This window comes from Seriola dumerili, unplaced genomic scaffold (genome assembly GCF_002260705.1).
Source record: "Seriola dumerili isolate Sdu_G_001 unplaced genomic scaffold, Sdu_1.0 BDQW01000242.1, whole genome shotgun sequence".
Taxonomy (NCBI): Eukaryota; Metazoa; Chordata; class Actinopteri; order Carangiformes; family Carangidae; genus Seriola; species Seriola dumerili.
Window position 1 is genome coordinate 7,571,619 of NW_019174497.1, and position 127,919 is coordinate 7,699,537.

General features: G+C 38.9%; 7 protein-coding genes across 15 annotated transcripts; 5 read left to right on the top strand and 2 right to left on the bottom strand.

Annotated features, from left to right (window-relative positions):
• Nucleotides 1-1,148: 1,148 nt before the first annotated feature.
• On the bottom strand, nucleotides 1,149-11,091 carry LOC111229741 (ras-related and estrogen-regulated growth inhibitor-like protein). Its single transcript, XM_022756211.1, has 5 exons — nucleotides 11,028-11,091; nucleotides 7,400-7,456; nucleotides 6,474-6,547; nucleotides 4,263-4,411; nucleotides 1,149-2,185 (listed from the first exon to the last, which is right to left on the bottom strand). Exons 1-5 carry the CDS (start codon nucleotides 11,077-11,079, stop codon nucleotides 1,900-1,902), a joined length of 618 nt encoding a protein of 205 aa, XP_022611932.1. The 5' UTR covers nucleotides 11,080-11,091; the 3' UTR covers nucleotides 1,149-1,899.
• A 17,754-nt stretch (nucleotides 11,092-28,845) lies between these two features.
• On the top strand, nucleotides 28,846-32,486 carry rpl27a (ribosomal protein L27a). The gene is made up of 5 exons (XM_022756374.1): nucleotides 28,846-28,894; nucleotides 29,582-29,645; nucleotides 29,754-29,829; nucleotides 30,799-30,973; nucleotides 32,310-32,486. Exons 1-5 carry the CDS (start codon nucleotides 28,892-28,894, stop codon nucleotides 32,436-32,438), a joined length of 447 nt encoding a protein of 148 aa, XP_022612095.1. The 5' UTR covers nucleotides 28,846-28,891; the 3' UTR covers nucleotides 32,439-32,486.
• A 956-nt stretch (nucleotides 32,487-33,442) lies between these two features.
• Nucleotides 33,443-36,896, top strand: akip1 (A-kinase interacting protein 1). Of its 4 annotated transcripts, none has more exons than XM_022756185.1 (6): nucleotides 33,443-33,532; nucleotides 34,813-35,004; nucleotides 35,136-35,210; nucleotides 35,307-35,426; nucleotides 36,141-36,242; nucleotides 36,756-36,896. In XM_022756185.1, the coding sequence occupies exons 2-6, from the start codon at nucleotides 34,846-34,848 to the stop codon at nucleotides 36,801-36,803; spliced, it is 504 nt and encodes a 167-aa protein (XP_022611906.1). In that variant the 5' UTR covers nucleotides 33,443-33,532; nucleotides 34,813-34,845; the 3' UTR covers nucleotides 36,804-36,896. The 4 variants fall into 4 exon arrangements, with proteins under 4 accessions (XP_022611906.1, XP_022611908.1, XP_022611904.1 ...); XM_022756187.1 differs by lacking the exon at nucleotides 36,756-36,896 and adding an exon at nucleotides 36,605-36,696; XM_022756183.1 differs by lacking the exon at nucleotides 36,756-36,896 and having other exon boundaries at nucleotides 36,141-36,576.
• Nucleotides 36,897-44,648: 7,752 nt separating this feature from the next.
• Nucleotides 44,649-50,458, bottom strand: nrip3 (nuclear receptor interacting protein 3). 2 transcript variants are annotated; one of them, XM_022756352.1, is made up of 8 exons: nucleotides 50,381-50,458; nucleotides 48,472-48,629; nucleotides 47,599-47,769; nucleotides 47,260-47,342; nucleotides 47,019-47,158; nucleotides 46,865-46,917; nucleotides 46,524-46,612; nucleotides 44,649-45,368 (listed from the first exon to the last, which is right to left on the bottom strand). In XM_022756352.1, the coding sequence occupies exons 2-8, from the start codon at nucleotides 48,625-48,627 to the stop codon at nucleotides 45,338-45,340; spliced, it is 723 nt and encodes a 240-aa protein (XP_022612073.1). In that variant the 5' UTR covers nucleotides 48,628-48,629; nucleotides 50,381-50,458; the 3' UTR covers nucleotides 44,649-45,337. The 2 variants fall into 2 exon arrangements, with proteins under 2 accessions (XP_022612073.1, XP_022612072.1); XM_022756351.1 differs by lacking the exon at nucleotides 50,381-50,458 and having other exon boundaries at nucleotides 48,472-48,693.
• Nucleotides 50,459-50,513: 55 nt separating this feature from the next.
• znf143 (zinc finger protein 143) lies at nucleotides 50,514-62,639 on the top strand. 4 transcript variants are annotated; one of them, XM_022756389.1, is made up of 15 exons: nucleotides 50,514-50,983; nucleotides 53,523-53,638; nucleotides 54,229-54,417; nucleotides 54,686-54,766; nucleotides 55,564-55,757; nucleotides 56,351-56,419; nucleotides 56,506-56,622; nucleotides 56,770-56,845; nucleotides 57,839-57,964; nucleotides 58,726-58,905; nucleotides 59,074-59,301; nucleotides 59,731-59,879; nucleotides 60,595-60,747; nucleotides 61,064-61,192; nucleotides 62,280-62,639. In XM_022756389.1, the coding sequence occupies exons 2-15, from the start codon at nucleotides 53,533-53,535 to the stop codon at nucleotides 62,361-62,363; spliced, it is 1,881 nt and encodes a 626-aa protein (XP_022612110.1). In that variant the 5' UTR covers nucleotides 50,514-50,983; nucleotides 53,523-53,532; the 3' UTR covers nucleotides 62,364-62,639. The 4 variants fall into 4 exon arrangements, with proteins under 4 accessions (XP_022612110.1, XP_022612111.1, XP_022612113.1 ...); XM_022756390.1 differs by having other exon boundaries at nucleotides 53,526-53,638; XM_022756392.1 differs by having other exon boundaries at nucleotides 61,064-61,232; nucleotides 62,280-62,368.
• Nucleotides 62,640-64,608: 1,969 nt separating this feature from the next.
• On the top strand, nucleotides 64,609-71,709 carry wee1 (WEE1 G2 checkpoint kinase). Its single transcript, XM_022756022.1, has 10 exons — nucleotides 64,609-65,546; nucleotides 66,245-66,459; nucleotides 66,922-66,988; nucleotides 67,790-67,962; nucleotides 68,331-68,599; nucleotides 69,220-69,309; nucleotides 69,470-69,555; nucleotides 69,647-69,817; nucleotides 70,142-70,287; nucleotides 70,539-71,709. Exons 1-10 carry the CDS (start codon nucleotides 65,058-65,060, stop codon nucleotides 70,693-70,695), a joined length of 1,863 nt encoding a protein of 620 aa, XP_022611743.1. The 5' UTR covers nucleotides 64,609-65,057; the 3' UTR covers nucleotides 70,696-71,709.
• A 1,866-nt stretch (nucleotides 71,710-73,575) lies between these two features.
• On the top strand, nucleotides 73,576-108,810 carry LOC111229883 (switch-associated protein 70-like). 2 transcript variants are annotated; one of them, XM_022756387.1, is made up of 12 exons: nucleotides 73,576-73,809; nucleotides 75,882-76,022; nucleotides 85,643-85,816; nucleotides 88,280-88,507; nucleotides 90,183-90,329; nucleotides 90,766-90,874; nucleotides 91,893-92,074; nucleotides 98,392-98,499; nucleotides 99,728-99,894; nucleotides 102,793-102,991; nucleotides 103,789-103,885; nucleotides 107,137-108,810. In XM_022756387.1, the coding sequence occupies exons 1-12, from the start codon at nucleotides 73,714-73,716 to the stop codon at nucleotides 107,253-107,255; spliced, it is 1,767 nt and encodes a 588-aa protein (XP_022612108.1). In that variant the 5' UTR covers nucleotides 73,576-73,713; the 3' UTR covers nucleotides 107,256-108,810. The 2 variants fall into 2 exon arrangements, with proteins under 2 accessions (XP_022612108.1, XP_022612109.1); XM_022756388.1 differs by lacking the exon at nucleotides 103,789-103,885 and having other exon boundaries at nucleotides 107,137-107,256.
• The last annotated feature ends 19,109 nt before the right edge of the window (nucleotides 108,811-127,919 follow it).

Genomic DNA, 127,919 nt, shown 5'->3' on the forward strand with positions numbered 1-127,919 from the left:
ATAATGAAACTACCATGTACTGTCGGGGTCAAACCGGCAAAGTTTTGGCACGGGGTTTCCTGGGAGTATGATATATTACGATTAACAGTATAGCAAAACACTATAGCTTTCAAGAAGTAGAATTATGATGAAACGATAAAAAAAGTTCTATACATATATAATGTTTATTAAAGTATCAATAAAGACCATCGAACAGTTTTTTCCCTCATCTAAACATAAAACATAAAACCTGCTGAGCAGCAGAACTGAAGAGTTAACATGTTATTATACAGAGAGGCAGTTTAACAGTAATAGTAACCAATCACACAACTGCAACGTCATGCTTAAAGCAAGCTTTAAATGTGACATGTTGGCATGTTCACTCAGCGCGCTGCAGTGTCAGTCCACAGTTAGTGACACACTGTGAGCACAGTGATGAGGGACACTGTGCTGTTGTGTGAAAGATCAACAAATACTATATGTTGGTTTAAGTAAGGTAGGCCGAAGCCTGAACATTTCACTGTCATCACCAGTCAGACACGCAGGCCTCCATGTTGTGGCTTCGTTTCGAGATGAACAGATGAACCGTCGGACGAGTTTGTTACTGCTTTTATTTGAGAAAGCTACAGCGATAAACCAGCCAGCTGCTTGGAGCGTATCTGTACCTACTCTTGGAATCAGCAGTAATTTTATAACTGCGTTTGTATCAAAGCCTACTCTCCCATAGGAACCTGTAAGAGCCTTTTATGAGCTAAGAAAAACAGTCTGTTTTCAGCTGCATTTTCCAGCTAATCCAAGGTTGTTTTGAAATAATTTGTATAAGGAGAATTTTCTCAAGCCATAGAGGAGCAATTCAGTTTATCAGAAAAATTCTAATTCAATATCACAAACTTTGGAGATACACAGTTTTCACTGGACGAGAAGGAAGGGTGTGAAAAATTGTAATCTGAAAAGTAACTAGTAAATACAGCTGTCAGACAAATGTAGAGTAAAATATAGTCATATTTGTACCTGGAATTAGTACTTGTGTAAATGTATGTGTGTGTGTGTGTGTGTGTGTGTGTGTGTGTGTGTGTGTGTGTGTGTGTGTGTGTGTGTGTGTGTGTGTGTGTGTGTGTGTGTGTGTGTGTGTGTCTGGAACTACCACAGAGGTGTATTGAGGACTTTGGCAGGTGTGTGTCTGTGGACAGATTTTGACATTACGCAAGATACTGATACAAATCTCGACAGATGTGTAGTTGAGATCAAAATGAAGGCCAAGTTTGAAGATGGTTGTGGTCTGACGCATGAGCACTGAGTACTCACGTAATAATGTGGTAATGACTACTGAGCACTCATGGGTCGGAAGGTCAACATGTTGACGCGTGTCACGCTGTGATCACATGGCAAGATGGTGTCTAGTTCTGTTTATTTGTTTCGTTGAATATATTTTTTGAACGCTGATGAAGGGAGACTAACCTGTAGTTTACAATAAAAACAAAACATCAGAGAAAGGTCTGTTTTTATGCTTTACTGTCCTTTTAATCGTCTTGTGACGTGTTCTCAGGGTCCAGTCCCTCAGGTTGGGAACCACTGTCCTATTCAACTATAACCTCTGTTTTGATGACAACAGTCGAATTATTCCTCGAGTAAATATCTGTCTCAGCTCACAGCAGACAAACCAAAGCAACAAAAAGCACAGAACTTGCCAAATACATGTACTAATATCTGCCTGTAAATTGTGTAGTTGCAGGCACCATCCAAACCTCTCCACCAACCATCCATGTTGCTCAGTGTGTGAACACAGGGTTGGTGTTTGGACCACTGTGCATAAACTCTACAGTTTTCTCACACTGCATGTAACCTCTTAGTTCCCTTTAACGTGGCTCCATACACACAACATCCCTTCAGCTGATCATCCACTGACTTGACTGGAAACAATCACACCGACTTCCTCCTCTTGCCAAACACGTTGTTGATGAGTTTGGCCATAGACTTGGAGCCGCTGTAGCGTCGTCGGTCGGCTCTGTACTTCAGGTGATCCATCACCTGTCGGATGAGTTGTGTGAAGAGATTGGCGATGTCCTGGTAGCTCTCGGCCGCCGACACCTCCTGGAAGTGACAGCGGTTCTCCTGAGCCAGGCAGCGGCCCTCGTCCTCACGTACCTCCCGGACGTGGCACAGGTCCTGCTTGTTACCCACCAGACACACAGGAACCTCCGTGTCCCTGAAACACAGACCGGTCAGTGTGGGTGAGGAGGACGTGGATGCTACTCTCAGTTCGAAAGGTTTAAGAGATACTGTACTAACAGTAACTGCTATATGACATCTTCATCAGTATAAGTGTTGTATAGCTTGAAATAAGTGTTGGAAGAAGCAGATACTAAATATATGGCGAGTAAAATTATTAGTAGCAAGAAAAACATCTTTTAACTTAAGATTAAGGAACTATGGAAAAAAACTTAAAGAAGCAAATATAGCACTTAGGCCTTTTCTTTACTTCCTATAGATCCTCATATAATAATAATAACAATAATAATAATAATAACAATAGATGCTCATAATGTCTTTCTATATTAACTTAATACTGTAGGTTATATGCTTTATTACATTATAAACTATATCATATTAATCTTAACTCAGACCTAAACACATCATTATGTCACTTCACTTGAGACACTATTGGTTTAAAGCTCTGGTTGTGGGGGTTCTATATATATTCCTTGCCTTGTAATTTAATTTCTTTCGCATAGGTTCTATTTGTATTTCTATTTGTTTTCATTTTATATACCAAGTATATTTTTCACTTTCACTTTCTCTACATATATGTAGTTATTTCTGAATGGCTAAATTCCCCATGTGGAAACCAATAAAGTTTAATCTTGTCTTAAATTATCTGAAAAATAAAGCAGGAATGCAGAAAGTACCAAAAGCTGCAGTTCCTCTAATGACCACTAGAGTCTAGCTGCAACAGTGAGTCAATCTTCCATGTTCAAATGTCAGACAACAGACAGCAGAAATAATCTTGTTTACAGCCTGGTACAAAAATAGTTGGAGTGGACAGTAGGTGGAGTCAGGCGCTGACAAGATGGTGAGAGTGGAGCAGCTCACTCTGAGCTTTAAAACCACTCTTCAGAAACCTGTGGGTGATGTCGCGGAGGCTACGTCCATCTTTATTTACAGTCTATGACCTTATTCTTTACATTTATTTATCCCTTTTCTCTTGAACTGACTTCAATAATTTCCTTTCCAAGCAATTCTATAATTGTACATTTTATATGCTCCTTATTCCTCTTAAATACTTCTCATGTTCTACCTTCATCTATGAACTGCTTCCAAAACAGGGCAAAACTGTAAGTTTCCTCCTCATGACAAACCTGACCTCCCCTCATGTCTGCAAAGCAGACATTTGACTAAGTGCATGTGATTTACAACCACATAAGCATGAGTGAGTCTAATATTTGCCCTCCTTATCTCCATCGACGTCTGATCACTGATCTACGTTTATACTCACATACTTGTCAGTGACTAAATAAATCTCTTCCCTGAGCGTTATCAGGATATGACAGGCAGCTTGATGGATGTGGTTGGCCCATTTTGCAGCAGACTGAATTTTGATGCCTGTGGGTTTGCAGTGAATCACTCACTCGTCATCATGAATCATTTATCAGTTTGTCAGGGCCAGTCGGGACTCCCAGCATTCCTCAAACTCCAAACTGCATGAGGATCCCTGTTCAGCTTCAAAGAAAGTAGGGCAGCTATACTCTGTTTGGTTCTGTTCTCCTATAGTGTTTACAGCACATCCAGGTAATAGATACCTCCTAACATTTCTTTGCTTTTGAAGTTAAAATCTTGATATTTCAGTCTTGATAATTTGAAGGTTTTAACTGCAACTGAAGAGTACCTTCGCAAACAAAAGAGTTAATAATTAACACTTATGTACATAAACCTTTTTAAAATCCACTGGATAAACTCAAAATGGCGCAAATACCAAACTAAAAACAAGATATTTTCAATTACATTAGATTTTTACTCAACAACAAAGATTAATTCTAAGGGATAATGTCCGATAGAGTTTTGGTCAATACTCCTAGCTGACTTTTAAACACATTTCTAATATTGTTTATACTTTTTAACCCACATATTAATATGTTAAGCCCCATCTGGCAAAAATATAAACCTCAGTAAAGAATACAGTTCATGCTCGGATTCACAGCATCTCAGCTATTCTAAGGCTCTCCAGCTTTTCTGTTCACTGTCTGAATCACCTCATAACAAAATCCCCTCAGTGTGTTGCTTCTGACCCTTTGCAGTTGTCCATGCGCGTCTCCCGAATCTGCCGAAGGATGTTCTTGGCGTTGATGAAGGAGGTGCGGTCGCTGATGTTGTACACAACCACAAAGCCATCCGCCCAGTCCACCGGCTCCTCCAGTATACACCTGGCCTCCGAGCTCTGCCAACGACAACACATGCTTTTATTCTGAAAATCACACTGGCCAGAGTAAATTCAGATTCCACAAATGTGTAGTTTTGTTTTTCTTCTTTTTTTAAGTAGGTACAAACTCATGAACAGGCAGCATTAGTTTCCCGCTGTCTGTAAGCTCCACCAGCCCATTCTTGTCTTCATCCAATACTAACCCTAACCCAAAACAGCCTGACACACTCGCCTTTAGCCAATCACTTGGAAGTTGTCAAACTTTTAAAGTGTTCTCCCTCTCTCTCTCTCTCTCTCTCCCTCTCTCTCTTCCTGTGCTGTCAAATGTCATTCAGTTGTCAGTTTGCCACCATGAGGACTGCGTGACCCACTTCCACTCCTTTTGTTCCTCATCACCACCTCCAGCGTCTTGGCTCCTCTAGGGGAAGTTTCCAACATACTGAACCTAATTCATTGGACTGCTACCCATGGTGATCTACCAGTCCACCAGCTTGCACCTTGGATCCCATGGACGTTTGCACAGACATTCCTGGTGCTGGATTGCCCCCCTGCTCCCTCAAGGATGAATTGTAATGTATTGTACCTGCAAAACTAATTCCCATCATCCTCAGCTGTACTTTGTGAGCTTAAAGCACCAGCAGACTCCACCGAAAGTTCTCACTTCTTATTGGCTGATGCCTCAGACATGGTTCAGTTCAACCACCGTTCGAAATCAGTGTTTGAGGTATATTAAACTGCCAGTAACCATAGGAACTTCTGCTATGTTGCTAAGTTACCAGACAACTGAGAGTGGCCTAACCACGAGTTTAATTGATGAGAAACAGATTTTTGACAAGAAATAATGAGTAATAACAAGCGGACAAAAAAAAATATTAATAATAACAATCAGATAATAATATAATATGACAAGGTTCACTTGTAATGAGCAGACGAGACTAAACTAACCACCAAAATGACAAAACAGAATTTGTAAAGGTAAAACTAGAACTGGTGCCAAAAATAAAATAGAGGAACAGAGGGAATCTGTCTGTGGCCGGCTTTAGTGACCTTGAGCAGAAATAAACAGCGTATGAAGGACAAGAGGCCCAAGGACATGTCTGAGCCTTCAAACAGCAATGCACTGTAAAAACCCACTCATCCCTCTGTCTTTATTGGCTCCATACTTTCTTTATGCAGTCCAGGTCAGGAGGTCAGGACATCCACTCTGTGTTTCTTATGAGAGGGCGAGTTACAGTGAGTTTAACCGACAAAGACAATGACCAGCTCTTGTTCTGCTGAGCCCAGGGGTATTCCAATAAAATACTAACTCTGCAGTAAAAGGCCTCTCAGGTCTTTTGGAGAGGTAAGCAGGTTTGGATGGCTCTTTTCTTCAAAGAGACAGCCACTGGCGTACATCGCCTCGGGATACTCTCATAAACCCTTTGGATTCCCAACTTTGTGCTGTCGGAGTCGTACACGTGCCGTCCCTGTGTAAATATCTGACCATGGTTCAGTCAAGGTCACGGACATGTGCTGCAGCTTCAACCTGGAAACCGGCCCCTGTTTTGTTTTTGTTATGTGAAATCCTTGTAGTTCCAAAACAAGAAATTATTATGTTCCCACTTCAGCTGAATGGATTCCAAATATTCCACCTTACTTTGGCTTTAAAAGCCTTTTTCAGCTTCCGTGGATGAACTGAAAAATAACACTAAAAATAACATGGCCCCCGAGAAGCAGGTTTTCTCTCAACAGTAATATTGCTGTAGGTAAAATAAATATTGTCTGAGGTCTGACCTGTAAATGATGATTATTATAAGTCACACAAATGGCTGGAATATGACATTTAACTTTCACATGGACGACTTGTGTGTACAGATTTCCCATCCGTCTCAGATTCTCATTTCTTTAACCTGTTCCTTCTCAGGGGCGTCCATGTGTTAAGTGCATTTCCACTTCACCTGATGAAATGCAGGAGGAAACCAAGAGTCCCCCTGCAGCTCTTCTTTTCTAATAAAATGCAGAATTAAGTATACACATTGTTAACTGTCCAAAAGCATGGAGGGGTTAGCCATATTAGATTAGTGTCTGAGATGTGCTGTACCTGAGAGCAGGGATCAAAAACCTCCAGGTTCAGCTGCCTGCCATCAATTGACAGTCTTTTATGGTACAGAGAATCTGTGATGAAAAAATAGAACAAAACATTAACAAAACATTGTGTATTCATTGAATATTTGCATCCCATGTGTGTATGTGTGAATTTTAAAGATGTGCTACATTTGTGTTTTGGGAATTTTTAGCATTGTGTCATTGAATTTCGATGAGATACTTTTTACAGCAGTTAGTATATGGAATCAAGCCAACAAGGTATCCTTGTCTCTTAAAGAAATATTAAGCATCAAAAAAGCCTTCTTCCAAGATGACAAACTATTCCTTTAAAGCTGGAGTAAGCAGTAATGTCTTGGCATCAATGGGCAAAAGCTCCATAATCACCTTTCAGCATAATATAATTCAAACGGTGTGAGAGGAAACGAGACGTCTGCACCTCCTGTTTTCAGACTCTGTGTTCAAATCTAGCCAGATGTGTGAAGGTGTGTGTGTACGTCCCTTCAGATGGATATGTGTCAATATCCGCGACGTGTTTCAGAGACGGAGAGAACTTGCTGCCCTTCTCCTATAATATCAAAATGTGTCGTAGATATACCCTGAATGTTGCTATTAGTTTAGCCTTTCGCTAACTGTAGCCAAAGGCTCACGGCTGTGGCTGTGTTGCTTGTGTTGCTTAGTGTTCGTGTATGAAGAGAGCTGCAGGAGGGTGGCTATATCTTCAAACTGTGGCTTTTTTTTTTCTTTTCTTTTTTTTTTCTTTTTGGAGATTTCTGCCAACCCCAGCTTTGAGTCCATGAATGCTGTGGTAAAATGTATGTGATTCAACAGCAACATCCATGGTTTCTGTAGACGAACTCTGTTTCCAGGACCAAAACCAAGCACCCATCACAGCACCATTTCATCAAATCTGGAAGCACTTACTGGTGTTGGAGGCATATTCACCGATGAAGCGCCTGGTCAGGAACCGCACAAGGACAGCTGGAGGAAACAGACGAAATGAAAAACAACAAAATGAATCATGGCATCATTACACTCTCATCCCTCACAGGTGGCAGCGGTTTTGGGGGGGGGGGGGGGGGGGGGGGGGGGGGGGGGTTGCAGCCCTCTTCCAATCCCACAGGCACAGCACAGTGCCAACAGTCTCAGGGACTGGAGAGGTGAAACTGTAGCCGCGCATGAAAGAGGCTGCATGGCTTTGCTGGAAGTTCTGTCTGTGTGCATATTTGGCGAGCTCAACGGTTACATTACATTTCCCCCTCTGCTTCGCCTCCACATATAACAGACTGTCTGGGCCAGGTTTGGTCCCACAGACAATCAGTTTCAAATAAAGGTTTAAGTTTCAAGCGCTGCACATCATGTGGCTGATGGTGGTCGTGGGTCTCTCTGGAGGGGTCATGCAGGGGTTATACTCAGGTTATCAGGACACACAAACATGGATAAGACACAGCGAGTTATCCATGCATGCTAGAAAATGCAAAGGAAACTTAAAGACACAGGAGCAATTCTTTTTTCGTCACGCTAACTGATGTATTTACAGAGCTAAACAACAAGAAACCCACAAGCTCCTCTTTGATGTCATCTTTTTATTGTCTCTTTGTCATTCTTTTATTGCTTTTATACAACATCTATTCTCTCTAATTATCTATTATCTTTTATATTGAAGTATGCTGTATGTCTTCCCTCTTTAACTTTACCTTATTTCTGTCCTGCTTTTGTTTGGCCTGACTGTCCGGCCTTCTGAGCCTCTTACCGATTATTGCTTTTGCTTCGATTGCCAAAACACTTTGTAAACTCTGTTTTTAAAGGTGCTATATAAATAAAGTTTTTATCATCATTATTATTAACATTATTATAAAATTACAAGCATGCATTGAAAGCAACAGGTAGAACAGTGAGTAGCAGAAAAACATTAGATGCACACACACTTGCAGATGCAGCCCTCAGAGGCAAAAGCATCTCCACAGTAACAGCTCTGCTTCACTGCCAGGATGAGAGAATGGAGTCGTCCCATTGTTTTATGAAGCTCTTCCGCAGACAGCGCAGAGCCCATCAGTCTTCACCACCACCACAGACACTGAGCACTGATATATGCAACGAGACCCCAAGCAGCAACACGGGTCCTTTAATCCCCCTCTGTGCCCAGGCTGCATTTTTCACTACAGTTTAACGATGACACAGGAACATGTTTGACTCATTGATTTAAGGTACGGTCACATAAACTGGTGAAAGTCTTGGAAAATATGCCAGTGGCATCATGGGAAGTTGTTCAGACCAAAATACAGTTCTGTTTTACTTGTTACTTCTGTAAACAAAGAAAAGTGGCACCGACTGCCAGCGCACTGAGGAGAGCCAAAGTAAAAGGCTTGATCTAGTTAATTACAACATAAACAAAACCACTGGTGGGGCGTTTCAGCTCCTCTACAGTACAGCTCAGGCTGCTTGATTTAGCCTCTGTATACGTCGCGTTTTCCCTCCTCCAACCTCAAAATCAGTTCCGCGACAGATGAGTCTTCATTTTAACAAAGGCAGGGGTTTGTCCGCAGGCAGAAATAATCTCATTATTTCAGTTAAACTGCAGTGAATGGAGCCAATAAACCTCTCTTCTGGTTATGTAACAAAAAAACCAAAGCCCAGGGAAAAGAGGAGCTTAAGTTTGTTACTACTGATGAGATGTCCAGGCAAGAGAGGAGTCTGCCACTTAGTGAGACCTCGAGATGAGGTTCCTGAAAAAGTGTTAATAAATCAACCTTTTTTCACTTGTGGACATTAGAAATTTTTTTTGTCATTTGGTTCAAAAAAACACAGCCTCATTTTGTCTCTGGTTAAAAGATTCAGGCCTTGTGGGCACGTCGGTGGCTCACCCGGTGTCACATGGGCTTGGTCCCGGATGCAGCGGCCATGGGTTTGGGTCTGACCCGCGGCCCTTTGCTACATGTCGAACGTGAGAATGGTGAGAATAGTGTTTTCCAGACACAGCCCAATATACGAGCGCCACCAACAGGGTTTTGACTGGAAAGTTACCAGTAAAAATCTCTGGAGCTTCTGGGAAACTTCACCACGAGCCTACAGAAGTAAGAACCTTAGAAAATAATTTCAACTATCTTGGTAATCGATTTATCGTTTTAGTCATTTATGAAGTGAAAGTACTGACAAGTTGCTACAGTTTCTCAGGTTCCAGCTTCTCAGATGAGAGACTCCGCTGTCACTCTTTGTCATATTTCACAGTAGCTGAATATTCTTCAGTTTTGGACTTTTAGTCAGACAAAACAAAACATCTGAAGATGTCATCTTGGCCTCTGGGAAGTTGTAACTGACATTTCATAAATCACACGATTAATCAAAATAATAATCAGCAGATTAATTGATCATGACTGTAATTCCTCAATGAATTTAGATTATAGCAAAATAACCACACACCATGACGCCTCATCTGAGCATTAACAAGTCAGAGTCCTCAGTGCTGCTCAAAGTACATTTAGAAAGGTTTCTCTAAAGCGTTCACAATGAGACACTGACTTTGAGCTGCTCTCTCCTCTATTTACATCTGTGGTTCAACATACACCCACTGCTTGTCGATGAAGTCTCTGATTAAACTAAAGCATCTGAAAGTATGTAGGGCAGGATTTTAGAAAACACAGACCTGTGTTGAGGACGGGCTTTGTAAATAACCATATTTCATAGAATTTAATCCTTAGAACAGAGTCTGTTATGACGTCCAAATAGCTTAGAATCACTGATCCATTTAGTTTACATTTAATTAAAGTAATTTCTGAGTCAGGTAGAATTGCTGAATAATTGATTAGCTGATCAGCAGAAAAAATGCCAAACATTCTCTAATTACAGCTTCTCTAATGTGAGGTGTTCCTGCTTTTCTTTGTTTTATAAACTGAATGTTTTTGGGTCCTGGCTGGACAAAATAAGTGACATGTCACTGACCAAATGATCAATCAATTCAACAAGAAAAATAATCTGCAGATTAGACAATGATGAAAATAATTATTGACTGATCTTAATTTCTTCCACATGATTGGAACTAATTATATTTTACATTTTTAATCCACCTCAGATGAGTATGTTATACATCTGAACACTCTGATACAGTACAATCAGGTTTTTAGTTTAAATTAACTCATTTGAACATGTGGATGGAAAACAAACAGGTTAACTGAGGTTTAACACACACAGCTTCCGTCTTCTAACCCGATGAAGTCCAAATACATCATTTGAAACTTATTTGAAAGATTTAGTAAATAATTTACCAAATCTCTAATATACTAGAGGTTTCCTACACTTATAAACTTTTCTTATTCAAACAAATGTATAAAAGTATGAAAATGTTGTACAGTATTTTATAAATAAACTTTCCAAGACAACTAGTCATTTATTGTACATCAAAAATATATGTAACATTTGAAAAACACTGTCATGAGTACTGAATTGTGTACTGAAAAGAAAGAAACCAATAGCCGTGTTAAGCGGCGTCATAAACACAACAGAGATGTTGACAGAAGGTCCACACGTATTCTTGTTTGAAATAAAAGCCACTCACCTGATTTCCCAGCCCCCTGGCTCCCCAGCAGGGCCAGCTTGATGTCGTTCATGACTGTGCTCTGTCAGCTCCTCAGCTGGCTCTCTGTGTTGTGTCTGCTATCTGGGTTAGCGTCTAACACTAAATGCTCCTTACAGTCCAGGCTGGATGGGAGTTCACCCCCCCCCCCCCCCCTCTCCCTCTCCCTCTTCAAAGGGCTGTTTCACTTTTTAAAGCCAGAGGCAGAGGAGAGGAGGGGAAACAAATGCCTCCCCCCTCTTCTGTGTGTGTCTGTGTGCCAAGCGCTCTTTTTCTCTCCCTCACACCTCTCTGGTCTCTGTTTTCTCTCTCTCGCCTGCACCGAACATAGCTCACTCTCCCCACTTTTCCCCCTCAATCCATCTGTTTTCCTTCTTTCTTTCCTCTCTTGTGCCTATATATCTCTTTTTTCTGTCTCTTCCCCCTCCTACAGAAAGGTTACTCAAAGGTCACGGCTGACTAAACCTATTGTGCTGTTCCAGCTTCAACACTGTAACTGTAGTCCAGCTGCCATCTATGGACCTTAGGGTTGTTTTTCATAGTGTCATTTTATGGAAGCTCATTCCTGCCAAGAAAAGAAAAGAAACTGATGAAATGGCAAATGTGAAAGTCCTCATGGTCAGTTACAATCATTATATACTAAGTAAATTTAATGCAACATTCTCAACTTTGCTCATAATTTCCTGAAAAACTTTTCCTCATAATTTCTCTTTCTTCTTCCAGTAATATTCTCTGTTATTAAGTGACTGCAAACAAAAACTTATTTCCTATGTTTCTTTTAAAAAAAAAGAAAAAAAAAAGGAAATTACGTTGTAGGTAAGTGAAAAATAATTCATTAACACTTGTCAATATCCATCAGAGATTCCTACAAAGACTCATGAAAATTCATGACTTTGAAAACGACACAAGTTGGCAAATACTCATAGTGAATGTATGTGCAGAACATTTAATGACAATTTATGCTGTAACTTAATTATGATTATTGTTTCTTTAATCATTATATTCAGACACTTCTCTAAGATTAGGGAAAGATTGTGGTCTTGGTTAGAGGCACAGGGCAGCATGTATTTATATTTACTTCATTAACATTCAACTAAAACCTTTTGCCTAAACCTAAAAATATCCAGCACTCACGCTCCTGCAATTTGCACTAAATTTCAAACATAATTTCCCACAATTACGACTGAATGTGATTATTATTCTGGCAGAAATGGACTTCCATACAATGTGGCTTTTTATCCAGTTCAAATGAAGAAAAACTGCATCTTTATTTCCTCGGCCGGTGCAGTGATTGTTGACCTCTCTGTGATACGATCTGATAACTTCCTGCTGAGCTCAGTGGCGATAATACTCGCGCTTCAAGGAATAGTCATTTCATTGAAATTGGTCGATGCATTTTCATGAAGCGAAGGCAGTGATATGATGGGGAAAAAATGTTGATGACTTTGGTTGCGTACTTTATTAACTGTAGAGTCACAGCTCACCAGGTTGAAGCAATATAGAAAAGTCAAGGCTTTGAGCACATTGTAAAAGCAAAACCATGAGGAGGCCAGCAATAAAAACACTGATTAGAGCATCAGTCATACTCCTGACATCAAACTGAGTCGATTGGGACGAGTAATCCATCTCCTTCAGCCTCAGCCGCCGCACAAAATGTGGCATATACAGCCAATAAATCATCCTGCAGTAGCTTCAATTTCACAGACACTAACGTCAGCCAATGAAATACAAATATTCTTTCGACTAAAACCACATTTTTGTCCCCCCTGACCCCCTCACATGCTTGTTCTGGGCATTTTGGGCCCATTTCCAAACTGGCTTCATTTGATCTTGTATTTGTTTGCGTGCAAAGTCAGTCACCCTCCTCCAAAAGAAAGTCTTAAACTTTACCTCCAACCTCAGAAAGGGCTGTCATGAATTGGCTGCACTTGTCTTGGTGTTAATCATAACACTGTTTTAAGCCTTAATGTTGGGTGGGTTGTTTCAGAATATTTACATAGTTTCTTTATATTTATAATGGTTGGATTGAAAACCTCAAAATTCAGGATTACCACGGCCTGATCACACATGTAAACAAGGCTTTAACAGTTTGGAAATACATTTAAAACACATGTTAGTAAATGAGACCTGTCAATCAATTTTAGAGTAAAAAATGTTTCCAAATCTCCTTTTTTGGAGTTGGTTGTACTCTCTTGTTGACTCTTGTTGGACCTTTTAAATAGTGAAACAAAAGCAGTAACGATGAAATGAAAACAGCCTGACCACATTACTGTATGTGCGTCCAAATCCATTCATAATGCACGGCATGCAGACATGGATGGGCTTTTTGAAATGTTTACCAGATAATACTTTTTCCATTCAGCTATGTTTAGATATCATATATCCTGCAAATCAGCTTCATGCACCAAAATAATTGGTAGCAGATAACTTTACGTTTTGGGAGTTGAGCTGAGGACTGAAATCACCAACATGTCACTGAAATTCTTTGACTCGCTCATCAGAACAAAGGGAAATGTTAAAAAATAGACAGATTAATATTGCATATTGGGAAAATATGCTTGTCCCAATCACGCTTAATCCCAAACCATTAAAGTAAGAATTTTAATCACCCTTGAATGCTGAAACGCTTGATGACTTCAATCAGCTGCAAGTACTTTGGATCAGAAAACATTACCTCCATCAATGCAAAACATTTTAATAAAAGTGCATTTCATCCTCAAAACTTCTCAATCCTGCTGTAACCAGGAAGAACCAGAAACCTGTTTTACTTTCAAGGTGAGAGCACACGGTGGAAGACCCAGCCATCCATAGCAGCTTTTAATCAGGCAGAGAGGGAGAGCCCATGTCTCCTGAGCTGATCAACACGTGGCTGCAGAGAGGCTTTCACATGGGACGACGTCATGTGCCCACAAAACTACACACACAAGAAACACATTATTCTTACCGGCTCCAAACACACACACACACACACACACACACACGCAACTTCAACAACAAATCAACATCAAAGGGCGCCAAAGCACATCAGCAACATCATTACATAAAGTCTGTGCACCAGGAATCTGTCTGGAAGGTTTTCTGTTTATTCTGTGAAATGAGATTTTCTGCCATGTATGACATGAGTAAGTTATGTTGGAGTGGAGATTTCCATATGGCTGTTAGCCAAACAGGAGATATCCTTTCAAAACTAACTGGTGACTGAATGTCCTTGGAATTAGGCAAGCAGCCTAATCTATTCTCCAAAGAGCTTTGGGGAAATGATTTGTATGTTAGTTTAGGTTAGTTAAGTTTAGTTAAGTTTAGTTTACTTTAGTTTAGCCATCTTGGCTTATCTTAATTTAGTTTTGTGTTTTAGTTTCTTGTATAACCTTACTAACCTAACTAATTAGCTTAGCTTAGCTATGAACTTAGTAACATAAACAAAATAATAAAAATGCTCAGTGTGTAATAAAATCAAATATATTGATAAACAAAGTAAACTAGGTGAAGCATGTCTAGCTAATTGTAGCCTAGCTTAATTTGTTTGATTGCTTGGTTTATTGCATCTTAGTTATGGCTTAGTTAAGTTTAGGCAGTAAACTTGACTAAGATGAAACCTATTTGCACTTATTACATTAAGCATTTTTGTATCATTATTTTTGCATAAATGTATAACAGGATTAAGCAAACTCAGGTGAGCATATTTAGTTTAAGCTTAGTTTAGCCATTTTATCTTAGCCTTGTTTAGCTGTTTAGTTCAATATAGTTTAGCCTAATCTTAGTTTGTCTAATGTGACATATAGTACCATATAATGTGTTAAAAATTAAATAAAATAATAAAACAAAAATGACCCGTTGCATTAACACAAAACAAATCTATAAACATGACAAGCAAATTAAATTGGGTGACGCTTATATAGTGTAGTCATTTAGTTTATGGTAGCTAACTTAGCCTGGATATCTCATCTTATCATAACTTTGTTTACCTGGTTACCTTATTTAAGTTAGCCTACATAGTGACTTAAAGTTTAACTTTAGGTTAGTAACTCACTTAGGCTATGTAATGGAAACAAAACAATCCATTAAAAATACTAATAACTAATACTAATTGAAAAAACAATATGATATGTCAACATGATAATCAATGTAAAGCGTTGAAGTTAATTTAGTAATGGATACCCAAATACAAAAATGGTAGGACGCAACATGACTCGACTAATTATGAAGGAGCAACATTTACAGCTAATCAACAAATAATTATCACCTTATTACCATGTATTCACCTAATCTTTACACTGTGTTTTACTGGTACAAAACAGACAGAGGTGCTGTTCTTTCCATTCTGTAAAAAACTTCAGCAGCTGCACATGATGGAAGAAGTGAATAATCACAATTAGGCCTATTTATCTTTTTCAGCAAAGCCAAACAGTAAAAACTTTTGATCTTGCTTCAGGAAATGATGAGATGTGTGGAGAATGTGCTCTTAATTTTGAGTTCCTTCCACAGAAACAACACCACTGGCTCGAGATGGCAGCTATCAATCATTTTGACAGAGGTCTCACTCGGTTTTTGTTCCATAAAACTGGAGTTAATGTGACTTCAGTGTTTAAAAGTGCACCTTTAAATCCAGCCCATGATCATCCCTGACTGTCCTGCACGTTTTGGTTCAGTTGTAGCCACTCATTCCCTTCAGAAATTCAAATAAACATCTTGAACATGTAACTGTACCGATCCATAGTCCTGTGTGTAACAGGCGCAGGCTGGATTGATGAAGTGCAGAATCAGTGGCAGTCCGACTTCTCGTGACACCCTTCATTCTCGTTGTCATGTTTGGCCTCCAAGGCCCTCTCTTCTTTTTCTTCTTCTTCTTCTTCTTCTTCTTCTTCTTCTTCTTCTTCTTCTTCTTCTTCTTCTTCTTCTTCTTCTTCTTCTTCTTCTCCTTCTTCTTCTTCTGGTTTCCCCTCCAAATTTGGGCATTGGAGGAGATGTTTCAACATGTTTCCATAGCTGAGATGTTGAAATTATGAAGTGAAATGACTGATGAATGATGGTGTGTCGGTGGTCTTTGAGCATATTCTATTTTGAGGTTTATTGCTTTAAAAGTATCCAAATCTCTGTCTTTGGCACAAGATTATTCTCGAGTTAAATATGAAGGATGATGTGCAGCGTTATCCTCTTTTTGTGTTATATCCCAGAGCTCTTACACAGAGATACAGTCAGAAATTCGTCAACTTCTTTACCCCTACCAAGATCAGTTGTGATCATAAAACTTATAGGTGGTACATTAATTTCCAGGAGAGTATGATAAACTATCAGCTCTGCTCTCAACACTGTCCAAAGAAAACTGCATGCACTTATCCCTCTCCCAGACACGATAATTCAAGAAAATAACACTTTAATGCAACAACTTATCAAGACTGTAAGTGAGGAAATGAGTCTGAATTACCCTAAATAACTCGGGCAGCTTTTTGGAGGAGGTATACATTTTAAACAGCAGTTCCAATGTGATGACGCTCATGTGAGATGAATGAAAAATATCAGTTGTCCGATCGTGACTAATGCACGCTGTTTGGTTTTGGTCTAAACATTAGATGTAGGTCTTATTTCAAAAGAAGACGTTCTCCTCTGAAGCTGGAAACGTTTTGCTTCTTTTTGTGTGCATTAGTGATTCACCCACCTTCAGACAGGGTGAGGGGAGCTGCATGGGGGCTTTTGATGTTCTTAAATGAAACATCTGCACATTACAACGCAGGAAAAAAAAACACAGACAGGAAAAAGAAAGGGCAGACATGTGACTGAGGTTTACTGGACTGAATAAAGTGGGTTTAAAAGACACAAGCAGGGACTAAACCTCCCTTTGATAACATCTCACGGTCAATTTCCCCCCATTTTATCTAACATTAGCCACAGGGCTGCCGCCGCTGCTGCTGGCCCTTAAAAGCTCCTTCTCATCCTCCTCTGTACGTCTTCATTCAATATCTGAAAAAGTTTAGATGCTGGTGGACGTACACACAGATCAAAGACACCGTATCATGTTTATGGTCAAACCAGAGTGGGTTTTATCAGTGTTTTAGTACGAGTACTCATGGTGCAGCTTTATTAATAGATTATATCAAACAAAAGAGCATTTTGATACAAGTGTATGAAAGTATGAGCCTTCCAGCTCAAATGACATGAACTACATCCAAGGCAGTCACCTGTTGCTCTTTCCTGTTTGACAAATCACACTGAGCTGAAACTTGGAAGAACAAGACGTCCTGAAAAAGGGAATATCATGTTTAAGAGCTGAAAACTGAAAACCACAATCAGAGACTGACAGCACACAGTGAGCAGACCACCAAGAGCAGCAGCAGAGTCCAGGAGACACAACGTCACGCATCCACACCAGGATTAACACGGAAAGACAGCAGAGGTTTGTCGGGAGATTTATTTAGAGGTGAAAAAGAAAACATGAAAGAAAACCAACATGTCCTCCTTAAAGTCAGGAATCTGACAGTCAATTTACACCTGATAGTGACGGTTCGGTGTGAGGATCCTGTGGATTTCTACAGCTGCCATCAGGACCAAAAGAATATTTGTTCAGTTTTTTGTTATTATGTGGAAAATGTTCTTGTTTTTACAAGAACATTTATATAACAACATATCTTTCATGTTAGTTTGGCATATTTTCTCTTAATTACTCTGCAGACCAACCTGTTCTGTTTCTACCAGAACCTTTTCACTGACACTTTCTCATATGTCTGGAGTCCCAAATGTTAGTAAGTCAATAATACAAGTTTCTCAATTTCAAATAAAGTTAGTCAGTAAACTGTGTTTATAAATCTTAATAAGTCATTCAAATGGATTGTATTACTAATCCATCACTTTTGCAGTTGTAAATGTTTTTTTTTTAACAGATTTTGGTTTACATGTCCGTCCAGAGGGTCAGCAGTCCTTTGGAGGGTTCTGAGAGAGCATTTTCCACAACCTGGCAACCAGGTTGTTTTTATTAATGACCTATTAATGATCTATAAAGCATTAGTAAATTATTTATGGGCCATTGATAAAGCTATAAACCTTTTATAAAAAGCTCTCTCGTTATAACACCATATCGCTTTGCCTTGTGTCATGAAGCTTCCAGTTAAAATGAGCTGATTTGATTAAAACTGTTTCCTGTTATAATGAAAACACTTCCACAGTAAACTAAACAAACATGAGGATTAAAGTTTATGAGGTGTGTCTTTGAGATTAGAAGAGCTTTTCATTTTCTTGCTCTGATTGTCAGGTGATTGACTTCAAGCAGAATTAATCACAAAGAAATGTGTGAGTTTTAGCCACAACCTTTGTCTTTGATTCACTTGTATTGTGATGTTTTTGACTATAAGTAGCAATGAAGCCAATACTAAATATACTTGGAGTATAAAAAGCAAAACTTATCAGATGACAGCATCCCCCCTGAAAGAGTGTTATATATATAACTGGTTTATCTTTAGTAATGCTTCACTGTGTGAGCAGAATTATGTTTTAGTTGCTTGAGGCGAAGATAATTAGTTGGTTGCTCAGTCTATAAATGCATCATATTTTAGACATTTTGTGTGTACAGTCTTGATCTTCAAACTAATTAGCTGTCAAATAAATCCAGTGGAGTAAGAAGTACAATATTTCCCTCTGAAGTGGAGTAAAACTTTATAGTAAAACTTTATATTAAAGTATTTAATATAAAGTACAAGAATCTCAAGACAGATCAAACAAACTGCGGATTCATGTTTCTCTCTTCCTGGAAACTCCTGGTCATAACCCTGACATATTCCTATCCAGACAAGATGATGGAGTTCCTCAGCAGCAGCCTCTGAACTGAGGCCAGGAAGAAGCTCATTGTACTGCAGTTACTGTCAACCAGCTTTAATGAAGAATATCACTGTCAGACTTTGTTAGAGCCAAGTTACTGTTTCCAGCACAGGTCAACATAGTTGTTCAATATTTTCTTACTTTTATTCATTTTTAAAATACAGACAATGTTTGAGGTTTCATATATTACTTGTTTGTTTTGTTGGTGCCTTTATTTTTAGCTGCTAAAGAAAATATCATTTGAACATGTGTTTGTTTGTTTGTTTGTGTTTTAGTGTTACTGCTGTTGTGGGGCTGTCCCAGCCAGGAGAGATGCTTCAAATATAAACTAAATGGACATGAGGACAATTGTGGGTTCAAATTTATTATCTCACTCCTTTTACTTTATTCATACTGAACAAAAATCAATATCTTCTCTCTGCAGCTCTGCAACAAACCTGGATGATCTCCAGCTGTGTTGACGGTGTTCACAAACCAGCAGCTGAAGAAAGAAGAAAATAAAAACATAAAGACACATTTTTCACCATAAAAGTCTCACTACAAGTCCTGTAACTTCAGACCATCAATTGTATGTTTGAACATTGGGCTCTTCCATGACACAGCCGTAGATACAAAGACGCCCCCTGGTGGGAGCTGTGTGTAATAACACCAAAGGTGTGGAGAAGCACATTTTCCTCAAACACATGTTAAAAACATTAAAAAACATATTGAAGGCAGAGAGTCTTAATAATCCTCCCTCTGTGCTTACCTGTTGAAAAGGATAAAATGACACTCAAGTACTTTCAAGTTCTCCTCTCATCATTGTTTCAGAGACTGGATCTTTTATTTAATGTGCTACAACTGCGACTTTTAGGTAAGAACTTCAGTAGCTGTGTTTTGTTTGTGGATCTGGATCTCACGGGTAAAATACATAGATATTGTGATTTCCTTTGATTCATTTTGGAAATAAACTGTTGTAATGAAAAAAAATTGTATTGTTGATTTAAGACTATCACAGTTCTGTTCGCCGTCATTCACCAGATACCTGCAGCAAATAAAAGCAATTGGGGTCTATTTTCCTTGTTAGCTGGCAGCTGTTTCACAGCCAGAACATTAGTGGTAAAAGCTGCTTTCACATCCTGTCCTCATGCTGTTAGTCTATCAGCACATGTAGCTACTGATGGAGACTAATGATATTCCTTCATGCATGAAGTACAGCAGGTGGAGGGTTACAGGTGTATTACACTATAGGATTTTAGGATATGAGCTGTATTTTTATTTTATGTAAAGAAATTGGAATGTGTGAAAAAATAAAATACAGATACAATTTATTCACTTTCACAACTGCTCCGGCAAATTCAGTAATTCACTGTCAACGTTCAAAGGCATGAAAACTTCTGAACATAAGCCTAATCGAAGTCCCTGTGTCGCTGGATGGATTACTGAAGGGGCCCAATCGGTTAAGCATCCGGGGCCAGAGCCGCTGATTGAAGCAACAGTTAACATTTCTTTTTGGAAAGTCAATCAAACAACCACAATGTAAACAAAACAAGGACAAAAGGACGTGCCAGAGGGCACAGTAATAAACAGCCGACAATAAATAACCACAAAGAGAAAACAAACAACCATAAAGAGAAAAAAAACAACCATAAAGAGACAAAAAAACAACCATAAAGAGACAAAAAAAACAACCATAAAGAGACAAAAAAACAACCACAAGGAGACAAAAAACAACCATTAAGAGACAAAAACAACTACTAAGATAAGCAAAATGCACCCATAGAGGCACAAACAGCAAAACAATGCAGGGTTTGCAGTTGTTTTGTGTCTCTTACAGTTGGGGTTTCTTGCTCAAAAGCTGGAGGGGTGGGGGCTTTTACATGACTTTGCCCAGGGGTCCATTTATTCATAATCCATCCCTGTCTGTATCTAGTGACATACGTTTTACACCTAAAAATAATCAGGTCTCGAGAGTCTCTGACAGGGTCCAGCAACAAAGAGAACAAATTTTTGGAATTATGTGTTATATATACTATATAACATATTTGTTCCCTCTGTGGGCATTTTTCTTCCTCCATCTGTTTGTCATTGTTTAATGTAGAGAACTGTTGTTTTTATTCCCATTTTTATTTTTATATAGTTTCATTCTGTGAGTATTTAGAAATCCAGCGTAACTTAAAAGTCACAGTTACACTTGACCTTGGTCACTTCGCCTTGGCCAGGAGAAAATCGTATATTATAAAAAGACGTAAAACCTGGTGCAATGTTTCTCCCATGGTTACATTAGCACATATTATACCTGTATCACCTACCAGCTACACAGTGAGATCTGGGGCCCTGGTTTAACAGTTAAATTACAATGTCAGTCACACAAAGTAAAACACATTAAGTAGCTCATCCTTGCTGAAAGTTTATGTTTTTCAAACGTGCATCTTCATTTTCCATTCTGTTAAACAACCAGGAAAATGTTGAATCCACGTTTATGACAACATCTTTCAGAAAATGAAAACGAATTCATTTGCACTTGATGAATTTCATTCAAAAATGATTTTAAAAATCTTGAATCTTGAAAAAATGTTTCTACAACATGCTTTTCTTCATGAAAATATAAAATGATTGTCACAGTTTTCAACATGTTCAACAAAGACTTTAACACAACAACATAAAGTCACAGATAATATTTTTTCCCACGAAACACATATCTTTTCTTCCTGTAGTTTTCCTTCCTCCTCCTGCTGAGCCACCGGAGGCGAGCTCTGTCCGCTCTGTCCTGGCTGGACGACGGGAACGTCCTCTCGGGAAAAATCTCCTTCAGTTTGCTCAAGAAAAACACCTCCAGGTTTTGACCGGCCTGAGCCACCTCTGAGTCTGGCTGCACAGCAGAGAGAGAAGAGTTGAAAAAATGCAAACATTAGAGGATATCCTTAGTTTAAGTTACGTGTTTTATTTATTCAGGGTTAGGTGACTTACAGTGGGCTAGTTCACTCTAATAAAGTTACTTTATTTCACAGGCCTGCATTTTAAACTGTATACAGGTAAGTAAACATTTTAGCTAAGTCAAAGTCCTGGATTCAAAGCTTTCCTTAAATACAAAAGTATTACTATCTGAGTATCTGAGATATCACTTGATATGAACCGGCAGATATGCACAACCTGACTGGCAGACCCTACGCATAAACAAATCAAGGTAGAAAATACCATAAGTATTGACATGATACTCTCTGGGTCCAGTTCGCTGCTACATGTGGAACTTATTCCCACAGGCTATAGCACAGAAATGATTTCATTACACCAAAAATTAGATTAGATCGGCTCAGATTCCAACATCCTTATGACAAACTTACGTAATTAAAAGTAGCGCAGTTCTTGAACATCAGCAGGACGTCATCTACAAACTGCTCCGCACTGAAGTAGTGCAGAGTGTTGCTCTTGTCCAGTTTCCTGCGGATCACCGACAGGTCGATGGGCCTCTTAATGATCTGGTAGTAGTTTCGGGCCTGGAGTGCATTCAGAGAGATTAGATCACTGTAGGAGAGACTGTTGTCATTTTAACATCATGGTTTGTTATGAAAGCGAAATGGAACATTTTACACACAAAGTAAGTCAGTGTTTTCTCTGCTTAGGTAGATTGTTAGGCTCATTACATGCTGCAGTCACTGTGTTTCTGAGTTTTGTATGAGGTCAGCAGTGTGCATCTCTCCTTTATAATTGATAAGTCATATTTTATAGATTGCTTTGTTCCAATTTATTTCTTTGGAAAAAGCCTGGAGGATAAGAGTAGTGATGGAAATCTGTCTGCAACAGAAACATTTTTTCACTTAAAGGTTTTGGTCTATGTGGTGAAGGAGTTGTATGTTGTAACATCTGTTGTATCACATCTGAAATTTTGTATATGAAGACATATTGTATTCTTGCTGTATGTTTTATGTATTTTTGATATTTAAATGCAAATTTCCCCACTGCAGGACTTATAAAGTATCTTATCTTATCTTAACCATATGATCATAGAATCCTGGGATCGGCCCATTATTTGCCAACTTTCTTAATTAAGGGCTATTATCTAGTTATTATGACATATTTGCACAGTTACTGACATGTGATCTCCTGTGATTTCTATGGTAAACATGTTGCAGTCCATCTTTTTAAAGGGGCTATTTGTAACTTTTCTCTGCCGCCGAATGTGGTTTCTTGCTGGAGCAGGTGGTGGTGCAGCTACAGTCCTCGCTGCAGTTGGCCCCGGTTCGACTCCCGCATTGGACGGCCCCTTCCTGCATGTCATTCCCCCTCTCTCTGCCTCCCCATTTCCTGTCTCTCTACTGTCCTGTCCATTAAAGGCACAAAAAGCCCAAAAAATTCTAAAAAAAAAAAGACAAGAGCGTTATGTCTTCAGGGAAGGTTGGAGGCTACAGTGAGTCGCGATCAGAAAGTGAGGAGACAGGCTAGGGCTAGCTGGTGGTTAGCATGCTAACTTCAGTAGAAGAAAAGACATGATAGAGACAAGAGTTAAAATTGGTGTTGCTTTCCATTGCTGCAAACAGCTGTTGGTGAGTAAAGGAATGAAGTTTGATTATGAACGCACGTTTTTTCTAGACTGGTTGTTAATGCTAACATTAACTATGTAGCAATAGCAAAACTTACAAATAGCTGCTAAGATGTAAATGTGTGACTGACCAGAGGGCTGACGGGTTCATGAAACGGAGCGCTGAGCAGGTGACAGTACAGCAGCAGAGTCAGCTTCTCACACCTCTGCAGAGGGGAACACACACAAACACACACGCATACACTGATTTAAACCAGGTCACACACCCCCACCAAACGTATTTTGCATCATCTTATCATGAGCTTGCTCTATACAGCAATCCAGAACAGCCACTGATAGATGACAGTGAAATCACTATGACATATTGTTGTTGTTGTTGTTGTTGTACAAAACATATATAGTTATACATAACATATGACATTCTTCTGTGTATTTCTTTAATTTCATGCAGTGATTATTTGTAAACAGACTGAATTCCATCACTTCCTGCCAATTACAGCTTGGTCTTCCTCCTAACTGTATGTTTGTTGCTAATGTATTGATCCATGTAACATAATTATGCTTTCATTTTCAGCACTCTCAAAAAGAAAGACTGACTTTAAGTCCACAGTAGTTAAGTAAAGGTTAACATTAAGTTAATATCAGCATAGAAACCAAACCACAGACACTGTGCTGCAGCTCACCGTCTGGTCCTGGTTGGACAGTGTGTATGGAGCTTTGACTCCCGCACAGGAGTTCATGTTCTCACAGTCGTAGACCTGGTCGGCCCTGCACAGCGTGCACACCCACTCACCTCTGTATGACACACACGACTTGTGTTAATTCACAGTTTGGAGATGAAAAATACATTTTCTTTACACTCTTTCATGACAGAGAGCGTCAACTTTGTATTATCATTTTATAAAAAACAACAATTATTATCAATATTTATCCTGATAACAAGTGTTGATAGTTGAGCCAAAGCCTGATACCGATTATAATCCATGCTATAGAACACATATTAAATTATAAATTATATATATATGTTGCAGTGTTTTGCTGAACACTGTGATGAAGTTTATTTCAAGTCAAAACTCATGTAACACTTGCAGTGTGAAAAATAAATTCTGCAATGTATTTTGGGACCAAAAAAAAGAAGAGGTAACCATGACAAATTTAAGGGAAAGGATAAGATAAGTTATGGAAAAAAACATTGAAAAAAAAACCTTGACCATGACTCCTCACAACCTAAGGAGTAGAGCTTGGCCTATCAGCAGGTGTGAGTTAAGAAACACTGTCACCATTATGTGGCTTATATGGAAAAACTAATCAATATTCTTATCAATGCATCTCATGTAATTGAATATCAGTGATGTATTCCTCTTTTTTTTGCTGCAAGTAACCAATATCAGTGTTGCCTTCTTAAATCCAAATCAGTAAGGCTCCACAGGTCATAAGCTTTGTTTTAAAGGGTCCAAAGCCAAAAAAGTTGACTGCCCTAAGTCACAGTGAGTGCATTGATTGTCATCATAAAAGTGTGTGTTCAGTTGACAAAGGTAGGTACAGTTTGTAGGTTTAGGTGTTCATGCAGAACTTACAGTGGAGAGCTGATGAGAGGAGGTACATGACAGGCCAAGTGGTAAACTTTAGGGCAGCGGTCACAGCAGAGCAGATCTCCTCCATTCAGACAAACAGCACAGAAGTCTTCACTCTCCACCTCCTCAGTCCCAGCTTCAGGTCCAGGTTCAGGTTCAGGTTCAGGTTCAGGTCCAGATTCAGGTTCAGGTTCAGGTTCAGGTTCAGGTTCAGGTTCAGGCTGCTGGATGGATGAGTCGCCCTCCTCCTGTGAGCAGCAAAGATCAGCTCTTTGTTCCTCACTGTCATCTATTTGAACCACATCTGATTCACAATTAGCTTCAGATTCATCCTGCAGCTGCAGGGATCCATCCTGATCTGCGCCTGGTTCCAGATCCAGTTCAATCACCACAGTCTCATCCGGATCCAAATAAAATGTTTCAGAATCTGTTTTCCCATCCGGGTCCCATTCATCAGAAGCAGAATCAAGCAGGATATAAGGCTGATCTGGATTTGATTCACAGTCAAAGCCTGAGTCCTGCTCTGGTTCTTCAGAGGGTGAACTGTCAGGACAGTACGGTTCAGTCCAAGATGTTGGTGGTGTATCTGGTCGACTGAGATCAGATAACTCTACTGGTTTAGATTCAGGTGAATCTTCTCTGATCTCTGAAACATCTGCCTCATTTTGACTGAATCCATTCTGTGAGATTAGGACACAGTGATAAAGAAAAAAGGAAAATAATCATAAAAGAGAACTCAGGTTTATCTTCGTCTCAAATGAAAATGTCTAAACCTTCATTTACCTGCTGAGGATGAGTTAAAGACATGTCACTGTGGAGCTCAGCTTGTGTTTGGCTTGGCAGTCGCACCAGAGACACCACAGGCTGCAGAGATGATAAGGACACAGACCGGAAGTTCAGTCGCTGCAAGCTCACTACAGGTATGCAGGAATTACCCAGGATCCTCTGGGCCTCTGGATGAACCCTGTGGAAACAAATGTAGGCCTGGCTGACATATTGCAAGCACAACAATAGTGTGGTCTGGCTCTCTTGTTGCACCAGCAAAACATTGTCTGCTCAGTGGAAAAAATGTTTGTCCCAAATTTTCAAATGAGGAGTTTTATCCAACATGGACAATATAACATCATGAAGTCAACAGTTCTACATTTTAGGAAATACACTTAATCTTTCAGAGTTACATCAGAAGATATCATATATGTGTATTTAATACAGAGCTATGGCTTGGAGGCGATTAGCCTAGCGTAGCATAAAGGCTACAGGCATAGGGAAACAGCTAGCTGTCTAAAGCTCTCAAATTAAGTAGTTGTTGTATATTGTTTGTTTGATCTTTCCCAAACAGACATATAGATGATCATTTGTGCTGTACAGAAGTACAGAGCAGATAGATAAACTGCTGTAAAACCACAGGCGGTCATATTTAAAGTAGCAATCTCAAAGATCTCAGTTATCTTTGGCAACACTGATGGCAATAATCAGTCATCATTGTATCATCATTCAGTGATAGATAGTGACTTAGAAGACACTACTGAGTGACAGCATAGCTGGTTGTGTTCACACATGTGTTGTTCCATATGCATATTTAATATATGCATATATAAACGACGATGTAAACGTTACACAGACCCTCACTGCTGTGAATTATTTTGTCCAAATAAGTCCAAAGTCTAATTAAAGGGTCCACAATGGTTTGCCTGGTGTAAATTTTTTCATCTACCATGTCTATATGCACCAAACAAATGTGTGAACACATCCATGTATGCAGACATGTATCTGTCCAAGTCCATGTCCCTTTGTGAACTGTATCCACCCCTTCATATTTCCCTCTGCACACAGATTAAAAAACTAGGATTCAGTCTGATCATTAGTGACGGTGCTGGTAGACAGAATTTCTTTGGACAAAGCCAGGCTTGCTGTTTTCCCTTGTTTCCTGTCTTTATGCTAAGCTAAGCTAACTGTCTCCTGGCTCCAGCTCCATACTAACTGTGCAGATATAAGAGTGGTGTCAGTCTTCTCATCTAACTCTCAAAAGAAAGCGAATAAGTTTATTTGCCAAAATGTCAAAATATTCCTTTAAGTACATGTTTTCTATTGTGTTGTTAGGTAAGCAAGTTGTTATTTACTTTACCTTATTCTCTTCAGTAAAGCTTCTACACTTCTATCCACTTGTCTTTGTCGTTGTTCAGATAACGAAGAGGCTGCTCTGGTTTTTCCATTGCAAATCTGGTTTGACTCATTTTTCATTTCACAGAAGAGCTATTTAAAAAAACAGAGATTTAGTTTCACACTCATCATACTAACAATCAAATTATATATAAGTTACTCTGCTCCCTCTTTCTGAGCACTGTAATACACATCCAGCTGTTGTGATAACCCTCTCATAAATCATTAAAGACCTTATTTAAGTACTCTCAGTGTCTGTATTACATGTTGTGCTGGGAGGCTTGGCTCCTCCACTGCAGATGCTGGATCTGAACTAGTCTCAGATGACATGGCCTCCAGTGTGAGCTGTACTTTACACTTGGCTACCCGTGGCAACAGGGTAGGCCGCCTTTGGGGAAAGTTGCCATGGTGTTTGTGAGGTAGGTCTGCCATCTCCAGGAGATCAGGCCTCTTGGGGTGAAAAAATAGAAAAGAAAACACAGAAGAAGCAGCTGGTTTGAAATCTCCTGTGTACTCAGTGTTTGATGGCAAAATACAAGAATCAAAACAAACAGAAAACCACCAAAGAAGCAGGGAGGAAACAGGAGAATTACCATTTCAAGAGTAGTTTTACTGCTTGTTTATCCAAGAAAAATAATCTCTGTACACAACAAATGAATGATGACAGCACATGCAAAGGAGGACATTGTGTACATGATGATTAGTGACAAAACATTAACATACAGGAATTAAGTAGAATCATAACTGTGCCTTACCTGCAGTGTGAACGTAAGCAATGATAAAACAAGATGTCTGCTTCAGAAAGGCAGGTGAATGTGTCCTCAGGTGGATGTGAGCTGGAGATGAGTGGGATGGCAACATTCCATGTGTCCAGTATCAAGGGGGACACGAATGATTTGATTGGTGGAAAGCAGACACAGCCTCACCCCCCTGACATTTCAGCACTGCCCTGAGAGTCACTGTAAGCAAGTGTATCATATTAATTATGCTTCAGAATATGTGCTGCTTTTATTTCAGTATTCCCATCATGGTAACATTTTACTGGAAGTCCATATATTTTGCATTTTCAGCAACATATAGACATTTAATGAATGGTTTATAACACATAGGCCTAATACAGTTATAAGCAGATATAATGTATTTGTCAACAACTATAACTCCTCCTGCGGGCATCTATAGGCTATGTGGAGTCGCATAAACAGATAATGAATGACATTACAGTAAAACACAGTTGTAGTAATATAAAAAAAATGTCCTCATAGGAAAATTTATTATTGACAAATGCTGCACACTGACAGACACTTCAAATGTCCTATAAAGCTATAGGCTACTTTAGAACTACATAATTGTAGGCTATGCCATAAACCATTTTTAAATGTCTGTATATTGCTTATAGATACTAAATAGGGAGACTTAAAGTGTTACCCATGTCCTGTGTTTAAGTAAAAGTATCAAGAACATAATATGAAGTACTCCATTACATTAAGTAGGATAATTGTCACGCATTTAAAATCCTACTTAAGTATCAGCTAAATGTCAAAGTATCAAAAGTAAAAAATACTTGTTGTTCAGAGACAGGGTACATGTAACTGAAATATTAGCCTACTTCATATGACTTTATTTTGTATACGCAGTCGGTTGTTGTTGTTGATCTGCTGATCTACACTCCAGTCCAGTGGGAGGCGGTAATGGACCTGTAAGCCGCGTTTGCACTGTCGTCGAGAACCAAATCTCGCACAAAACCGCGTGATTTCCAAATCGCGTTCCTCTTACAACTATCCTCCAAGATGGTAGGTGCTACCATGAATCCCTCAGCACTGAAATAGAGTTAAATCTGTCCCCATCCTTGTTCGTTCATACAAACAAATATCATTAGATGGTGATTTATTGTACATTCTCCTCTTACGAGCAATTACTGGCTGTTATTACCGTTATTTATTCATATTATATGGATTTTAGTGCGATTGACTGTGCGATAGCTCGGCCCTGGGCTGCAGCAGTTAACTCGATGTTGCTGTGTAGTTTTTGGCATTTTTTTTAACGCGTACACAAAACCTCCACAGTTCTCACGAATATGACAAAAGAAGTAGCTGTTTAAAATGCAAAACTTACCTGGAGTATTGTGTGAAACGCTTTGCCTACTATGTGTGTATTTGCCGGTTAACACGGGTGAGTTAGCATTAGCCTCCGAGGATACTAGGCAGCATGTAATCAGCCAGGGACATTAGATGAACCGGTTGAGCTCGTGGGGAAAGGGGGAAAGGTGCTTCATGTGTCCGATTTTTAATTATAAATTTTTACTGACATACGGCCGAAGTTGGCGGGCTGATGAGTCTATCATAACACCAGCGATGAGAGGTCATTTTGGCTCTCTTAAATGTAGCTAGCCAGCTAGCTTCAGGGGCTAAATGTAAGATGGACAGCAATTTAGAGTTGATGCTCAGTCATTTCATTCTTTATCAAACTTTTCCTGACAGCCTACTAAGAAGACCAAGACCAGGAAGCTCCGAGGACACGTCAGTCACGGACATGGTCGTATCGGTGAGTATAAACATTCCCACTTACCAGCTTGCCAAGCGGTTTTAGCTGTTCAGTGTTTCACTGTGTAATTGTGATCCATAATAACCACGAGCCTGTTCACCCCAACAGGCAAGCACAGAAAGCATCCTGGAGGTCGTGGTAATGCTGGTGGCATGCATCACCACAGAATCAACTTCGACAAATAGTAAGTGCTGCTTAATGTTCTGGGAGTGGTAGGTGCTGTGTTGGAGCATAGTGAGGCACATATGAAGCTTTCTTTTGCCTGTGTCTAACCAAAACAAATGTATCTGAAAATTGTTCCGTTTTTTTTTTTTTTGTGTTAATTTTGTCTACTTTCTGATTTGATCTAATCCCGAGATGAAAAACTCAGGTTAGATTTAGTCAAACTTGTTATCTCTGTCAGAATTTCAGTCTTTGTCAAAGAAAACTTTAAATATTTGAGTCTGGTTTAAGTTGATGTAAAGTTTGTTTTTGTTTTTTTATCAACAAAAGCTAGTCACAGGTAATGAAAGAAATATCTGTTGGGTAATTTATTATTCTGCTATAATATCTATATAAAAGGCAGATGAGCAAGGTGATTTGGACATGTATGTTTGTATTGGTAGTATTCCTTCAGTCAATTAAGCCTGGCATTGTATCTTCTGCCTGTATCGAGGAGTTCAAGTAATGGTTAATGTTGTAGAGACTAGAGTCTCATCTTGACACAAATCATTGTCTTGGTGTGCTTGAGTCCTCTTAGAGTACAGACTGGTCCTATTCACCGACTGGCTCTTTGTAGGCTAGTCACCCACATGGGCAGTTACAAAGTTCTTGTCTTGGTCTAACATTAATATCTCTGAACTCATGTTGTGGTTGTATCACATCAGAATTTGAGTGCATTATTAAGTGAATCAGCTCCTTTTCTCAATGAAGTTTTCATTTTTAGTATTTTACTGTTTATTTGCTGTGTCCAGTTAAGTGTTTGTCCACTCTGACTATGAGGAGAACTCTAGTACAGCAATACCTATGTAATGATGAATTACTTACCCAAAAGACAACCTACATATACCTAACAAAGACAGCTGTCAGTTTTCCAGCATTATGCTCAGTGGGTCTCCCGCTCTGGTTACACTGTTGTAAACCTCACACCTGTCTTTCTCGTGTTCGTCCTCAGCCATCCGGGGTACTTCGGTAAGGTGGGTATGAGACATTACCACCTGAAGAGGAACACAACTCACTGCCCCACCATCAACCTGGACAAGCTGTGGACGCTGGTGAGCGAGCAGACCAGGCTCAACTATGGCAAGAAGCCTGACGGACCCGCCCCCATCATTGATGCTGTGCGCGCTGTAAGTGTTGACCAATATTTTCATTATTGACAGTGGCAGAGAGCCGGAATGTCCATAAGAACAACAAGCTGGTGTAATGACCTACACTGGCCTTTTTTAAGAGTTTTGTTTTTCAATGAAATATGACATATGTAAAGTGTAGACCTAGCAGTAATTAAAGGAGATATCAGTTGGAGGGTAGAAAATGTCTTATCCAGAGTCTGATCAATCAATTTTCCAAGGAAGAGTAAAGGTTGGACGGGTCTTAGCATAGTTCAGAGTGTAAGTAAAGGAAAACATTTAATCTGAGGGAAAAATACCCTTCTTAAATAATTGTAGAAACAAACCGAGACACTGCATTTTTAGTTTTGGCTTATTACTTACTTATTTTGAGTCATTTCTCCAATAGTTTGCCCAGGTGATTGCAACCAGAATCTCAGCAGTCTCACTGTGGAGTTCACAGATTTGCTAACTGGGCAAAGAAGGGTCTTGGGCATATTGGTGATATATTTGTTAGATGGTGGATATCAAGACAATCTTGATAAAACAACTTTGTGTTTGCTGAAGTTGCATTAGAACTTTTGATGAACTACATTTACCTAGTGTAGCCTTTCCCACAGCCAAGTTGATTTCTATTTTTCTTATGCCAAACAGTCCAAAGCCCGAAGCTAACTGTCATGTATTGCATCAAAAAGAATTGGTGGCTTACCTGGTAGGGCACGTACCATGTAGGCTTAGTCCTAACTGCAGCGGCCATGGGTTCGAGTCCAACCCACAGCTCTTTGCTGCATAGCATCCCCTCTCTCTCCCTGACTGTCCTGTATATCTCCCTAAGCCTATCAGAACAAAGGCAAAAATGCAGCAAAAATAACTTTTAAAAAAAATTGGCAATTGAGAAGCTATGTCTTTGCATAAAGAAATTATGTTTGTAAAAATGGTTGCCTCTCAATTTTCTGTCCATCAATTACTTGACCAAACTTCACAGCTTTGAGCCACATTGGCACGGCTGACAGTCAAAGTTCTATCAAAATAATTGCTGAAATATAAGCATGCAGAAATCCCAACATTTTTGCCATGATACTAGGTGATTTGTAGAATTTACGTGTTGCTGTTTTTTTACATACTTTAGTGCCATGGCCCTTTAATTTCAATGACACCACTGTTAATGTTAAGATCCTGGGCTTTGTTTTCATGTGCCTCCAATTTTTATTTTTTTGTGAACTCTTAAATGCTCATTCATTTCCTGTTTAGCATGGTTAAATATTGCAAGCTTCTCTATGTAAATGGAAACAGTTCAGCAGCATATTATCAGATAAAATGGTGTTTAAGATGTACTAATGTATCTTTAACTTTACAGGGTTACTACAAAGTTCTGGGCAAAGGCAAGCTGCCCAAGCAGCCTGTGATCGTCAAGGCCAAGTTCTTCAGCCGAAGGGCCGAGGAGAAGATCAAGGCAGTGGGAGGAGCCTGCGTTCTGATGGCATAAAGCTCCTGTCAGTGTTTTTGCAAAAATAAACTGTATAAAAGGAAACTACATATTTGTCCTGTCTGATTTTAAATGGCTCCATATATGGTACAGTTATGGTGTATGTGCTGCAAAAAGCTTCTGTTTATGAAAAGGCAATCATTGCAAACCTCTAAAAATTCATATTTTTTTGTAAAACTAAGAGCAGCTTTCTTGTTGGCCCACTCATTTAAGTATGCACTACAACTGTGACAAAGTAACATGGGTCAAGGCATCCAGCACATTAGCTGTGAATTCATACTTGTGGGACACAGATCACAGGGCCCTATAGATGATATAGAAGTATATAAAAGCAGTCATGGACCAACTTTTACCTGCCCAGTGAGGGAGTCATCATCAGCCTTGAAAGGTAAATGTGGACTCTGTTGTGAAACAAGCAGCACTGCTGTCAGAGGTTTGCTGAACATTTTGAAACATGCTGAATCTGAGTGACTAGGGGAACCCTGCAAACAGAAAACTGATGGCAGTTTATTGCAGTTGGAGTAGGAATACCAGAAGGGAATGAGTAAGTGTTTTATGTATTCTTTGGTCAGGAGGCCTCTGAAGCCTAGAAAGCTACTGCTGTATGTTTTTTTAAATATTTTTTATATGACCAAAGAGGATGAACTGTCCAGGACTTCACAATACTTAAAACAATAATTAGAGAAAAATAAACATTTAGTGAATAGCGGAATATGCAAATACTATATTTTTCAAATTTCATGAACCATTGAGGGTCTCAGCTGTGGAATGGAGAGGTGTAAAGGTTAACCACCACAGAATTAAGAGTATTATCTTAAAAATGTGGGGACATGAGTTTTAAATGGAAAGTGCTTGTGACCCTACCGGGTATATTGGAACTTATTAAAAAGTGAATATTGATATTATTGCAAATCCTTACAAGTAATCAGATGAAAATGAAATGTCGCGTGAAGTGTCTGGGAAGTATATAGAGGGGGCGGGGTTTAGCATTTAGCATGCAGGGCTTCCTTCCTGTCATTTCAAACCAGCACGGGCACGGCTGTGTCAAAATGTGGCAAACTTGATGTGGAAGATGTGAGCACTCCATGTTAAAGGTAGGCTAACTGAATGATGAAACGTGGGATTCTCTAAAAATGTGTGTTTACCGGTATGTATCTGTGTACTAGTTGATCTGCGCAGCTTTCCTTGAACGCATCAAAGAGGTAAACAAGTAAATAATCTCTTCATTCGATTTGTTGATAAGGCACATAAAACGTTGAAGTTAATGTAGAACGTGACGTGTGCAACCGGAAGTGTATGACGTTGTGGGAATTTGGTTAAACTGAGTGAAAACAACGGTAGAGAAAGTGGTGAGTAGCTGCGATGAAAACTGAAGAAAGTAACAAATTCGCCGCTCTCTAATGTAGTTCAATGGAGTTAATCTTTACGCATGCGCTGTTTCCCTAGATTATATGATGCGTTCACTTGCCCTCTATTAATTTTAAGCTTGTTAGTGTTTAAAGGTTATAATTTCGGTACAACTGTACCGTGGTTAGAGAAGCTTTCTGAAGACTTAAGTAGCTCCTGATCAGATCTTTAAACAGCAAGACATTGGGCTTTTTTGGGGTTTTTTTTTTTTTTGCCATTTATCAATTACACAAGAAAGTAATCTGCAGATTAACTGATAATGAAAATACGTAATTTAGAGCCCTATTAATATTTTACTGATATTATCCATGATTTGAAATTGTGCTGTCCTGATAGGAAATCGGGTCTGCAACAGTTTTCATTTCTAGTCTGCCATTATTTTACTGATAAAACAATCAGGCTATAAAATGTTTGGAAATATGGAAAATATGAGTGAAACAATATTGCTTTGTGCACAGCAGTCACAAAGTGCCTTCTCAGGTGTTGACAACAGCAAAACTTACACAATGGCAAGAACCAGAGTTGTGACACACTGAGAGGTTTATGTCGTCTTCACTCGAACAGTGCGAACAGTTCGGTGCTCAGCTCAGTGTGCAACTGAATTTATTTTTGATTTTTGCCAGTGGAAAATGTTCTGTTTTACATAACTCAAGGTGATGCCTTCAAAATGCTTATTCTTTCCAAACAGCAATTCAAAACCCAAAGATATTCAGTTTGATATCACAGCAGTCTAAGAATAACAGCAATGTTACATTTGAAGTTTTTGCACGTTTGCTTAAAAATTGCCAGATTATCAAAATTGTTGCTTTATATGTATGTCAACTGAGTAACAATTTATGTACATATCAAATCACTAGAAAAGACAAGTGTATATGCAAGCATAAAATTCCAGTCCATTGGACTTCACTGTGGGGTAAGGGTAAAGAAAGTGGCTGATTGAGTGCTCTCTGCTTGTTCCTCCTCTCAGGTGAAGGTCACCTGAGATTTACTTGACTTGTTCATGGCAAGCCAAGCCTGGCTGGAGTCTTCCCTGCGGCGCTCTGCCAGTCTGGGCCTGGAGGTGCTGGAGCGGGCCTCCAGGCGTAGCGTTGACTGGACCAGCACTGGTGCATCCCAGACCCCCACTACTACAGATGAAAACACACAAGTCCCTGTCAAGGTGCCTGCATGTTTTTGTATAGTAACACTACTGCACCGCATGGATTGATTTTGAATGATTGCACCTCGACTAGGTTTCACATTAGCTCACCTTTTCTCAAGTCATGCTCCTTTTTTATGTCTGTTTTTCAGAGAGTCCACAGAGAGCTTAATGATGCCTTTGCAACCATCGCAGAGTTCATGGCACAGACGACGTATCACTGCAAGGTCAGTGATGATTTGTGAGGTGTCAGCTTCGCCCACTGTGTGTGCTCTCAGCCAGGGACTTTGAAGACTAAAATGTGCATTTTGTCTGTGCTGCAGAGGTTTTATGAGTCGGGCTGCTGCACTGAGCTCACTGAAAATGAGAGGAACCATGTGTCCAGGTTTCACACTCGACCAGCTGCTGGGAAAACAAGACCTGCACTGCTGACCAGGAAACATGTAAGGGCTTTGTGCGACAGAAAATGCTGGTAATCTGTTGCTCTTATTTTCAGTCATATACTCCTTTTGTTTGTTGAAGTGAAGCTTGTTGGTTTTATCAAATAATTCTGGCTAAAATGTTAGTAATTGCACACAGCTGACATAAAGCACACAAAGCATTATGGACATCCTGTTGGACGCAGCTGAAGGTTGCAAAAAGCTAGCAAGTGTTGGTTCTCAGTGAGAATACCAGTACAAACAGCACTTTTACTTTCGGAAACTCCTCTAATTCTATGTTGATATTAAAAATGTTGTTAATAATGTACCTCTAAAGATATTTGGTAATAAGTTAGACAGGCACTGTGTTTGAAGGATCTGTGTGCTGCCAAAACTTTTAGATTTCAGCCCAGTCTAAAGTAGGACACTGAAAATACCACAGCGGACTACACTACACATCAATTATGCATCCATCAACACTGATCATCACAACCACCCAGACACACAAGTACAACAAATAACCCAGAAAAAATATTGTAGAAAAAATATTATTCGGTTTGAGAGAAGTTTTGGTTCCTTTTTGTATTGAATCCTATGGACTGCGGATTTCTTGTCTTGAGCAGTCATCAGAGAAACTTTACGGTGCCTCCACATCAGTGTCACCCTGCAAATCCTGTGATGGTGGTTGTGTTGGGACTAAAAGTTTTTTAAAATTGTTAAAAGTCTTGTTGTCTTCAGGGTCGCGTGTCGGCAGCAGGTGAAGATTTCTACATCGAGGTTTCACCTGGAACGTACGCCGTCACTGCCAGCATGCAGGAGTCACAGCAGCAGACTCAGCTGGTTAGTGTCAAAGCTGGAGAGAGCATCAAGCTCACCTTTAACCTCTGACCTAATCCTTAACCTTCAGTAACACCTGACCAATGCTAATGCTGTGTGTGTGTGTTTTTTTTTATTGCCTGCTTTACACTGGGTTTACATCTTATTTTATTATCAAAATGTTTTATTTGCTGCACAATGAGAAGCCATATTTTTATTGCATTTTCCTTGAGTATTATTATGTGGATTGAAATTAGAAAATCATGTAATGCACTTAACAATTTGTTTACCTGCACTAATGCCACATCAGTGTATTAAATAAAGTGTATTTTTAATTAAAATATTTTTAACGTTTTTATTTGTTGTTGTTTTTTCCAACTCTATAGACACATTGCCATGTTTCATCAACTGCACACTGACTTTATGTGTAAACAGCAGTAGCATTGTTCTCAGCAAAACGCTGCAGTCCCACAGGCGGTCGAGGTTTGAAGGTGGTCGTTCCAAAAACATCTCTGACGCTCGCTCTTTTTCCTTTAGCGTCGGGAAGTGACTGAAACAGAGAGCTGGGATTTGGCGAGGCGCTGAACTGCGGGACAGGGAAGCTGAACCTCACTGGTTGTGAGGTCCTCCTGGGCACTGCACTCCCTGCAGATAAAAATAAAAATGTATAAACATGAAGAGATCTCCCGCAGGTTAAATGGTGTTACTTTACACTGTCACAGCTCTGCAATGGGCATGTGTGCCTTTCGTCTCGTGGTGTGATTAGTACAAGTGTTCAGCGGAATTTATGCTAAAATCCATAACTTAAAATGAATTTAAACTACAGCAAACAAGAGAGCATCTAGTTTTGAGTTTGCCGGGTTGTTTCACCTCGTTTTTGGTCAGCAATGAAAATATCATCAACCAACTAATAATGTTTTCAAGCACAATACTTAGGGATTGAAGGGATGAAGTCATAAAGTATTGGCATTCTCTACTGGATAAGTGTGATCCAACACATACATGTTCAGTAGTGAAGTCCAACAGCCTTTATACTGCTTCAACACATTTTACCATAGAGACAAATATAATGATTTTTATTTATTTCAGATTTCAACTCTTGCTGCTATTCTCTTTATTAGTGTTACTGTGTATTTTTCTACACACCTGAAGGGACATTTCAATAAACATTTCCCTATGCTGACCATCTGGTCCTGTGAAAAACTGAAATCTGTGGTTTGGTCTGCTCTTGATCAATGTTTTGTGCCGTAAAGTAAAAAAAAAAAAAAAGTGATTTCCCTCAAAAACCATCCTGGTGGTAAAGTAGCTTTGAGCAACGATTTTGTTTACACCGACTTGTGACATGTCCCTAGCACTTTGAACTGTTTTTCAATTTGTGAAATCAAATAGAATCATTTTAGTCACTGTCAGTGAAATCGAAGACCAGAAATTGATCAGTCTGGTCAGACTCGGTGTTTCCCACCTGGCTGCCTGTGCTGAGGCTCTGGCCCAGTTCTCCTCCAGTACCTCCAGGGAGGACGATGCTGTTTACTCCTCAGCTTCACAGCAGGAGGAAACGTTGCTCTGGTCTCATCCTCAGAGAGAGATGATGATGAGGAAGAAGAGGGCACCTCAGGGTCACTCTTCCTCACGTCTGTATCTTTGAGGTCCACCTGCTTATCGCGCTCTGCCCACTCAAATCCATCCATTCTTCCGAGGCTGGACCTACAACTGGGTGGGGGCATGCGGGGCCAGTGGTCTGTCATCGAACAGCGGCGAGGTGCAGCTGCTGAGCAGTCGGGGCTGAACAGCTGGGGAGTGCAGGAAGAGCTGCGAGCAGCACTAAGCCAGCTGCAACACTGACTGGCAGCTGATGTAGGGATTTGGAGCTCCCTGACTATCCTGTCATAGTGAGACGGTGAAATAGGTAAAACCAGGCTGTCAGGAACCAGAGTCACACAGCCGCTCCACATCAGCACCCGGAGACTCCTAACACAGTCAACTGCAGGGAAGACTGAGACATCAGAGTGATTTACTGAGGGTGGTCATGAATAGATATCTGCGCTTTCTTTTACATTAACAATAATTATACTAATATACATTGTCTGCTGTTATGGACACCTGTTGGAGTCAACCAATCAATCAGACTTTATTTGTATAGCACTTTTCATACAATCTAACACAAAGTGCTTTACAGAATAGAAGCAATAAAAAACAACACCCCATCCCCACCCCCCACCCCTTCACTAACTCTCACACACACACACACACACACACACACACACAGATTCACCCCCATTTATACACAGACCAAGGGGTAAAAACACAAAAAATTAAGACAATGAAAACAGAAACTGAGGAAACGCTATCGTGAATCTCATGAATTTGCAGTGAGGAAACACTGAAGACTGGTAAGCAAAGATAAAGAGTGATAAAGATAATATAATAAAATACTAAAACAGAGGAAAGTGTAAATTTTTCAGCTCTTTGCAAAGACAGAAGAATGTGAAAGCAACAGGAAATGGGATGAAATTAAAGCACAGTGTTAAATTGGTATTCTGATTTGAGCCCTGTGTTTTAGCCTGTATTTGTTTACATTTTGGCAAATTGGCACCATTAAATCAATGCCGAATTAAATATCATTTGTTCCTGTTTGCAATGTAACCATGGATGTACAGATAAGTGCGACTGAATTATTTGATACTGAAGAACGTGATGATTCTCAGGCAAGTTCTGAAAAAATCCACTACATCTTTGGATTTAGTGGATTTGGACATTTAGATGTGATGGACATCTGAGGTAATGATACCTGTGGTAAATGTAAGTCACACTGAATGATTTCAATATTTGTTTTGTGTTTGTTTTATGACTCATTTTTGGTTCACACAGTCTCTCCCTCCACACCTCACCCCTCAACTCTCCAGCTTCCCCCTGGTGGACAGTGAATATTTTATTCCCCACCTCCCCCTGTAACGTTCATCCCATTCGAATGGGCTCAAACAATAGTAATACTTTTATATAAAGTTGAAGTACTTCCATCTAGCATCCATTCAATAAAAACCTTCTTACTAGAATTTTTCATTTTGGAGATTATCAATTTTACCTTCATCCACAAAAATGTAAACACACACGCTTTTCATTCTCTACCTCTAATACCACCTCTGTGCTCTGTGGCGGCCATCACTCTCCCCGGCCCGTATCTCCTCAGACCAGGTTCCCATGGCGACAGGACAGTATTTCCAGGTACCAGACAGTGTGTATGATCCTTAATGTGGCTCACCATGTCCAGGGAGCAAACCAGCTGCCTCTGGGAGGAGACAACCCCCAGACTAGACCCTCCTGGATGGTCAAACTCAACTACCCATACTGCTGTGCGGTCCTGAGTTTGGATACATGGGAACAAGATGTTACCTTTACTTGTCAGAATATACAGCAGTCTATAAGTCCTATTTATTAAGGCCTATTTAGTGGTGACATGTTTTCTGTTGTGTTGCCTCTGCAGTTTAACACAGTGGATTTGAACTGAATATGAGGATAGATTCACATCTTCTTTGCATTTTAACACTGTCCAAGGAGGGAGTTTCACACTAAAAAGATTGTAACTTCCACTTGATTTGTCTAATTCAGAGTGGTGAAGCCTCATATAAGCTTCAGATAAATTTTAAGTAACGACAACTGTGGATTTTGTCTCTCGTCACTTATTTTGAAAGCACACTATGGAGGGATATTAATATTTCAGTGGCTAGTATGAACAGGAGGAATATGTACTGTATATAGGCCAAATATACTACATGGGCACATTTCTGTTGTTTTAAAACACTTTTAACTAAATTTTAATTTCATTTTATTAATTTCTTTAGTTTCTGTTATTGTGTCCACTCTATCATGCTTTTTTCATGCTTTTAATTTGAAGTACTTTGTAGCTTTTGTTTTGAAAAGTACTTCATAAATAAAGCTTTACATACTCACTTCAAAGATGTGAACCCATCCTTTAAAAGCAGGACTTTAAACTTTTATTTTGCCTCATCATGTAGCTGCTTTTTTGTGCTATTCCTCTAATTTTAGGAAACAAAAATGAAATTTTATTAGTTTAATTAGTATAATATTATAATTAGTGCAGATTTTTTGTTTTAGTTCAGCTGTGTGTTTTATTGTTGGAATGACAAATAAACTTTAACTTGTGCTTTAACAGACATAAGCAGACATGTTCCAGGTGATGCCTGTTTTGGGGACTTGTTGCCTTCAGTCTGATCTTCATCAAATTTAACATTCGATCAGTTGGATTGAGGTCTGACATTCAACTTTTTGCCCCTGAAAATGCCTACTTGGTTGCTTTGGTTTTATATATGATGAGTGTCCAGTTGCAATGTCCTCATATTGGAGGACTATGTATAAAAAGACCTTGAGGTCTTACACAGTTCAATCAATATAATGTAAACCCTTAAATATCCTTAAAATTGAACCTCATTGTCTCTGTTTCTCCTCAGAATCACTGTGGAGTAACTTAACTAACTACAACTGTCACTGTCCAAATAATGACAGACCCTAACTGGATGTCATCATAAACAGACGTCATGTCTTTTCACCTGAACTTGCTGTATGACAGTGCCCAGGTAATAGAAGCCATCCACCTCCCTCCTGGCCAGCACACGGCATCCAGGGAAAAACTCTGAACCGCCCAGGGTTCGGCCGGACAGCACGCAGGAGGAAACTGGGCGGGGAGGATGATCCAGACTGCACCTGAGGGGCCAGTGAACAGCTGAAGTGTTACACATATTCAGTACTGTATGTCTCCAGGCTGATGATTGTATCCACAGCACGGCGTGTATGTATGATAGGTGAGACCTGATTATCTGGTGAGAGACTATGGACACCAACCTGAGCAGAGGTGAGGACGTGTTGTGCTGCTGTGGAATCATGGCTGAAGTGGACGGACAGCAGCACTTCACCGGAGAGACCAGCGGCACTGATGATTGGCTCTCAGCGACATACAGAGGAATCACCTGACGTAAACACACACATACAGAACCACAGGGTTATATCTGGTGGATTTTATTAGCATTTTTCATGATTTCTACTTTGTTCATTTCACACTGAAGCTGTTTTTGACTGTAGGTGAGACGTACTAACCTTCAGTGTTTTGGGAAACTTCCTAGTTAAATTAAAACATTATATTCTCAAAAACAAGTATTCAGACATATTGTTTCACAATTTTGAACTTGAACAGTCACAATTTTTGCCTTCAGGTCAGCTTTAATATCTCTCATTACCTTTTTGATGTATTTATTCTTTTATTTTATCCATTCATTATTTGCCGTTGTTGATGCGTTGTGAAACCTGATGTTTTTCTGACTGCAGATATATATATATATTTTTTTTTTTGTTATTTTTTGGGGGTTTTTTGTGCCTTTATTGACAGTGCAGTAGAGAGAGAGGGGGAATGACATGCATCAAGGGGCTTGTTCGATGCGGGACTCGAACCAGGGCTGACTGCAGTGAGGACCTTAGCCTCTGCACATGGGACGGATGCTCAACCAACTGAGCTATACGACGCCCTGACTGCAGAGATATTGAACTCTGCTCTTTGTAGTGAAGTCAGAGCGTATCTACTCACTATAGGAAAACTGTCTGAGACTGGCTGAGCAATCTGCAGCTGTGAATGAAAAAAATGAGACAATCCTCTAATAGGTAATGTGGAGATGTATCTAAACACAATGCAGCACCCATTCCTGGCCTATTGTAGTTGACTTTGTTGATCTTTCATAACAGTTCACTTGATGAGAAGATCCCCTATGAGTTTCAAGGGTATGAAGGTGACAGGTAAAAGAGGAGAGAAGTTTTTTTCTTCTTCCTCTAAGTCTCATCCATCATACCTTCCCCAGTTTCCCATCCAAACTGTCTGTAATCACATAACAGCTCCCTCTCGTGGCCTGGGTCAGACACTGCAGGTAATCTCTGGCGTTACTGTCCAGCTGAACGACTGAGTCCTGCAGGTAGAAAACGTTCACAGGCCTCCCAGCTGCCAGGGCGGGCAGGGCTCTCAGCACAGCCTCCGGCTGGTCGGGGAGGTCTGTGACGAGCAGGTGGGCGGCGTGACAGGCCGGGTCAGTGAGGGCCAAACTCAGGGCGGCCAGGAGATCCCTGCCGGGGCTGCAGCTGATGGAGTGAATCCAGGACAGAGCTGTGTACACTGTGTCAGGAGCACAGGGCAGCATGTGGTGGGACCAGCAGCTCACCTGCAAAGAGGAAAGAGAAAGTCAGACTCAAGGTAAACCTGCTACCTGATTAAAGAAACTGTTTTATTCAACTTAAACATTAAACATTAAACAACATATCTCAGTTAAATAAGACATTGCAGACTTTAATTTATTATCATTTAAAACCTGTCTTAAATTAATTTGACAGACCACCCAAAGCAATTGACCCTTTTGATAAAACAGCCATGCTTATCCCATAATAGATACATTTTTAATATGTTGTTCTTTCCGCCAATACTTTTGTGTAATGAGTTGTAATGAACATTGAGTTTTTCCTCGTCTTCTGAGATGTATCCCTCTTGGTGTTGTAATTAGAAAAACAGTCCCACCTCACCTTGTTAGAGAAGGTCATGATGTTGAAGAGCGAGTCCCTGAGTGAAGCTTTGGCCAGCAGTGTCTGGATCAGGAGGCGTTTCACTGACCCCAGAACAGCTCTGGTGCTCTCTGAGCTGTCCAGGACAAAAGTGATGTTGCAGCTTCGTTTGCCCAGAAACAGTGGGATCAGTGCAGCCTCGGAGGCCGCCATCTGCCTGGATGTCATCCTAATAATGTGATACTGAGAAGGAATGACATGATTTACTGTGATTTAAAGTGGCTTCACATAATGTGATAGTTGACAGTACCAGGAAAAATGCAAAAAAAAAAAAAAAAAGCAAGTCACTTCACTACAGAGATTTTCTCTGCCATATTCACACCTTTGCTAAAACAAATTAACATTATAATGCTATAAATACGAAAGCAAGCAGTTTGTGTAAGTAACAATTAACCCAAATTCATTTGGATGTCGATTTAAATGTGACATCTGGGATGGATTTACAGTTTACAGAAATGTATGGTTCTATCTTTTAGGTTGAAACATGTCAACTTCCTTTGATAAAAAACAGTGAAATTATTACAGTGAAAATAACAAAACTAGATATTCTAAAACTTGTGCATGAGAAATATGTTTCTCATTTTAAATGTTTCAAAGGAAAAGATTGTCTCCGTTCTAAAAAAAATAAAACACACAGACCTGTTTTTAAAAAAAAACAGGTCATAAATCCCAGCTGACAACGGGCGAGGGCGGGTCACACCCTGGACAGGTCGCCAGTCTATCACAGGGCTGACATATAGAGACAAACAACCACTTGCTCACACATTCACACCTATGGGCACTTTCGAGTCGCCAATTATAACATGCATGTCTTTGGATTGAGGGAGGAAGTCAGAGTACCCGGAGAGATCCTGGAAGAACATGCAAACTCACCACTGACTCACCGTGCCGCCCACCAAATTGCTGGTTATGTTTTACTAGATTAATCTCATTTTTAAACTCTTAAAATAGAGATGTACTCTGACCTTAAGTAATACAGTGTAGAAATAGTCACTTTTAAATTGTACTTAAACATTTTACTTAAACATCAAAATATACTTAAAGTACCAAAAGTAAAAGTACTCATTGTGCAGGATGACAATAATGTATCTTATTATAATATACATTACTGGATTGTGATGACTGATTTATTCCTTAAATGTTGCAACTGGTAAAGGTGGATTTTAATAACTTTAATTACTGTTGGCTTGTCTAAAAAGTCTTAACTTTTCTGAACTTCGAGGGCCTAAAGCACTCACTATTTATCCAGAAATGTGCACAGGAATGCAGAGCTTTTCCACCTCTGACTGACAATAACAGGAAACACAGTTATTGTGTTTATGCTCTGTCACTGGAAACACCACAAACAACAAAGGTCGTAGCTGAACACACAACTCTTTACTTGAATTGAAAGTTATAACTACTAAAGACATTACCTACATTTATCTGTGTTGTCCACAGTCGGCTGCAGGCGACAGCTTCATCTCACTGTTGATGCTGGTTTCCATGGAGAAATGTTCAGCACTGAGTCAGTCTTCTTCATGGCCACTGGAGGGGCTGTTCACCTGCCAATCAGCTGACCAGGGTGCATTACCAAACACTACTGTCCCATTATGGTTGCTATGTGACAGTCACAGGTCAGCTGGGCCATTAAAGCTGCTTCCAGTCTCTTATTGAACAGGCAGCAGGGAGAAATGACACTGATCCCTGCTGGTGTATTGCTAACCCTCTTCTGTTTTATCTCTTATTATTAACAGTTTCAATTATGTCAGACCACCTTTAGCTGACCCAGTTTTATAAATGGCTCTCAGATAAACTAGCACATGGGCGAGTTATGTAAGATTTTCCAAAGTGCTAAATTTTCTTTGTGGCAAATAGTGCAAAAACACAGAAAAAAACTTTTCACATTATTTGGATTTTATTTGATATTTAGTGCTGCACTTTGCTTCAGTCACGTGATAAAACATATGACAAGAGTCACTATCATTCTGAAAACATTAAAAGGCAGTGACGTCAATGCAAATACATGTCTCAGACTAGAAAATACATTTACAACATTATAAAATACAGTAGATAAACAGTTGGTCTGTATGCAGTAGATTGTGCTGAGCTCATCAGCAACAACCTCCAACTACTTTTGTTCTCCAAGACTGATTCAGATATAAACTGGATACAAGAGTAATTTGTAAGATACAAGAGTTTTAAATCACAATTCTATCAGAATCTTTAAGTCTACGACACTGACTACTGTAGTGACAGCTAATGTAAGACCATACTCTGAGCTACAAGGTCGCTATTCATCGCCAGTGCTACACGAGGAACTTTCTGCGCTAACCATTTCCTTTATGTAAAAATAAGCGAAGTCAGTGTGGATTACCTGACCCATGAACGCAGCAAACAAACAGGCAGAGAGAAAGTGCTACTTTATGAGATGAGATAATCAGAAGTTCCCCAATGAGGCATCTATTTTTAAGAGTAAAACAGTATTTCTATTGCTTTAGGTCACTGTGTGTGTGTTGGTGGTGGGGAGATCAGTAAACCAGGTCTGTGAAGTCTGAGGAGCTGTTGTAGAAAAAGAAGAAAAGAAGAAGCAGTTTGATTATTTTGTAGAACAGCGTCCGTTGTCCACCAAAACAGTCTTAGTGTCGATAAACAGAATTAACTGATGAGACATCTTGTAAACACATCCAAATATTACAGACTATGAGATCAGTTATAAGCTGTGGAGAAATAATTTTTATTTAGGTCCCATATTATATAACAGTAGATTAAGCAACACATTAGCTTCAGACGGGATATTACTTTTACTATTACTACTATTACTTTTTTTTTGAGTGAAGTGAAAAGTGAAATTAATTAAATACAACAGGAGCCTTTCTTCAAATTATAAAGGTCCCATATAGTATAAAGGTAGACGTCCATGTTGTCTTTGATTATAAAGCAGGTCTAGGTTCTGTATTAATACTGTGAAAGTATCAAACCCTCAGTCCACAGAGAAATGCACACAGCCTGTATTCGGAAACTGAGCCTTAAAACCAGCCATCAGGACTTCTGTAACTTTGTGATGTCACAACAAGGGAGGCTCAGAGCCTCCTCTCTCCTCATTGGCACATTGACCTGTTGTTACTAGAGCTCCAGAGAGAAGCCTGAGAGAGGAGATGTAAAACTACACTGAGATGGTTTTTGGTTCTTAAAACCACACATATATCTTCTTATGGATCAAGACTTCAAATAAAACACAGGGAAAGTGTAAAATATGAGACCTTTAAGTAAAAACGGTAACATGCATTCAAAACTTTACTTAAGTAAAAGTACATTAGTATTATCATGAAAATTTACTTCAAGTATAAAAGTAAAAGTACTCACTATGCAGCCAAAATGGGCTCTGTCTTGGTTTCATTATTATACTTTATTATACTGTGTTATACTGTGCAAATTTTACTTCTGCTCCAGCTTGTGATTTCCTACATTTCCCGTGATGCCTTTGAACACCCCCCAAGGAACTGGGATGCATTTGGTGTAAATAAACATTTTGTATTGCAACAGCATGAAATATGCAACTGGAAAATAGTATTTTGTGCAACAATACATAGTTTGTTCTACTTGTTAGCAACTAACAATGTTGTATTTTGATTATAACTATTTCAAATGAAATGTGTTTGTGTGGAGCTGACAGTGTGTGTGAAATGTAATTCACAGTGTACATCTTCATCTTACCTTTCGCTGAATGGCTTCTTAACAAACTGAACTTGCTCCCTCACACTTGTCCCAAACACAAACAGCTGCTTCTCAGCGTCAATTACACACTGCAAGAAAGACAACACATACACACATCACATATTTACATGTAAGTAACAATACAGCCTTTTCTCTGGAAGCATCCACACACCAGAGTTTTACTTATTTTGCTTCACTGGTGGTGAGAATCTAAGACAAGCAAAGTTTTTTAATTATCATTATATCTTCATTATATGTTGCTGGTGATATTTACTTGTTCATGTATTGGATGATTTACTGAGTTTGAGGCAACAGTAGTGAAGGGGAAGTAAATGATTTACCCTGAGGGACTTCAGTGTCTTGTTTCCCAGCGACATCAGTGGCCTGTTACTTTCTGTGAATAGATTAAATTGGTGGGCAATAATATTAATATTAATAGTAACTGTCTCAAGGTGTCATGTTTACACTTGGATGAGTCTTATTCCTCTTCCTTACCCACTACGGCAAATGAACACATTATCCTGAGCTGTCCGATGGTCAGACTGAGCTCCCTGATGTGACCATCAATGCAGAGCTTACGCTGAAATGGAAAACCCTCCGTCTCCATTTTGTTATCATCCACCAGTCCTTTTAAACTTTGAGAGAAACAACATTACATCACTGGATACTGAAACTGGCCTAATGTCAGTCAGATTGGTACATAAGACGAGTGTATGTGTGCTCTGAATCATCTCACCCTAATCTCTCCACAGTCAGCGAGGACATCAGGTTCAGTTTGCAGCCGGTGTCAATCAGCACATTCACTTCCTGTCCTAAACACTGTGATCACACAGGGAAGGTCAAGGTGGAAGTGGATGTATGAAGGACACGACAGACAGAAATAAAAGGAACAAATATTAAAGGGCTTGTACTGAATATAAATACTGGAAATACTTGTTTTACCAAAATAAAAGTACTGTATTCTGATTGGAGATATTTGTAGATATATACAGCAATATGTTACTATAATGGAGTACATTTTTAAAGTAAACAACATATTTTTAAGTACCTTGACCAACTGGTTAACTCTACTCACCTTGCTGGGTACGTAAATGAAATTTTCCTCCTCCTCTTCCTCATCTTTATGTGAATTTAAATGACTACTGAGAAGGACCCCTCCATTGTTTGGCGTTACTCCACACATGTTCATCCTTCCCCGGGACAGCTTAGCCTCCAGCAGGCGCTTCTGTAGAATATGGTGTGGCTGCTACAATAAAAATTAAAACAATACAAACTTGAGTGGAAAATATGGTCAATTTCTCATTAGCTGTTGGACCTAAAAAACTAATTAATAATCTGTAATAATGCTGCCACCTTGACCTTCAGAGACCTTCTTCATTGTCTACAGAACATGTTAACATTAGGCTACTTTTCATTGATTAAATTTCTTTTATTTATGCAGGAATCAGTTCATATTTACATGTCATATACCACATTTTTCCCTACCTTTTTTCATGTTTACCCCAAAAGACAAAAGCTGGGACTGGTAATGAAACAAAACAAAACAAAAAAGAAAAACTTGAACAGCAAAATATGTCATTTAAAGAATTAGATTATAAAAATGAGCATAAATGACCAACAAAACAAAAACCAACCTTAAAGTTGGGGACGTTTTCCAGTTAAGAAACAGTAATCATCATTATCATCACATTTGTCATCTTAACATTCAAACAACATTCTTTTTAGATCTTTTATTTCTCCTTGTAGCTACATTATAGATGCTATCATTATATAGAATAACAGCAGAGATCAATTAAATAAGAGCTAGTTGTGAATTAGGAGAGACACAGTGGCACATCACCCATATATGCAGGAGTTTATAGCCTACTACTGTTCGTGTGGTTTAGCCACATGCCTTGAAATAAGTGTAACTGTGCCACTATAATATGAGGCCCTTCCTGAGGCTCACCCCTTGTTTAGATGTCCCGAGCTTTTTCAGTCCATCCAGAGGCAGCAGATCAGCTGAGTCTTTATGGAGGAACTGGATCGCCTGTTTCAGCCTCCTCTGCTGCCTCAGAGCCGCAGCATCCAGGACCCCCGAGTCCGCCCTGATCTCCTCCCGCATCCCTGTGAACATGACGTTTATGTTTATCCTGCTCTCTACCTGTCTGCATACAACTGTGCAATGAGGAATCCCCCCCCACCCCCCGTCCAGTGGAGAGGAGACACCCCCATAATACGTGTGAGGTGGTCAAGTCAGACAGGTGACAAATAAGACTTCTGGTTAGATTTCAAAATAAAAGTCGTACACAAAAACTCAGGTTTGATATCGTTCTTCTGAATAACGCGGCTATAAATTAAAACTTATTAAAAGGTTCATGTGCAATAAAGCTGGTGAAGTGAATCCATGAAATTAAACCTACCGAACAAACTAACCAACAGATTGGCATAATTCCTCTGGTGCACACAGGGCATCTTGACTAACCTAGCCTACATGCTACAGAGCCTTTTTAGACAATACAAGATCAAGTTGCACAGAAAATGTCATATAATTGCAGATCACACTGTTTTATAATGGAGGAACAAAAAACAAATTAGAAACTGTAGGAACAGAAAAGCAAGAACCAAAGCACTACAAACAGCAGAACAATAACGATTAAATGCAAATGAATTAATGTAATGCTAAAATGTTAAACTGAATAAAAATGTTGTGGAGTTGATTTTAAACTTAATATAGGAGGGTATAATTGTAGAAATGTATAATGCATAAATACGGAATACAGTCTTTAGTCGGGGCCACAAGAAGTCGTTATAATGCTTTTAATACGAATGAGAGCTTTAAGTTTGAAAAGAACTTCCGATATCAACCTGTCTGTGTTTGTGTGTTTGGTTTTGCTTGATGCAGCTTTAACCTGCCTGAAAACGCTGAAACACAAACGTCACTTTACTAAATCGTGACTTCAGTAGAAAAAAACCGAAATGTTTTAAAAGTGAGAAATTGTGGAGGTTCTTGTGTTTTTGAAATGTGGTCAGTTGTATTGGATTACAACGCACAGCTGAATAAAGTGTACATTGAGTGTATGTCCTAGTGACACAAAAATTAAATAATGGTCTTGAAACTAGATTATGTATGCTTTAAGTCCATACAATAAAGCATGCCCTCATTTAGGCTACTTTAATAATGTAAACCTTGTTTTTTATTTCTTATCTATATCTGTATCACATTATCTCTCACTAGCTCTCCATCTATGTTACTAACCCACATTATGCAACAGAAAATTATGTGTGTGTGTGTGTGTGTATACATGTATAATATAGTATGTAACATATGGTCATTTTGTAGGCTATAGTTTGTGTTGCTATTTAGCTGTATTGCCCCACACTAACAGAAGTTTCTACTGTTTTGTCAAGCCCTAATAGAAACACTTGTACATATAATGCAATATAATGTATGTTATGTTTGCATATAGTGAATATGGCAAAAAAAAAGCTGAGCTGAGATAAATAAACATAAACCTATGTGAATTATAAGCCATTAGGTAAAAATAAAATAAAACAAAACAATAATAATCATAATCACCACAATAATAATCATCAAAAAATATTATAAATTAATAAACAATTTATTAAAAAAGTATTAATTAAAATAATAATAATACAATAAAAAAATAGATACATGCATAAAATAAAAACTAAATAAAAATAAAAATCTACTTAAAAAATGTAATATAAAAATAAAAAACAAATAAAAAATATAAAATTAAATTAATTTTAAAAAAATAAATAAAAATGACTAGAATAAAAAATATTAAAATACACATACGTAGATTACATAATAAATTAATTAAAAAATAAAAAATAAAATAAAATTGACCCACCCAAACACGCATATGTAAATGTTATTTCTGTTATTTTAGATATTCCACATGTAATGTTTTGTGTCACTGTCAGCCGGACATTTCTTCTCTTCACTTCATTGCCCACATTCCCTCTGTTTTTCCCACATCACCTTGTTTTCAACATGGAGGCCGAAAAAACTCCCAACACGTCGCTGTTTACGTCGCAGAAAATCAAATCTAACAACATCCTGCGGCAGACATCGGCTCGGAATACACAATTTTGATAAGCTGTCGCCTTGTGTTGAAGTTTAAATATTTATTTTCAACGAGGACGCTTCGCTTTTTCAGTCCAAAGCCTGAAACAATACGAAAACCGACGCGGAATGGCGTCTGGCAGGGGCCCGGGGAGATGAATAACAGCAACACAAGCGCCGGATCTTGAACGACGGACATTGTATTTGACCAATAGATGTGGGATTAGCGAGTCTGTAGCCAATCAGAGCGTCTAATGCGTGAGTAGGTTGGTCCACAGATCAGAGGATTGTACTGGTGTACATGTTCCCGGTGTGCGGGCATCGCGGAGCGTTTCCTGCACTGGTGCATGGTGGTCGAACAGGAGGAATTGTTGGAAATTTTTCGGAGGTTAGTTTATAAATTGGTTTTTACCCAGTGTGCATTATTCCCACAGCCATCTCTGCGAAGGGTGGGGGCGGCAGGCTGCGGCAGGGAGGGAAAGACGCCCGGGAAATACAGTTTTAGCAAAAATAAAGTGACATTCAGCGGGTCAAAATGCTTATGTTATCATTACTTAGCACAGCGGTTGCTCGGTCTTGTTTCCGAACTGCGTCGCTAGTTTCACGGCTTGAAGCTTCGCGGAGACAGCTAGCTACCCCTCCAGCTACCGTACACAGTCAGCTCAGACTTCAAATGCAAACAGATGTACGTTTGGTAACCTGGTAATTTTTGAGAAATAGTGTGATGTTAGCTGCTAAAAAGTCGTGACAGCGCCGGTTGGCGTAGTTATCACCGCTGTTAGCATGGTGGTTAACCTGCTAACTCCGTTATGACAGGGCGTTATAACCATATCTGATCGTACACACATTCTGTCAGTGCCGTAACTGGCCGGCGTCAGCCTTACAACACAACCGACTTACAACACTTGCCATATAATGTTTGATTTCATAGTGTCAAATGTGGCAAGTCATAGTTGTGCTACATCATAGCTAGCTAGCCTCATATGCTACATTCAAATCAACAAGCGCCAAAAACAGAACAACGGCGACAGTAGGCAGTAACACTAGAGGCCAGTCAGGTAAAAACAAGTCAAATTTAGCTTAAACAACCTGATAAAGCCCACAAATGCTGGTCATTATAACGTAAAGAAAAGCAGCTAACTTAATTTGTCAAATGAAGATGTAAACAAGGCTGGATTACAACTGTTAACTTCCCCAGAGCTCCAAGACTGTTTAGTTGTTTTAAATAAACCTAAATTTCTAATTTAACCGAAAATGTGTGTGGGAAAATGTGCCGCGAAAGCACACTTACTGATATAATAAGGGCATTAATGTTGTTTATTTTTTAATTATCTGAACTTGAGGCCCCGGCTTCAAGTGGTTACCTGTTTTAAGATCTTCATTACCTGACCTTTGTGCTTATTCACCCACTTGTCAGTTTATTAGGTACACCTAGCTAAAACTAATGCAGTCTAATAGAACAGTCGTGCAGTAAGCACTCCCTTCATAAAGGTTATAATGTTCAGTTTGTTTTGAACAGGTGTTGAATCAACTGTGTGGACATTTTGCACTACACAAAGAGGTGTGTCTGTTGTTTGGCCTGCCATGATTGATTTGAATGGGTTGGACAAAATAATAGGAACACCTGTCAACATGACAGTGCAATTAAACAACACTTCAGACTACACATTGAACACTGAGACCTTCATGTCAGTAGGATTTATTGCAGGATTAGTGTATTGGACTGCATTGGTTTTAGTTAGGTGTCCCTAATAAACTTCCAACTGAGCGTATGTTGTTGGGCTCCAATAACGATTATTTTCATTATTGATTAATCTGCAGGTTACTGTCTCAATTAATTGTTTGGTCTACACAGTGACAGAAAATAGTGAAAAGTGACTGTTACATTTTCCCAGAGATATCAAGTTTACTCTCATATATAACAAATAAAAATCTCACACCTTAGAAGCTGAAGAAAGAGAAAGTTTGCCATTTTTACTCAAAAAATGTTAGTGATTAAATTTCTGTCAATCAACTAATCACTGCAGCTTTAGTTTTCACAAATAGAATAAGGTTTCAGAAATCTGAAAATGTGTTTTAAACTCTGTTTAGCTTCTCCTGGTTAATGTGGTCCAGATTTGACGGCTGTACATATCGTGGTTTTTGGACCTGGTCTGATGTTGTCAAGTTTGAGAGACAGGCAAAGAGAAAATTACCCTTTTTTAAATGGTCTTTACACTCTGCCTGTTGAACTGTAAATTAATAAATGATTAGTAAAATAATATATATTTACTCCTGTGTATTTGTTAACCTTAATCCATAGTAATTGTATATATAATGGTAGTGGTTTTTAAGTCAGGCCTGCTCATGTTTTATGTATTTATATATTTAATTAAAAATGTATTTAGAAGATCATCACACATGACAAGGGTGACATGACCGCTACAAATTTCTATGAATCAAAAACTAAGGCGTATATTATTATAGTACAAAAAGTCTAAATATACGAAGGCCATAGATTAAGATGACACTGGATGTCCTTAAGAGAAAATAGGCAAAAAAGTAATTTTAAAAAATGGTCTTACTTTATTTTCTGAACCTGAGGCCCTGATGTGAAGATGGTATAATGTGTTTGATCAAATTACTACACAACATATCTAGGTACACATACAGTATTTCAACATAGACAAATTGTACATATTGCACACGTGGGAGGAACAGGGGTTAATGGGAACCCACCATCTTATTTTCGAGCCCTACTTGTCATGGAAGTAATTTGTATGTTTCCTGTACATACAATATGTAACAAGTGTGATACTATAGTCAGTGGGCCACTAGCTCTCACATATTGTACAGCATCTCTATCCTCAATGTGTTTCTGTGTGTGTTTACTGGCATGTGGACACCACTTTATGTCTCAAATGTGTCTCCTTCTTGTGTCACTTCAGCAGCTAAAGCATGCTCTTGGCCCAGATAAACCGGGACTCGCAGGGAATGGCAGAGTTTCATGATGCAGACGGGCAGCCGGTCACTCTCTGTCTGACAGAGGCTGTGACAGTGGCAGGTGAGCTCCCACACTTATACCATCATGTAGTTTCAACATTAGACTACAACACTGCCTGGGGTGGACAGCAGGCCATATTATTTTGTAATCTTATTTCATAATTTCTTTAATAGGTTTCTTAAATAATTTAAACATATGTCATAATGTTGTAGCTGTACCAATTCTGAATAAATAGGACAGACTTTATTAATCCTATAAAGGTACATTTAAGTGTCACACTACAAATCGAGATACTTACTACAGATAAGTTATAAAACTTGAATACTATATACATTACGATCATCTGCTAAAAACAAGTCATGTAGGAATACGGTAATTGATGTAAAAATTAATCTTGTTTGGGGATGCAATAGAATAGAAAAAAACATTCACTCCAATCTTATTAAAACACCTTAAAATGTGCTTTACTTTCCCATTTTAAAGAGTAAAATCCAAAGAGTGAGTGAGTCCTCCATTCAGAGGAAGTTGGATTTACCAGTATCAGATCTTTGTCCTCTCTTGACCCCTCTGGAAAATACCATGCCATAACAATGATCTCTTACTTCTTAAGCTGACAGTTAAAGTATTGTCTTTGTCAAATAATTCACCAGATGGTGATCAGATGGAAAGCATGGACACAGTGAGTCTGCAGGCTGTTACTCTTGCGGATGGATCCACTGCGTACATCCAGCACGACTCCAAAGCTTCCTTTTCAGACGGACAGATCATGGACGGGCAGGTGATCCAGCTGGAGGATGGCTCTGCTGCCTACGTTCAGCATGTGTCGATGCCTAAAGCAGGTAAACGCAAGTCTCTGCAGTATCTCCAGACAGAGAGAGTAGTGTTGTCGTTGTACTTTGTTGTGTACTGACACACCACCCACAAGCCTTGCAAGGGTTTGTGGCCTGATGGAAGACAATAATTTATTTGTATTTCATCTGGATGACAAGGCCATTTTATAGGAAAACAGGCATATACACAAATGTCCAGAAATTCAGCCACAGCAGGGATTAACCAGTTTCTGTTTGCAAGGTGGTTGTGCCTAACTTACTTTTTTTTCCATTATAGGAGGGGACAGTTTACAGCTTGAAGATGGACAGGCAGTTCAGCTAGAAGATGGAACAACAGCCTACATTCACACACCCAAAGGTACAACCTGTTTAACATCTAACAATAACTTGATTTTTTCCCTCAGATAATTTTAGGTTCCTCTCATCTGTTTCTTCAAGTGTGTTATAACATTTCTGTGTCTGTTTCTGTATCTGTGTCAGTAATCTAATTTAATTCCATCCTTATTTTCCATAACACCCCTTTACAACTTCTAGAGACGTAGTGTACAAGTAATTTGTTGCTTATTATCAAAAGCTAGCTACAGGGCTAGTTTGTGAACATTAGAGTGTGTTTCTCAACATGTCTCACACAACATGTGTCTTGTGGCTGCATTCAGGTCAGATCTGTTTCTTTGAATGTTAAAATTGGTCTTTTTTGTACTTTGATGGTGAATTCCTGCTCTTATAAGCCGAATTGGTGCATATTGGCTGCTCTACAAAGACTTATATGAGGGAGTGACATCAAAATATAATAAACTGTTGGGTTTTAGATCAGTGACACAAGTGTCCAGCGTTTTATTATCTACGTTTTATTCATGGGTACGACTAAAAATTGTCAAGCAAATTTAAAGAAAGGATAGAAATTTACAGCGCATTAACAATAGCTAACTTTTAACAGTGATAACTCGAGTCTTTTTTTTTTTCTTTTTTTTTCCAATTAAGTCCCGTCTTACTGCTTAGTGACTTTGTACAAAGAAGCAGTTACTTTTTCTGCAGACATGTACTGTATGAAACCATCCATCCAAAAAAACAACCATCTCAGGTTTTGTACCAGACCCAAAGCCAGTTTCATCGTTTGATTTCTCTCTCTACATCATTCTCCTCGTCTCTGTGCAGATGCATATGACCAGAGCGGCCTGCAGGAGGTGCAGCTGGAGGACGGCAGCACAGCCTACATCCAGCACACAGTGCACATGCCTCAGTCCAACACCATCCTGGCCATCCAGGCTGACGGCACCATCGCAGACCTGCAGGCCGAGGCCACGGCCATTGACCCGGAGACCATCAGTGTGTTGGAACAGTACACCAAGGTAAACATACTACATAATTGTACTGGTGTGGCACCAGTTTGGCAAAATTGTCATGTGACACAAAATCAAAAACTCAACAGATTTTTGTCTTGATTCATTTGTGGTCAGTTCAGAATAGTTTGCACCATGTTTTGGAATAATCTATTGTTGCTTTACTGCACTACAAATAATACTGGAACCTTATTATTGATGATATATTTTTGCTATGTCAGTGACATTATATTTCATACTTTGTTTTTTGTATATGCTTATACTATTTTATTTCTTCTATATTTTATTTATTTCATTTGCCATGGAAAAAATCTGCACTGACATTGTTTTAGATAAATTAAATTTTGTCATGTAATGTTGTGGTGATATATTAACAGATTTTGTATCCCACAGTATGTTTATTTTTATTCTTTGTCCTTTTTTATGCAGTCTGTATAAATAATATGTTGTTAAGAATTTGATAATATAAACTGTGTTGATAGCTGTTGTTTGGATTAGATTGTGATGCATTCCTCATGGTTTATCTTGTAAAGCATTTTTGGAGATACAGATAACATACCTGTGTCTTAATCCTTACATCTCCCTTGGTTGTGAATGTTCAGGTGGAGAACATAGAAAACCCCTTAGGGTCGTTCAGCAGAGTGGAAGCAGACAATGGCGTTCACATGAGGGTAAAGTCTCTTTTTTTCTTTTTTTTTCTTGACTTTTTATTTTTGTTCAGATTTACACATTGACATGTAATTCATTCTTCATTCAGATTGTGTTACAGGATCAAGACAATAGGCCAGGCAGGGTCTCAAATGTAGGAGAAAAGTCTTTCCGCTGTGAATATGAGGGCTGTGGAAAGCTCTACACCACTGCCCACCATCTCAAGGTAAGTGTGGGTGTTGTGGTTGTGTGTGTACGAATATTTTTGCTGTGTTGCTTTGCTAGTTCCTACTTAAGTATGTGACTGTAAAGACAATATTTCCCTTACAGCATATACAGCGTCACTGCTACAGTTTATTTGTGTTTCTTACAGGTACATGAGCGCTCCCACACTGGAGACAAACCATACGTCTGCGACTATCCTGGCTGTGGCAAGAAGTTTGCAACAGGTGACTGCAGAGAGCATATTTTTTCGCACTGGATGGTTTATTTAATGTTGAAGCAATTTAATGTATTTTTTAAACAGAATTTACACATTGGTAAAAGTTATATTTGTTTCTGTTTTCCAGACTGCATAGTTAAGAATAGAAAGATAGTGCAGAGATAAGCTTGTATATGGAAGGTATTGTGCATTTTGTGACTAAAGCACTTTCTCCACTGCTTCTATAAACCATGAAGTTTATTTTCAGGTGTGGAGGCATTTCAGATGTAACCTCTGGGACAGGGCAGAGCCCCCTGGAGTACGAAGGGTGGTCCACACCAAACTAGCATGCTAGCTTCTGATTAGAATGTTCACTAATTTACTAGCTAGTCATGTGATTCCATTGAACACACAGCAGATGTTGTCAGTGCTTTTAACAAGCTATAGCTACCATAACACCTGGAAATGGTGGGCTCTGCAGTCCCCCTGCAAAATTGGTGCTCTAAGCAAAATTCTGTTACATGGCGATAACAGCAAATACCCATCTATATGCAATTACAGCAAAGATATACATGATTATAATGGAGAAATCGGGAAAAAACTGGGGAAATGCAATGCTGAGGTCAATGACCTCTCAAGGTCACTAGAAGTCAGATACAAATTGCCTCCACATCTGAAATTAAACCTTGGGATACGTAGATTATATGCTGAAACTTTCATGCTTTCGTCATAAAATGCACAATTGTTCTGCCTATCTGCCCCACTAAGAGCATATGGGAACAATAGGGCAGATTAGTATGGAGCTGTTATATTGATTGCTGTGATGTTCTGATTGAACACCTTGATGAAAATGCTATTACTGTATAGTGACATTCTTGACTAATGAACATGTCAAAATCAAAGTCACTTGGCACGCAGGTGCTGTTATTACACAACAAATGACTGAACTTAAGTAAAGGTGTGTTAACCAGGAAGACGGGAATATTAGTGACTCAGTTTCTGTTTTTTATGGATATTTAAGGGTACGGCCTGAAGAGTCACTCACGGACACACACGGGGGAGAAGCCATATAGATGTCAGGAGCTAAACTGCTGCAAGTCCTTTAAAACCTCTGGAGACCTTCAGAAGCACACAAGGACTCATACAGGTACTCTGCCACACCCAGACACTCACTGACCAGTCATAATGTTGTTGTAATACACAGGAAGACTGAAGGTGTGTAAGAGTCTCACATAGGTGTCATACGTCTGGCTCAGGGTTCAAGTGCATTTTCCTACTGCTGAGAGCTGAAAAGATAATTAGAACTACTTCTTAGCCTCAGGGCTGTTTTTTTAATACAGAAGTGACTGAGTGTTCGCAGCTGAAATTCTGTTATTTTCAGGCCAGAGTCATACACCACATGATTTTTGAAACAACACAGATTGTGGTACAGTGCCAGGATTGGCTGAGCAAAGGTTTTGTTGAATAGATGTGTGGAGCTGAATTCTCTTTGAGAGCTGCCAAAATGCTGGAGGAGTTTTCAGGCACATGGTCATCATGAGAAGCACGACACCCAGATGTTGCTTTTTATTTTTGAAATACACCATTTTTCCTTGTTTGTCATTTATAGAGTGATATGGTCTCAAAGAGAGACACACAGTGTTTCACAGAACGTACCAGCATGTGTAATGTCAGCCACTGTAGATTATTATTTCTCTCTATAAATTAAAAATCTCTAACAATCAAGTCAAAATGTATTTCACTATTTTTTAACATAAAGCTGGTCACAGCATTATTGAATCGAGAATTGATTTTAAATCTAAATTTCCCTCTAAATACCACAAAATATCAACAGACCCACAAAATATATTTTGGAAAAATATGGAGATTTTAAACTGGAATATTAACATCCTATTTCTTCTGTTGCAGGAGAGAAGCCTTTTAAATGCCCAGTCGAAGGCTGCGGCAGGTCGTTCACCACCTCCAATATCCGTAAAGTTCACATCCGAACACACACTGGTGAGCGGCCATACTACTGCTCTGAGCCCACCTGTGGACGGTCCTTTGCTAGTGCCACCAACTACAAGAACCATATGAGGATTCACACCGGTGAGTTCTTTTACACCTCAGTCTGTTATTTTGTCTGTTGTCACAATGAGTCAGGGGGCAGCTCTCCAGCTCAGCATCTGTACTGAGCCTTTAGTGAAACATACAACTTCTTACAGTAATAATAAACATGCAAAACTCATTATCTGATTACTTGTCCTGCTTCTTCAGGAGAGAAACCTTATGTGTGCACAGTGCCTGGGTGTGAAAAGCGCTTCACAGAATACTCCAGCCTTTACAAACACCACGTTGTTCATACACCCTGCAAACCTTACAACTGCAACCATTGTGGGAAAACCTACAAACAGATCTCCACACTCGCCATGCACAAACGCACAGCCCACAACGACACAGAGCCCATCGAGGAGGAGCAGGAGGCGTACTTTGAACCACCAACAGGTCAGTGTGAATATAATGATATAGAGAATTCCTCAATATGCAGTTTTTTATAAATAACTGTGAGATGTTTTGGATTAAGTTGAACTTGAATATGAAATTGCAACAATTAGTCAATTAATTGATTAGCTGATTGATAGATATTTCATTGGCAACAATTTTAATAATTAATTAATTAATCATTTCAGTAATTTTTCAAGCAAAAATGCCAAATATTCTGTGGTTGCAGCTTCTTCAGTGTGAGAGTTTGATGCTTTTCTGTCACATACGACAGTAAACTGATTATATTTGTGTGTGTGTGTGTGTGTTTGGCATGAAAACACAGGAAATATACACAGATTGAAAATAAATGAAAAATCAAATTACACATGAATGACATGGATAATAACATTATTTCAAACGCTGACACAAAATCTTTCAATCTTAATTTAGATGCCATTGACGACCCGAATGTGAACTACACAACAGCGGTGGTTGAGGCAGATGACTCCGGCTCAGAGCAGGTTCCAGTGGAGAGCTCAGACATGGTTGGTCAGCAGCATGTTGCCTTGGTAACGCAGGAGGATGGAACACAACAGCAGGTAATGGTTTGCAGTGACATCACAAATAATAAATACATTTCATACTGTTCAAAGAATTGAAGGCCTCTCTCAGTATAGTGTACGCCAAGTTCACACTCACGCACTTGGCAAGTTCAATTTAGGAGTCCAAACTCCCAATGGGGTGACATGCAGTCCGAGGATACACCCATTAACTGCCATATATCTGTAATATACATATTAAAAAATAAAATACAATTTGATAGAGACCACACAACCTCTGTTCATTTTCATTCATATATATATATATATATATACTGTATATATATTATTTATTTTATTTATTTATTTAATTGAAATGTGGTGATGGCATGTACTTTCCAATAAAAAGGGAATCTAACTTAACCTTCAACAACAAATATTACATTTCAACACTACAGACATCAAAGCCAGCAGTAAATTACCAAAGTGCTGGCTGAGATAATATTGTTCTCCCCAGGATGACAATAGATGTTTCATCACAAGCCCCAGCGGCCCTACTCTAGGCTGCATCTGTAATTGTTCTATAATGGTCCCATGTTTCCTAATAGTGGTGTCTTGTGCCTCATGTCTATTATGAATTTTTGGGTTAAAACAAAAAAAGGAATAAGGCACTAATAATACTAAATATAACTGAAGACAAAATCTCAAAACAAAAATGTGACCATGTTGTTCCAAAAAGGTGCCTATATCTGTATTATATTGTGTCTAACAACAGGTCAGTATCTCTGAAGCAGACTTACAAGCCATGGGTGGCACAATCACCATGGTAACCCAAGAAGGCACAACCATAACCATCCCAGCCCACGAACTGACAACGCAAGGTGCTCACTCGGTTACCATGGTAACAACAGACGGCTCAGATGAACAGGTAAACAACTGCTTGACTTCTGTGGAGACTGTACAAAATGTAGGAATTATGTCTGTTTTTCTCAGTTTAGAGGGTTTTTGATGACATTTAACTATTGACTTAAACCAATGTACCTCATAAGACCAGACAAACAGCCACACCGCAACAGTGTTTTTCAGGTGCCTGTCAATTTCTAGGCTTATTGTTGGACATATAATTGTCTATGCTACACTCTGTTAGACCTCCATTTTGGCAAAAATTGTAGTCACAAATTGATTTGTAACCCAAACACCAAAGCAGTTGGTTGATTTGAGTATAATGTCTCTGTCCCCCTTAGGTGGCCATCATGACACCTGACATGACCTCGTTCCAAACTGTGGAGGAGGCAGGCTACAGCCAAGGACAGGATGACATTCATCCTGTCACGTTACTGGCCACCTCCAACGGCACTCACATTGCTGTGCAGGTTGGTAGAACGACACCATAGGAGTGAATAGACTGGTGGGGTGAGTTCCACTTTGTTTAGTTCAATTAATGACGAAGAAGACTGGGTACTGGGAGTATTGATTCTACAGAGTATGCTGCATTTGTGTCTTTTGTTTTTGATGAAAACTGAACTCAGTGGTCTGTTGTTTATATGATACTGACAGGAGTTTAATGTGATACTGACAGGAGTTTCAGTCAGGACTAAAGGGTACTTGAGTTAGTCCCCCATGTAATCACTCCACAGATCACACCCTGTTGCTATTTGCTTTAACGCTTAACTAAAATCATGGGTAGGTGGGGTTAAGCTCAGGGGGTGTAGGTGTGTCTCGGCCTTCCTGCTGGTGCATTTGATTAGGGATCAAACTAAACTGAAACTTCACAACCACAGGATGTATGAATTTATATGTAATCCACTCTTTCTGAGAAAGGAGGAACCAATGTTCTATTTATAGTGATTTACAGTTGTGGTTTTATTTAATTTTGCTTTGACACCTGAACAAAAGGTTCTCACCAAAAGCAGAAGGAAATTAGTGGAATTTTCCGTACATTAGAGTCAACGTTTTCCATTGGTGGGGTGACCAGGTGATTATGTCATGACAAACACTCATTGTCCCTACATCAAACAGATTTACAACATGAAAGACAATGTTTTATCTATTCAAAAAATTTGCTTTAACTGCATGTTATATTGTTATGTTGAATTTTCACAATATATTAACTATTTAGGCCTAAAATCCCTGAGGCACTATGATCACATCAAAGGTTGCAGGTCTGATGACTGACCTTAATATATCCTGAAAAGCATTGTTTTCATTTACCCCCTTTCTGCCCCCTCTGTCATGGTAATTACAAAGCAAACACTCTTTTTCTACCCTTTATCACCGTGTGACAGTCATCAATGAAATTCAGTAGTCTTTAACACATTCAGTCACGGTCAGAGGAGGTATTGTCCTTCAAAGGGGTGGCAGAGTAAATGGATTAAATCAGTAGTACAGATAAATTACCAGTGATTAGCAGTATGTCATTCAATGTTTGTATCATGCACACTGTTTTCTTTTTCTCTGTAGCTCAGTGATCAGCCTTCGCTGGAGGAAGCCATAAGAATAGCATCAAGAATACAACAAGGAGAGTCGCCGGGCCTGGATGATTGATGGATTCATTATGGACTATGATTTAGGATCAAAACCATCTCAATTGGACTACATCAACGAGAGAAATCGAGTCTTCCTCCATGGTTTTTTTCCACAAAAGAACTTAGAACTTTTATGTGTACATAGAATTTTGATAACTGGAGTTACGCTATGCTATTTTGTCCCTCAGCCAAAAAGATGGGAGAAGGGAAAAATGCTTTCTAATGTTTATGGTGCACAGTGCACAGTGCAGTGTACAGCTAATGCTATTTCTAATAAAAAAGATTGTGTGATTAATTGACTATGCTTGATTTTGAACACCTGATTCCGATTAAACTGTTCAACATCCCCTTTGCTCAGCTGTTAAGGTAAAAATTAAAACACATACAAAAATGTGAAATATATATTAGAGATTCAGTTAAGGGTTATGTAACATTTTAAAACAGGTATACTAGTATTACTAGTATGTGAGCAAAATTTGTAGTAGTTTAGACAAAAAGGAATAATTATACAAACAACAACTAATGACAATATCAACAAAATACAGAAATTGTCAAGATCTGTGGAGTAGATGAGCATTGTGAAAACAGAACCTTACAGATGTAGATGACTTACACAGGAGAGATATTCAATTTCTCAATTTTCCACCATGAATTGGAACGTGTGTTTTTAAAGTTCCCCTTAGACTTAAATAATGGTTAAGACTAATAAATAAATTTACTTAACTGTACTTCAGTATAGTTTGGTTGTACCTTCCACTTTAAATTGGTTGTTTCCATATTATGCTTCTAGTTGCTTTTCTGAGGCAAAACTTGTACTTTTTACTCCACTATATTTGACAGCTCTAGGTAATGACAGTAATTTCTTTTTTTTTAGTAATTTTTTATTGCTTTTATTTCATGGTTTAAAAATACACATGTAGGTGCAGCAAGACATAGTATATCTAGACACATATCCGCATATATATGTCTTGTGCCCTTGTAACAGCGATTCCATTATTTACTGAACTTCTTCTGCCCTGTTTATTTGGTTGCATTGCTACTTTTACTTAAAGTTAGATCAGAATTCTTCATCCATCTGAAAATGATTAGATTTGAAATAGTTAAGATGATTTGACATTAATGTGATTGTAAGATGCTGTAGATGAACATGGGGGGGGGGGGCGGGGGTGCGGGGGGTGGTGGGGGGGGGGGGGGGGTAAGTAAGAGATGTAATTAATTATTTAGTTATTGGTTTGAATCATAGCCGGATGAACTTCTGAGGGGCCCTGGAGCAAAAATTTGTTGTTGGGCCCCCAGTGTACATGGCTGTCTGGTTATTTCCCCAGACACCCACAAACCTGCCAGTAGTCTAGAAATAACTTGACTATTTATTTTATTTATTTAAACTTTATTTATTCACGTGACTAGTTTATTAATCGATTAGTTGATTGACAGAATATTAATTAGCATCAATGTTGATAAATGAGTAATTATTTAAATAATTTTTTATTATTGCCCAAAATTCTCTGGTACCAGATATCAGATTTCAATGATGGTAAACTTGACATGATGGTGTTTTGAACATGTTCACTTGGGCTTCAGGGAATATTATTTTATTCACTGAACAATTGAACAATTGCCAGGCTTAATGATAAATAAAGTAATTGATTGCAGCATTACACAATGGAATAATCCTATCTTGCCTAGGGTTTTCTGTGTGTCTAATGTCTTGACAGAAAAAACTAAACAATTTCATAAAACAAAACTTTACATCAAATGAGCAAAAAAATCTAAACTAAATCAATTCAGGTCTTGACACTGGATTTTGGCTTTGGAGGGTGGAGAACCCATCAGAGTTTACATTGTTACTGATTAAATATAGAAATAAATTGGAGCAAACCTGAACGTAGTGCAGTTTTTACTATGATTTTGATGTGCTGGTTGGGCATTTTAACCACTGTAGACCGTTTTTTATTACTAGAAGACATGGTTAGTTGTAATTTGTCTTGTGTAAACTGAGCGGAATGAGGTTTCACTCCGGTTTTGACTTTCATCTTTTTATCTATCGTTGCTGCTTTGATCGTACCGTCTCAATAATAGACGCATTGTCTGGAAGGTAATTGTGTGACTCCAGTGTTCGCGCCAGATTGTTGCTGTGCCACCGATGACGTAACGCCTCCTAAACGCTCCCTGGAACGCCCATCTTTCAAAATTTCGAAACGGATTCTGATTGGCCGCCCCAAGCCATGTGACCAACGGTCGCGGGAAGTCCTTTGCCACGCGCGTGATAGGAAGAGACCAGTTCTTGACTCATTCAAACTCTTTTGTAAACATTGGTTTGGTTTTATTGTGGAAAGACGCATTTCTGTCTCGGCAAGCAATCGGGAAGATAGTGACGGATACCGATACTCGAGTGGACCGGGTAGTTGTGGTGTTTGTTTTTAGTTTAACGCCGACTTCGGACGTTACTATTACGTTGAATACAAGGTAACTCCGGGGCCATTTCTCTGCGCTGGATGGGCGTGAAGGAGTTAGCAAACACGTTAACTTTTTCTTGGATGGTAACGGAAAATTAAGCATTTCTCAATCGTTTTTGGACACTTTTTGAACCCGTACCTTTCTTTTGAGGTAGTTAAAGGTTTTTTTTTTTTTTACGAGAAACGCCACTGCAACAGTAGCGGGGGTCCAACCGCGTGATTTTCCCGTCGACGAAGCCGGGGTTTAAATCCTGAAAATGTCGAGCTACAGTCGCCATCGGCACGGTTCCCCGTCCCCGAAAACTCGGCCGATTCGTCAAAAATTACAGTTCACGTGCAGCGACGGGGAGGATGACCCCATAGAGGACGTTAATAATAGCACCGGGGGAGAGTCTGGATTCACGGAGATGGATTCCCCGATGCCAATGCGAAGGGACACAACCGACAAACGGCTGGATGGGAGCAGCAGCCCCCTGAACCAGTCCGGCGGGGACGACGACGTTGAGCTGTGGGACGAGGAGAGCTTCGGTTCACCGTCTCACCTGCGGTCCCCGAGCAGTGTTATCGTTGCCAACTGTTCACCGTCACCGAGGAAAAGTTCTCGGCTGTACGGAGGGTCGCCGGAGCGGTCCTATGTCCAGGAAGACGGGGAAGGATCCAGCTCCCCGATCCCAGACTGCCCCGACACACCTCCGCATAAAACCTTCAGAAAACTCCGGCTTTTTGACACACCGCACACACCAAAGGTTAGCACTCGTCTATGGATAACTTAAATAAATGTTAGATATTTCTGAAAAAGCACCTTCTTCGAGATTAGGGGCAGAATTTACACATTTTTTTGCAAGGGCCTCAGATCACATAAGCAGACTTTGGATCTGCTCATGCGATCTTGAAGAAAAACACACTTCACGGAATATCTTTTGTTCTGTTTCTTCTCAATGTCTCAAATTTTAACTTTATAAGTTTGCACCATTGAAACATTGAGCTGGCTGCTCTATGGATCTTGTCAGGTGTTAGTTTGGAAAGAAAATCAGCGAAAATAAGCAACACCAGGCTTAAACAAACAAACCAGTTCAATTTTTTGAATTCCAGAGGATACTTTTGCTGTGTCAGTTAACGACCCAGTGACCCACTTAATGTACAACTGTACTTATTGCATAATGCTTTCACTGTAGTCAGCCAGCCAGATGATTTGGGAACCTGGAATTTTATGTCTGGGCATGTCTAACAGTGATTACTGTATTACACAACACTGCCTTTTAAACACCTAATTTTAAACCCAGATATCCACAATACTTTTTTTCAGAACCAGCAGCCATATAGTGTTTGTCAACCCAGCTTATTTCACACACTTAATTGAGTAGTCTCCTTTTTAAATGTTAAGTTTGTGTTTGTCCCCGCAGCTGCTCTCAAATTAACAAGGCTCTAAATCTGTCTTTTTCAGAGTTTGTTGTCCAGAGCAAGGGGCTCCGGCCCAGGATCCTCCAGCAGGAGAGTTGCCCTGTTCAAGAATGTGGAGCCTTCAGGAAAGTCAATCACAGACAGCAGCAGGAGACAGCAGACACCTCTGGTCAACTTTAACCCCTTCACCCCCGACTCCCTCCTCATCCAGTCTGCCACGCAGCAGAGAAACAACAGGAAGCGGGCACACTGGAATGAGTATGTTGCTCAGATGTTTTCTAAGACTGAAACTGTTTTGCTAGAAATAACTTCATCCTTATGCCTGTGTTGCACCTGAAAAGACCTGCATACTGTAGTGCTTTACCAAATTTGCTGCTGGAGTAGACAAGCTGCAGTCAATATTTTGGTTACATATTTTCCACCCTGATCAGTTGGTGTATGATAACATTAAATCTTTGTTATTGCAGTAATGAAGAAGCGGTTAATCACTTGTGTGAAGAGCAGTGTTGAACACCTGTAGCTGCTGGCTTGTACACAGATCAAACCCATTGTTATATTAACCAGATACGTTAAAGCCGTTGACTAAGGCCAGGGGTTTTGGCTGGGAACCAAGACCTCATGGTTATTGGTGAACTCTGCCATGTGCTTGTGAAGCACCCAGTGCTGCCCCCTGCTGTACAGAATGCTAAGCACCGTCCACTATTGTGTTTGATCTTTCAGCTCTTGTGGAGAAGACATGGAGGCAAGTGACGGTGAAGGAGAAGAGGAAATCCTCCCACCATCCAAGGTAATAAATGTTTATATGATTAGCATTAGTTACATAAAATGATACACTTACACAGTCAAATAGTTGGTTTATTTCTTTTCATTTCAATTTCATCAGAAATTTCATCTCAAACTTGGTTTTAGGGTTTCAACTTTTTTTTATTATTATTTTTGTGTAATCAAATAGCTGAGAAATAACAGAAAACAATGAAAAATACTTCTAAAGCTCAAGGGGATTTCTTAAAATTACTATTTTTGGTCGACCAGCTGTCTAAAACACAAAGCTGTTCCAGTTACAACAATTTAAAACCAATTAAAGCAGGAAATAGAAAATATTATTTACTTTTGATCATTATCAAAATAGTTTTTTTTATTTCAGAAGACTAAACTATACTATTAGTTTCAGCTTTACTTTGTTTTGTATTCTTGTAAAAAGCAATTAATGTAAATATACCACAAAAGCACAAGTGAATGCACTGAGTACATATATATTGACTAAACATCACAACAAATTAGTTTAAATCAAATGCAAGAATTTTAAAATATACCACACAGTCAGTGGAAACATTTGGCAATAGTTGGTGTAGCTGTAAGGACAACATGTAGAAACAAAGTCACTTCTCTAAATCATTTCATGTGTAAATTGACAAAACCAGTTCACTAAGGAAATCTGTTGGTTTCAATGGTTATGCTAATTGTCCCTTGGAAAGCAACTGAAAAATGTGCTTAATTTTGTGACTGGGGCTTGTTGGAAAAATTAGATTTACAAAAACATTTGAATGTTAATAAATATGTTATGTTAATATGCTTCTTCTGCCTGCAGAGAATCACCATGATGGAAAGCAACATGATGTCCCGGTACGCCTCAGAGTTCCTCGAGCTGGAGAAGATTGGCTGCGGCGAGTTTGGTGCTGTGTTCAAGTGTGTGAAGAGACTAGATGGCTGCATCTATGCCATCAAGAGGTCAAAGAAACCTTTGGCAGGATCAGTAGATGAGTAAGTTGGATTCATTACAAGCTGAAAAACTTTTACAATGATTGTGCCTTGATTGTCCAAAGTGACAACATTTTACAAGGAAGATGCTAAAGGTAAAATAATTGTGTCATAAACTTTAATGACATGTAATCCTTTAAACTACCAGCATTTCAACTGTATGTTACAAGTCATTTTGTGGACATGCAGATTTTAACAAGAATTTCCCTCTCAGCCCCTGTCCTGTACATAATGCACCAAGTCATTCACAAATTCCTTTGTATAAGCCGTTCACCATAAACACTGGAGGTACTTTTTTCCCCCTTCAGTTTAACTATAAAACTTGCCTCAGACATGCCTTAATTAAAACAATCTGTTCCCCTCCTCCACAGGCAGAATGCATTACGGGAGGTGTATGCCCACGCCGTGTTGGGCCAGCATCCCCATGTGGTGCGTTACTACTCAGCCTGGGCCGAGGACGACCACATGCTCATCCAGAACGAGTACTGCAACGGTGGCACGCTGTCAGATGTCATCGCCGAGAACTACAGACGGCTCAGCTACCTGTCGGAGCTGGAGCTGAAAGACCTGCTACTACAAGTCACACGAGGACTCAAATATATCCACTCTACATCTTTGGTACACATGGACATCAAGCCCAGTGAGTACATCACAATGTAATATTATGCTTACTGTAGTAGTCATAAATGTGGGTAGATTGGTACAGGAGTTAGCAAGATATTTGCCAGCCTTGATTTTAGACTTTAAATAAAAGGCATTTAAAGGAATTTAAGTCTTGAAATTAATTTCAAAGGTTTTAAATATGCTTTCCAACCTGATGCAGCCAGTAAAGTTACTTATAGAAATGTTTTTGTATGTGAATTTATCTAAAACTGGGAGGAAAATCTCCAGCACTGTTGTTCAAAATTCATAAGGAACCATAAACAAATATTTTTCATGAATTGGTTAAACTTTCCATCTATTTTCTGCTGCATGTCCAGATCCAGGTTGTGTTTAATGTTATTATTGGGAATTACTTTTATATACTGCTGAGAAGTAATAACAAAAATGTGACAAATGTCAATAAATTAATGGATTTGATAGATGATTCTAGGTCATCCCCACTAGTTTTTGATATCTTGGGCGGTGTGACCATTAAATGATTATTAAATCAAATTCTTGTTAATTAAGTTTAATTTTGTGAAGAAACCAGAGTCATAGTCTTAACATCAATGTTTTCTGGTCAGAAACTAATAGAGGGGTTTAATATCTTTTTCTTAGGCAACATCTTCATTTCACGGAAATCTGTAGCGAGCTGTGATGAATGTGATGAAGACGACGGTCTGACCACCAGTGTTGTCTACAAAATTGGTAAGATGCTTCCACAGTTAATGTATGATGACCTCCTGCATTTGAAAGTTATATCTTTATATTATTTATCCATTTTATTTTACTGATATTTTATATTTGTACTAAGCGTTGGTGCTCGTCTTCACATCTAAAATCTTCTCTGTATGTGTTTCTTCTTTAGGTGACCTTGGACATGTGACAAGAGTTAACAATCCACAGGTGGAGGAGGGTGACAGCAGGTACCTGGCTAATGAAGTTTTACAAGAGGTTTGTAATCCAACTCTAAAACCACTTATAATTTTGAACCACTACAGCTTCAAACAACTTCCCTAACTTCTTGTTTTTATTTTCTCTCCAGGACTACAGTAACTTGACGAAGGCAGACATCTTTGCTCTGGCTCTGACTGTTGTTAGCGCCTCGGGAGCCGAGCCTCTTCCAACAAATGGAGACAAGTGGCATGAGATCCGACAGGGAAAACTGCCCGCCATCCCTCAAGTGCTTTCTCCAGAGTTTCTCAATCTCCTCAAGGTAACGGTCAACACTGTGTTTGTCTTTGTTTTGAATAAGTGAAGGTTTGTGAGACCTGGAGACACTGTTACAGCCTTTTATAGACTGTTTTCAGACAAAATAGGTTATTTGAATAAGTCAACTTGGGTTTTTGGTTATTTACCAACCAATTCATTTAGAAAATAATCTACAAATTATTCGAGCCAAGTTCATTTCAGCCCTAAACAGAATTTCTTACTGATAATTTGCACTCAAATGCACCCTGCCTTGATTTCTATTGGTCTTTGTGCTTTTCTTGTGCTTTTCTTTTTGTGACCAAATCTTATATTTTTCCTTGTATTTCAGCTGATGATCCACCCTGACCCAACCAGACGACCATCAACTTCTGACCTCATCAAACACCCGGTGCTCCTCACTGCTGCCCGAATGAGTGCTGATCAGCTACGAGTTGAACTCAACGCTGAGAAGTTCAAAAACGCCCTGCTACAAAAGTAAGTACACAGCAGCAGGAAACTCAATATCTTTGGGTTGTGGACTGTTGGTCAAACAAAGACATTTCAATTCATTATCATGGCTGCAGACCAAACAAGTAATCAGGAAAATAATTGACGGATTAATCTACAGTGAAATTTAATTTAGTTTTACCTCTACTGAATATAAATTAAAACAATGAAAATATGCAGCCTTAATTCTCGCCTCCTGGTCTCATGAAGGCTAAACAGTGTGTCTTTGTTTTCCTCAGGGAGCTGAAGAAGGCCCAGCTGGCCAGAGCTGCAGCAGAGGAGAAGGTTTTGTCCACCGACAGGATCCTGACCCGCTCCACAGTCCAGTCCAACCCCAGAACCTCCAGAATCATCGGAAAGAAGATGAATCGGTCGGTCAGCCTCACCATATACTGAGACTTTGCTGCACTGTGACAGGAAGTTAGCTCACGGACCTTTACTCAGACCTGTTCAGTTGACATGGTCTCCCGGTTTTCTTTTGGAGGAGAATCCTGTCAGTCGTGGTCTTGGGCTCTTCAGCCCAGTTGAAACTCTAGACTGTTGCCACAACGAACTTGAACTCATCTCGATAGACTCTCATTGCCAACATAGTTCAGCCCTTTCACTGATGGGACTTTACTTTGGGAAAAAAAAGCTCATTCCTCAAAGGTAGTTACTGTACCTTTACACTCTGTCATTCCTTAAGTTTGCATAGACGTCAGGCTCTCTCTCTGTCTCTGTCCTTGCACTTCCCTCGACAAAGCCGAAGCCTGTTGGCAGCAGATCAAAGCTGCAGTGAAGCTCTCTTCAGTGTGAATGTACTTGCCGTCGCCGTGTGCACCTTACTGCCTGTCAAACGCCTGATGCTGGGTCTGACGACTGACGATTTCTGTGTTTGTAATGGAGCACTTTGGAGGCAACATGTGGAACTTGCCACAATTTTTTTTTTTTAAAGAAAAAAGATAAAACCTGCTGCTATTGATGTTTTATATGTATCAGGGTTTGGTCGGTTTCAGGTTGGATCGTTCTAGAGGTCATTGGCTCTTATTTTCAAGTAGCAGAGGAGTCCACCCCCCATTTAATGTGCTTTATTTTTTTTGGATGGAAAACAACTCTTGCCATTTGAGGAAAATCATCCAGCTTGTTTAAAGTCACCAAAACCAGTGAGCTAACTCATTATGTGTGAGGGTTGAATGGATCCATGGTGATTTCCCTGTTGATTGGTGCTGCCAACCCTGCCTGTAGCATTAGAACAATCATCGTCCTGTTCTTTGGATTCTCATGTGTTCTGTTTTTTGTTTTTTATTTCTCTTTCTCCTTTCCATGAGGCTCGTCTTCTGTTAGAAAAGTATTCATCATCTCTTTGTTCTTGTAACCTCTAACACAAAAAACCTTTTCTGTTGTAACGTGTAAATATGTTCTTTTAATAAATTCTCACCTTCTACACTTTGTTTTGTTCAGTGTGATTAGTGTTTTTTGGTGTGGAAGGGTCTTCCCTTCACAAATACTGTGAATCTGTCAGATTATAGTATTAATACAGCTCTCGGCACACATCTGAAACATCCGTCATTCCACCTGCATTATTAAAACACTTAAATTGCACTCACAGAATTGAAATAAGCTGGTAATTACTAATATATCAAATATAATAAAACAAGAGTACCAAACAGTTCCTGTTTCTCAAATGTGACTTTTCTCTGTTAAAAATTATGATTTAGTGTCTTTGGGTTTTGATGGTCAGACAAAACAAAGACATCACCTTGGCTTTTAGGGAATTACAATGTGGGTGTGTTTTTATTTTACCCAATTCTGTCGTTTGACATATTGCAAAATTAGTTCATTCATTACAAAAACTGATAGATAAATAAGTGGTTTAGGGGGTTTTGTAGCAGCTGAGATGCAACATGTAGATCTGAACTGGAAATAAACACAACTGCAGTTTTATTTAGCTTTTGAAAAAGATGTAAATGACTTATTTACAGTGTTTCCACTGGTCCTTGAAGGTTTGTCAATTTGAGAAAAAAATCAAGAGCTTGAAAGTTTTTGAAAATAGACGAGTCACTGAAAGTGCTTAAATTTATATATCCTGTGCAAATGTTCACTTGGACTCGAGGATGAACGGACTAGATTTTGGTGGTCACTGTGACCTCACAAAACACGCTTTTAGACATAACTCTTGAATTCATGTACCAATTGACACAATTTAACACAAATCTTGAATAGGATAAAATTATGAAGTGATAACACTTTATATTTGAAAGGTCAAAGGTCAACTTCACCGTGACATCATAATGTTCTGCAAAAACACATCTGGTCATTATTCAACACTGTAACTCAGGAAGTGGAGATCATGAGCATATTTCCTGTAACTTGACTGGTTTGGTGTGGAGGAAAACGACCACAAGGAGGCAATTCTAGTTTTACTTAATGTAAGTACATAAGCTGCGTGCTGCTGTCTGCGTGTGTGCAGGAGACCACATAGTCTACCATCACTGTAACACAGCACAGCTGAGAAGCCACTCTCTTTAATTGTCTATGAGCTTCTGTAAATAAAAATTCTTAGTATTGTATCAGAAATTAACATTGATCTGTGTCTCCAACTATGCTGTGTTGGGTCCTTGAATTTAAGGGAAATTGGCCTGGAAAGTCATTGTAAAGTGACTGAATTTAATGTTTAAGAAAGTGTGGAGATCCAGAAACATCTGGCTAGGTCCCCTGAGGCCGATTTGTCTCTTCATGTCATGAGATTTACAAAGTTGACCCCATGGAAATGTATCTGGTATAAGGTCAAAATGTATGAGTACACTGGCAGATTATTAGGTACACTTAGCTAAAACTAATGCAGTCTAATCCAACAGCCCTGCTGTAAATCATTAAGGTTATAATGTGCATTTTGTAATGATGTTGTTTTACTGAGGTGCTGATTCAACCTTTTGGTGATTTTGGAGGATGTAGTTTAGTCTAAATTATTAGAAATTCCTCTTAGTGGGGTTCAATAAAATATAAAGCCTATTTCTCGGCTTTTACTTCAGTTTTTTTTCTATTTTAAATGTTTTTTCAAATGTGATAAAATATTCTTGACCGAATTAAACCCACAGTTAAAGCTGCTTACACAGTTTAGCACAATGTATAAAACACATTAAATGGACACAGTCTGACGCCTCAACATGAACCATGAAGAAACAATACATTATAAAAACATTATACACACAACCTTTTTAATGCGTATCTTCCTCTCGCTGAGCGGTGCTGCAGCTCTTCAATCATCACGATGCCGCACACGCAGAGCGCAGTCACGTGACTTTTCCTCATTGTGCGTCCAGCAGAGAGTTCAGACTCTCAGAGGGCGACAGAGGAAGAGTCGGGCACAAGAGGACACACGACTCAGAGAGAAGACAACACAGAGGACGACAGGACGAGTGTCTCTTCACCACCATGGCCCTGCGGGACGAACTGTTAAAGTCTATATGGCACGCCTTCACAGCGCTGGACGTGGACAAGAGCGGGAAAGTCTCCAAATCTCAGCTCAAGGTAAAAACTTTAACAGCTTTTCTGTTTTTGGGGAATCTGCGCTTTTTTTTTGAGTCGAGCACGAAACTGCCCCACTGGTCTCAACATTTAGTATCTTTAGAAAAACGTTTAAAACATCTCTGCCCCTCCGTGCTGGTAGCGTTTCCTCCTCTGAAGTTGGTAAACAACACAAAAGCGCCTCAGTTTGACTCGCACCTGTTGGCAATAGACACTGATTAATTACACAGAGAACGGCGACATTAAATTCCAGCGTAGTTACAAAGTAAAACATCCAAATAAAAGTTCAAGCCACCGCAGGAGTTACACAGTCAAACCATTAAGGATCTTGAAGTCGCAGGAATATTACTGTGACTTTGTTTGACATGAAAACATCAGCACATGAGGCACAAAAAGTAAATGTATTAAAGTGATGTTAGAAGAGTGTTAAAGTGTTGAAATTATTTTAAAGAAGGAAACAAGTTTTTAAAACCATGAAACAATTAATCATCTGCCCACAGAGCTCATCTGCTGTCATTATTATGCCAACCTCAATGTCAGTAAGTTCTCAGTCTGTAAACATTAAGGGAAGTATTTGTCTATAATTATGTCATACATTTCATGATATTTCACCTTTTAGTCACCTTCAGAAAGGGAAACAGATGTATTGTTCATTGGGGGTGAACTGGGTCAGAATCAATGGAAAGCACAGCTAAGAAACAAAACAAAACTTTTTAAAAGTTTCCCGTAGAAAACTCTTAATATGTATACAACTTTATGACACACCCACATATCTGCAGCTCTGTTCCAGCCAAACATAGTAAATCAGTTTAAAACAATAAAGGACAATAAAGGTTAGGTTTATGAGGTCAGCTGCATCTAAATATAAAGAAAAAAGGCCTGTTTCTACACAAACATTTGAATCAATAGACGAGAATGCAATGCAGCTTAAAAAATATGTTACATTTGTTGAAAGAGGTGAAACTTCCTCTTCTCTGACTGGAAAACTCATCACACTATTTCTACATTATTCTCCTCTATGTCTACATGTAGAAGCACCATGCAACAAGTCGTGCAAAAGACTCCAGGAAATCCAGGAAATCGCCAGCCTAATTGGAAATAAACAAAATATGTAGTCTTACAGATACCAGTGACCAATAATATCATTATATCATATCAAAGTCCAATTACAGGACAAGAGGAGCAGTGTATGAACTTAAAGCTGAAATAATGAGTTGATGAAGAGAAAATTTATCAGCAAATATTTATGAATAATCACCTGATTAATCGATAATGAAAATAATTGTTACTTGCAGCTCCCAGGCTTAATGTTTTATAAAGTCCTAGCAAACCTCTCAGGAAAACATGACACAGACATGGGAGCTCACCTTGCAGAGAGGCTCTAAGAAAAGATACCATTGAGCTGCATTATGGGAAATGTAGGATCCATTGTTTTTGGCCTCAAAGCATACTGGTGCTGCACTCGATGCAGCAGAGGCTGTGATACTGTAAATTTAAGGTTCTTCTTTATCATCCTTTTCCTGTCAAACACAAGCGTTTTTGCAAAAATGCTACATATGCTTATCAAACTCTACATTGACGAACACTCCCAAAAACAGGTGTCTACAGTGTTAACAGTGTTTCACCTCACTGAGCCGAGACTTGTGCAGTGTGAGCTGACGTGGCATCACCCGTTTGCCGGTGTGACTGATATTAGATATTTGCTGCTCTCACAGGGTCATGAGATCAGAATCAACATTTTTGATCAATCAATCAAACATTGAACTTATCTATCAAGAAAAATGACAAATATTCTCTGATTACAGCCTCTCAAATAGGAGGATTTGCTGATTTCATCTAATTGTCAATTGAATATTTTTGGTTTTGGACTATTGGTTGGATTGATTGATCTATTTGAAGACACCCCACTGTGCTCTGGGAAACTGTGATGGACATTTTCTACTGTTTTCTGTCGTTTTATAGACTAAACAATGAAACTATTAATTGAACAAATTGACAGATGATTTAATTTAAGAAAATAATTGTTAGTCAGTCCTTTAATCAGTCATAAACATAAGGTTTTCCCATTATTCCAGGTGCTGTCCCATAACCTATGTACAGTGATGAAGATCCCACATGACCCCGTGGCGCTGGAGGAACACTTTAAAGACGATGATGAGGGTCCCGTCTCCAACCAGGGATACATGCCGTACCTGAACAAGTTCATCCTGGATAAGGTCAGCCATCAACACTGATTCTTACTGATTCTGCTCTAACAGCTGTCGAGCACATCTTTGTATTAAACCTAATTTAGTAGATACATAAAGTGAGTAAATCAGAGTGTAACCCTTCAGAGTTGCCTCACAGGAAGTAACTCTTGTTGCTCTCACATGGCTCCTCTGTGGGGAGTTTTCATGTTTTCCTCATGTTTGTGGATTTTTTAGGCAAAGTGAGTCACCAGTCTGTGCCGTAAGTGACTCTTCATCTCTTTGTATGGAAAATGAGACATGATCAGGAGTACAAAAACACAAACTTGACAGCAGGCGTGAAAAGAGATGCAGCACTGTTTTCATGGGGGTAATTTCCACTTTTGTCCCTTGTCCTTTTTATGGTATTAGTTTGGTTTGCTCACTAAGATTTGTCTGAACAGCCTCCTCAGACTGTCCCACTGCGAGAACCCAGACGAGAGAAGCTCTGAGTTGATAAAAAATGTTGATGTAATCATCTGGCTTTTCTGTAGTAGTTTCCTTGTTCTTACACATGCGCATTTTTACCCTGAGTTTTGCCTCTTAGGCATACTGCCTCACTCTCTGATTGTCGGACGTTGATGATGGTGTAGACAGCCTCAGACAAAGTCCTGCAGATGCTAGTCAGGGCTGAAAAAATGGTCCCAGTCTCATGTTTTTGGAATAATATATAATTTGATCTATATTTAATTTTACAGTTGACAATATGTAATTTTAGTATTTTCCTTGCTGCATCATGCTATGCTACATTATATTTTAATTATGATTGGTAGGGATTTTTAAAATAACCAGTTTCATCATAACGTTATTGGCTAGATTGATATAAATCTATATAAATCCTGTAAATAGTACATCATAGTTTCACTGGTTGTTTTGTTTTTGTAGATAAAGCCATGACTTAATTGGGAGCTGCCACAAGCTTATGTAAATCTTTACTTGAGAATGGTTCATCCTCTTGCATTGTACAAGGAGGAAGGGGGGTGGGGGNAGACTTGAAGTAACAAAGCTTCAGCAACATCTGTAGCATTGAAACCAACTGTATTGTCAAATCAACTCATTCCACAACATTAGACACACCCCTTAGTTAACTGCTAGTTCAGGATATTGATTGGTCTGAAATCACTTGACCACACATACACTCTGCTGGGAGGTGATTAGGTCTGCTGGGTTAGATTGTATTAGTTTTATCTAGGTGTACCTGATAAACTACCAACTGAGTGTATATGTAAATACACTACTGGAAGCTATATGAATTGTAGTGTATATGTGATTGGTTGTCTTTTTCTTTCTTTCATATTCAAATGTTTTTTATTTTAGGCCTTATTTAATAATGCAGGAAATCTTCATTTAGAAAATATTTTCTTAGACTATAGAAGTCCATTGATTGACACATAGTATATTGTGATGGTGTCACATTGTTTCATGTCTGTCCAGTCATTGTCCTTTGCCTCAGACAGACACACAAAACCAGTTATTGAACATGGAGTCGGTTCTTTCAGCTGTCTGTCTGTGCTGACGTTATAACGGGTCACTAAATGAATGGAGCACTGCTCTTTGTTTTTCTGGGCATCATGACAAGTGAAAAGGCCTTTTCCCTTTTGTGATGTCATAAACAGCCATGAACTCTAATAGAACTCTCGCTGGCTATTTGGAATTCTCGATGTATGATGTCATGACGATGGAGTTGGTGAATGGTGGTTGTCGTGGTGAAAGGTTTGGAATTCTGCTGTGTCATAAGAAAACTGTCCTGTGGGTCACAGAACTGTTTACCTCTGATTGTGCCAGGGTGTCAAAGGCCAAAACAAAGGCCATAGAAGGTATTAAAAAGTCTTAAATAGAATTTACAAAAGATTTAAATATTTTCTCTCACTTGCTGTTTTTTGGTCTCATCAGTCCAGATATTTGACCCAAAAAAGCAGCCAATATTTACATTTTGTAGCTAAATCCAAATGTTTCATAGTTTTTGCTTGAAAAGTGACTGAAACGATTTTCTTTCGATGGACTAATGGATTCATTGACTAATTGTGGCAGCTCTAAAAAGAATTAATTATTTTTAATTGCTTAATAAATCCATCCATTCTGCTGCTTATCCAGGTCCAGGCCACAGTAATTTAATTAATTACCTCATCTAGACCATATGGTCTTGTATATCTCATAGTGTGATTGTGAAACAGTATTTCATTTCTTTTCATGTGATAATAGAAAGGTTTGAAATTCATTAGGATCATTAGTTGAATGAAGCGAGTGTTCCACCAAGATAATAAGACTTTTGCAATAGTTATTTCCAATCATTGATATATGATATATATTGATTTAATTTACATTCACATCTAATGCATAGTAAAACTAAAAGTGAAAAAAGTAAAATCATAATTTGCTAATTTCCTTATTTTGTCTTAAATTGAATGATTTAGTTAATTTAACTGATTTTTGGTCATATTCCAAGTCATTTACAGTTTTCTGTTTTGTGATCACTGTCCAAACAGTGTACAACTTAAACACTAAATGAAATCAAACAGGAGCTCTGATTGGCCAGCTGGTGCACACTAGTTGCACACTGCTGACACCTCTGTAAATGAAAGAGATCTGTTTTTACGCTACACAATCTAATAGGTAGACCAAAAATTGAAAAATCCCTTTTTAAAAAATAATTTTGTGCTTTGATTTTAAAGTTTTACTGTTATGAGAACAGGTCCCAATGAATTGTCTGTCTCTGTAAATGTGAAGGTTTGATTAGGTGTAGTTTTGGAAGTCGTCCTTATCTGTTGTGTTTTTCTCTGTGCTGCTGTAAAGTTTCATGTGGCCTCTTTTTCATGATGCCTGAAGGGATTGTGGCACTTTTCATGTGATGTCAAGGTCTAGCTCTGCACTGGTGTTGCTGTGTTTCTGATAAAATTGTTCCGCATAACACTTTTCCTTCAGAGAGATCTTAACAGTCTATTGTGTAACGTTCCCCTGTGGGATCTTGTCAAAGTCAAACATGCAGGCTGCTGCTGTTGAGTGTTAAGACGGTTCTCATGGCCCCCCCCCCCCCCCCCCCCCCCCCCCCAGCAGAAATGGTTTATGTGTCACTTTGTGTTAGTTTTTTTTCCCCATGTAGTCTCAGCAACGTCTGAGCAAGGTTACAGTTAGTTTGTTATCTTCAAGTTTGCTCATTAGTTCCTTGTTCCAGCTTTTGAAGACATTATTTGGATTGAAAGAAAGTTGTACAACGTGTTTAACAGCCAACAACATGTATTAGTTCTGTGTGTGGATGCGTTTTCAACTTGGCAGCACACACTAATCCTTTCACATACAGTGTCTGACAGATTATAAATGTTATGTATGAACTTTTTTCAGCTCTTTATGATGTTACAAGAGTGAAATATTCACATCCAAAGCTACTTGTTTTATATCTGCACCATTCAATCAAATGGAAATATTCCAGAAATCTTCAGCATCATTTTATACACATTTCCCAGAATTCTCAGTAGAATATGAAGTTGTGTGTATCTGAACTAAATGTGGCTGCACAGTGTGAGTTTGTAAAGACTCTCCAACTGGCTGTTCAGTAACGTCACTGTGAAACAGGGACACTTTTCTTTAAGGAAATGTAAATTCTGGATTTAGGTTCAGGAAAAAAGACATGACGTCATGGGCAGACGTTAATATCCCCACCCCCACCCCAAACACACACAGTTTACTCACACACTACCACCCCACCCACCCATTGAAGTGTAGGGGACTGGGCCATGGAGAGCGAGGGCGGTGGTCAGTACTTTCAGCTGCTCTAACTCCTGAGGAAACTCCACCCAGGCACACAGGGAAATTGTGTATGTATGTATGCACACGTGTGTGTGTGTGTGTGTGTGTGAGACTCAAGAAAAACGTAAGAACAGAAACTCAGGTGTAACTTGTGTTTGTTTGTGCGCATTAAAGGGTGATGCAGTGTGTGTGCACAGATGGTTTAGTGGAGGGCAGGACAAGAGCCTGTGTTTGAAGGTTTGGTAATACTTTTTGCTGGACTGTAAAACGACGACAAAGAGACACAAAACAACTGGAGTTAGACACAGAATGACCTGAAAGATAACTACAAAGAGATGCAACACGACCGTAAAGAGACACAACATAACTACAGAGACACAAAACAACCAAACAGACAACTACTAAGAGACGCCATAGGAACTAAAAGAGACAGAACTACAGAGACAGAGAACAACTGGAGATGGACATAAAATGACTACAAAGAAGACAATACCACCACACAGACATCTACACAGACACACAAACAGCAAACAGCAGCAGAGACACAAAATGACCTGAAAGAGACGGAAAATGAACACAACAAAACAACCTTACAAATATCTATAAAGAGACACAAATATTAATTGAGATTTTCCAGAGATGCAAAACAATCACAAAGACTAATTGAACTCTAAATGACAGTTTGTGTCTCTGTCCGTCTGAGTGGAGAGGAGCGGACACTTTATCTTATCTGAGTCCATTAGGGTCACAGCTGTGTCACTATGGTGTGACTCAGTAACCCGACACTGAACCACTGCAGACGCTTGATTTGGCAGCACAGACAGAGGTTGAGGCTGAAGCTCAGGACTCAGCACTTTGTGATTCGGTGAAGTGAAGAAGCATTCCTCAGAAACAAGTGATCCACTGTGACCCTGAAATACCGTGTGTGTGTGTGTGTGTGTGTGTGTGTGTGTGTGAGTGTGAGAGAGAGAGAGAGAGAGAGAGAGAGAGACAATGAACATCTGAGGACCTGCTGTAGTTAAAGGATAAGACAGGTTCACATTTTTCAGGCGTATTGTTTGTACAGTTTTATTGTTAGTTGTAATCATTCCTCCTGTCCATACTGACTGTTAACAGGATTCCTCTGTAATGCCGCTCCACTGGACAATGTATTGAAGCTAATATGAGGCTAGGACAAATAAGGTGAGCTTCACCCAGGTTTCATTTCTTTTTAGTACAAAATTGGCTTTATGTTCATGGAGAGTGTTTCCATGCTGAACTGCAGCAGAAGAGGAGGTGGAAGTAACGACTAAACTGATACTTCTAAAGTCTCATGACAGCTTATGACTCAAGACTTCACTCAGCAATTATGACAAAATTTCACATAAATGGTTCATATTTTCTATGACTATGACTAAACAGGGATGTAACCTGCAACTAGTCTGAGCGGAGGAGGCAGACAGCTGTGAGGCGACAAATTTAGTTTAGTCATATTCATTTTTTTTACACAACTCAAAACATAAATAAACATGTTTAATTATGTTCCCTTAAATTTTTTTTTAACCATCATGACTAAAATGTACAGGAAAATTTACAGTTGAAAAATAAGTCTGTCACTTCTCTGTTGGACAAAGTCCCACTATATGAATGTGAAACTATTTCAAAATATATCTTTGGTATTTCTGTACATGCATTTCTTGCAGATACCGATAAATCTGCAATGAGCTGTCTTTCTCACTGAAAATGCATTAGGACAAGATCTCTTCAAATCCAGTGTGGGCAGGAGGAACAAACCAAAAACTGCAAGATAGACTTAAAAAAAAAAGTGAACTGATCCTTTACGTCAGATCATGGTAGTCAAGTATTTTCTTTTGGCTCCTCTCTTGTTCTTGTGGTTTTGCTTCCAGAAGAAAAAGTAAAATTCTGTGGTGTTTTCACATTAAGTTCAAGTTTGGTGAACCTTTACGTGCAAATTCACAGAGTTGACCACATGCAAACCGTTCTGATAGTGCTGACTTTTGAGGGAACAGAGAAACTGAAGAAAGTTTTCATTTTTCAGTTTTGTGAAACTGCTGATGAGAATCGACCAACACTGTCTGTTTTGTAAGAATGAGATAATTGGTTTCTCTGTGGTCTCTCTGGTCTAATCAGGCATTCAGAAATAAATAGTTTAAACCCTGAAATCTCAACACATTAACCACACAGTTGCTGAAGTTTGGTGTGGATGAACCACCCAACCAACACCTGCAGGTTATGTATGATAGTTTGTGCTTCGGAGCATTAAAAACTCTTCTCATTTCCTCTTTTTAAATGACTTTATCTTCACGTCTCCACCTTCACTGAACACTCGACTGTCTCTGTCACTGGTGCTGAATATATCATTTGCATAAAAACCCTTTGATTAAACAAGCTGACAATCTTGTTTAATTGGTAACGAGCTGTCAGATTTGTCTAAATATTTTGTTTCAACTAAGATGAAATGCGTTTGTGAATCGACGATGCTGCTGCAGATAAGACTGGAGTTTGGCTCCTGAATCCTAATGAACATGTGGCGGTGGAGAGGAGGGAGGCAGCGCTGACAAGGCTCTTATTGTTGAAGTGTAGAGTGACAGAGTGAGAGGAGGAATAGAAACAGAGAGAGAGAGAGAGAGAGAGAGAGAGAGTCAGTGAGCCACGAGGACAAAGAGAAACGAGACAAGCATGACACAACAATGTTGGACAAAGAGCTGCTCTTTCATAACAAACTCAGCGTTCACAACTTCACTACTGTTTCCCCCACGTCTTCGTTTCTCTCTGCTGACTCACTGAAAACCAGTAGTTTTTAAAAGCAGCAGGATGATACAGACGAGTCAGATGCCTGAACACAACCTTCATCGTCATCCTCACGTGGGAGACTTTCTCCACATCTGATTTGAAGGTTTAAGGATAGAGGGAGTTGTATTCTTTAAAGACAGTAAAACCTGCAGAGGCAAATATTGGGAAAAATGACTTGACTAGCATAATGTGACGTCTCTTTACCTGCTTCATTTAACAGCTGTGGGTTCTTGCAGAAAATGTCACTTCTTAATACAGTATTTTTTTTATATCATATGGTTGTTTTATGAGCCCTGCAGTCTATCTACTTCCTGTTCATCTGTCAGAGCCATGTCACCAGTCTTCTGAAGCTAAATCTGTCAGGCCTCTAGATGCTGCTGATTAACTGACACTACTGTGAACATATTACTTTTAAATCTGTGTTAATAATGTCTACACAGCTGACACAAGTCCTTTAAGATTTTATAGGTCTAAAAAGTAAATATCCAAACTGTGTGAACTGTCTGTTGCTGTATTATATGTATTTTATCAGCTCAAAATTGAATCTTGTACAGTATGTTTATGTTGTAAAGACTAGTCAAGTTTCAAATCCTAATTTTAGTGACTTAAGTCTGGTTTGAATCCCTGTCTCAAGTCTACAGTCGTCTTCTCTGCCAGTTTATTGGTCCAGCACCAACAACCTTCATGAAGGTTATAATGCTTTGTTGAACTGTTGTAGAAAGGTGTTTGTCATAATTTTAAGGGATGTAGTTTGTGGTGCTGTTGAACTTTATTGTGTTTACTGAGATGTTTCTAATATTTAATCAACCCTCACTGATATAAAACCAAAACATGACTCAATACAAAGTTCAGAGATTCTGGGTGGAGTGTCACTTTAACATCCAGCCCAGGTTTCCACACAGGCACTCACCCTAAATTAGCACAATAGAGAGTTACATCAGATCCTGTGCAGCCTTAGAAAAGTGCGGACTACTTCAGTGCAGTCATTCACTCAGGCTGAATGTCTCTCTGAGCACAGAAAACGACCCTGAGAGAATTCAGGATAAAATTCACAAAGCAGGTCAAAGCAGCACCAAAGTACAAAGTTTAATTTGACGAAGAAATAATTAGTTAAATCAGCCGCCAGAGCAGTTTTTACACGCATGTGACGTCACACCTCAGAGTGTGTGTGTGACGTGTTACGAGCAAATTATCACTGTGTTTGAAGAAATTTAGTCTGACAAAAGAATTCTAACTCAAAATCCACTTCCTAGCTTTTTGCGCAGCTTTCAGCCACACATAGTCTTCTTCAGCAGCCTTTAATGCAGGCTCAGGCGCTGTTACAAAACTGGCTGACCATTTAACCTTATTCTTGACCTTAGGCAGGAGGAGGAGGAGGAGGAGGATGATGATGATGATGATGATGATGGAGCCTCAGTTCCACTAGCTTCAGTAACTCAGTATGATCTCTCATTCAGCATTTCTTCATTTCTTTTATCTGCCTTTCTGAAATAATGAAGCGTGTTTCTGGAGTTTACTACTTTCCACATTGTAAGACAAACCGTCATCCAGTACAACTACAACTCCAGCATCAGAGTAACTTCTCCACATCCATAAAACAGGCCACGGCCATTACTTGTAATATCTGCAGTTTAAACACTCCTTCACCCTCCAGTCCTCTCTGTTAATACAGACCTGTCTGAACTGACCACGACCCATCAACTCACTTGTGATCTGAAAGAAAGTTGTTGAGTTTAATTAATTATTATCATTAATTGTTTTTCCCGTGAAGTCCAGGCAACACAAAACAAGCCTATTTTAATAGCACAGCCAGATATACACATATAGTAGCAAGATCTTAAAAACCTTCAACTTTATGTTGATGTTGGTGCTGTTATACTAACTTAAATCTACGTGCAGTGTGTCCCTGTTACTGCAGCTTATAATGCCTTAAACTGTGAGAGAGTTATGATACAGAAAGAACATCAGCAGTGTCATGCTAAGATGAACATGTGAGTGATGTTTAAGCAGTGGATGGTGTTATCGCCGCTCACGTACTCGGACTCTTTGTACTTGTTACCTTAATTGTGTCTGTACCTGTTTGGAGGTTATGAAACCACAATGAAACCTCTGCACCACATTTCTCACAGAGTTGATTCAAACAGTGGCTTTGAATAAACAAACTTGGACTGCCTCTGGGTTCAGTTCGTGTTCAGATCGGTTTTTAATTACAGCGAGCGTCTCTGTTGTTTTCGGGGGGCTTACTGGTGGCTTCTTACTGGGTGGGACGGCTGCCAGGAGTCTCCATGGAGATGCTACTGTTCACCAGCTCGAGAAAAACTCTTCCCCTCCACACCACCGATTCAAGAGCTTTCCTCCCTTTTTGCTCTGGAATTTGAACCTTAGAGATTTTTTTTTTAAACTTCTTTTCTTTTCTCACTTCTTTTGGCATTGGCAGGGTTTGAAAGAACATGTACTTTAAATATATATAAATGAAAGAAGGATGAGGGTCCTGCTTGCACTTGCTTTGCACAGGTGGCTCAGCATGTCAAGTTTTACTGGAGATTTGCTGTTCACCATCCCTCCTTTTGTCATCCTTCTTCATTTAATTCAGCTAATGAATTGTTTAATGTATCTACAATAACGGGCAATAATGCAGCTATAAATGTTGGTTAATTAATTCATGGTAATCAATTGTTTGGTCCAGGTCCTCTGCAGAGGGAAAGTGGCCTGACAGTCAGAGGAATCTTTCACAGCGTGAAAGTTTAAAGATTTAGTAACATTAAGTCATTACAACTCGTAAGCCTTTTCTAATTGGTGATTGATTAGAAAGCAAAACCCCTGAATCAAATAATCTGTCTCTTTTTGATTGGTGCCTAATTTAGTAGTGATCTGTATCTGAACTGTCCCTGTCCAGTGTTACTGGATTATTATATATTACTGCATTTCTTAGTGAGCAGCATTTTAACATCGTAGCTGGTGAAGTCCAGACAAACTGAGCTGCTACCTGGAAAGCATCATCTGTCCATTATCAGTGTCAAGCATGAATCCTGACTCACCACAGCTGTTGTTGTTGTTGTTGTGCTCTGCTGCAGGTGAAGGATAATTTTGACCGTCAGGACTTCAACAAAATGTGCTGGACTCTGTGCTCCAGGAAAAACCTGGAACAAAGTCAGCTGCTCATCTCCAACGACGACGCTTTCAAGATCTGGTGCATCTTCAACTTCCTGTCTGAGGACAGATACCCGCTGAACATCGTCACCGAGGAGGTGAGTGTTCTCCACAGCATCGTGCTTGAAAATCGAATGTTGAGACAAACTGGTGTTACTGCTGTGTGTCTTATAAACTCGTTAGTGACAGTGTGTATTTCTGTCATTTAAACTAAATCACGAGCAGCTGAGTGGAGAGGAAAACATCAGCCTCCAAGTCTGAGACATCAGGACTTTCTGACAGTGAAGATATCTCCCACTTTGTGAAGAGAACTACTCATAGTGTCGACAAACACTTAGCACAGTGGCTGCAAATGCATCCAGTATTAATACTAATACAACTGATTCAGCTCATTGAGCTAGAGTTTGTATCTGGTTTCACTTGGTAACAAACTGCTACAGAAGTAGTTCATTTAAGTTGGTGTTCACTGCGGCTGTCATATCAGATTTTCCCTACACGATTATCGTGGCCAAAAGAATTAATGATAACAATATTATTGAGATATTTGTAGAAAATTTGAAAAAAAACAAAATAATGCCATCACTCATATTGATCTTTAACTTTGTTTATTGTTTATTTTGTCTTTTTTTCAGCAAATGAATTAGACTCAGATATGAGTGTAGGGAGGTGGAGAGAGAGCCTGTAACTACAACTGTACAAAATCAATTACACTTAAAAGAAACATGATAAACTGATGAACAAATGATCAACAAGTCTGAACATCTGCCATCACCATAAACGTGTATTATTAACGCAATATCAATATTTCATTTTTTAAATATCAGTCAATAGCAGTTAGCACTAGAGCTAACCACCATGTAATAATAATAGTCAGAATAAAGGGTTTTCCTGATATTTCACTCATTGTATTCTCCTAGAACAGACAAACACTAGTTCACTGTAGAGTGAGCAGGAAATTCATATGTAAGACCCTTCTTCATTTTTACCTCATCACTAACAGCTGTAGTTCATCCATAATATGATGCATTGCATTATGGGACTTGTGTCATGGATGCCCTCGTTCCACTGTTGTGATTTTTGAGGGCACTGTATAAAATGTAAGGATTCTGACCCTTTAATAAAACGGTGGACAGTAAATGTCGTCAGTGGAGGAGTGATCTCAGACTTGCCTCAGATCAGTTTCCAAACTTAAACTGAAACTTCAAGTTATGATATTTCTTCATGTCAAACCACAATCTGGTGGAGGGGCACCAACTTCATGCTTCAACAGCACTTTTTAAATAACGTTAGCTGGGGCTGGTTTTTGTTTCTTTTGACTGTAGAGTTATTGTACCAACACCTTAGTTTGTGTGATATAAACACTTGTTTTCTGTTCAAACAAAACATGTCAAACAGCGTCAGTGTTTAATAAAGACGATACATTTGCTGAAATAAGACTCTAAAAAGTCTGTGGTTTAGAGAGTTTCCTGATTTTAGATCAGGAAATGTCTTAAGTGTAAGTAAACAAGTCTGAGAAGCTGACGAGTGCCCAGTTCAACCCAAGACCTGGCGATTCTTGTTTTCCTGATACAGAGCTCCAACATTATCAATTAATCTGCTGATTGATTGTTTTAGAGAGTTATCATTTGATCCACACAACAGAAAACAGTAAAAAAGTGCCCATCAGTTTCCTACAGCCTGTAGCAACTCCTTCACACCAACAGACCAAAATCATGTAATTTAATGCAAGACAAGAAAAATCAACAAATTGTCACATTACAGATTTTGGCATTTGAACAATAACCTGAACAATGAACAATACATTTTCAGCTGATGGACTTATTGATTAATCGACTAATAAACATAATAATCTCATAGTTAATTCTAGTGTCAGTGAAGCAGTTTGTTCTGAATAAATTATCTTCCAAACTTCAGATGTGGATAATCTGATCTGGAATCAGTTTTTCAGAACAGGAAAGCCGGGTATCGAAGTGTAAACCTGCGTCTACTGACTGACCAGTAACAGTCTCCTCCATCTTTACACTGGAAAAACCCTTTCTCTGAAATGGTTGTTTGGTTCTTAAAGATTCTTACTGATCAGTGTCTGATAACGGTCCACCACAGTCATGGCTCATTTCATCAGGCCTCTGTTTATTTAAAGTATCACCCAGACATGAATACAGAGCTACAGTTCAGCTGGTGTGTGTGTGTGTGTGTGTGTGTCTCTGTGTCTGTGTCTGTGTCTGTGTCTGTGTGTGTGTGTCACTACTTCAGTAACTGACCAGTTGAAAACGTCTGTTGCTCAAGAGCAGAAAAGGAAGTTTCCAGCTTCCTGTTCTTTTACAAACGCTGGGAGATTTATTGTTGGTGTAACAAACATCAGAGCTGAATCACAGGAAGATTTTTTGCAAAAGAAATGTAAATGTATGTGCTGCAGTCAGATCCTGTCGTGATGATCAGTAGGAAAAGTACAGTACAGGGACAGTTGACTCTGAATAGAAATGAACAGCTGTATGTTGGTTTTCCAGTGTTTGTATGTTTCCTATAACAGAAATGATGATCTTGTTTGTCTCTGTGCTCAGATCGAGTACTTCCTGCGTAAGCTGACGGAGGCGATGGGGGGCAGCTGGGTGGAGGAGCGTTTCGAGGACTACAAGCTGCAGCTGGACTCGAGGCAGCAGTGTCTGAACGCCTGGGAGCTCATCACCGTGGTGGGGTCGGGTCACTTCAGCAAAGGCATGGACCGCCAGACGCTCTCCATGGGCATCAACGAGGTCTACCAGGAGCTCATCCTGGACGTGCTCAAGCAGGTGGGCAGCACACAGCATCTTCTGTGGCATCAGATATACACTCAGGTGCCAGTTTGTTAGGTACACCTGGCTAAAACTAAGACTACCCTTTTATAAAGGATTTATAAATGGGTTTTAACTAGTTTATTAATTAGCTTAACACTTTATTAATCATTTATAAGCTGTTATAACACATCAGATAAAAAGGGCAGCATTGATCTGATGCTTGCCAAATAGTGAGCCCACATTTCTCTGTACTGTTACGCCTCATATCTCTGTTTTCTCAATCATCAGTGTTTGTACCTGCTGCTTCATCACATATTTGTTCAGTTACTAACAGTGAACCACCGTCAGCATCTTAATGGTCAGTTTCATTTGGCAGATCGAATGATCATATCAAATTAATTCTTACTACTCATTAATCTTACTAATGAGTTACTACCATTTATATCTGGTAAAAGGAGCCTTATAGTAAAATGTGAAAAGCATTGCCATTTATTGATGAGTAACAATAAGGCTCCTTTTACCAGTTATAAATAATAGTAAGTCATTAGTAAGATTAATGAGTAGTAAACATTAAGTTGATCTTGCCAAATAGCCTGCATCAATGTATGAAAACTTATAACTTGTTTATAATTGTTTGTTTATGATTTATAAAGTGTTAGCACCCGAGTTAATAACCTACTTATAAACCATTTATTAATGCTTTATAAAGATGGTCTTATTGTAAGATGGTACCAGTCTGTCTAATGCAACAGTCCTGCAGCAAATCCTCCTTCAAGAAGGTTATAATGTTCAGTTTGTGCCAAATCTGTTTTAAAGAGGTGTTGATTCAACTGTATGATCAGTCTGGAGGCTGCACTTTGTTGAATTGTATGGTATTATACACAGATGTGTGTCTGTTATTTAGACTATCATCAAAAGTACATCCTTCAAAATGATCATGGGTGTTGTCCACAACAAATGCACCATTTCCTCCTGTTTTCTAAAAACTACAGTGAGCAGCTGGTTATTTATTTATTATTTCTAAAACATGAAACTCTATATGTGACTCATTTTTTTCAGATTCACATCTTCAGTAGTGATCGGAGGGTTTGGGGCTGAGGGCCATGTTGTCATAGGATTTGTTTACCACAAAACATACTAACTTCAGACAAGTGTGATATGATTGATGACTGTGGAAATTAATCTAAAACTAAAACTAGATTTAATGTCCCTGTTCATGGTTCCCACTTCTCAAACGTCAGGATCTGATGCTTTTCCTTGTCTTAACAACAGTGAACTGAATATTTTTAACTGTTGGATCGTACAAAAACAGACATTTGAAGATGTCACCGGAGACTGTGAGAAACTGTAACAAACATTTTTCGCTATTTTCTAACATTTTATAGACAAAACAGTTCATCGAGAAAAATGATCATGAGAATAATAGTTGTGGAAGTATAAAAATAAAAGGAAAATTAAACTACAGTAATTAAAATTCACAGGAGGGAAGAGATGTAAAAAAAAAAGTGTCTTAGAGAAAGACAACAAACCCCTAACTTGTCACTAACTGCAGTAATTATTTTAAAACACTATATTTCCATTCTAGATCAAAGTCTTCCCCGAGGTTTATTGTTCAGCATCACACAAAGAATCCAGTTTGTAAATGATCATCTTTGATGTTGGTTTAAGTTAGCCGTCTCTCTCTCTGCAGGGCTACATGATGAAGAAAGGTCACAAGAGGAAGAACTGGACGGAGCGCTGGTTCAGGCTGAAGCTGAACTCCATCTCCTACTACGTCGGCGAGGACCTGGCTGAAAAGAAAGGAAACATCTTTTTGGATGGAAACTGCACCGTGGAGGCAAGAAGCTGCTGTTTTCAGTTACAACTTTTCCACCTGTGTTTTGGTTTGATATCTGAACCCAGAGTTCATAACATACCAGGACTATCACCTGCACCAGATGCACAGATCTAAGTTTGAGGTTCATGGCTGAAGCTGCTTCAGTCAGGTCATATCGTTAACGACTGCACAGTGATGTTAATTAACCAGGTTAGATGGCTAATGATAACACGGTTGTTGTAACTCTTAATTAGGGACTTGATTCCTGTGGTGGTCGGTGAGAAGTTTAGTAGATGAGACTAGAATTTATTCTTGACCTTGGGATCAGTGCTGAAGAAGCACGGCTCTGAAAACACTGAGTGGATATTATTTAGTTACACAAGATACTGAGTGTGCTGTCCTCTTCATTTGTGTATTTATCAGCAGTTACATTCCTGATCTACTGTTTCCTTTCCAGCCTTTACAAGACAAAGAAGGAAAGAAGTGTCTGTTCCTCATCAGGTCGTCTCTAAAAACCTTTGAAATCAGTGCGTCAGACAAGAAGAAGAAGCAGGAGTGGATCCAGGGTGAGAAGTCATATGACTTAGTTCAAACTAAAAATCACAGGTGTCATTCTTATATAAATCTGCTGTTGTAAACCTCAATGTGCTGACTCCATTATGTCTCACTCATTCACTCCTACTGCTGCAGATGCATTTTTCAAACCTTTTTTAAATGGAGAAAGTGTTTTTGCCAAAGCTGCATTTCTTAGTTTTTTCTCTGTAAATGTTTCAAACAACATATTTTCATATCTGACAAGTTCAGAGAGTGAAAATTGAGAATAAAATGATCTAAATACAAAATACTTACTTTTTAAAAACTCCTCAAAACTTCATTGATACAATTTAATTCATCTTGATAACAATTTTTACTAATGGCTAAATTATTAGAAATAAAACCCCAAGTTGTTGTTCTTCTTCATTACATGATTCCTCTGAGGAAAGATTTTTTTCTCTCAATCAATCAATCAATCAATCAATCAATCAATCAATCAATCAATCAATCAATCAAGCAATCAAGCAACAGAATGTCAATGAGCTAAACAGTCAAAAACCTGAAGACGTTTATTATCAGAGGAAACGGGAAACATTAACATTTGAGGAGCTGGCACCAAAGAGTTTAAAAAAGCTTAAAAGAGCTTAAAAAATTACTCAAATGATTAATCAGTTACCAAAATTGTTGGCAATTAATCATCTGTAAATCATCTATTCGGTTAATCAACTAATCAATTCAGGTTTAGAGTATTGGTTGGATATTAGGTGTGTACTGTGAAAGTCAGTAGTAGTCTAACAGCGCATTTTCTATCAGTTTTTTTGTTTATTTATCAATCGTCTAATCATTTCAGCTCTATTACGAAGGCTATTGATTGACTGGTTTTCGTGTTTTCCTACTATGTTGTCACATAATTATTTTGACACATCATTACTGAAAATCCAAAGCTTCACAGTTCCTCTCTGATTATCAACCTTTGGTGAGTTTTACTGCGTATGCTTCTTGAATGAAATCACAACATGATTTTTGTGTCTCCTCCATGTTTCCTCGCAGCCATTCAGACTTGTGTGACTCTGCTGCGTCAGGGCCGACCGGCGCCGCACCGCGAGGCTCGGCAGAAGCGGCGGGAGCTGCGGCTGAGGCAGCAGGCCGAGCAGGAGGAGCTGGAGCTGAGGATGAGAGAGCTGCAGACGGCCAACGAGGCCAAACAGCTGGAGCTGGAGAACATGAGGAAGGTGAGGAGAGAACAGACAAACAAACGTTCCCCTGTGAATCAGTCTAGTCAGGAAACGTCAGTTCCTTTTCGTAGCATCCTGAAATGAACAGAGCTCAGTGTGGAGGAGTTTGACATGAGGAGGGCAGGAGTCATTCATGGGTACACACTGGACTTATCAACATGCTGTAGAAAGGAAACAGGGTGTACATATTAGTGAGTTTTCCTCAGTTTAGTCTGGTCTGGAGTTTATTCTACATGGTTAAAGTTACTTCTGTCTCCACTTACTCTAACATGGATCTCCTCCTCTACATGTTGGTTTAAGTTGCAGTTGCTTTGTCTTTGGGCAAAAAAAGAAAATGTGCATCAGTTAAAGAGGTAAATAAAATGAATAAAATGTAAAATACAATCAGTGACACTTAAAATTAGGTTTACATGTACAATCTATTGCCATCAAATACAATAGTTCTGTCATAGTCTTTCATGAGGCCAAAAATGTTCATGCATCCTCAAAGTGTTAATTCAGTTCTGTGTTTTAACGCTGAGGTCACAGTGTGGTGGCTGAGGTCATCCACACATTTACGACTGTCAACAAGTTCAACATTATAAACTATGTAGATTATGGCAAAGCTGTTGTGTGGCATTAGATTAAACAGGTCTAACTAATAAGTGGTGGCTTGGTGAACCTTTATACATAAGAGACAAAAAACCACAAGTGTGAACCTGTAGTGATTAAAAACACTGAAGTAAGAGACTGAAGTTGTTGCCAAAACAAACAGAAAAACCCACAGAGAGATAAGCAGCTCATAAAACACCTCAGTGAAGGACAAACAGGTGGACTGGCAATGAAAATAACTTTGGATTAAAACAGGAGGGCTGCACATCAGAGTGCCTGTGTTCATATCAGAAACGCAAATGTCACCTGAAGATGACACAACTCCGTCTCCTGCTGAAGCTCAGAGTCTGTCAGACTGAAGCTGCAACAGCTGAAACACCAGGATGTATTTTCTGTACAGCAAAAGCAAACACAGACATGACTCACTGTCAGAGAGTGAATTAAACTTGAGGGATTTCCCCCTGAGGGAATTTCTAAACCTGTAGGGTCAGAAAAAGCAGCTCCTCAAAGCAGCCGATGGGGGAAGGGAAAGAGGAGGACATGTTGTTCTGAAAGTTTCTGCAGCAGCACAGTCGGTACATCTCTGTAGTCTTTGTTTCAAGGTGTGTGGCTAATTAAGACACAGTGTCAGCGCTGACTCAGCTGTTTGATATGAAGCATCTGCTGTCTTCTTCATCGGAGAGTTCTCTGAGCTTTAATCACAAAACTGAAGCATCAGTCAGATCTTAACACAAAACTAAGACCCTCAACCTGTGAAGAGGAGTTCTTCCTGCTCTTGTTCTGCTAGTGTCATAGAATAAAAAAATCTGTATTGTTATTATACTCAGGCACACTGACATTTTGCCTGGCATCTCTCCTGTACAGCAGCCCTGAAAGGCAAGTACATTTTTTTTGAAAAGATAATTTTTCCATCTGTATAAACTTCCCAGAGAGGCAAGGTGGGTGGCGGGTGTTTATACAGATACAGATCCTCTGTACGTTAAGGAAAGCACAAAAAGCAGCATGTTTTTAAAAAGTGACACTTGTGCAAGTACAAGTTTGAAATAAAAGCCACTATTTAAATTCAGTTTACAAATTCATATATTTACAGAGGTAGAGAGATATAAATATTAAAATCGAAAGTCTTTATGGTTGTTCTAGATCGCCATGCTTGAAGGTGGAGTGAAAATAGAGAGAGGGGGATGAGATAACAGAGTCAGGGTGACATAAATCCTGTGTTCAAACAATGCAGCTGCCACATTTGTATAAATGAAACCAGTCAGGCGACACAGCAGGGCTCCAGAAAAATAGGTTGACTCACACTCAAGCCAGTGCAGCGTCATGCAGCGAGGCTCCGCACTGGTCAAACATGTAAAGCGCACAGTCCTGGTAGATTCCTGTAATCATTCAAACTCATGGATCTGAGCATCATGGTGTCATGATGTTTGAAATCATTTGTTCCTGCTGAGCATGTTCATTCTGGACGTCAGAAGAAGGAAATATTTCCTAGAAGGAAATACTTTGTATAAATATTTTTCCCATCATTTCTGCCCTTTGGTTTACTACACAGCTGTTTGGACAACATTCCTCAGAGATGACGTCAAACCTAAACACGACCTGAGTGTATTATCTCGATGCTCTTATAAATGACAGTGTGTCATTTTTGTGCAACCACACTGGTGGTTTCAGTCACACAATGCTGTGTTAAACTAGGCCACCCACTTTAATTGTTGGTCTTCTCAGAAACTCACCGCCAGCTCATGAATACCAATAATAGATCAGCTCCACCCCGACTAATGAAGAGTCTGTCACCTGCTGCCAACAGAGGAATGTGGAGTGGATTGGATTGGAGGGCGGGTCGTCTCCATTACACATGTTTTTCCAGTTAATCTCCCTAAACCTGACCCACACTCCAGTCTGTTAACACTGTGGACAGACTACTTGAGTTACAATTCAGGATTATGTGGATTCGCTAAATACTGATGACGAATGGCTGCTTCCTGTTAACAGTGTGTTGTAATGGGAAGCTGATGTCATACAGACTGTAGAATACATTTGCTACACTTCAATTATTCATTCACTGCTGTGAGCAGTCTGTTAGAGGGGCTTCAGAGTAAAACTGTGTTTTCAGGTTGTTTTTTTGTTTGGTTTGTAATAAACACTGTAATATACATACACTCAGTGGCCACTTTATCAGGCACATATGTACAATTGAATGCAATCCAATACAAAAGAACGGATACTAAATCTACATTTAGGAATATAATAAGAGCAAGTAAAGGGTAAGTAGGTAACGCCAACAACACAAACAATGCTCACAAAATGATGCAAATAACTTTAGTTCTTCAGAGGCTTTTAAACCACTGTTCAAGGTTTATATCTGCTAATGGCAAAAGCAGAGTTTACTTTGATCTGATTTAATTCCCAGTTAATTACAGCAGGATCTGTCTGAGCGTTACCTGATTTCCAGATTAAGCAAATAAACAAAAGAACCTGTTGGTGCCACGTATGAACAGTTGACATCATGTGAGGGATTCAAACACCTAACAGACGCTGTAAAACTTGTGGGCATTGTTTGTTCATTTGTGTTGCCAACATGCTTTTGTCCCTCTAGAGTAACTTTATTCTGATATGTGAATGGATTCTTCAGTGGACTTATGAAGGCAGACACACACACATGGCTTTGTTGACTAAATCTCAACCATTGTAAAACTGGCTGTGTGTACACAAGCCTCATTTCCACTCCCACAGTGAGTAGATGTTCAGACTGAGGACAGTCCTGTGAGGGGTGGGGGCATGTTGCTTCAGGTCCAGTGTGACAGTGAAACCTGATCCAGAGTGTCCAGTTGAAGTAACAGATTACAGACGTCACAACACAGCACAGATTTGTATTGTAGTGGAAACTGTTCTCTCTTTTGTAAACAGTAGATATATACTTCTAATGTACAAACTAATCTGCCAGGACTGTGCACTTGCACACGCTGTATTTGGCCACTGTAGCTCCTTCCTGAATGACGCCTCTTATGGCAAAAGTTGACCCTGGTTTTTGTTTTTTAACTTCTGTTTTGCCGGAGCCTAACCCATTGAATTAGAGAGCTGCATTTATCTGAGCAGGACTGCAATTGTTCTGCCAAAAAGCCAAAAATGGATGTTAACTGTGTATGAACTGCTTGATGGTCAGGTTTCTTCAGCAACCCCTTCCCCCAACACCTTTCTGATGCCTGTCTTTTCTAGTTTGACTGGCCCTTAATCGTCTTCAAGAAAGACAGTTTTACCAGTTTAGCCAATTTGCTGATGCGCTCCAACAGTGTCAGAGCAGCTGTGGTTATTAATATCATGTCATTAACTCACCACATGTACCTGTAAACCTACAGGGGCAGTAATTGAAAAAATGAAAAAGATGGTTTCAGTAAAAGCGTTACAAAAGTGAAAAAGAAAACGAAAACAACAAAACACTGTCTTATTTAGCTTCTGTCTCCTGACTGTAGAAAATAGTGTAGACCTGGTCTGGGGTTCAAACTCGTGGGCACATTCTACCATGTTCTTTTGAAGTAAGAGTTTTTGTGTGGGAAACTGTGCGTGTTTTAGTGTTTGGGCGTCGTTGATACAGCAGGCCTTTAGACAGCACTTCTGGCACTGTCTGTATTTTTAGTTAAATGATTTAGTAGATTTTTGAAACATTTCATCATCTCACAGGGTCAGAAAAATCTGCTCAGGATTTTTATCCGTCAACTGAAGTGAAAACACAAACGCCACAGTTTGGTTGAGAGTTTCCCAGCATGGCGCAGCCACCAGCAGCGTGGAGACAAACAGTGACATGCAGCAACATTCAGTCAAACTAGTTCACATCATAGCTGTGTAACATACAGTGAAGCAGAGGACAAGAGTTTGTCTTTGTCGGGGACGGCACTACCCTACCATGAGTCCACAACAATCTGCCATTGAGGTGCAAGTCTCCGTCTCACATAGCTGATTGCATGAATGCACAATGGACCCAACCATAGTCACAGAGAGAAAGAGGCTCTGGGTCATCGCTCTCTCTCTAACTGTGCTGTGATACTGTAACTAAAAGACTATCACAGTCCACACACAGTTCAACAGCGACACGAGGTTGCTGCTCAACCACACACACATTTAGCTAAAGACTTATTTCCACCTGTTATATCTGCTTTGATGTGATGTGTGGGGCCCTGTAAGCTTTACTGGCATTAACATTATACTTTATACTTGCACAATATTCATATTTCGTTACATTTTACATGTTTCTGTGATTTAAATAAAACAGACCCAGATATAGAACAACAAATCCACAAGACAGGGAGACAAAAGGAAAACAAACACCAGCACAAATAGTAGGGCAACACGGGGACAACAGGAAGATCTGGTACACAGGAAGACACACTGAGTTCACGCTTCACTATTTCAAATATACAGTGTGCAAGTAAGGTAAAGACTGTGATGCAGTGTGTTGCACAAAGATTTAGTTTGATGTGTGTTAAAGGGCTGTGTGTGGTGAAAGGTAAAGAAAGAGAAGGAATCTACCCCCCACACACATATTTGAGAAGTGGTGAAGAGAACACATGTACTTTGAGTTGTGTCAAAGAACTTGTACATAAATACCTGTCAGACCTTCTCTCACACTCTGAATCCTCTAGACCTCTCAGGTTCAGCTGGTTCAGGTCTACCATGGTTCTTAAAGTTAGCGTGACACATGGTGAAGCCACTTTTAGCTTTAATGCTGCTCACATGTGGAACAAACTACCTGAAGATGTGAGACCAGAGACAATGCTGACTACTTTAAAATCTAACATGCAGAAACGTTTGCCAGCTTTTAATTACATTTTAAGTCTAATTTTGATCTTTTATGCTGCCTTTTTTAATAGTTTATTTTTATTTATCTCGTTTTAATCTTATTCTGTGTATTTTATTCTATTAGTTGTACTGCTATCTTCCGTCTCTATTTCAAATGATCTTATTCTTTTGCCTTACAAAAAGCACTTTGAATTTCATTGTGTATTAAGTGTAATACACAAGGTGTATTATACACTTGTGTATAGTATAAATAACCTGGCCCAGCCCTCTTTGCAGTGGTTAAAGCAACAAGCTAAACTGTCTGAGTTGTGTATGAGTGTGATGGTTAGATAGATCTGCTTGGAGGAATATGAAGCAGCACAGCAGGTGCTGAGAGCGAGTCTCTACTTCATGACCCCTTATTGAAATGTACATTTTTATATTTTTTGACTCTGCAAACATGAAACCTCTTTTGACAGACACCACAGATGTATCCCCCAAGTCCACTATTCTTTTTTTATTTATTTGTAGAAAATAACTTGAAGTGGTTGTATTGCAGTTTGTTTGGATTTCAGGACTAATAAATTAGGTGGTACATTTAGATTTTTTGTTTTTAAGTAACAAACATTTTAGCAGTGGGAACTACATACATCTGTGCTCAATTCCTTTTCGCAGCTTTCTTATCTGCAGCCAATGGCCTCTGTTTATTTAGCGCACAGCTTGCCTCTTCAGAAATAACTGAAATAACCACAGTTTCCCCTGATCAGGTTGTGTTGTCAGTAAAACTGCCTGTAGCATCAGATTGAGGTGTTTTTTTTTTTTTTTAAATCTTCTGTTGAACATGTATTTCACCTTAATTTAAGGGTGAAAATTGTCCTCCTGAAAACAGAGAAGGTGTTTCTAAAGGTGCTTTTATATTTTTTTTAACTGCCATCTGTTTTTCTTTTGGCCAGGCTCTGGAAGAGGCAGCAGCTAATGCAGCAGAGGAAGAAAAAAGGCGTCTTCAGACACAAACTGAACTCCAGGACCGCTACAGGATGGACCTGGAGAGAGAGAAAATGGTACATGGTCCCAGCGTCCACTGAGTCACCACACCAGAGCAAGTGGTGGAGCAAGAGCAACTGTTTGGTGTAGTGTTTTCTTTTGGTCGGTAGACTGAGTTAATTTAACATTATCTACAAGTGTCAGACTGACTGAAATGAAAAATTAACACTCAGAAGAACAACTCAATAGATTCATTCCTGAAGAGTCACAACAGCTCATGGTGAATGTCATTTAAAGTTGAAACTGAAACGAGTCATTTAAAGTTGTGTTGACGTCCACACTACACATCAATATTAATACACATTTAACATTAATATGTGCGAAGACTGACTCTGTGTAGCTCAATTAATACTGACAGTTTGTTGTTTGATTCTAAATGCAAACGTGTAGCTGTTACTATAAGGTACGTTTTGTAGAGGCAACCACCTAAAAAGCACCTATACTGTGCTTCACTGTCTCTGGTGATAACATCGCGACATGCTCAGTGCACAGCGTGGATGTTGTGCGGCAGATGATTATCAACCATCACTGACTTATTAAGAATTAAGAGACAACTTGAGTTTATTTCTATTATGACTAAAATGATTGAAATACAATGCAGCCAGGCTCCAACAAATGTATACAATGCACATATACAGACACTAAATCCAACTCTGACAGTGTTAAACACTGTATAACCTCACCTCAATACCTTACATTTTTTAACACAAACACACCATCCTTAAATCAGTCACCATAGAGCTGCAACAAGCACTTATTTTCATTAGTGATTAATTTACTAATTATTTTTTACAATTATCTAATTATTTGGTCTATACAAAGTCAGAAAACATTAAAAATACCCATTAAAATTTGTCGGAGGACGAGTCAACATTCAGTGATTGTTTTACCAACCCACAGTAAGAAAGATAAAATTTACAGTGAAATAAAATAAACAAAAGCAACAAATCCTCCCTATTAAAAGTTGAAATGAACCAGTGTTTGATGCATAACCGAACTGATGAACCTATTATTAAAATTATTGATAAAGTTTATCAACTGATCATCACAGGCAAGTACACCTTTTTTATATGTGTGTACTTAACGTTCTAGTGCTCTATGCTCTTGTGACAGTGGATGTAAACAACATAGGACTGAAATTAAAGGGTGAGCCTTTGTAAGTCCTCAAACAGCTGATGTATTCCTGTACAACCACCTGTTACATAAAACTGCTCAGGAATTCTTTCATGTTTCCTTGTTCAACAGGTACGCCAGCAGATGGAGGAGCAGGTGGCCCAGAAGTCCACTGAGCTGGAGCAGTACCTGCAGAGGGTCCGCGAGCTGGAGGACATGTACCGTCAACTGGAGGACGCTCTGGATGACGAGAAGCGCGCCAGACAGGATGAGGAGGCCGTCCGTAAACTGCAGGCAAGGTCAGTCAGCAAGGAGGAGGTGCCATCATTCAGGTCTGATGACTGTGCACAAATATATTCAACAACTACAGGAAAAAAAAACGACTGTTGCTATAAATCAATCTGGTAATTTTACAGATTAAACCTTTTGTTGCAGTAGGACACTAAGGTCCACTTGTGAACTCAACAGTAAACGTGAGACAGTGACATAGGACAGCTTGTTGACAAACTTGATTTCATGTTTATTTACAGTTGTAGCAAATCAATGAAAATTTTCTCCCTTGTCAGTGTAGCGCTGACACCCCTCTATAAAACACATGCTTGCACATTCTGTTGCTAAATTATCCACTAGGCTGATTCCATGTTGAAAGACAGTTAATGAGCTAGTAACATATAGTGTTATACTTACACTTCTTAAATAATGCAATGGTAAATATATCCACGACTCGTCTAATTCCCACCAAAGATATTATACTGTTTGTCTCAAAAGTCAGAATTAAAGCTAACCCCATGAACTAATGTCTGACCATCACAGCTGGTTAGAACTGGTAACATTAGAGGGATTATTAAACCATCTGAAAAACAAAAGCGATGAACATGTGCACATTGAGATTTTTAGTAAATGACAGTGAAAGCTGATTACTCCCCATGTCACCCCTCTATAACTAAATGTGAGGGATCCTTTTCAAAAATCTTTGTTCATGTTGTGTTTATGTTAAAAAATTTATATCTGAGCCGATCTGATTTGTTAAACCCACAAATATCAAAATTGGCATTGGCCTTAAAAATCATCATCTATCAGTCTGGTTCTAATGCCAACACAGCTGATGAGTGCAGCAGCAGTTTTCTGTTGTATGTGGTTCACTGTGATTCAACTCTCTAACGAACAGGTAACTATACAATTTAACCACCCAACAAGCTAATATTAAAACTATGCATCAATAACAAACATATTCAGACTGAAATTAATCACATTTGTTGAGCTATGCTGAATAAAAAAAAACAAAAAAAAAAACAAAAAAAAAAAAACAACCAGCTTCTATTGTTGCTGATCAAGAACTGCAGCTACTAGATGTATTGCATCATCAAGTTTGTTGGTTCATGAATACACATACATACATACACACACACAGACAGTACTGTACAGCATTTTTTCACACCTGCCTAAAACTTTTGCAAACTAAGAACGCTTTCAAATATATATATATATTTTTTTTTTTTTTATCAATTTACAAAATGCAAAGTGAGTGAACAAAAGAAAAATCTAAATCAAATCAATATTTGGTGTAACTACCCTTTGCCTTCAAACCAGCATCAGTTGTTACAGGTACAGGTTGAATGTTGAATGAGTGTGTTCAATAAAGACATGAAAGATCAGATTTTTTCTTGTTATTATTTTAGACACATTATATTTGTCAGTACCCTTGACTTAGATGAAGATCAGATCAGATTTTATGACAAATTTATTCAGAAAACCACGACATTCCAAAAGGTTCACATACTTTTTCTTGCCACCCGTATATGTGTGTGTATAATGTGTAGTGTGTGTGTGTGTGTGTATGTGTATGTATGTATGTATGTATGTATGTATGTATGTATGTATATGAGATGTAATGGGTTCAAGTGAGGTTAGATAAATATCTAACTCTGCAGGCTTCTCTTATCAGCTAGTCTGTTTTCCACTTCAGATGTGAGATGATTTATTTTACTTTTATTTACAGCTTAGTAAACTGTCTGACAATCCTCTAACATAAAACCACGTCAAAACAGCCCCATGGCCCAGTCTGCTCCTCTCTTTTATGGAGTCACACACACATGCAGCCAGACATTCAACTTCTACTTCCCTCTCTCCACCATATTTCCTCCCTTGTCCTTCCTTCCTCTCTGCTGACATTTACTTTCCACCTCACGTTTGACTAACAAGTAGTGAGCCCATTAGCACCACTGAACTGACTGCAGTACTTAAATTAAACCACTGTGTTAAGAAGACAGCCTTTAGATAATGTAGGCCATTTGGTGGATGCTTTCATGAAAACAGTCCACCATACAAGGCTCATCCAGTCCTTTACCACATTAAATAAAGTTTCATGTAAATCTTAAAATGGTGTGAAAAGTGATTTTCATACTTGAGGTTACAGCTAAAGGCAGGTTTGAAGTCCATGGATATAGCCACCTTCCACAACTTTTTTCATTCTGATAGTCAAACAATCATACTGGACTGACTTTAAAGGACCCTGTGCTTACAAAAGTAAGAGGCAATGGACACTAATCACAGAGACTATGAGAGATGATGTGCAGTAGAGATATGAAGGTAATTCATGTTATAACATCAACTGAGCCAACTTTGCCATTCTGCTTCTTTAAGTTTGTTTTTAAGATTTAAGCAGTAACAAACCAAACAAATGCAATGTTTATTTACTTTATTCCCCTTCATTAATCAAGCACACATACAATTTGGGTCATGCTCTTTTGAAGAAGCATCTTTATATAAATTACATTTATTTAGTGCAATCTGTAGTTTCATTTACTGGAGCCATAATCTTGAAACCACAATCAATAATAGCACTACAGCACCACCTGCTGACACACTGCCATGTCACAACAACCTGTTTATCATAAATTAATAAATTAGTTGCTTAATTTTATTGACATTTTGGCACTAGGTCTGACATTGATATAATTTTAAATGTGTCAAAGTTGAATGTTTTCAAATACTGAGTTAATGTGTGGCTAAGAAAGTAGTATTGAAAAAAAGTCAATCTTGCTCAGTAAAGGAAAAATATATGTTTACACGCTTGGTGCTAAGTTTACATGATTTTATCCCTCAACATGTAACTGGAAATGAGAAGCTGGCTTCTAGTAAATAGTACATGTGTAAAGAATTGTACTTTCCTCTCAGCCATGTTGATGTCTGTGCAGGTTACTGGAGGAGGAGGCCATGAAGAGAGCAGAGCTGGAGCAGATCCATCTGCGGCAGCAGCGGGCCATCTCAGAGACAGAGGCTGAGAAACAGGAGCTGGAGAGGGAACGTCTGGCTAAAGAGAGTGCCCTGCATGCTGCAATGACACAACTGGAACATCTGGAGCAAGAGAGGCAGGGGGCCCTTGAGCAGTACCAGGTCAGCTGAGTGACTGATTGTTTTGTAAATCAAATCATGTTATGGCTCATGTAGAAACCTGCAGACTCCTGAGTGGAACAGGAGTGCTAAGAACTGGGAGTGGAGCTGCACATAAATATTTTCACTATCCATTAATCTATCATTAATTTCAACAAACATTCATTGTGTATATATGATGAGGAAATGCCCACTGTAAATTAAATGTACACTCCCAGATTATCACCACCAAATCTCAAAATTTCCTCCAGCTCACTGTGGATGTTTGAGAACTCAACAGTTGAGTTTCACAACATCAGCAGTGAGCTGGGAGGAGTTTGTGCTCTATCACATCAGGACACACACAAGAAAATGTTTGCGTTTGTAGTTAAGATATTTTTATATGTAATGGTAATTTGACTACTTATGAATACCATACAGCTCTAATGATGACAGGTATCCACAGATATTTCCCATTACTGCTGTTGTTTAAATACTGATTAACTGATTAAGGTAAAGCAATTTATGACTCTATATCTAAATTGGTAAGTCTGACTACATTTCCTGAAAAAGACTTAATCTTGGAGGAAAGTGGTATCTTCCTTGGCCACATGGTGTCATTATATGACTGCTAGATGGGAGGCAGCGATTTATACATGATGGAAAACCATGCAGGGAAGTTAATATAATGAACTAAAAAGTACCACACAGTATCTTACATAAGGTTTCCTAAGTGCTCTCAGGGACAAAAAATAAACATACCTTTTTTGCACTTGATAGCTATGCTGTGTGTTTTGACTCTCTTGCTGTGTGTGAGCCAGACCGTGATTAAGAAGCTAGAAGATGCAACCAACAACACAAAGACCTGGAAGCACAAGGTGGCTGAACATGAGGGCTTGTTACGGCTCATTCAACCAGGTAACGCCACACTGGGGTTAGAACTCAGTATTAAGGTTAGAATTAGGTTTGGTTAAACTTGTAATTCTTAAAATTTTTATTGTTTGAAATCCAATTTTTGAGACTATTCATGTCCAGTATTCCAGCCCAGTCCAGTTGAGTCTGCCTTTCCTGTGGGTTGGAAACAAAAATGTCTCTTATGGCTATGGCAAACATAATCCTAAAAGAACCTAAAATATTAATGTTGTTGATGTTTTTAAGCCAGACACTCCCTGAATCTGGTTCTTCTATTGGATAGATGTAGGGTTGGGCGATAAAATGATAGCAATAATTATCGCAAAATTATTTTCCTCGATAGAAACATTAAAAATGTTAGATAAATGTTCGATATAATTAATTTCCATGCTTATAGCACGCCCACAAATGAATAATGACCGGCCAATCATTTCGAATAGAGGTCTGTACTGTGCAAGTTAGGATGCACGGTGAGAGGTATACATACAGGCCAGCACGTGATATTATTTACAGACGCACGCAGAGGATGACGGGCTTGAAGTTGGAGAGGAGCAAAGAAATAAGGCGAAATGAGCGACACCGCAGAAAAAGCAGAACGCAGCTCGGAGAACGAAGATATCGTCGACAAGAGAGGCCACTCAACTTTAGTATTTTGGAGATGTTTGGGCCGTTTACAGTCTGATAAAAAAACAGAGCAATGTGCAGTGCGCACTGCCGGAGACACGTTCCATCAAAGACAGGCAACACCACAAACCTGTTCCATTACAGGGCCAAGTCTTAGAGGACCCTCGACGAGCGCCAGGCCTGTACCCTGTGCAAATCTTCTATTTTTTTTTTATTTAATTTTGCAGTCTGATCATGTTACATGTGTGATGTATCACAGCACAGAACTTAATTCTTAATTCTATTTACTTTGAGTAAAAAGGACTGAATAAGAGTTTGATTTTAATCAGGTATATTTTATCAAATTCTGAATGTCTGTACCTCAGAGTTTTTAATGTTCTGCTGTTTGGCAAGTGTTTGGTCATGTTCTGACTAAATAGAACAGTTTAAAACCAGTTGACTGTCTGGTTTCTTCAACTTTCACTCAAGAGCCAAAATCAGCCTTTAAACCTGAAAGAAAAAAACGATGTGGCATCATGATAAATATTGATATCGACTGATATGGCCAAAACTGTTATCAGGATAAAAAATTCCATATCACCCAGCCCTAAATAGATGTGTTACATACAGCACAGGAATTCAGGAGTAGCTTTACCACCACAATCAGCCATCTTAACAAGGTCAATTAACTGCACCCACACAATAGCTGCATTTTCCTAATCCAGGAAAGGATGATTGGGCAGGAAGCTGAGACATCTGGAGGAAGCTCCTCAAAAAGGAGCCAGTTGAGGTGGTTTGGCCTCTGATCAGGATTTTTCCTGGGTGCCTTGCATTGGAGGTTTTCTAGGCACGTCCAACTAGTATGAAACTCTGGGCGAAATCCAAAAAAAACCCTAGAGAAACTATACATACTCATCTGGCCAGAGAATGCAATGTATGAAATATTCCCCAGAGTCTTGCCTATTATGTCACAGCTAGGGAAAGGTGAGAGAATGTTGGCTACATAACAGAAGGGGAGGGACCACCAACCTATTTTCAAATTTGTGAAAGTGGGAGACAATTACAACTTTAGATTACCATTTTTTTATTAGGTAAGTTTGACATAAGGACACTGCTAATGATAGTGTAATCTATGGGCTTTGTAGATCACAAGTAGAATATGTAAATCAACAATACCGGTGCTTTTCCAGCCAGTAGTAGTAGTAGGAGGACACATCGTTTGCATCAATGGCATCCTAATTTCCATGTTGCATGACACAGGGCACACACCTGCTATTGTCATTTTAGTTATTTGAGACAAAATTAAAGTTACTAAATTGTATAGATTGATTATAACAGCATACTAGTGTATCTGTTTGCTACTTGCACAGTGCTAAAGGTGGTACTATTAAAAGTCAGATTTTTAGAGCAGCACTGCTTAATTATTTTCTCCCTAAAAAGGTACAAACTCATTCCAACCATGAATAAATGTGATGGTGCCTTCCTCCTGCTTATTTACATCATTAGTCAAAAGCATGAGACTCATACTTTCATCTTATGCAGTCTCCCCCAAAGCAGGCTACTTAAGGTTAATTCAAGCATTAATTAATGACTTGTCAACATAACACATAATAGTGTTCACTTTTGTATGTTTAAATCTGGTTTTATGATCAAGAGGTTCGTGCCTAATTAAGAAGGATCACAGTAACTACAGAACTGCGGATTAACATATTGGGGAAACTAATTTCTCATTAAATAGAATTTGTGACATGTATCCAAAAAAAATGAAAATCTCAGAATAGAATAAAAGCACTCAAGACTCACTGAACTTAAGTGTGGACATTTCATCTAAAATCAACCACAAACAACTCCAAAACAATATATGGTCTAGTTACAAGGAGGGCCATGATTAGCTAGTTTAAAAAAAAAAAAGAAAAGAAGGATGTTTTAAAAGCAGCAAAAAATCGTTTTGCTGACCCCCATTGGTTTAACTCAACTTTTTTGCAGTGATGTAGAAGCATACTCCTGGTCGGGCTGGTACAATGTGACATTTTTGAGTGTTACTACTATGTGTCACACTTCTAAACATTATAGTGCATTTCAGATGATGAAAATATCAGTCCTTAATTCACAGATACAACTAATTTTGATCTTGCTTTTCTATTTTAAACATCAAAATATTGCTCCTGAGCCTCAGAATTTCTGTCATTTCCACTGTTAAGTTTGGAAAATGGGAGCGAGAGAGAAATTTAACAATTCAAAGATTAAATTTACTGATTAAAACTGCAGCTAACATTATTTTAAAAGTCCTTTCTTTGCCCTTCTGATCCATCGTTAATTTAGATGTCCAGGTTCATGCCAATCTTAACTACATTTGTTTGGTTCTCACTAAAAAGCTATTTATCCTATTTTTCGGTTGTTGATGGTTACACAAACAACCCTAGCACCAAGCTCTTTAGTCAAGGCTCACTGTTGCCATCATTACCTACAGTTTAATATTGAAGCACTTATTTTAAATGGCAAACAAACTGCTCAGTCGAAGTTAAATTTTGAAAGTTAATCCACACTTTCAGAATCTAATATTCTCAGTGGCTGGTTAAAATGAAGATCATAGTCCACACTGAATGAAATATGCCTACCTCCAAGGTAAATAATCTCTTGAATTTTTTCTCCAGGTTCGAAGGGACAGAAGCTGATCACCAACTGGGGCCCGGCAGCCTTTTCTGATGCAGAGCTGAGTCTGAGGGAGAAGAAATGGCAAGAGATGAAAAACCAGGCAACCCAGGCCCAGTAGAGCCACTGTAAGACCTGGACCTTAAACAGGAGAAGAGAAGACAGGAGAGGGCTGCTGGGATATATTATCTGTAATAAAACAAATCTAAGTAGTGACTGGAAAGAGGTCTCTGGTAACTGGTGAATTTTCAGTGGAATCCAAGTGTGAGATTTTCAAGGATAATGCAAGGCATTTCATATTAAGGTAGGATTAAGTAATCAATTATGTTTACCCCTTTTATGAATCTTTAGTGTTGCCCACTAGAAACCACCACATATAGAACTGGAATCCTGATTTTTTTTTTTTAGACTTTCTTATTGACAGAGAGAGAGACAGGAAAGGGGGGATGAGGGCGCGGATGACATGTAGCAAAGAGCCTGGGTCGGATTTTGACCCAAGCTGCTGCGGTAAGGACTCAGCTGGTAGTTTCCACCTCATATCAAAGCTGAGCTACTGAGGTGACCCAGAACTGGTATACTTTTAAATCTATGGTGGTCTACGATGACAGAGACATTTTTAAAAGAGCATTCACTTTTTCACATTATCAGGATTAAATTCACTAACTTCATGAGGGAACAAAAATGGTAAATGAACAATAGCTTTGATAAGTTTTTTGTAACCAAGTGTATGGATTGGTAGCGAGTTTCCAGTGGGTAGGAAGTTCTCTTTGGTGTACAGGATTTAAAACAAGTTCATTTGGGTAGTTGATATTGATGTTTAACCCTAACAACCACCACAGATACAGTATATTGCAGTAATTTTGGGCTACAGAGCAGGGAAATAACTAAACAGTGCCACAGCCCTCTTCATTTTTCATTGGTTTACCAATTTTCCACTAACAACCAGCTCACTGAAGCTACCAGTCTATTTGTACATCATGAGTTGTTTGTACTTTAGTCTATTAAGAGTGGCTATAGCTGATAACCATGGTTAACAATATAAGTCTGTTGAGTTTTAAGACACAGCTAACTCAAAGTCATGAGTGGAAAAGAATGTGCACACAACTACATTTTGTTATTTTATTCCACCTTGTCCTGACCGTCAATTTGTATCTATGAAATGCACTACTTTTGACCAGGCCTGATCCTACTGTCAAATCTTTGAAAAAGTTTGAGCTACTAAAATTTCTACATGGAATATAAGGGCTTTTGTAAATATTTTAACAACAGTTTTCTGTTTTTGTTTTTAGTTTCTTTCTTACTAAAGTTACGCTGCATAAAGGCAGCATCCTTGAGAATGACATGTCAGACGTTAAGTCAGTGATGTTTAACAAATTGTTTAAAAAAAATTCTCTTCACTAAATTGTTTATTGTTGACATCAAAGTGCATTTCTCTGTCTAACTGGCTCTTAAACATTTCCTGCTTGTAAACACTGTCAGAAATAGGGCATTTGGCCAAGGCCTCACTCTAAACAAGAATGCTAACTGCCGAACATTTGTATTGTGCTGTTGTACTGTAACCTCCAGTGCCTTTGATACTGTCATGAGTGAACATTGTGATTTCTATTTTATGTTTTTATATACATGTAAAAAGCTGAAGACTGAACATAAGACTGTAATAAAACATATCTGAATAACTGGCCTACTATATTCTCTGTTTTTTGTCTTAGACTCACTCTGCACTGCAGGTCTGAATAAATACAGAAGATTTTTTTTTTCCAATGGTCAGCTTCACATTGCAATCTCATTAAAACCTCAATTATCACTAGCCATCTGATAAAACTACCTGAACGACATTTTCACCAGAGGGCGCTGCAGTGCCACAAACACCACATCACTGCATAAAGAGGTCAAAGAACTACAGTATGTCTTATGGCAAAAGACAAGCACCAGAGGCATGGGGAGCCACACTTACTGTCAAACTGTAGTAAATGTGTTGACTGTGGATCATCTGGGGACAGAATAGTGAACCAGTGACTTCATTTCCATGACTTCACTGTCTAGACCTTCCATTTTCCAAAATAAAGCTAGTCACTGTCTCCTGTCTGGCTGTGCAGGATACAGACAATAGCATCATGTGCTGTTCTTATACTTCTAATTGTAATAATGAATAATTGAATTGTCATTCTCTGTAATATCTGGTGAATCAGGGATTTGCAGTAATTTGAGGTCTGGGGAAGGCAGGGAAGGCTGAGGAAGTATATGAAAACTACCCACCAAACATATGTCCACACTAACAGTGTTAATGTGTTAATAGTTAAACAAATCCTGGATTGAACACTATTAATAATTAAACAAGATTTAATATTAAGGCAGTGTATTGTTTTAAAGTTTCTGATACTATTGCTGATAAAATAGTTTAGAGTTTATAGAGTTTTCTTTGGTAATACCTAAACAATACTTTGTTCATGCCTTATTAAGAGAAATATTAACATGTTCTCATGTAAAAAAATTGTCGAGATGTAAGCAGTCAGACTTTTACTAAACAGTCTCATAATTGATCGGATGCAAGATTAAATGAGATTAGTAATGAAACAATAAAGCCAACACCTGATACTTTAATCATTCATCAAGCTAAAAATGGCAAACACTTGTTTCCAGCTTCTCAAATGTGTGAATTTCCTGCTTTTCTTTGTTTTATATCATTTAACTAGAATAAACCTGGCTCTGAAAGCTTTAGTTAGTAGTAGTGTGTGTAGTAAATAAAATTGTAAATCTGTTTGCTCCCTGATACTACAGACACATTTTGATCAGGACCAAAAAATTGCAGTTGGATTCTCAGCCCTTGTGATACTATGAGATTTTTTGTTTTAAATGTTGTCCTGATTGATATCATCATGTACATCAATTTCTGAAAATCATGATGTTGTTTTCAAACATGCAGTCCAGAACTACAACAGCTGACCATGGTCAAGAGTAAAATAAAATTTGGACTAGTTTTCTTACTGTTCAGTACACAAGTGTGTACTGAATATTGCATAGGGTATCTTAAGACTGTAAATCACAGGAAACAAATAAAGCTGCATCTCAAATATGTTAATGTGATGATGGTGCTCCAGTTTAAATCAGACTAAAAATGAACTGGAAAACTGACTGTGGTCAATCTGCAGGTCAGGAACTTTTCCTCCCCTTCAAGCAACCTGACAATGAGCAACTAATCCTGACAAAATTAAATATGCGTAAATGAGAACAGAAAAACAGTATCTGAACATTATGCAAAACAGACCAGCTTGTAAAGTCTCCACTTTTAGATCAGCGCCCCCTCAAAAGATCCCCAACTAAGTTAATTCACTCCATGCTCCCTCCGTATCGTGCAACAGTCGTTAATTTGAGTGAGACGGGACAGACCAAACAAACACACACAGAATACGTTCCCAAAAATCTGTGGTCCAGATGCGCTCAGCACATACCGCAGCTGCACTAACATTGCTTTATGCAACAAGATGGCCTGTCATTAACGCCAAGTGCCGCGCCGGATGCGCTCTGTCAACCCCCCTGCCTCCCATCCCTCTCAGCTCCCCCCACCGCCCCCCATAACCCCCAGCAGCGTCTGTATCCCATCATCCTTCTCTCTTTTAAACATCCTCACACTCATCAGCCTGAAGTTATGAGGCTTGTGGCACGCGTGCCGCATTCCTGGGAGGTGATGCGAAACAGAAATGCATTAAATTCCCGATCTGGAATCCATCGCTGGGGGTGTGTGTGTTTTTGTGTGAGTGTGTGTGTGTGTGTGTGTGTGTGTGTGTGTGTGTGTGTGTGTGTGAGCAGCAGTTTGGTGGTGGTGGGGGGGTCTTAAGTTGGAAAATAAGGATAAGGCGGGGTTAAGGGGTCTCACTGGCCCCTCAAGTACCAGAGCATCTGTGATACAAAGTGTCTAAAAGCGTCTGAGGAATTCAAAATATATAGGGTTCGAAAGTTTTAGGAATTCAGGGTAGTTACAGCGAATAGGGTTCTCGGGAGCCCGGGGGCCTGTGGAGGTTTACGGAGCAGAGGGGTACTCGTGGGACAGTAAAATAAAACGCCTGCAGAACATTTACCTTCCTTCACAGTATCGCATATGACAAATCATGGACCCCAGGGGTATGATACAGTCGTATTAAGAGTTCAGTGAAGCATCTGGTGAGAGAGTAGACAAAAATAGCACATCCCTGCATCTTCACATTATACATCTCTACGGAAGATTAAAAGGTCCCCGGAGAATTCCTGTAAGGGTCAACGACGCAAACAGATGTCCTCCTCCACCTCATAAAAACGAAAAACACCAAAAGTGGGTCCAGAGAGTGAGGAATTAACAGCAGCATTCCACTTCACACCAACTACAGTGTCTATTACTGTAAAGAGCGGCTTTGCCTCACTGGTGGAATTTCACCTTCAACCTTATTTCACCTGCATGTCATCTCTCTTGTCCACCAGCACGTTCTCTGCAAATCACCCTCCTGACATTTCACAAAATCACATTAGAGTTGGATTTGTGTAATGTGGGACTTACACCAATGACTGAAGGTTTTAGTTTAGAGATTTCGTGAGGTTCAAGGGTGCAAGGAGACGGAATTTGGGACAAAGGATCTGGCTCCAATCAGTGCATCTGACTGAGGTTGACTCTGCACCCACAGGAAGGCCGAGCCCGAGGCCACAGCGGGGAAATCAAACCCATCTTTCTCAATTGTTCATTCCAGATATAAATATCTTCTGACAACGCAAACAGCCAAGCTAAAGGTGAGCCGTGTGCCACTCTGACCTCCCATTTGTATTTTTACCCTTATAAGTTAGAGGTTACTGTGAATACATGTAAAAATATATGCACACACAATTACCTACCTCATATGTGAAAAGCATGCACACAAATACATGCACTTACATGCATGCATAGTATTCACACCTGGGTGCACACATATTTAAAAATGCAGAGGCATCTAAATGCATGCATTCACAGTCACTACAGACCTGAATGCCCACGCTCAAAAGTATGAATGCTGCACAAGCACATATGCACATCCCAAAACACATAAATACAGCTAGACACACAACTTATACCTACATCTTAATGTGCTACGGGTGTACACACAGCTGCACAGAAACACACACATGCACCAACAGAGAATTTAAAAAAAATTCAACCCAATATGAACTGTAACAAGGACGTAGTGAGGTGACTGGTTGTCTACGTGGTCCTACTCTATCTGTGAGGAATGCTTTACGTGACAAGACAGAAAGACTTCAAAAGTCAATGTCTCATCCTTTTCCTCCCCCATGAACACAAAAGAATGTGTGGCAAGGCGCAAATATAAAACACAAGTGTTTCTTTGGAAAAAAAAAAAAAAAACCCTGCAACCCCCATGGACTGTGCTGCACTCCTGCCAGAGCATGAAGTTATTCATTTTTCAGTTGAAACCGTCTGACTTATGACTGAGCCAAGTTTGGAGCTGGCCTCTTACCAGAGCATTGTTTACCAGCATCCTATTTAATTGCACAGAGTATATGAAATCATACTAAAAATACCCAAGCACAGCAGGCTTAAAGGAAGCAAGTCAACGAGTCAGCAGAGCTCTTCTTTACCAGGTGAAAGGCCAAGTGGTTGATGAGGCTATGCCAAGGGTAGAATTACCTGCACGCTCCTGTGTCATCATCCCTTCCCTAAACACGCACCATTCTTTTTCTGCACGATAAGTGTGTCATCAAGGTTAAATTGCAGCTGCTATTTATGACCACAGAGCAACATAAATCGCTTTCTTCTCTAGTCAAAAAAGACAATGACTCAGAGGCAATGGCACCTAATCTTAACTGTCTTGATCCTCCTGTGGTGAAGATTTTTGCTGTTCCTCCGCCTCCATACTACATCCCTTACTGACTTTGTCAAATTACTACAGTTTATGTTCAACATCCTTTTGAGTCAATGTGACTTCCCAGAAATTCCTGTCATAATGTTATAGAAAATTTGAGTGCAACTTTTGCTAATGGGAGACAGTCACTGACAATGTAAAACCCTTTTCAGACATGCATGTAAATGTGCTGTCACACGTCTGAATAATCGAACAAGTCACTTTTACATAGAAGTCATGATAATAACAAGTCTGGCGCATTTCTGAACTGAATGCTGTCAAATTAACATAAACACTAAATATGGACAAAGAGGAATTGAAATATTACATCTTGCTCGTCTTTAGGAACACTGTAATTTTTTTTACTGTATCATCATCTTGTATCATCTTGTCGGGAAGAAATAGAATCTGCTTAATAAACCACTAATACCATTTAACGATTTTTGTCATGTGCAAACATAGAAAACCACAATAGTAGCAAACCCTTTATATATTTGGGATTTTTATTCATCCCAACTGCAGTGATGAATGAATGAATGAATGAATGAATGAATATGCATCTTGAGAGCAATTAGTGACTAAATTAGATTTCCAACTTAACGTCTTTTCGTTGAATGCTCATGTACTTTCAGGCTGTAGCTGCAATACTTACAAATAAATAAATTTTCTATCAATCGACTAATTGATAAATTTATCTGCATCTATTTTGATAATAAATTAATTGTTTGCAAAAAAAGTGTTTTCAAATGTGAGGATTCACTGCTTTTCTAGGTCTAACATTATTGTAGACTGAATATTTTTGGGTTTTGGAGAATTGGTTGGACAAAACAAGACATCTGAAGAAGTTGAAGCTGAAGATACTGTGTTAGGAATTTTACACTGTTTTCTGATGTTTTATAGGCCAAATGATTCATCACGAAAATAATTAGATTAAACACACAGTATGTAACTTCTGCTGCTAGGGGGTCTGTCAATCGAAACAATAACAAAAATATGGTGTTTGGTGATGTCATGAAGTAAAGTGGGATCATGTGGAGTTGTTGTGTTCACCATCACTGCCATCAGCCTCCTCAGGATTCCTTCAGTCTTAAGTCGTACAGGAGGTTTTTGCCGGGAGCTGAATTGTGCACAGGTCTCCTCCTCTCCAAAATAAACAGACCAGGTGATTATAACGAGTAAAAACACTAACTAAAGCAGTTTCACTCTAAAAGTCACTGTTTCGCCAACGCTGTACAGCGGATGCAGGACGTCAGGGAGGAGCTAGGAGACGAGACTGCTGCTAACCTTTGGTTTAGTATCAGTGAAACTACCGAAACAGACATTCAGGAGGTTTTTACCGGCAGCCGAATTATCCACAGGGGTGTACGCTCCATAACAAATTGAGCAGGGATCAGAACCGGTAGAAACACAGAATAAAGTGGTTTCACATTAAAAACAGTGATTCACCAATACTATTCGGTGGACATAGGATGTCTTGGAGGGGCTTGGAGCTGAGCTGTCTAACATTTGCTTGGCTTTTTTTCTGATAACTTAAGATCCAAATGACCGATGGCTAAAATCCTTCACCCAGTTAATACACATAGTTGAAGACTACCAAGATCTAAAAAGTGTATTTTCAAAATGTTAAACCTGGATAAAATGTCAATTTTGAACTTCTGGCAGGCAACCACAACACTGATGCATATGCAAAGGGGATATGATGTCATTGGCAGACGACCAAATGACACGTACAGTTACCGTGATCTAAAATCATATTTCTCTAGGTTTGAGAATTGTTGGAAACTTTTGGGAAAATGTAAGTACACAACTCAAAAAAAAAAAAAATTATATAAAATAACCAGCCGATCGCTATCAAGAAAGAATAAAAGATGACCTTGATGAGATGAGAATCATCAATTGATGAGTATTTACTGTGAGAAGCAGGTGTGTATCTCTTGCGCTCGCAGTGGTCAGGGCTGAACGATTTGGGAAAATAATGTAATTGCGATTTATTCATTTATTTATTTATTACCAATATTGCGATTTAATATGAGAATATTTTTTAAAGTTCTTTATCTTCTGTATTATTCAAACAAACACAAGCAATAAATAATTCTATGTTATGACTAACACAATATTAGATCGATTAAACAAACTGTTCTTTCCTGTAGGCCAGGCCTGTATGTCATGATTAGATGATGCATGAATTAATATGAAAGATATTATTTTTATTTAACTACTTCAATCACAGCAGGATATTGACTGATTTGTTTGTCTTACAGCCTTGTAAGCATGTAAAATTGTCTGTCATGATGCAGACGTGGTTCTCTTCATGGAGATCCCAGCTGGCAAGCAACTCTCTCAGGCCGGCTGCAATGTTTTCCCGTGTGGTTGTCTGGGAAGTAGGCAGTTTGAAGGCAGCAAGCTTTGAGGTTGAAGTCTTTAATGAAATGCACCATAAGACTCTGACAGGGCTCTGCTGTACGGCTTAACCACATGTCAGTTGTAGTAGGGAAAAGCTCAGCTGTTTTCAGCTCCGCTGTGACTCTCAGCTTATATTTTTTATATACCTCTGGTATGGCAACCTGGCCATAATATGTGCGGGAGGGTACGCTGTACCGCTTATCCAGTGTGTTTATCAAAGCCGTAAACCCAGGCTTGGTCACCGTGCTGAGAGGCATCATATCTTTCCCTATGAACTCTGTTATTGCCTGAGTAATTTCCCCGTGCCGTTTTGAATTACGTTCATATGGAATTATGCTTTCAAACATTTCGGTCAGTGATCCTTGTCGGGTGGTATTTGGCTTACCTGACGCACTGGTGGTCGGCATTTTAGCCATGCAACTATGGTACATGGCTTTGTTGTGCTGATACAGTTTAGTAGTGTTGCCCTGTGACGTAGCAATGGCAGCAAGGCAGGTTCTGCCATTGTACAACAGGTCACAGTGTGATATTATCGCAAATGCGATTAATCGTTCAGCCCTAATGGTCATTAATGAAGCTTTCAATTGAAAATTAAGTTTTAAAATCCACCACTAACGCAGGCTGTGAGAGGACAGAGCACATGCACATCACTTTAGAAATGACCAACAACACTCCTTCTCATCTACTAGGAACCAAATATCCTTTGAGGCTCTTTACGTAAATGCCCTGTCATGTCTGCACAAAGATGTGAGGAACATTCACATAGTCAACAAAGATGTCAAATGAATGACAAAAGGCCATCACTTTAACACAGACAGATGAAGCCAGCAATGTTCTAAACCAATGAGAAAGTGTCTGAAATCCTCAAAACCACCAAAACAAGAGAGGTGAGGTGCTATTAGAAAGTGCGCAGCAAAAAAAAACCCCCAACAAAAAACAGTAAACTAAATTCCCCAAGTTACCCAATCCATCTCTCCACTTCATTTGAAAGTGATGAAACATGCCTTAAACTATAAAGTCCTAATGAGGACAATGTGACAGTAATCCTTTGGCTCCAACACTGGAGATAAAATCCCCAATTCTAATGAAGTGTTATACAATCATTTAGCTCACAAGAGTGCCAGGGTCACATTTCAAAGGGTCTTAATCACTCAGTGTAGAGAAGGGGGTGATTGATGGCCAGAGATACTTTCTAAATTTATTTTTTTGTTGCACTATCAACGCAGCATTGGGCGAGGACCATGGCCTTTCAGTATGCAATGCCTCTGTGACAGCAGATGACTCATGGCAGCAGAATGTGATGGAAAAGGAAACATCATTTGCAATTACACTGTTAACTTCACAGGGATAACTATATTAAACATGCTATTTTCGAAACACATTTATGGGCCACTTGTGGGACATCCATCTGCTCGAATTGGAGGAGACAAAGTGAAATGAAGCTCCAAAACATCTTGGAAATGTGATCTACGTTAGCTCTGCTTGTTGCCTTAGTACAAAAATAGAAAGGATAAACAACTGTAGACAGTGACCAACAAATCCTAGAAGTTACACCGGGTATGAGTGTATGTGAATATACTTGGATTTATTGGCCAAGGACAAGGAATGTATTACTCTAAGATGCACCTATACCCACACATACACATTGATAAATGTAGCCGTAACAAGATATCAAAAGCCCTAAACCTGATCACAAATCATTTAGAATAGAAAAGCAGTTGTGTGCCAGGAAGATTGCCAGTTCAACTCCCCACACCAGCAGGAAAATGTCTGTGCTATCAAAGAAAATAGGAAACCAGCTAAATGTACTGGGCAACTAACAAACTGTGTTACTGTGAATGTGAAGCAGTGCATTGCTGGAAGACAGCAAATACACTTGACTTTTCTTGAAGAAAATGTCAGGCAATTTTCACATGATTGTACTTTTAAAGCCAAAATTGTTACATAAGAATCCTTTGCATGTCATTGTTTGTTAGTGTGACTCACAGAGAGGTGTTTAAAATCAAGTAAAAGCACCACATCCGCACTGAGAACAGATTCTAGCGGGAGGTTTCTATAAATATTTAAAGGACAAAAAGTAAGGTATTTATTGGCCAATAGTACAAAATGGACAATATATCTGTGGGTGGTTGACAATGTTGTTGATCAATCAATGACTAATCTGCCAGGTGCAGAGATTTCTGGCTTTCAAAACATATTTTCCATCCTGCACCCCACCCACTGGAATTTCAAGACTCTCCAAATCGATCCCTGACGTATTTTCACTTTTAACGCAACAATGAAAGACAAGTGAGAAACCAATATCACTAGACACGTCAGCTATAAAACACAAATATGTGCCAGTTGCAGGTCAAAAAGCAGACTTAGCATGCTGATATCTCTCTCTTCTCTTCTGTTAAAGGAACTGACAAAGTAACTTCTCTCCATCATGCAAATATGACTTCATGTGTCACATGGTTGTGAAATCTGTCTATTGATGTATTAATAAATACATCACGTTGTTGTAATAAATGAAAACTAGTTACAACTAAACAATAACAGTTGATTAATCAACAGAAAATTAATCTGACAATTTCATTAAACAATTTATAGTTAAAGTCTAATCTAAGTTAAGAGTTTTAAGCAAAAGTAACAAATATTGACTTGTTCCAACTTTTCAAATGAGAATATTTCTGGGTTTTTCTAGTTTTCTTAATCTTCTATGCTGTTAAACTAAGTATCTTTGGGTTTTGGACTTTTGGTTGGAAAAGAAAAGAAATTTTGATTTTGCTGAAATTATAAACCAAACCAATAATCAACTAGGAAAATTAATTGATAAGACTATTTTGATTGATAAGATTTACTAATAATGAAAAAAATCATTAGTCAATGCTAGGGCAGGCAGGAATATAGAAAAAGCAAAAAGAACCTAAAAAAAACAGCTGAGAAAAATACTCACAATACAAATGATACCTCTGGGTTTATTTTTTTGCCATACTAGCAGCAGCTCCATGGATTTTAATGCCAGTCATGTTAGTTGGTCCACTACTTTGGTTCACACTGAAATATCTTACAAACTACTGCATGGACATTCACAGTCCCCACATTCAATTACAATTCATAAACATAACTAATTGTGTTTGTGTGCTCAGTGTTTCCCTCATTCCTTTCCTTCCCTCATTATTTATTATGAGTCATTCTGTAAACTGTTTCGATACTATATTAATATTTACTAATCACAATTTTAGACGCCTGTCTAGTAGCGTAATTGAGATGTCTCTAGTCAAAATTAATGAAGCTCTGAGTAAAACAGGACTTTTGGAGTATTAAAGTAAACTGATGCCAGTTTGGCCTCCCATTTGTAAGAGCCTCAACTTTTTACCTCTGTTTTATGTGCCATGTCTGATAACTTGTGGCGTAGACAGTGTGTTCTTCATACAAACTGAATGATTAAGGGAGTGCATTCATCCATTTATGGCTAATTGTGGGAGTGGAAATGAGGCATATGCAGCAAATCTCTCAATGAGTGAGATTTATAAAGCGGAACCACGGCTTTATAATTCTGACGAAAAGAATGTGTGTGCATTTTTCTGGTTACGTGTGTACACATAGGTTAAATCATGAATCTACAGAGTTTTATGCATCTGGCTCCTGGTCCCCAAGGATCAACTTAATTCCCTGACCTTTCATCTCAGTGCAGGGGTTTTCAAAGGCTGCTCTTTATGTATATTGTTTAGTTTTGTGTTTTGTTCTATTCCGTATGCATTGTTGAGTTTTATGTCTTATTAAGGCCCATCTACGGAGGGGCATTGCAAACCAGCTTAGGCTATAAATAATGTAAGTATACTATTATACTTGTCCCTATACAAATAATCATTAATAAATAAAACTAATGGATTACTTTGATACTGCAGAAAATGTGATTATTCCCAGGAGAGTTCTGGAGTTATGAGGAGAATCTGTTTTGATATGAGTTGATAATACATCTCATCTGGCCTGGGAACAACATGTGATCTCCAAGCAGGAGGTGGAAAATGTTGCTGGGGAGACAGAAGTCTGGACTACCTTGCTTGACCTGCTGCCACCGTCAACAGACCCCGGATTAAGATGTTGAAAATGTATAGATGGATGGATAATATAGATGATGAGATTGCCCCCATAAACTGTGTGTCATGTTGATAAATCGACCAACACGGGGGCAAAGATTACTTATTTCCAGTTGTTTCTAGAACATTGACATGCACCTATCAATTTCACCAAAAAGTTTGAAAATCTCTCATCTAGCACCATCATCAATTTGTCCAATACTTGGGATTATGATGTAATACTGCTTAACTATTGACATATAATCAGCCTCTGCTGCACTTTGGTGCTAATTGGAAAATGTCAGCATGCTAGCACTTTAAAATAATCCATTGAACATTACATTCCCATAGACTTGTTAGAAACAATAATAGTAAAATCTTTGATAAGACATATTTAGTACTAATTTGTGAAATTTATTTTGTGAATGCCATCTGAACATCTGGTGTATGATTAAGTAAAACGATATGAAATTGCAGGTACAGCGTAAACTACTGAAAACATAACTATGTCTGTGTTTATGTCTGTGTTGAAATGCTCCACCGTGTTTCATGAATTTCACAAAAATGCCACTATTTTTGGCAATATTGACAGTGCTTTAAAGTGATATATCAACCTGTCACAAAATGGTCAGAATATCAGATAATTTACATCTGTGGTTTGACAATGTGCTGAGATTTCTGGCCTTCAAAGTCACTTTCTGGTTTGTTTTGGAACAAAATCTCAACCACACTGATTTTCTGACATGCTACTCTCATAGCATCAGTCTCAGTATCCGAACATTGTATGTCATCTTGGGGGCATTCACTTATAAGAGGCTGTGAGAGTATATCTGACTGCCAAATGTATACCAGGTGGGTACCACAGGATGCATACACTTTGCAATAAGAGGTCAAGTGGTAGTGAGAATAACTATAACAAATCTAAAATGCAATTCCCAAAAACAATTCGACATCACATCTTTGGTGCACGACAGTCAAGGTTTCTCTGCACAGAGCAGCCACTCTGTTTATGTGGCAGTTTGGCATCTGGACACTTATGCCTGCCACAGTCCATGGATGATGAGACAGATTTCTCTTTTAGGGCTGGACGATATGGACCATAAGTCATCTCTTTATTTTTAGGCTGAATACACTATATATATCTAATTTTTTTTTCTCCAAAGTGGGCTAAATGTTCAGTTTTAAGTGAAAGCCACATGTGAGATGTCACAAGCACTTATTTAAACAGACTGATCAAAAAATGCAAAGACATGGTTTCCTTCCCTGTTTGAAAATATATAGCTGCAAAATGTGTAAATTAATAATTATATTAAATGAATAGCCTATATTAAATAAAAATAGGTGTATCTCTGAGAATGTTCCTTCAGTTGTTTTCAATAATAACAGACTGTTAAAAATAGAGTAAAATTACTGTAAAAACATACAGCTGTGTAACAATAAAAATGTAAAAAAATAAAAAATAAATAACAGGCCTATCCTGTTAATTTCAACAAAACCCAAATCATCTCTAAATACAGTGGAAATCACTTAGTGATAAAAAAGCTTGGGACAGAGTTATTCCTATACAAATGCTGTTAAAATAATTTGCTTACAGTGTTCATTTCATATCAGACAACATATGGAAAACAAATAAAACTTTTGTAACCTCCAACTGCAAGCTGTCATATGCTCAGGCTCTCTTCCAACTTATATGTACGAGGTGTTTGGACTGCCACAGTGTAACGGCCGGTAACAACTGCCCCTTTCTGCTATGTATTTGTGATTGCTGTGTACACGTAAGTGCCATGTGATATCTTTACCACTGTGGCTCAGTGAGTTTGCCCTCCTGTTCCTGTTCTGCTCACGTTTTGGGACTTTTACAGTGCATAATTATCATCCCTGCTCTCTCACAGCAGCAGGTGTGTTATGTTACTTGAGCTGCTGTAGGAGAACTTTTTTGCGAGGTCTGCTGGGTTTGCGCTCAGATGCAGAGGGAGAGTGGTGGCGGGGTGGGGTTGCGCGAGAAAGGGGAGAGAAGGGATGCAAACACTGGCACTGCTTTACAGAAGAAATGGGTTGTGTAACGCAACAAACTATATTGATATAAACTTCTCAGCCCCAATCAAATACCAATCCCATTCAGCAATTGCTCTATTCATTTAATCTAAGGCACAGAATGATGCTGTAATGCTGAAGCCCAAAAGTAAGTCTGTCTATCCATCATATAACATCCTTCAGTTTACATTTGCCAGTTTTTGTGTGTGTGTGTGTGTGTGTGTGTGTGTGTGTGTGTGTGTGTGTGTATAGATATGCATGAGAGTATGTGTTACAGGCATTAAGCCCGAAAACAGCATTACATTCAAGAAAACACAAAAGGGGCTGCTTTGGTGGAGAATGAGTTGCCCCGCGAATGAGACAATGAGTTCAAAGGCTCATCAGAAACAAAGCACTACACATTGGTTTACAATGTTATGAGACAAGACTTTACAACTTATCAGTTGGACCATCATTTTATCCTCCATCTCAATATTTGTGAGGTACAAAGCTGAACTATGGTGTTCATGTTATAAAGAAATGTGTCAGGAATGTGCCTTACACATATTTATTAATGCAGTGCATTGTCAAATAATGCTACAAGGTCCACATTAGCCAAAAAAAAAACCTTTGTGGTATTTGAACTTTTTTTCCCCCAAATTTCCACTCAGATTATTTATGCAAAACACCCACACAAAAAACAAACAAACAAACAAACAAACAAAAAAAGAAATTGGTGGATGGACCGTGAACCGTGTGGAAGTGACCCTGGTGTTTTTCCACACCAGATGGGACATGAAATCTGTCCACTGTCCTCTAGGGTCTCCTTCAACTTGAGACCCCATACCTCCACATAGAGGCATCTAGTTCGCATTTTGATCAGATGCCTAAAGCACCTCATCTGGCTCATTTCACTACAAAGGACCAGTGATTAGTTTCTCCAGGATGTCAAAGCTCTTCACCTTGTTCAGCACCCTACAACTGAAATTTTGGACACCTGTATATGCAACTTCTTTTTTTTGGGTCACTATCCAGGGCTCATGACTATAGAGGAGGGTTGAAATGTACAGATATGTGACAGTGATGTAGGGTCTCCTCAACCCCACTCTTTCTAAAGACTCATTTTTATTATGAAGATGGCTTGTAGATAAGACAAATCAAGAGCTTCACCTTACTTGGATCAGTTGGGCACAATGTCCACATCATCACCGACACCACACAGCCCCTTTCAATGTCAATATCCATCTGACCATCACATAAGAACAGGCCCCCAAAATACCCTAACAGCACCTTAAAGTTTCATAAAATTCCAAATCCATCACAGCAATGTTTCCGTTTCCATGCTTACAGGCTTCATTCCTATTAAAGGCAGCTACTTATAAACAACACACTGTGGTCATATTGTAATCTGACACAGCATACTGTTTTTCTCCCAGTTTTTGTCACCATGCCACTGTGGACAGCAGAGGCCTGCTGTGTGCCATCTCTGTTTCAAGACTGAGGGAGTTGTAGGTATTTCCCACCATCCACCACACTACAAAAACACACATGTTCTGTCTGGTTCATATATGGAATGATCAAGACCTTGATCTTCTTGCTAAAGTGGAATCTTTCTCTGACCTCAATCACAACATTACCGGCACAAAACTGGACTTTTCACATATCTTACTTACTTTACTTGACACAAGATTTAGTTTATATTCTGACTAATGGTTCTGTTCTGCCCTGCCTCATCCGGCTCTGATGAACTAGCCTCTCAGGGCAGCTGTTGAGACATTGCTTTGTGAGTTTATGTGCTGGAATTCCCATGGCAAACTTCTCAGGACTCACAGGTCCCACATGGTGTAAATCTGAAACTTGCAGTCAAAAGCCAGGCTCGCACTGGCTTTGAACAGCAATATTTAGTTGAGATCTTGAGAAAACTTGTGGAATAACTGTCAACTCTGAACCCAAGTAGTGGAAAAGGCTCCTTATTAAGTCAACATGTAACTGTTCTTACAACATTCATAGAATAACCTTTTGCAGTAAGCCTATTTAAAATATCTGGGGGGGAAAGGAAAAATAGATTGTATACAACGTAAAGTCAGACATACACAAAGATACATCTGCACAAATTTTAAGTGTTTGAATTTGAGTGGATCACACAGGCACGCTCCCACAGACATGGCTGGTGCGCCTTTGGTAGCTACCTTAAAGCTAATGCATGTACAGTTGGTACATTGGGGGCAAATAAACACACACATGGTCTAGCAGTCAAATCTGTGTGAGTTATGCAAGCCAAAAATTTGCTTTATGCGTCAACACACTAACACTAACAGTGTTTCCTCTACATTCATTTAGCAGTGGCGGCCCTCCACTGCTAAATCATAGCCGCCACGCCTTCAAATTTCTTTTTTTTTTTTTTTTTTTTTTTTTTATTATCGCAAATGCACCACCGCCACATCTGCCCACCTTCACAGTTCAGATCATTTTGTCATTCCTCTAACCATATCAGTCAGGAATATGTTCGGGTGTGGAACATTGTCTTTCCCTTGGGCAAATGGCTATTTCCACCTGTAGATGGTAAATATCTGATCATGTATTTTTCCACACAAAAACAACACACACTGTAATTTTCCGTTGTTTGGAAATGAACTGGGAGGAATGCTTGGGCCTCACATTTAGACAAGTGCATATTACTCAGTGCATTTCCAGGGATTATTTTCTCTCAGACCCATGAAGAAAGCACCATGGTGTTACATACCAGTGCAGCAGAGTTAATAAGATCCTCATAATTCCTCCCTTTTTATCTCAGTAGTAATAAAAATGGAGAATGAAAACTATAAATAGACACTGAATGTCTAATAATAACACATAATAGGTTCCTGCCAATGTTGAGCTCACATTGTGCTCTACTGACCCCTGACTGTGGAAATCAATCACAGCTTCAATCATACTCTAACCAAACACCATATTGTCTTGATTTCTTTTATATGCAATGTAAAAGCTAAGCCCGCATCAACAATGCAAGGAACCCGGGAAAGCTCTTGGCCTATTGATATGGATACAATAACCATTCAAAGCCATAGGTGGTCAGACAGACATAGATCATGACTACACTCTGTTTTCAAATAATGAAATTCTGCAGCATGAGGCATAACATCGGCATGCAAAACAGATACAGGGCAAGTAATTTAAGAACTGAAAGGGATCATGTTAAAACACAGATCATTGAATCATCTTTTGGCTTGTGAAAGGTGCAGTGTTGTTGCCATGACAGCACTGTGTGTATCTATTCGAGGCAACCAAATGCATGATCCGTGCTTCTATAGACCCATCAAACCTTCATGTGTGACTGTGTTTTATAAAATCATATCAAAACAGACCTGAAAATAGCACAGTTGCTTATAGAAACATAGCCTATGGGCATGTTGAGGATGATGACTGTAGTGGTGGTTGTGGCTGTAATGTTGGCTGGGATTACATCAGCTGCATGCAGGTCAACACAAGTTGAGGGCAAAAGTTTTTGAGCAAACTGAACTCTCAGTTCAAAAGAACCAGGCATTGATTGTCCTAATTCATGAATGTTAGTCTGTAAATTCAAGCACTTTGTTCAGGCACATTCACACCTGTAGCTCAGTTAATTTGGTCCAGACCAAGGGAAAACAATTATACATTATAGCATTTCAGCTCTGATACAGTTACTGTTCATTCTGGCTTTTTAGAAAACGAACCAAGAGCTTTAAACATTAAGTCATACAGACAGACAGGGAGCTCATTGATTAGACCATTTTAGTGACTGTCATACTGCATCGTCAGCACTAAATAGACCCATGGTGGGAAATCGAATTGTGGCTGACAGCAGGTGACAAAGCACTTTAATGCTTCTTATGACTTTATTTATATTCTCTGGTGTCACAAAAAAACTCACAAACATAAAAAAAGCATTATCATTAGTTTTACTACGCTATACTACAAACCGAACGCATGTTAGGTATAATGGCAAACAGGTGGACAAAGGATGAAAAAGAGGTCTTTTGTACAGCAATATTTCAAGAGATATTATATTAATGTGGGATCCCTGCACTCGTGTTGTTTCCATGGTTAAATTATTTGGATAAATAATTATTTAATTTTGTAAAACGGTTTTCTTACCATTATTTCCTGAGCAGCTCACAGCTCAGCAGATGGCTTTAATAGTGGTTTAGTTTGATAACATGATGAAATCACATATATGCAATCAAAAAAATACTGTGGTTGGTCAATTTGCTTTCACACCAGAAATGAATTGCACCTGACTGTGCTTGGAAGTGGACTGACAAGAAAATGCAGATTGGGAATGAACTGGTGAATACATTTTCTTTTTATGGTCCAAAACACTGCAGCAAGACAAATTAAAGAGATGAAAGGTCACAGCTTTAAAATGATTCTTACATTAAATCATTTTCTATAATTTCTACACTGAATAAAGAGTGGAAATAGCAATGAAAAAGCAGAATCAGCCGTGGCTTCATTCAGTCAGAGCAGCAGAGCTCTTTGGATTCAGAGTTAAGCAGTAGTACTGGTTAAAATAAATAACATGAAAACATGAAAAAAACTAGTGTAACCTGCAGACTTTCCAGTATCTCCAAAACACGGGTCAGGACATGCCTTGTAAATTCATGCTGAGCTTTTCCAGAAATAACATAAGGCTCTGCTGAAGGTGTGAATGTGATTACTCACTGGTTTTCAGGACTAATAGTCCTAGTGCACCTTTTCATACACATCCCTTTGTAAAGCCCTCACTTCTTTATCATTAAAGTTGTATGCTCTATGAGGTCTGAGGTAAGTTAGGCTCCAATCCAACACCAATAACATGCTGCCAAGAAGTACAGCAAGAGTAGATATTATCTTTTAAGTAAAACAAATAGTAATTTCTGGGTTCAGTACGGCAGTTAAAAATCTAAAACAACAACAACGAAAAAATGTAAAGACGTCATAAGATTAGACATCGTTGCCATCTTGTAAAATTATTTCTTTTAACACAATGACTTGCACATTTTGCTTGTTACATAGATCTGTGGTGGCTATGTGACAAAGCAGCTCATGATGTTTTGAAAAAAGAACAGTTCACTTAAATATATTCCATTAAGGGTTTAAAAAATGTAATTACTACAAAGATCTTGTAGAGCATAATTCAGGTGTTCTGACACCAAAAGACTGCAACAAGTTTAAAAGATGGATATTACATCAGTATTCTGGTTTTCACTGAAACATTTCTCTCCTTTAAGGATGAAAAGATCCACTTCAAAAGATCCACCATCAATTTTATTGTTTGTCAGACAATTGGAAGTCATCAGGCTCACATTGTGAACTAATTAAGTAATAATAACAAATATAACAAAATATAACAAATAACAAAATATCCTGATAAGATTATTTTATTTTATTTTATTTTTTTTAAATACCAGAACTCAAGATGTCCCGATCACATATATTAATGGCTTGAAACACTGACATTTACCCAACTGGTCAAGGCACATGGCCACCCACCCTGATTTCGACTGCTTGAGATTTCTGCGTCTTAAAGGAAGTTTTTCCTTTCCACTGAAGCAGGACGTCCAGTGTATTTGGATCAATCAGGTTATGAAAAGTAAGGTGTGCAAAATATAGAAGGCTACAGCTGTTACTTCAGTGTCAGATTAATAATCAATGTATAGCTAACAACTTTGATAATTGTTATTTAAATCAATTATCAAACAAATGACAAACATTCTCTGGTTCAAGTTTCTAACACATGAGGATTTTTTTTTTTTTGCCTTTCTCTATATTATACCTTGGGTTTCAGGCTGTTAGTAAGCATTTTGCATAAAGCCCTATTCTCAACTGTAAATATCTTGGATACAACTTGTTCACCTGACAGTTACACTTGCAGGTCCTGAGCAGAGATAAGTTCTAATGATGCCATTAGACACACCGAATTCTTAAAATGTAATTTTAAAATCCAACATAAAAGTTTGAGATTACTTTGTAAACAATGTGCAGGCAGTTAAGTTAACACTCTAGCTTTACATGAAGTTTAACATTTATTATTTTCAATGTATTTCTAAAACATGGGACCATTTTCCTCTTTCAATGCCTCTCAATTTCTTACATCTCAGAGATAATTCATTGTAGCTAGTATCATAGACCTTAAGACGTGGTTAATCTTTACACATGCAGAAAACAATTCCCTTGTTTAGAATGCCTAGAAGTAACTACCAGTGGATGTAAGTAGCACTCACAGAGTGATTAAACCCGTCATCTGGAGGTACACAAATTCAGCATAAAGCACATGTTCCTTCCTTTAATTTTCACAGTGCATGCAGTTGCCATAACAACACAGCACTAATTTAAATATACTTAGGCCCTTTTAGCTATTTAAAATCACAGATGGCTAACTTGGAGCGAAACAGAATCATCCAAAAACACATCTTTTGGAACATTTCA

Coding starts and splice junctions, on each gene's coding strand:
- LOC111229741 (XM_022756211.1), bottom strand. CDS start 11,079: ATGAACGACATCAAGCTGGCCCTGCTGGGGAGCCAGGGGGCTGGGAAA. Junction 7,457..11,027: donor CCAGGGGGCTGGGAAATCAG/GTGAGTGGCTTT, acceptor TGTTTCCTCCAG/CTGTCCTTGTGCGGTTCCTG. Junction 4,412..6,473: donor TTTTTGATCCCTGCTCTCAG/GTACAGCACATC, acceptor TGTCGTTGGCAG/AGCTCGGAGGCCAGGTGTAT.
- wee1 (XM_022756022.1), top strand. CDS start 65,058: ATGTCGAGCTACAGTCGCCATCGGCACGGTTCCCCGTCCCCGAAAACT. Junction 66,460..66,921: donor AAGCGGGCACACTGGAATGA/GTATGTTGCTCA, acceptor TTGATCTTTCAG/CTCTTGTGGAGAAGACATGG. Junction 69,556..69,646: donor CTAATGAAGTTTTACAAGAG/GTTTGTAATCCA, acceptor TTTTCTCTCCAG/GACTACAGTAACTTGACGAA.
- LOC111229883 (XM_022756387.1), top strand. CDS start 73,714: ATGGCCCTGCGGGACGAACTGTTAAAGTCTATATGGCACGCCTTCACA. Junction 85,817..88,279: donor TGAACATCGTCACCGAGGAG/GTGAGTGTTCTC, acceptor CTCTGTGCTCAG/ATCGAGTACTTCCTGCGTAA. Junction 102,992..103,788: donor GGGCCCTTGAGCAGTACCAG/GTCAGCTGAGTG, acceptor TGTGTGAGCCAG/ACCGTGATTAAGAAGCTAGA.
- akip1 (XM_022756185.1), top strand. CDS start 34,846: ATGGCAAGCCAAGCCTGGCTGGAGTCTTCCCTGCGGCGCTCTGCCAGT. Junction 35,211..35,306: donor AGACGACGTATCACTGCAAG/GTCAGTGATGAT, acceptor TCTGTGCTGCAG/AGGTTTTATGAGTCGGGCTG. Junction 35,427..36,140: donor CACTGCTGACCAGGAAACAT/GTAAGGGCTTTG, acceptor TGTTGTCTTCAG/GGTCGCGTGTCGGCAGCAGG.
- rpl27a (XM_022756374.1), top strand. Junction 29,830..30,798: donor AGAATCAACTTCGACAAATA/GTAAGTGCTGCT, acceptor GTTCGTCCTCAG/CCATCCGGGGTACTTCGGTA. Junction 30,974..32,309: donor TCATTGATGCTGTGCGCGCT/GTAAGTGTTGAC, acceptor TTAACTTTACAG/GGTTACTACAAAGTTCTGGG.
- nrip3 (XM_022756351.1), bottom strand. CDS start 48,639: ATGTTCACAGGGATGCGGGAGGAGATCAGGGCGGACTCGGGGGTCCTG. Junction 47,343..47,598: donor TCATTTACGTACCCAGCAAG/GTGAGTAGAGTT, acceptor GTGTGATCACAG/TGTTTAGGACAGGAAGTGAA. Junction 47,159..47,259: donor CTGACTGTGGAGAGATTAGG/GTGAGATGATTC, acceptor TTTCTCTCAAAG/TTTAAAAGGACTGGTGGATG.
- znf143 (XM_022756389.1), top strand. CDS start 53,533: ATGCTCTTGGCCCAGATAAACCGGGACTCGCAGGGAATGGCAGAGTTT. Junction 55,758..56,350: donor TGTTGGAACAGTACACCAAG/GTAAACATACTA, acceptor GTGAATGTTCAG/GTGGAGAACATAGAAAACCC. Junction 58,906..59,073: donor CCATATGAGGATTCACACCG/GTGAGTTCTTTT, acceptor CTGCTTCTTCAG/GAGAGAAACCTTATGTGTGC.